A 144,179-nucleotide genomic window follows, 5' to 3' on the forward strand; every position below is an offset into this window, starting at 1 on the left:
CTGGAAATATGCCAGTCTATCTTTCTTCCTTCTTGAAGCATAACAGAAATCCTCTCTAGTCTCCAAATCTGTATGCTCAAATCCCCCAAAATACATTGGCAAGATACAGCAATTTGAATTTGTATGTGTCAGAGAATAGACCAGAGATAAGTATGTAGAACAGAAAATCCTGAACCAATGTTGGAGATTAATTAGCCACATTCAAAGTAAAACCCTTCAAGCAACCATTTCAAATAACATAGTGAGAAATACAGATGACAAATGTTGTCTGTGTTGCTCTGCAGAATGACCCTGAGGGCAGGATCAGAGCTACACCAGCCATCTGTTTGAACTTTCCTACTGAAGCATTTCTATGGATGCTTCCAAGTGATCCCATTGGTACTGAAGGAGAAGGAAAACCTGAGCAGTCCTGGTGCTTTTGGTGCCTTTATATGCACTGTGGTTAAACTGTGCCACTCAGTGTGGCTTTCAGCTGTCCCATCCAACCTTACATTGATGACCTAAAAAAAAAAAAAGAAGAATTTTGCATTTTATCCAATATGCCTGTTGCAAGACCACATGAATTTTATCGACATCCTGAAATCTGAATGAGTACATGTATGGGACAATATGAATGCCAGCATAAAAAATAGTGAACTAAATCCTTGCTTTGCTTAACACTGTATCTGTGCTCCTATAAACACAGAACCATAGAATGGCCTGGGTTGAAAAAAACCTTAAAGATCACCTAGTTCCAACTCTCCTGCCATGGGCAGGGAGACTTTTCAATTAATTAGGCTGCTCAGAGCCCAATCCAACCTGGTCTTGAACACTGTCAGGGGTGGGGCTTCCACAGCTTCTCAGGACAGCCAGTTTTAACTGCCTCACCACCCACATAGTAAAGAATCTCTTCCCGACATCTAATCTAAACCTACCCGCAGTTTGAAGTCATTTCCTCCTGTTTGTCACTACGTGCTCTTGCATAAAGTCCCTCTCATTTTTCTTTTAGGCTCCCTTCAGGTACTGGAGGGATCAATTAGGCCACCCCTACGCTGTCTCTTCTTCAGGCTGAGCAAACCCAATTCTGTCAGCCTTTCCTCATAGAGGGGCTGCATCCCTCTGATCATCTCTGCTGGCCAAACTGCTTTGGATCCAATTGGCTCTCTGGGTTGCAAATGCACATTTCTGGGTCATGTCCAGCACCATGGACAGATCTGAGACTTTAGATCAGAGTGCTGAGAGCAGCACAATTCAGCAATTGGAGACGGACTCTCTAGCTGCTTCTTCCTACTTAGGATTTTTTTCCCCAAAAAGCACAATAGATGTAATAAACAGCAACTGGCAATAATGATGCCAAAATCAAACAAACATCATCAGGCAGCCAGATTTTCCCAGGAAGGTCAGTGTCTTATTCTCAATCACAGTTGTTTAGGATTTTTTATCATGTATTTTTAATCTGAATAATATTTTCATTGGTCAGAATGATTTTTATATTTTAGCCTAAAAAGCTGCTTTTCCTTCAGAAAGATAATAAGTACATTACATTTCTGTACAACAAATCCAGCATATTAAAGGAATGTCAGTACTGAGCTGAGCAATTCACATTAATATACCAAAGTAATCTTTACCAGTTGCTGCTAAAAGGCCATGCAGATTTCCTTGTATTTGTCTCCTTTCTGAGCTCATTGTAGCACTTGCATCAGAAACAAGACAGCCTCATTCATGGCACTCCCTTCCATTTAATTAAGTCCTTAGAGGAACATTACAGAAGTTAGTAAGATTACTTAATGCATCCCTGGGAGAAACTCCAATACCCTACTAAAGGTCACTGCTCCTTTCAATAGGAATGCTTTCATTGTAACAAAGATTAATATGACTGTATTAATTGAATTAAGTGAAATGTATTCATTTTCTAATCTGAACAGTCTCCTTAATGAGTTATTATCAGAGGAGCATAAGAATGTAAAAGGCTAACAGTCTATGATTAAGACTTTCAAATTCAACCTTACTTAATATATCAAATTTTGTTTCATCTGCTATTTTGTCCATGAGCAAAACCAAAAATGCTTTCTAACCTACTTAAATAAAACTCTTAGGCTGATGATTAGACTTATATTCTAATATGGAATGCAAGACTGGACATCTTTGCAGTAGATAATTCCACATAATAGAAAGTATGCTACATTTAACACACATTGATAAATTTGCATTTTCGTGTGCAGAAATGTGCCTACATCTTGAGCTTTAACAAAGAAATTAAATGAAGCTTTCTCTGCATCCCTAAATTTATTTGTAGTATTAATCTAAAAAGATTGATTTGAAACATTAAAGTCAGGATTTAGTTTGACGTATTTCAGAGAGTGAAATCAACCAGGCTGATTTACACAAGTTGTGCAGGAAAGGATGGTAGTTCTTTTAAAGTCTGCTAAATTCACTGTGAGAGTCCTGCTGGGCAGGCCTGATTTGAAAATCATTTTCTTTGGCCTCTTGTTCCTTCTCATAAAGGACAACCCTGTCCCAGAGGGTCCAAACTTACGCAACAAGACCCCTCTGTTCCTTTCCTCCTGTCCATCTACCATTCCTCTGATGTACTCACCCTTGGCTGAGCTTCCAGCTTTTAAACCAGTTTTAGGTGTAATTTTTAATACCTGATAAACATCCATAAGTTAAAAAAGGAGAACAACATAAAATGAGAAAACTCGTTAAGAAGAAGCTTGAAGCAGTAGCTTATATGTTAAATCTTTGCAACTGACATGGAAAACTACAAGGATGGTCACATCCTATTGAAGGACTTCATTGACACCTTAAACCAAATGTGCACCATCTTAAAAAAGCAAACTCAAAAACCTCAAGAAAAGGCAAAACAAAACATTATTTAGTCAGAAGGCTTACTTTAAAAAGTATATTTAGTCAGCCAAAATACTGTGTCTAAGCTGGAAATGAAGTGACTCATTACTAAAAGCCTGTTACTGAGAGGTTCCATAGGGTTACATGCTGCATCTTGGTGCAGCTGGATGGCACAAAATAATCTGTATAGGTACTATTAGCATTTACATGAATTTCCTGGCTTTGTAATGACCAGTTGTCTTATTAATCTTCTGTCCTGTAGTGAGCACAGATAGGTTTAGTTCTCTGTTTTGATAGGAAAAGAAAAATAGTTGTGTTTTTATGTATGTGGCTGCCTTTTCGGTGTTGGCAAAAGCTTTTCTGCCCTAGAATAGATAAACTAGAAAGGGACTAGACTGAAATAGTAATTGAAAAAGAAAAATGTATGATAACTAACAGAAACACTAGGATTCATACTTAATTGAGGATTCATCCAGTCTTCTCTATCTGTGCAGCTGAAGAGAACACAAATGTATGAGAGCTTTTCTGAAACAAGAGAAAAAATATTTTACAGTAGGTAAGTTATTGAAGTGTCTTTTCCCCAGCTGTATCTCAGCAACTTCCAGAATAGCATTGAGGGATTCAACCAACACTTCCTTTGTGTGACATATTTTTCCCAAAATGTTAGTTTTGTTCCTGCTTCTTCTGCTGCTTTGGTTTGCCTTTTTTTTTTTTTTTTTTTTTTTTTTTTTTTTTTTTTTTTTTAAATTCCTCTGTGTCTGTAAAACAGATCTGTGTTTTCTCTGTAATTTTTATTTTATTTAAAAGAAAACTTCTTTGCTGAAAAGTATGTGGGTACAAGCTTAAAAAACAGACAACTTATAAATTGAGTGAAGTTTTAAAAGAGAGAGCTATATCAGAAGATAGAGACTTACACTTTTCTTATTGGTCTTCTTCAACTTTTCCATCCTTAACTACTCTTTTGTGCTTGAAATTAAAATAATATGTATGTCTTTACTCATTAAAAAGTTGATGTAAGAGTGGATTATTGTTATCTTTTTCTAATAAAAAGCCACATGCCTCCAAATGCATGTGAATGCATATCCTCCATGTGAGGATAAAAATATTGTACAAGCAAATTATTAATATGATTTAAAGAAAGAGAGAAATATCTAGAGATAGTTGCTCATGGGAATCTTTCTGTGTGCCAGTGCACATCTTTACAGTATCTGGAAATATTTTTTCCAAAGAATCAGCAAAAAACCTCAATATTTCAAATATGTTTGTTCACAAGTTGCAGGCAAAATATTCTCTCCTTCATCATTATCTTGACAGTAGTTCCCGTCTGAACACATGCATGAGATGGCATCATTCCTTTTAGGATTTGGTGACATAAATTATTTTCCTCACACTAACATTTTCCTAGTTGGGCAAAAGACATAATAAAGACAACAGGTTTATCTGTATCAGATATGTGTTCACCATTCTCCGCTTTCTTATTCGAAAAATTCCATTTATGCTAGGTTTATGATACATATTAGTTCATGATTTTCAGAGGTCAAGTCTTCTAAGCTTGGAAGGCCAAGTCAGTGTAGACCCATAAAATTATAAAGATGTAAAAACCAAAGATCTACCCGGTAGGATCATAAACCTGTGTCTGTCACCCTGTGCCTCTGGGTCATATTGACTGAAATCTTACTTGCATACACAGAGGCAGGAAGGTAATGACAGAACTGCTCAGATGGAGTATCCTGAAATGTTGATGTGATTGTTTACCTTCCATAAATCACGGTCTTGGCTAACCCACAAATTAAAAGGTCATGAGATTATTTCAAACCTATTAGGATATTTCACTTATATTTTTGTTTCATTCTTCTCCTCCCCCACATATCATTCATGATTTTATATGCAACCATAGCAAGACAATTCTGGGTACCCTGATCCTTTATAGATGGGGAAATATGCCCCTTTATATAATTTTCTATAGCTAACAGAAGAAGCCTCTGTTACTTGTACACTTCGAAAACAAAATGGTTTTGCATTATTTTTTACACAGAAACCTCAGTATCCTAGACTAATCTCAGCCTTAGCAATGAGGTCTTTATGTTAAAGTAGGACACCATAGGCTTATTCAGTTATTATATTCCACCAGGTTTGTTTGGACTAGAAAATTAAAGCAGGAATGACAGATATGTTTAAGCTATGTTGTTGTTTTGAATGTTTTATGCTATTCCTTTAAATGGTGAATTCTTACTTGATGAAAATAAGTAAACCTGCATATAAACTTAAGGTATGTACATAATAAATTATTAGTTAGAATTCTGGGAGAAATAAAGAGGGCTTTTAAAGAATCTAAAGAATTAAAGAAGTATTTTAAGTAACTAGTTCCTATATTTAGTATTTTTAAGTATTTAGTTATTTTGTTTGAACACGTGCAAAAAAAATTGAAAATTCTGTTCAGAGTTGTAGCTTCAGGCTTACAAATTAAATAGCACAAACCTGCAAGGACCAGTGGTCAAATTTCTCATTAACTGTCCTTTCAGAAAAAGCTGCCAACTTCATGACATCTTCAGAGTTGTCAAAAGATATTATCACAAAGCAAGCTTAGCCCCTGTAACACTTTCTGTCTATAAAGAATCAGAGAGGGAGTTTTGTGCCTATGGCTTGAAAATAAGGCATACAGTGATTGCACAAATTTATCTTAGCCAGAGCTGTGAGGTAAATAAAGGTGGGGTAGTGCACACAGAAATCTGTAATCCATAATATTCCCAACAGATTGAGCGTAAATGAAATTTTTTCCTGGTTTTGCAAACCTCAGTGATGGTATTTCATAATTTTAGAAAACATTACATGCATACCAGAACATTTGAACTGCAAATATGCAGAAAAATATATAGGCAGTAGAATACAAAAAAAAGACACAGGTAGATTTCCACACGGGCAGTGTTGTTGATTTTACATCAGAGAAAGCTAAAGTACAAAGTCCTTCCCGTGTGCTGCTATATATCCATAGCAAATATATAAAAATTGCAATCTTAAAGCATATATTAACTGACCATATTTTCAAATTCATAAAAAATGTTCTGTACACATACACCAAGAGCACTCCTACATAGTGTCCATAAAGCCCATGGAGACACTGGATAGATACAAAGTGTGTCTCACTTATGCAGCCTCGTGGTGACAGAGACACCAAAGGTTTCACTGTGTAGCTCTCGGAGCAATGATCCACATCAGGAGCCCTGCCTTGTTCCAACGCTTTGTGCACCCTTCAGCAAACCCTGAGCGCCATCTCCTCCTTTGCCTCTGGATGGCCTCAGCCCAAGCCTTGGGAGAGCTTCAGACCTACAGATCCCACTGTACTGATGAGACACTAAATCTCACCAAGGAAAAAACACACTAGGATCCTGACTGTGCTGCTGCATTATGTTCCTTTTCATCAGCAACCTTAAAGAAAACAGGCTCTATCCAACACGCGCAGACCTGAAAGAAAAAGAGCTTAGCAGTCACTATCTGAGCTCTAAAGGCAAAAAAACATGTAAAGAGAAGCTTGAAAAAGTCTGAAAAAGTTACCTACTAAATGGCACATGAAATATTGACAAAGAATATTTAATCACCTTTTTTTTTTTTTTTTTTTTTTTAAATTTAAAATCACCTAGACAAAACTTAGTGTTTGGCATCTCAGTAGAAGGAGACAAAAACTGAATGCATTTGACTGTTTTGTCAAACACATATATGCACGGCTAAATATAAGTCACATCAAAATGCTTCAAAACAATGATTTGAGGCCAATATGAACCACAGCAAAAGTGGTTTCTTAAAAGAAACTGAAAAATAAAACAGTAAGGCTTTTTGTCTCAAGAGGAAATGTTAATAAAGCCAAACTGCTCTAATTTATTTAAAAAATTAATCTATCCAAAATATTTAAAATGTGTAGTTTAAAATTAAAATATTCTGTAACTCTTGAGATTTCTACAAGCACTAATAAATTGAGCCAGCCATTCCTTCATACTGGGACATTACTAGGTATATTAAAGAACGTGTCTTTTTACTTGAGAATTAAGAAGTTTGCTTAATGTCATACATGTAGCCAGACACAACCATTACCTGTAATAAAGCCTCCACAACCAGTCTACTGCTTTAATTAGTAGTTTGACTTTCCTAGATATGAAAAATCATTCTCTTCTGCCACTGAATTATTTTTTAATTTGATAAAACTGAATTAACAATATGTGCTATTCATGGATGCAATCTATGGACACAGATTTGAAACAGATGCTCCTAATATTCTTTCTTCCCCTTGTATTTCATCTGTATGAATCACTGCCTGGGTAGGCACCATCTGTCCTTTGTTCTCTGTAGCCAGAATGGGCCACTTCAGAAGGGGAAAAAAAAAAAAAAAAACAGTGTCAGAATTTCCTGGACAATGCAAATTCTGAGTTAAGGCAGCACAGCTACTTCAGACTGGGATCAAACTATTTTAGTCTCCTTGTTATCCAAAATAGTTTGGGTTAATTATTTCTTTCATTATAAGAGACTTTTCTCAGAACGTCTGACCTTTTTGAACACCTTTCTAGTGTGTTGATGCATGGAAATTGCAGAACTCAATGCAAGTGTTTCTTTCATACTCTCACAATCAATCTCTACAAAAGTAACAACATCTAATTGTGTCTTCCAGACAGTGACCAGTTTATGCATCAGAGAACCTCATTTACCCCACGACCTCAGCGCTGCACTGGCAGTTCAGGTTTAGCTGGTTATTTACCATACAATATAAGCACAAATCTCTATTAGCAAAGCGCATTGCTTTGTAATATGGATCTCTTCTTATACTTTACTATTCCACCTACTTCTATGATTTGCAAATTCTAAGTGATGCTTTCCTCCGTGACATTGCTGAAAACCACAGGCTTAGCTGTGTATTTTTGTGGTTTGCCTCTTTGATACCTCTGCCTGCCTACAAAGAATGCAGGCAAAGAAGAGATTTTTAGTGAAGGAAAAAAAGCAGTAAAAAGATAAACTACTCAACAGAGAGTACCAAGGACTCTGTAAAGGAAGAGTACAGAGGCTCTTAATCTGGGAATCAGATGTGTCCAACCACATTTATATATTCTCAAAAGGCCTAAGCCTAGCAAGGAGATGTTAAATTCTTAAAGAGGGTGGCAGTTCTCAGGAGTGGCACGGGATGGGGACTGAAAAAGAGAGCAGTCAAACGCAACCTAAAGGTCGTGCCAAATCCAGCTGCGGGTCCCCTCTGGCGGGGACCTTTGCTCCACGCCCATCATCCCGCCGGCCCGCGGCCGTGCGCTGCACAAGCAGCGCCTGTGGCCCAGGAGAGACCGGCCCGCTCGCCTGGATGCCTCCACACTCACCGGCCGGGTCACCTCGGCATTTTCACAGAATCAGTTTAGTTGGAACAGACCTTTGAGATCATCGGGTCCAAGCTATGAGTGAACGCCAGCTTGCCAACCCGACCATGGCTCTCAGCGCCACATCCAGTCTTGTCTTTAACGCCTCCAGGGACGACGACTCCTCCACTTCCCTGCGCAGTCCATTCCAACATCTATCACCTATCATCTATCACCCCTTTGGTGAAGAAATTACTCCTAATGTCCATACTAAACCTCCTCGGGGGCAGCTTAGGACTCTGCCCCCTCGTCCTATTGCCCGGGAGAAGAGGCCAGCCCCTAACTTCCCTCAAAACCCGAGCTAACCGTGCCAGTCCCGTGCTACCTGCTCCAATCTCGAGCGGCTCCTTGCCCGTACCACCTCCGCTGCGGGAGGACGGCGCGTCCTACGCTCACAGCGGTACGGACCCGGAGACCGGCTCCATCCACTCGCACAGCCCGCGCCGCGGGGCCCTGCCCTGGGCAGCCCCCGCCACACGCTCAGGGCTTCCCACCAGCAGAAGTTCGGCTCGCGCGGCCCGAGGCACGCCGCGGAGAGGCAGCACCGATTGAACCCCGGCCCTCCCACCCGCCGTGCGCAGACCCCGCCGTGCCCGGGGTCTCTCCGCCCCATCCCGCACGAAGGCCGCCTCCCTCCTCCTGGCTCCCGGCTCCCGGGGCGGGGGGCGGGAAGGGGGAGCCCGGCGCGCGTCCCGCTCGCTGGGCGGCGCGCGCGGGCGGGGCTGGCCCGTGACGCGCGGCCGGGCGGCGTAAACAGCGCGGGGCAAGCGCGCCGCCCCCGCGGCCCAGCCGACCGGCCTCGCCCCCCGCCGGGGACGGACGGACGGGCGGCGCGGAGAGGGGACGGGAGGGGAGGAACGGCACGGCCGGCGCTCCTTTTCGCACCGTCCTCGAGAGCTTTGACGCCGCAGCCCGGCGGGGGCGGCGGGCGAGGGAAGTGCCCGGGGCGGGAGGAGCCGCCTCGGGCTGCGGATCGCGGCCGGGGCGCCGGGCTCGGTCCCCCGGTAAGGCAGGCGGCGGCGGAGCCCGAGCGGCGGCAGGAGCCGGGCGGTGAAGATGGCGACCCCGGGCATGGGCTGGCAGCAGCCGCAGCACGGCTACGGCGGCGGCTCCGCGTCCGGCGCGGGAAAACTCGGCTCGGGCTCGGCACAGCCGGGGCTGGGCGCCGAGCACAGCCCGGACCTGCACTTCAAAATGAGCAAGAAGATCGCCCAGCTGACGAAGGTGAGGAAGGCGCGCCGGGTCCTTAAACGCCTCGGGTGTCTTCCTCCTTCGCTCCTTGCCCTCATGCGGGCAGCGATGGGCCTGGAGAGGGTCAGACTCTCGGAGCTGATGGCAGATCCGGGTGGAATGCGGTCGGATTTGTACCCCGGAGGCCGAGCCCGGAGCGCCCTCGGTCCCCGGGAGCATCCCCCGGTCGCCGCGGGCAGGAGCGCGCCGTGGTCCCGCGGGGCAGGAGAGGAGCTGCCGCAGTACCGGCCCCCGTTAGCGGTGTCCGAATCCCGCCTGGCACAGTCAGGTATCCCGGTGTGCGGATCCCTGACTGCTGGGTTGGTATTGGTTGTTTATTCTGTGGAAATTGTAGCTTCTCTTCTAGCGCTGTTATTCAAGTGATGCTTGCCTTCTCTTTGCTGAAGTGCTGTTATTTAAGGAGTCTGGTAATATCTAAGGCATAATAAATGCCTTAGATGGCGAGGGTGAAGTGTGAGAAAATTTCTTTTCCGCTGTTGCTGATTGAACAGTTTTCATTATGTCATCCCCGGTCTAGAGATTGCATTGTATCTCTGTGAGAGGCCGGAGTCGAGCTAGGAGGTGTTTTAAAGCCTTATGCCGAGGCAGGTAGGCCCAATGTTTCAGATGTGACTGTAGCTGTGATTTAGTTAAAGTAACATAAAACAATGCTTTGGTGCTGTAATCTCTCTCGTGTGATGCTCAAGCTGTAGGCAGATGACATTGTTTAGGAAATGTGAGGCAGATTGTCTTTATTGAAGAGAAAAGCCAAATAAGTAATTTTTGTCAGGAATTTAATAGCTAAAACATTTAAAGATAATTTTAAAGCACTGTGGGAACTGCCAGTATTTTTAACGTGTATGATAAAATGGATGAAGGTGACATTTCGTTGTAACTAAGAGTGAAGAGAATGAAGACTGCTGGCAGTCTCACAGTGGAGACAGTTCACATTTATGTACAGTTGATGCGCCATTGACCAGTTAAAAATGGTATTTATCGTGGCATGCTGTGCACCTTAATGTGTTGGAAAGCTGATAGCTGAGGGGTATCTTGTCCTTGAATTCAAAGTCCAGTTTCTTTTGATGTTTCTTTTGATGATATGGAACTTTAATTGCATAAACATAAAGAGAAAAGCTGAACTGAAATAAGCTGAAGAATCTCCTTGGTTTTGCTCAGTGGTCATACAAATAATGAAGTTAAGCATGAAAGATATTACTACAGCTTTGTGCTCCCTAAAAGGTGTAAAAAGCACCTGGAGACCCTAAATGTGTTCTGGGCTTACCTTAAGGCCTAGGTGCATATGCGAAGTAATACTTTCAAAGAAGAATTTATATCTGTGTGTGTGCCTTTGATATATTTCCTTTACTTTCTCTAGGAAATTACCCGGCAGTTTATAGTTTATTTCAAAAACAGCGTTCCACTTGTGATGTGACGTCATTTGTGTATTACCTATGAGTTCCACATCACTGGGCATGTGCCCTGTGCACTCTCACTTATTGTGCATCGAATATCTTGAGGTGGATGTGAGTTAATTATGGATTTAAATGCATGGTGCTGAAATATTTTGAACTCCTGTATTGGAAAATACAAAAAGAGTGAAAGTGAATACTTTTTTTTTTTTTTTTTTTTTTTAATGATCCACAGTAGAGCTCATCTAAGAGTCTGTATATTGTATGCAAGTCTGTCCTGACAAAGACTTCAGATTAAAGTACACCTTCAGTGTAAATAAAACCTGTGAGTTGTTTTCTGCTGTGTATTTCATATTATTGCAAAGTGTGTGCTTATACAAGGAGTTTACAAGTGAATTAGGCTGTTGTAGGGATGGAGTCTTGTATGTGTCTCAGTGACTTGCAGATTCTGGCAGTGTTTTAGTTTGTGTGTTGTGTTCTGTTTTCAAGTTTTAGGGAGAAAGCTTGGGAAATCAGCTGATCTTTCTATTGAGTGAAGGTCTGGAGTGGATAACAGTACTTTGAAATGTAAACTAAGGTGTATATAAAAATACTTCTCTTGCATTTGTTGCAACAATAAAATTAAGACTAAGGATTAGGATTAAGAATAAAGGTATTGTATAAAATGTATGTCTTTAAGGTAGAGGTGCATATTTTGACAGTTTTGTAGCTAAAGGGCTCAGGTTCTACATTTCTGTTAACCTACTTGACCCTTCAGAAAGGGAGGCTTACAAGAATTGTAGAAACTTCTGGGCAAAGTATGATCTAAACTTTCTAATCTGCTCTAGAATCTGAAGCCTGATTTGATAGCTGGCTGCAGAAATTAATCCTTGGGAAAGGACTCTAGCTACCGGGGAAAAAATATAAATGTAATAAATTAATTTATAAGTTTATTTCAATTTATGTTTTAATCTCTCCCTAAGTGAGGCTTAACTGTCAGAGAAGAGTAAACTTCACTTTGCCGAAGAATCCTTGAAATAAGGTGTTGCAAAAAAGATTTTAGGATATTTCTGTTTAAGTCTTCTGACTAAATTCTGCTGTTCTCGCTATGTCAGGTGCTTACCAGCATATGTGCATAAAATTCCTCTTCAGTAATTAGAAATTATTGTTAGGAGTACCACTTCTTAATTGTGCTTCTCAAGTTGTTTTATATCTAATATATAAGGTACTTCTCGCATGTCTTTCAACCATTTTACCCATTTATTTATTTTTTGTTCTAACTCTTCTTGAAGCATGTCTTGGTAATATAATGATTCCCCCTGTGGATTTGGAGCAGAAGGCACATTACCAGGTTAAAACAAACCCACCAATACAGGGTGGTAAAAGAAAATCCAAATACTCATTGTCCAAAGATTACACACAGTTAAGTTACCCAGACAGTCTCTGTCTTCTGACAAAAGAAATGTGACTCCATAGTTCACTTTTGCCTATCCTTGTACAGTTTGTATTATGAGCTGTGGATAGGAGCAGAAGAAAATGCTTTCCCCACAGAAGATGAGCGTCACTCATGAATTAAATGTAAAACTCCAAAATTAGGATTCCTCAGCTATGTTTTCACATTACTTAAAGGGAATCTAATGTTTTAGTCAAAACAGTACAGGAACACAAAGTAAAAGGTGAAATTTGTCTAATAACCAGATTTATTCAGTAATTCAGAGTGAAGCAAAATAAGGTATGAATCCATTTCAGTAAGCAAAACAATTCTAAAGTGCTTAACCATATGTTTACTTTTTGTTGGGAGAGAAAGACTTACTTGATTTAACTTCAATATACTTAATTCACAGGGGAAGGTAAAACAAGTGGTTAGAAATGCAGGTCTAAAAAAACCAAGATGATACTTCATGTCATGTCCAAGGACTGCAGTAGATTGTAACTGAAGCAATTTTAGGTCTTCCTCTTCAGTATAAGCTCCTTATTTTCAGGCATTTCGGAAGATCTGTGTACCAGTTTGGGATAAAGTAACATCTGACACAAAGATTAAAGCCAACAAGAAATAAACTGCAATTATGAGATTGCAGATATGTATTTGTACTATTGCATGCAGGAGTGCTAATGCAGTGTTGAATTGTGCCTGCTGCAGATGAAAATATGCATATATATTTAATTAGTTTGCATAAGACAACTGGATTAGAAACAAAAAACAAGGTCCATGCTTGCATCACTAGGAGGGAATGGCATTAGTTTTCACGATTCTCAAAAGAGTTCAGGTGGCTTGTTTCTCATTTTGGATTTGTTGGGGTGTTGCTTTTTTGTTGCTTTTGTTTCTTCTTTTTTGTGATGTAGTTTGTAGCTTGAGCATTTGTGATTGAGAAATCCATATCCTAAGTGTGTCTGTAAAGTCTGTTGTGCAAGTTTTGCAACATCAACCTCAATCTAACTTCTACAGAATAGCTGCATGATTTGTGTTGGGACTATAAAAAGAGAACCTTCAGTATTAGTTCGGTTGTATGATATTTGTTGCAGAAATTTTACATTAACTGGAGCAGCTCTGATGAGAAAATATAACCTGGCAATGTGCTCTTGCAGCCCAGAAAACCAAGGGCTGCGTCGAGGGAATGTGACCAACAGGTCAAGGGGACTGATTCTCCCCCTCTGCTTTACTCTCCTGAGACCCCCAGCTGGGTGCTGTGTCTAGCTCTGGGGTCCCCAGCACACAAAAGACGTGGACCTGCTGGAGCACGCCCAGAGAAGGGTTCAGAAGATGATCAGAGGAGGCCATTAAGATGCTCAGAGGGCTGGAGCACCTCTCCTACAGAGACAGGCTGAGAGAGCTAGGCTTGTTCAGCCTGGAGAGGAGAAGGTGCTGAGGAGACATCAGAGCTACCTTCCAGTACCTAAAGGGAGCCTGCAAGAGAGCTGGAGAGGGCCTTTGGATAACTGAATTAGGTATTAGGAAGAAGTTCTTTACTGAGTGGGTGATAAGGCACTAGAACAGGTTGCCTAGAGAAGCTGTGTATGCCCCATCCCTGGAAATGTTCGAGGCCAGGCTTGATGGGGTTTTGAACAAACTGGTGTTACGGAAAGTGTCCCTACACATGGCAGTGGGGTTGGAATTGGCTGACCTTTATGGTCCTTTCCAACCCAAACTATCGTATGATTCTGGGAGAAGAGGCTGTAAATGCCCTGAAGATGATCTCTACCCTACAGATAGCATTTTTGTCTATTTAATAAGAAGAAACTGTATAAAACACTAATATTTTTCCTTGGTACATACTTAGAGCTTGATATTTCAGTTCTGGGAAGGTTTTGGAAAACTCAGTTCAAAGATTACAGTAACAAAGTTAACCAAGACACATCATCCTTGAGTAAACAAGAAACTGGAATCCAAGACTCCTGAGACCTGACTTCTCAATTTTTTCCAACACCTTCTTGCCTATATTTGGGAAACAAAATCTTTGTTTTTTCCTTTAGTCTTCCTGTGTTAGAGAGAAAGAAGTACTTAAGACAATAGGCATTAATGTTGTTGTTAATTGAGTCAATGTCTAGGGGATGTAGATAGTAAATTTATTTCAAAGACTGAAGAGCAAATTTGAAGATCTTTAATTCAGATGCTTATGTTTTTTATTGTATGTATTCTCTTTTTGGGATTGTTAAAGGTCTTCCTCGGTAATTACAGAATGCAGTTTTATAGAAGTAAGAGCTGAAAGGTTTGACTTATATAAATTATTTTAAACAAAATGTTTTCAGCGAAACTTGGTCAGTTTTTATTTGGAAGTGTTCTGCCTCAGGAAACAAAACAACTAAACCTCTTGCAGAAGGTTCATTGTGCATAAAATTATAAGAAAACTTTAAAAAAAGAGCCCTTAAAGCCAGGGAGGACATGAGAATCTAAAAATCCCTGTAGAACTGTTTTGATGTTAGCTGTCATCATGTTGTAGTTGATACCATTAACAGTTTCGTAAAAACTTGGGATTTAGCTTTTTAAGCAGCCTTATGTCATCTCGCCAATGTGTGTTAACACTGGCAGTAGGCCAGTATTTGTAACAGTTCTAGGATTGCATGAAAAGAACTGAAATTTTGAGGCTGGTGTGATTTAAGTACATATTGTAATGTCAGTATTTTCCATATTATTCTGATTGGTAATGTTTGAATAAATATTGTGTTACTACATTAAATATAGTAGCAAGAACTAAAAGATCTGAAAATGTGATATTCAATTAATTTACATTTCTCTGGAGATATTTAACTTTGTTTTCTGTTAATTTTTTCAAAGATAGCTGAAGTAAGTCCTCTAAGAGGGGAGAGACATCTTAGGTGGGAAAAGAGAAACTTGCTCCAGAAATACTGTGTTTAACTCTCTTAAGATTTTTCTTTTTTAAATTATGCTAGTGTAGTCTCTCTGTCTTCCCTGTCAGACTCTTCCCATGTGTTATTCCAACTGTGTTCTTATTCTGCAGTAATTATGGTCTTAGCAAGGGGTATTCACAGAAGTTTTCTGTACTCATGATAGGACATTTTTGCCCAGTTCCATCTTTCTCTTTACACTGTCTTTAAGACCATCTGGTATAGTTCAAAAGAAGTAAGTAGAGCTTTCAGGTTCTCGATATCTTCAGCAGAACTTCAGTAAAATCAACAGTTACTGTCTTCATCTGAATACTTCCTGGTGGATGCACAATGAATTGCTTTAAAGCAGCTGTGACTTCTAATTTAGACCTGAAAAGGTCTTTCTTACCTTACATGTTTTGTAGGACAAGAATGATGGAATTTGGTGGTTGATGAGGATCATATAGCTCTCAAATGGTTCTTCCGTTTATTATCATTGCAAACTTGTAAGGTAAGACTGCAGGGGTTCTATGTTGACCTGATATGGGTAAATTTTAGAGCTCAGTGTTGTGATGTGTGGATTAGGTTGATGACTTTACACTCTTTTATCACAAGGCATCAAGAAGAAAGAAGGAGGGCAAGAATGAAATATTTTTGATATAGAAAAGAAATATACTTGAATTCCTTTGCTCTCCACCCACATAGTTTTAATGGTTGATAGGTAATTCCAAGTTCTTCTGGGGCCACTGATAACTTACTGTTCTAAAGATATTTCCTGTATATGTGTGTAGTTGAAAGTGTGATGTTGAAAAACTGTCTGATCACACATTCACATATGTTACTAGTTTAAAATGCCTCTTCAATACACTTGTGCATATATCAGCTTCTTTGGGATTATTTAGGGTTGGGGTTTTTGTTGTTGTTGTTGTTTGGTTTGGGGTTTTTTGGTTTGTTTGTGTTTTTTGTTTGTCTTGTTTTGGGTTTGTTTTTTGTTTTTTTTTCCCCCCTCATTTTAAGAACGTCCAAAAGAATAATAAAGTGAAGAGATAAATAAATAAATTGGGGGAGAGGATAAATAACATGACATGGCAGCTGGGGACATAGTTTTGTGGTGGACTTGAGAGTGTTAGGTTTATGGTTGGACATGATGATCTTAAGGCTCTTTTCCAACCTAATGAATCTTAAGATTCTATATGCATCCTCTTGTTACTTATTCACTGCTAAAATTAAATAGTATAGAGTTACAAGGAGCTAGAAGACTGTGAGATGTTACTGCTCTGGTCTGTACTTCAGCTGTTACAACTGATACCTGAACACTTTAAGGATATTTAAATAAAAATTGGGAAGACATGGATTTTATTACAAACTTCAATGTTAACAACATATTAAAACCAGCATTAAAGAAGAAAGAACATTCAGGACATAAATGAAATCCGATATTGCAGCACCCATGAAGTTTGAAATCTGCCAACCTTTATTTTTATATCTGCCAATCTCTGCTTTTTATATAGGACAATATAAACCTTATATAAAATAGGAAATATTTTGAATATATATTGATTTTGGGTTTTGTTGTTACCGTTTTCAGCTAGCTACTGCATTATGAAAGAAGGCTTTTGCAATTTTCTTTTTAGATAGAAATGCCTGTTCACTGTTAAGAATGCAATACTGAAATGCTTTCCTTCAGATGTAAAAGTTGTAAACTGGAGAGTCTTTTATGTATATTTGAAAAAGGAAATCAGTACTTGAACGCCATAACTGTACAAGATATTTATAGATTAATTACTTCATACACTTGTAAATTAGTATGAGCACAGCATTCTGAAGTACTCAGTCCTGTAAGGAGTTCTGATTTGACAAGTCTTATAAAAATGTATTAGCAGAAGACAGTCTGGTGGGTCTCTTGGTGGTTTTTTGGTGTAATTTTTTTTTTTGGTGGTGGTATTTCAAATATCATGGATGTATGTATTCTCAGACTTAGCACTTCTTTAGAAGAAGTCAAATGCCAATTTAATATTAAACGTTGTGGTTTTGTGCTTTTTTCAAGCACAGTAGAATTATATTTGCCGACATCATTGCTTTACATGCTTGGCTATTTCTGTATGGTCATGCAACCTCTTGTTTACCATACTTTATTTTTTAATGTCTAGAAGTACAATTAGAGGTATACTGCATCTAATACACACATAGAAGTGTTGTTTGTCATAAGTCATTGTTTTGGTGCAGCAACTTCTAGCCGTGGGTAGCTTCTAAGCACTTAAATTATTTCAATATCTCATTCTCTGAACTCAGGCTTTGGCTTTAATAAAAACAATAATTTTGTCAGTGATACTACTGCTTTTCAGCCTTCCAGTGAAAAGTTCCAGTTTTCCATTGAAGCTTCATTCTCCTTTGAGCAGTACAAAAGGAGGAGGGTATTACCTTAAAATAGTCACTTTTTCTAACTGCTTGCAGGCTTGCTGCTAAATAAACCCAGCAAATCTCAACATAACATTATGAAATCAGATATATATGTCTCTTGGCCGATACAAGTTCGGCAGTAGTAAGCCAAGCATCTGTGTATTCTTCTAATGACTGATGTCATACCAGTAACCAAAGGCATTGCATTCCAAAAATAACCAGAAGAAACAAAACAGTCTAAAGCTATTCACCATCTCGTCCTACTTATTGCATATTACCTGGTCCTGTTTCCTAAGCCAGGCTCTTACTGAATCTAGAAGGATAGGAGGAGGAAGATGAACCTTTTGCTGAGGTTGTCACTTGACTTGGATCAAAATGACAGCTTTTAAAAATAGCTAATGTTGAAAAGTTTATGAAGTCCTTCTTCAAGATGCTGCCATTAAATAAAAGACAACCTTTTAGCTACAGGAAGTAGTATGAGGTGAATATGAGAAGTTTTTTATTTTAATTTTTATGATATTAAAGTAATCTTTTCAGCCAGTTTCCTAAAATTTAATTTCTAGAAATCTGAATTTTAATGTGTTCAGAAAACAGGTGAGCTATAATCGAAAGATTTTTATTTGAGCAGTGCTTTTGCTCACAATGTGACTGAAAGCTATAACTTTCAGTAGAGGGTGTCTGACGCTGCCTTCTCAGATCTAGTATTTTGCAGTATGGGTGCTGATGTGTTTGGATAGGTTGTACTAAAATGTATTGCAGTAATCTTCTGTGACTGTCCTTGTCCTTTTAAAGTTTGACAAATGAATATAATGGAAAATTATTTCTTTAATAAGAATTAGGGAAAAGGACTTAATTTTTTGATTTTACTGCTTTGTGTAATAGTAAGTGTGGGTTTCACACTTAAAATACGGTTTATTGTTGCTGATTGTAATAAGTAATCAATGATATGTTTATATATAAAAAGCAAAACAGCATGAAAAGCTATGTATGTCTTTCTTCTCCACATTAATCTGTCTTGGCAACATAGCTCATTTATTGAAGAAAATACTCTGTGTTGTGACACAGAATGGAAGAAATTTATTTGAAATTTTGGATCCATTATTTTGTCTGTGTTGTTCATTAGCTTTCCAGTGTTAACTTAGAGTTATATGCCATAAAAAATCATCCAGTCCTTTCCCCAACTATTTTTTTTTTTTTTTTTTTTTTTTTTAAAGCTTATGTCCATTTGCTTTATACTGAGGCTGAACTTCAACACAAAGCTCAGTTTACATATTCTTTGAGCTGACCTGGAAGTGTTCTGTGGCCGTTCTTTCTATTCCTGTGATTCTTGTCTTCCTTCGTTTCTGTGCTCTGTTTCACACCTTGAGAATGGGCCGCATTGTGGATTGAAAAGATATGTATGGCAGTTTGGTGTATTAGGTATATTCTGTCTTGCCTCCAAATATCCAATGCATGAGATCATAATTCTTACCATTTTGGGCAGACACTGCTTTAGGAGGTACCTTCTGCACAAGTGAGGAGCCTGCAGCTAGTTTAGCCTCTGTTGGTTTGTGATCTTTTCCATAGCTGGAGTGGATACTCTAGAATAAATTAGATTTCAAATAGCAGATTGTTGGTAGGGTGAGGGGGTGTTGTTTGTTGCTGAAGATTTTTGTGGGGTTTTTTTGGTTTTTTTTTTGTTTTGTTTTGTTTTTTGTTTTTTTTTTTTTTTTTTTTTTTTTTTGTTTTTTTTTTTTTTTTGTTTTGGGTTTTTTTGTTTTTTTTTTTTTTTTTTAACAAAGCTGTTTGTATAATAGACTATGTTCCTCTAATGGAAATTTAAAAATGTTTTGGGTTAGGGTTTTGTTGTGGTTTTTTTTTCGTGGGTTTTTTTTTGTCTCTGTGAGGTTTTTTATTTGTTTTGTTTTTGTTTTCCTTACACATTTATGCTCCCTGGTCCTGAGGGAAATTAAATTTCCTGCTTTCAAAAAACAGTTAGCTTGATAAAGCTGTCGACAGAAGTAACATGCCTTCTCACTCTGGCATATAAAAAAATTACATCCTCATCAAAAACTCTACCTTCTATGTGGGCCTGTATGAAATTTTGATAAAGTTGGTACCTTAATAAAAGTCCTGGCTCACAAGCTGTATTCCACTCTGCATTCACTACTGATCTTGAGCCTCATCGATTCTCATGTATAGAAAAGGAATTCCTAGTAGAAAAGAGAGAATTTTTTAAAGCTTTAGAAGGAAATGAAGAAAATTCTCTGGTCTTGGAAGCATAAAAACCCAGTCGCTTTGTCAAAGAATTGAGAGTAGTCTTAAGTTTACCTACGAGTACTAATTTTATCAAAGAACACAATCTATATATATGTAGTGAAGTGTGAGGCTGCTTTTCTTGGGAGACGTGTGAGGCTCTCCTCTTGGGAAGAGGAGCCTTGCCAGAAGCTTTGCCTGTGGGCAGTGTTGGGTCTGTGTTGAATTTTTCTCTTGCCCCTTGGCTGCAGGGGCGGGTGGCAGCCACAGCTCTCGGTGATCCTGAGCATGGGGCCACCTCCACATCTTACCCTCACTGGCCCTGGTGTCTGCAGCGACCAAGTTTGACTTGGTTCATGCAAACCACCTACTGGCAAGATCTCGTTGGAGGCCTGGCTTATCTAAATACAATTTCCCAAATGTTTTATGTAGTTGGTGTGGTGAGCTATAAGATTGATTCTGCTGAACGCTATGGGAGTAAGTGCAGTGAATTATTTCTCTGAAAGTGTGTGCCATGCTGTTGTGTAGTGTCTTCCCAGAAACCTGGCAGAATTAAAAAAAAAAAAAAAGGAGCAAGAAGTGAAAATTAAAACAGGCACTAGTATTTTTCAGACTTCAGTCAGTTAGTAAATTAAGTAATGTTTGAGAGTATTTGAATGAATAGCAGCATTTTCTTAATTTTGTTAGGACTCTGAAGAGGTATTTATGTTTGATTTTCGAAAGCTGACTTACAGAATATACTACAAAAAATCGGTTAATTATTTGTTTTTATTGTGTTCTGAAATAACTGTATGTTTAGCTTTTAAGAGTCCTAGAACCTGGAAATGCAATTGTCTTGTCATAAAGTTCACTTAAGGTATGTCTCTTATTTCTGGATTCTGCCCAATGTATCTTAGGTTCACAAGTCCTCAAAATAAGAGGAAATTGCCTCTTGAGACAACATACTACTTAAAACCCCTTACTTAGGTGATTAATCAGAAACAGTGATCCAGGTTTGTAAAATGACTACCATTTTCACTCTTTTCCTCCACTTAGGTGTTACTACTTCTTGTTTTAGGAAGTTCTGAACTTAATATTACTCTTCCGAGAGAAAATTCATTTGTTTGTGTGTGGAATAATTTTGTAGAATGAGGATCTCTAGGGATCTATATACCTGAAAGGTTAAAATCGGATATGCAAATATTCAAGAAATAAATCTGACAGGAAATGCAGCTCTGAGACAAACACAACTTGAGCCTCTTGGTCTGTCCCATTTTCCTTGCAGTAACTTCAGGTCTAGTCATATAGCAGATGTATCAGCTATAGTCTAGATAGGTGATTGGAGGGTAAATGGGATTCTTTCTCAAAGGGAGGCAGATTGGAGAATTTGTACATCTGTCGCTAAACCTTTTTTTTTTTTTTTTTTTTTTTTCCTTCAGTATGTTTCTCAATATCTAACTGTCTTGGGAAATTGCCTGAAGCTGCTGTGCAACAGATTTGTAATTTTTTTTTCTGGCATAACCTGATTGATAGAGATTGCCAGAACTGAAAAGTGGTTTTGATTTGGTGTTGGTACTGCCACACCTGTCTCAGCACAAGGGTATTGATTTGTGGTTGCAAGTACGTCCCAAGTGAGCCTGTAACAGGAGGCAGTCATTGTTTACAGTTGAGTAAATAATGAATTGGGAAACAGCATGAATTAGTTGGATACTCTGCATTGAGTTCTAGTGTATTTTATGTCTAGTTCTGTGATTGAGGACTGCCCAAAATATAGGCGGTATAGTGAGAACTTAATGAAAACTATGGAAAGCTGACAAGTACAAGCACATGTTTAACTTTTTAGCTGTAAAATGAGACATTTCTGAAATGTACATAGGTCTGTTTTTATGCATCAAGCTTGTTCATTTTTAATGAACTTACCATAAAAAACCTTACACTTTCATGGAAAAGATTTTGTTTTGGAAGCTGTATTATATGCAATCTCTTTAACCCTTAAACTATAGGTAGAGAGCAATGGAAATTCTCTTAAAGTGTAGATTAAAATTAGGGAGAGGATCTGCTAGAAACAGCATAGAGCTAAATACCAAAAACTTTTCATCTTTATTAGAACCTTTCCTGACTGTGTAATGGGAGCAGTGGTGGATCAGTAACCGTGAAGATACTTGGGTTAGTGTGTAAAAGTGATGTTAAAAACCCACCAACAAACCAAAGCTTAAATGGTATTTGCTACCTAATTTGAAATTCAGCTTTGAAAAAATATTGGAAAGCTTAAGCCAATTTGCTGTTGACTGTTAAATGTCTAACTCTGAAAACCAAATTGTTCCATGCTGTCTCTTAACAAGTTGTGTGCTATAATATTTTGTATTGAGCTACAGCTGCTGTATTGACAGCTGCATTGTACATAGTCTTAAAATGGGCCTTGGAATGATATCTCAGTGTGTTCTTTGTATATGAGTGGCATAGATAATTCTTAAATTTTTCTCTTAACTAATTATGTATCTTGCAGTATGCCACCAACTTAGCTTATTTTTTTGTTTCTCTGATTCTGTGTAAAAAATGCAAGATTTTTGCAGTAGTAGTCAGAACTAAGCATGTTTGTATGAGAGACTGAATATATATAAGCTGACAGGTGCGTGATACAGACCTATATCCACCAGAGGCCTTGAGGTGATTATTTAATGTGAAATTGCACACAAGTGCTTCAATGATTTTTTTCTTTCTCACAGATCTACTTGTTTGATTCACATGTATTCCTTGATTTAAGATTGCCACTGTTTTCTCATTTGTTGAATTAAAAAAGGGAATTAATAGATGCTGAAGAAAGAAGACTTCCTTTAATCATCTTTATCATATTAGCTATCACTTGTTTTCTTCTTAGGATAGCTAATCACAGCCGAAACTTGAGGTCTCAATGAAGATTCTTATTTGACTGGCCCATCAGGTGTGGGGAATTTTTGTTGGAAGCAAAAAATTCTGAACAGTCTTACCTACAGAATTCTGTGTGATGGATTGCTTAAAGAATAGGAGTTAATGTCTCCCATTTGATGTGGAATAAAGTAAGTATTGTGAAATACGCAAATCATTAACGATATTAAGTACTCTTAAAATGAGCTCCTTCTATTCCAATTGCCAAACAGAAGCAGTAGCAGAAGCCTTTATTGCAATTGCATGAGACAAGTTTTTAAGAACATTCACTAGGGTAGCTCTCCAGATTATCTCACTGATGGAGTTTGGATTCAACTGGATAGTCATAATCCGGAAGTATAGCTGTTGGTCTGAGTGTTCAGGATTCTCCTTTTACAGTTTTTAATGGGAAGAATAGAAAAAAGAGATTCTTTATGACAAAGCAGTATAATTGTATGCTTTTATCAGAGCTTCAATTTTCTTGTAGGTCCCTTATGGAGATATTGCAATTTTCCTACTTAAGTATGGAATTTTTTTTTTCCACTTTTTATTGAATGATTTAGAAAACGTGTGGTGGAAGGAACTGCACAAACTTTTAAGTAGATATTATGAGAAAAAATGTATTTAGGGTTTTTTTTGTGGGGTTTTTTTTTGGTAGGACTGTTTTTTACGGAGATTTAAAATCGGTTACATCTCCGCTGTTCTTTGTCATGTGCCTGTGAATTTTCTCAAAGTGTGTACTAGACAAGTAGACATTAAAGTAGACTAAACTCAGTTCAGTAGGCTGAACTCGGGACTTGGTGTTGTGGTCAGTTGTGTGAAGCCCAGTTGAGGGCTGGTCACTAACAGTGTGCCCTAGAGGCCAGTCTGTTCGGGATACACCATGAATCCCAGACACACACCAACGTCTTTGTTACGACCTGGATGGTGAGACAGAATGCACACTCAGCAAGCTCGTAGCCAATATAAAAGTGGGACAAGGGGTTGATAAACAGATGGGTGTGCTGCTATTCAGAGCTGGACAGGCTGGAGGAATGCACCGACAGGAACCTCATGCAAAGGCCTATCTGGGGCAGCACAGCAAGGACGTGGTTAGAATCGACTGGCTGGAAAGAGCTGGGCAGTAAAGGCCCCAGGGTCCTGACTGACACGAGTTGAACGTGGGCCAGCAGTGTGCCTTTGGCAAAGAAGGTCAATGACGTGCTGGAATGAGTGTCACGGCAGTTCAGGGGAGGTGATCCCTCCCCTCTGCTCTGTGCTGGTGAAACACACCTGGAGTGCTGGGTCTGGTTCTAAGGCTCCCCCATATGAGAGAGTCATGGACGTACTGAAGCAAGTCCAGCAAAAGACCGCTAGGACCATCTGTCATCCTGGGAGAGTCTGAGAGCTGCGACTGCTTAGCCTGGAGAAGGGAAGGCTCAGGGGGATCTTAGGAATGTGTGTGCACACCAGATGGTGAGGAGTAAGAGGAATGAGCAGGCATATTCTTAGTGGTGTCTCATGAAAACATAAGGCAGTAGGCACAAACAAAAACATAAGAAAACACTTCTTTTTTTTTTTTTTTTTTTTTTACTCTGAGGATGGTCAAATTCTGGCACAGGCTGCCCTGATAGCGTTGAGTCGTCGTCTTCCTTGGAGACATTCAAAACCCACCTGAGCAAGGCCCAGCATAGTTTGTTCTAGCTGACCCTGCTTTGCTCAGAGTCTGGGTTAGGCTAGGTAACTAACCTCCAGATGGGTCTTCTGTCCTCAGCCTTTCTGTGATTCGGTATACGTGGTGTTTCTGTGGTAGCTACTCTGTCAGACCTGTAAGTTCTGAGTGTCCTATGTGAAAACTAATAGTCATTTTTGTGTAAATACTGAGATATAGCTAGGAATTACAATTCTTTTTCATTGCATGATTGGTACCTGTAGGTTACTGGAAAATATCCCAGTAGGCCACTGCGAACTTGTACTAGGTTCATCTTGGGCTTGGCTCTGAAAATCAGCTTGGACGCTCAACTGATGACTGTGCCACTTTCTGCTTACTTCATGCTTTTGCATCTATAATATAAATTAAAGCAAACAAAAAACCCACAAAAAGCAAAACAGGGGAATTAGTGCTAAGTCTTAGCATGAACATCGATTTTATTCTTTGCTTAAAAGGAAGGGATGATAAATTCTTTGAAGTAATTTCTTTCTCAGGAATTAGCTCAAATTATTCTGCAGTTATTAAAAATTCCATGAGTCTGGTTGGAATTTCTTTTATTTATTCTGGAAACTTAGCATTGAAACATCCAGAGGTGATTTGTAGTTAGTGCCTTCTAGAAAGTGGAAAGATGCTGTAGATAAAAATACTGTGTTGGGAGTCTTGCAGTATATGTTTTTCACTAATATTTCTTTCCTGCATAACTGTGTACTTGCTTGGAAGGCTCCATGCCTTTCCTTCCTTAAACAAGTCTGGAAAGTAGAAAATCAATTATGAGCGAGCAATGGATTTGTTTTCCAGTCTGGTTTTCGAAACACTGGTGAAAATTTCTTCTTTGATTTGTTAGGGGCTGAGTGGTATATTCTTATCTGCATGGTCTCATCTGCTGTGAGGAACCACTAGATACTCAAATTGTGTAGGGTCTACAGAAATTCTTGAGGAAATTAATCTCAAAAAAGATCAGGCATTGAGAGGAAAAGACTTGCAGGCAGAGAGAGTGCAAAGATGAACTTCATTTTGGTGGGGAAGAGGAAATCGGGAAGACCTTTACTCTGGCTTGTCATACAGTAGTGCTGGGGGGTTTTTTTTGGAAAACTGAATACAAAAAACCCTTTTTTTGCTAATGCTTTCATCAGCTCAATACTTGAGGACTCTCCAGTAAGAATGAACAGCGTGTATGAGTGATAATTATGCTGACTATGCCTTGCTTTCAGGTTTACAAGCAAACTAAGAGGAAAAGAGATGATCTTTCTTTAGTGTCTACTTCATTTACAATTATCCTAAAGTACTTGTGACATTTTCAGGTGATGGCACTCAGAAATATTGCTTTGGATATCCTCTAGCACAGATTTCGAAATGGAGATGCTTCATTTTACTTTACATTTCTGCAGTTGTTCTGTCTCTATCATCCCTGCTTTTCTTTCTTCCCCCCTTGCCAAATGAAAGAAGAAACAAATCCCTTTCATTTTAGATATTTAAAGCCAGTTCCCAGTATTGGTGGGTACTTACTACAAAAATTATGTTTTCCTAAAAAGCAGGACAACTCAGCTTACATACCCTTAGTTATTAAAAAGAAAAATCTAAAACAAGGCAATGACCAGACATGTTTTCATCATAAACATCTACTGGAAAATAAATGTTTAAAAACATGACACTTTAGATAATGAAAGTTAATAGGGGATTGGATTTGAGGGTGAAATAGATGAAGATTTAAGAGGAAATTCTTAGTCTTGAACTATAATGAAACTAGCTTGGATGATAAAGCAAGGAAATATATTTAGAAGGAAATGGGAAAGCAATTTTTTTAGAATTTGGATTATTTTGAGTGTTATTTGTTCTATGTAGTACAGAGAACTACATGACTTAAGTGTTTCTTTCTCATGAAAATACAGTAGGTGAAAGTACAGATGATGTGATTGTATGAAGGATAATTTAGCCCAGTTTAGCAAAAAAGGGAGACCTAAATTATAATTTATATCAATAGAATTGCTTATGACTGGGTTAGACATTACTTATAGTAGCATTTTCAAAAACAGGATTGATTTTAGAACAAAATAGAAAAACTTAAGCTTTGCTTTCAGACAATCAATGGAACCAGCTGAGTAATCTCACTGCTTTTATATGATTGGTTTTTGCACTCCAAATTGAGATTTTCTAAGTGTGATGGATTTGTTATTGAAATATAATTTGCAGAAAATTTCAACTTCTGTTCATTCTTTTAGTCTCTCATTGTTTCATTGTCAGTGAATATCATCCTTTAAGGCATTTGATCCTGCTGAAGACAACCCACTTCTTCGGTGCCATCTCTCATATTTGGCACCAAAAGGCTGTTTTTCTTCTATGGAATGCTTTTTCATGCAGTAATACAATTTTGCTTTTTCTTAAGAAAAGGAATAATTGGTGAATTAAAAAGTTGATTTTCCTTCTAAAAATACGTAGAGTGAGAGAACTTTCTGAATGACATTGGGAAAAAAATTCTAGTTTCATTAACTGTGACTTGATTGACCATTAGGATGTAATTTGATGATACTAAATGCAAAAATTGGAAAAGGAAAGGACACTTTAGCTAGCAGGTGATTAAAGCAGATGGAAATATGGCATCTCTGTTTTCTCTGTAATGTAGTTCTGAAACAATGCTGATGATTTCAGATGAACAAATAATTTTTAAGTCATGCTGAAGTAGTCTTAGAAGCATTGTAAATGACTTGTATTTTGATAATATTTGTATAGTAGAGCTCTCCTTGTCAGTTAAGCAAGTTTGAAGTTTAGTACCATTCAACTTGATTTACAAGTATTGTTTGCGTTTAAAAATACAGATTGATTTTTCAAGGAGTCTTTACAAAACACTTAAACTGTTTCCTGCTAGAATTTGTTCCCATTCTAACTGACTTTTGAAGCTGTTTCTAAACAATTTCCCCCCTCTTCCATAACAGTCTTTCTTCAGCATATTCTTATGTTGTATTGAAATATTGTATGAAAATATTTTAGATGTCACCATGAGATTGAAACTTACATTAAACTCTGTTTTGGCTTATTCTGCAAGCTGGTTTTACACTTGGGCACAGAAAGCAAACTTAGGTGCAGCTAAGAAAACTAAACATCTCAGTCACACAAGTAATAAATATAAGAAATATATTGCTTAAAAATCGCTCTGTTTGAGAACAGAGCAGCATAAATGTATGCAACTGGATTGCTGAACCCTGTAAACTTACGTAACTCCATTAGAGGCAGCAATGCCAGTGTAGAACAACTGAGCATTTCTCTCAGAAACAGTTGTCATGTAGTAGCCAAGTGGGGGATTAAGTCCCGGTCATGCAAAGCACTAATGGTGATGTCTCCCCTAATTTGCTTTATAGTAAAGAGTTGCACTTTACTTCTATCCAGCTGCTTCTTGTCTTTCTGTCAAGGTTTTCAAGTCTGCTTCTTTCCTTCTGGAAAAATTATTTCAGTTCTGGCTTGTACGTACTAAGTCTTTCAAATTGTCTGAAAATTCTACTGGTTTAAAAGATCTGCTTGCATTTACAGCTCAGCATGTTTATAAATTATTACAGTGCCCCTACCTTAAAATTTAATTATCAGAAAAAGGCATGCCACAGTCCAATTAATCATGGGGCAGGAGACACCCTCACTCAAAGAAGAGGTGCAGAGCATGCCTCGACACAGGGACAGAGTGGTCAGCATGGCTGAATAGGTCATTCATTCAGTGTGGCCTTTCTCCTAGAGTTGTACCAGATAGCAAAGTGTTTTGCTCCTGAAAATAAGCTAAATTCAATTTGGCCACTTGCCTGTCTATCTGCAGCATTCTTCAATGGCCATCATAGCCACTGACTAGAGATGTCTACTGTTACTCAGATGCATACCCAACCCATCTCTCATAGTCCTGTGATATTACCTTCATATAGCTCTTCCCATTTAATTGGTATTTCTTGTTTGTTTGACATCACAGCTGCTTGTTTTGCACCTGAATTTTTGCCTCTGCTGAAGAAATTCTGAAGGTTGTGTCATATTTCATAGAGGCATAAAGTCATTAATGTGGGGAAAGGCATCAAAGATTGAGTCCAGCCTATGACCTTCGTATCAGATAGACTATAGCACTAAGAGCCATGTCCAGTTGTTTCTTGAACACCTCTGGGGATGGTGACTCCACCACTTCCCTGGAGCAGCCCATTCCCATTCTTGACAACCCTCTCAGTGAGAAATTCCTCCTGATTTGGATGATGCAGCATTGTATCTGTCTGTCACACCTTAGTCAGGTCATGATTCTTTTAAAAGCCTTTTGAAAGTGAACTGAATTTTTTCTCCTTTTCTCTCCTTTTTAAAAAAATTATTTTGATACATATTTGTAAGAGATATCTGTTCTTTTTCTGCCTCAAAAAATGGGGTACAGTTACTAAATTCCTTTGTTATATTATAATAAAATTTGTTGTGATGAGGAAAATACCTCACTCTTCCCTTTTCTGCAGCACATCCAAAATAACCATGTGAGAAAAGAAAGGAATTTTCTGCTAACCATTTCAGGATGCCATCTGTCCCTGTATCCAGTATTATATTTGCTCTGCTTAATGGAATGGGGTTGCCCCCAAATATCTCTTTCTGTCCCTCTCACATGTGTGCTGATGCCTCTGTCAAATCCCCTTTTGTCCCCCTACAGTTGTATTTCACCCAGTCTTGGAAATGCTCAGCTGCTAGAGCAGAAGGAGCAACAGGGCCTGATTGCCCGCTTGACCTCTTGTCATGGGTGAGCTCCTTCTCTGTTTGCTACTGATTACTAAAATCACTTGTAGGATCACATATTGTTGTGTCCTAGCCCCAAAGCCTTAGGTTTAGACCACTCTTGACTGCGGGCTCAGTTGCTGCTGAGTGTGCTGGGCTATCAGAGGTGCAGGTAATGTGCTCCTCGTGTTGAATCTGATGACAAAGTGCTCTGTAGCTATAGCTTTACCTGCTGCCATGATTTTGATTTGTCTTACCTGATTGACGAAGGCTATCCCTGTTCCTAGATTTGGACAAAGTGTGTTATTTCCAAGATAGGCTGTGGTAGCATAAAGCTCCTGAGGAGGCTCCCAGAAAGCCTCTCATTTGCTGTCTGGTACACCTCTAGGAGAAAGGAGAAAGGCCTCACTGCATGAATGACCTGTTCGGCCACGGTGACCACTCTGTCCCTGTGTTGAGGGACCTCTGCACCTCTTCTTTGAATGAGGACATCTGCCCCATGATTAATTGGACTGTGGCATGCCTATTGATAATTAAATTTTAAGGTACAGGCACGGTAATAATTTATAAACATGCTGAGCTGTAAATGCAAGCAGATCTTTTAAACCAGTAGGATTTTCAGACAATTAAAGTTAATATTTCAGTGTGGGCCGTACGCAAATAAACAACACAGAAGGGATTGCAAGTCAAGTAGTTAAATGTGATACTGATCTGTACTTGGCAGTTCTGAAAGTAGAAATGGGTTATCAGCACATCGGATTACACGTACTTGAGGAGAAGGTATTTAGGAGCATGAAGAAAGCTCTTCTAGGTCTATGAGCCCCTATGAGGTGTTACACCTACTGTATGTAGTATTAAACACCAGGAAACCTGAAAATAAAACATGATTTTTTTTCCCCTGTGTTTTATTCTCAGAGTAGATGTTGGTCAGCAGTGCATGGCCTTGGACTTTACCTCTTTTACAGAATACGAAATATAAGTGTCTATCAATAAGTGTGAAAATGAAAAATTTCTTCTTACCCAAAGGTATACCCTTATACTACCCTAGGTAGTAGTGGATATCTGTTAATGCTCAATACTTAAAAATTATGTTGAGCTTCATAAAGTCATTATGAAATGAATCCTTATGAATGAAGTTAGTAATTCTCTAAATAATTAATTTTAAACAAAAGTCATTAGAGGTTGCTTTGGAAAGCTAGTTGCTGCAGTAAAAGTAACCCAGTATTTGTTTTCAGGGTTTCTAAAGGTATAAAATACTGAATTTTACTTCGGCATAAATTGAGCTAACACATGAAGACTGTTGAATAGCATAAAGGATATTTTAATAATAAATTTAATGTGAAAGTGTGTTTTTTAGGAAAAAAATTTCTAGTTCTTGCCCTCTTTTATCTCAAAAGAGGACTGGTATAGTTAGACCAGCTTTTCTGGGGAAGATGCTATTGGCAGGGGACACTCCTTTTGCAGCCGCAGACCATATTTGTTTCCTCCCTTCTTCTTGTACTGTGTCCCTAATGCACTGGCCCAAGTATTTAGAAAGACTTGCAATGAACCACGTAGCTGAAGAACAAATGTCTTCCTTCCACTTTTTCTGTCATGTCTAAGAAATCCTAGCCTAAAGTTCTAGGCTTGTTTCTGTTTGTTAATGAGCAATACAAAGATCTTGATTGACAAAACATCTTCTATTTGTGGCATTTTCCATAAGGAAGCAAAAGATCTTTCTAGATAAATGGAAGTTTTTCTAATTGAAATTTTAAAAAAAAGGAAAGAAAGGCATACATTGGTTTTGAGGTTTGGATTTTTTTTTTTTTTTTTTTGTATACGTTATAACTGTCTGTCAACTTTTGTATGTTGTAACACATTTGTAAGACTGTACTCTGTGATTGTGGTCAACTTTTATGAAGGACAGTTTTGAGTAGCTTTTTTTCCTGTATCATTGTATTCTTATAATTGTACTAAGGAGAAGATATTTGTCCTGTAAAACGAACTTTTTCTGGCTATTCACTTGGGTATTTTATTTGGTCTTAAACTGATAATAATGTGTGCATTTTAAATGCTTAAATATAACATATGTCTCATTTTTTGACATTATTTGCTCAACTGGAAGAAAAGGCGAAAAATTAATAAAATACCCATTGAACCAGAAATATGATTGTTTTGGACTATCATAGAGGAAACATTTCTACATAAAATTAATTAATGATAATGCTTGCAATTTTTTTATGTTTCTTGCTGGTTTGTAGACTGAGCTTTTCTGTTTGCAATCTGCTGCACTTTTTACTGTTTCTCAGTTTATGTTACTACTTCCTATGTGAAGTGATTCTCAACTACCCATAGAGATCAAGGGTAGGTTGGGCCCATTGGTCCACATCTTATAAATCATTAGCAGGTTATGCACAAGCATTTGTTGTTGGCACTGTACTTGTGTGGTTCATTCCAGAGGCAGGCAACACTGACAAAATCTAGGGATGCTGTTGGAGGCTTGGTGTTTCAGGCAGCAGCACCCTGGGAGCACATCAGCTCACCTGAACAAGGCTGAACACGGTGCTTTGACCCCGTGACCCACAGATCAAGTCTGAAATGGAGGCTCACCGAAGGCTCAAGATTGATGTTTGTGTAGGATATGTAGTGATGTTTTTGGTTTGTTTTTTTTTTTTTTTTCTCATAGGTATCAGCTCTCTTTTTGATGTAAAATTAGAGAAAATGAACCGTGCACATATTTTAATAGTCACACTTTATGGTTTTCTGTCTCCTGCAAAATAATTTGCACTCAGTTCTACTGTTAAGGTGAATTGCACGTTTGTAATTAGAAAAGCATTCTATCCTGACTAAGTTGCTGGCGGGAGCAGATGACTGAAGTACAGCTGACCATACAAGAGTTGGTCAGCTTTCCAAACCATAGTATGTGGTTTGGGATAAAAAATATTTCTCAGCCAAACTTTCATCTTTCACCCACAAACAGTGTGGAACAGGAATTGTTTGTATTCCATGTAGCTCAAAACACCAAAGCTAGCTCAAGGACTGACTTGCTTCACCTTACCATGTAGAACATAACTAAGCAACCCAAAAATTACTGGTATAACCAAGGTTATTGCTGTTATTTGTACTGCCTTTCTCTGTTGTAGTTCTTCAGACTAGTGCACACAGTATTCCAGTGTATTCTTATTAATGATATTAACTATTTTGTATAAAAAGTATTAGTTGGCAATCTCTGTATCCTTAGAGAGAGTATGGTTCTGTCTGTCTCTCTGAAGTGATGTGCTGACTGAGAATTCAGTTAAGCATGATTTTTCTCCTGTCATGTGATAAGAATTGCTATGTACAATTAGAGTAGAGCTGGAAAAATATGAATTACTCAAATAAGCAGTTTATGGTTCTTAGTGTTATGCACTTGTGCTAAAAAAGCTACTGGTGTTTTTTAAAGCATTTTTAAAAGCATTTACAAGCAAGCTTAGCAGGAGTTCATGCTCTTATTTAAAAACAGAGAGTGCAAAACTTGTTTTAGCCACCTACCTCCAATGTTTGCAACCTTACCGCTTTTCAGTTTTCAGAAACTTACTTATGAAGGAACGGTTTATTTTAGCTAGAACTTTAAATGTATTCATTTGCTCCACAATACTTCAGTTTGTGCTTGCATTTCTTTGAGGTGTTGTTAAGTTGCTTTTGCTTCAGTTAGTATAGGCTTTTCACCCTGTGTTCCTATATTAATACAATGCATCAAATTTTCAAAGATAACATCTGATACAGCTATTCCATTTCTTTAAAAATACTGAGGTTTACAGTAGTTTAATGGAGCTGGAATTCAGGCTGCTATAAGGCGTATGTTATGATGCAACATTCAGTTGCATGTATTCTATTTTTACATTTCCCATAAGATATGAATGCCCCTCATTTAGGGAACGAGTCAGACTTGCATTTGAGTTGAATTTGTTGCTTTTCAGTGCTTTTAGTACGGAGCAAGTCAATGATGCGAATTTAAAGATATCTTCCAAATGTGGCATTGCACATGGATTTTTCACTTGGAGTTTTCAGTGAGGTTTCGACTGCTAAATCATAATACCCTTGAGAATGCTTTATGATTTATGCTTTTGGCAGATTGTAGTGCTGCATAACTTGAGACTGGAATGCTGCCTGAAGAGAGGAACATTATGGCACTTCTATCCACAAGGACAAGAATCAAGGGCTGTTTTGAGTGTGGGATCTGACCTAGTGTTCTGCAATTGCTTATAATAATGATCAGATCCTAAGTGTGAGGATTTTTTTTTTTTTTAATAGTACCTTTTAAACTACATCGTGCAACTTCTCTAACCAAAACTAAAGCCTATTCATGCAAAATAGTGCACATAACATTTAGAAAAACCTCAAGCCCTCTATTTTTGAGTAGCTTTTGATATGAACAAAGACTAGACACCATTAAACCAACAGGGAAACAAACCTTTGGGATCCAATAGATGGGACTATTTGTTGGTATCAGGAGGAAGGTGAAAGCTTTGTGATCAGAAGTTACTGATGGCATCACCAAAGACAATAAGAACATAAAAGGCTGAAACCTTGGGTGAAGGGCATTTCAGTGATAGTTGTGATTTTGCTCATGAAATTGCATGTGGTTTAGTTTTTGGCCATTTTTTGAAATGTTTTAGTAGAGTTTCGTGATTCTCTGTACCATGAACCTCCTTCAAAATAGGAACTTTTAGTTTATTTTTTTATCTGGGGAGAAAGAATGCCAAAAGTGTCCTTGATACCTGTAGATATGTAAGTAGTACTAAAAAGAAGTTGCCAATCCTATGGAAAACCTTTTTCTCCCATCTTTCATTAAATAGCAAGTACATATGCTAAAAAATTGAATTAGAATAAGTTAAAGGGGTTTTTTTGCTATTTTTAAGTTAATTCCTTGCTTTATAAAGATCAGTGAGGCGGGGGGGGGGGGTTGTTTTTTTTACTTCTAATGCTGTTTCAGATTTTCTTTCTTTTCAATTGTAATCTAAAGCCTGTACTTTTGGGATTTTGTGGCTCAGGTAACAGAATGGGGTATATTATTTCCGGCATAAAATTTACAATAAAGTTTCTGGACTTTTGTTCAAACAAGCAAACAGAAGAACACTATGGCCATAGTCTTGAATCTGCTGTTTCGCTTATGGGAGCTCTTTTGAGCTTTGTAGCTCATCTGAGCGCTTGACTGTAGATACTTTCTCTAGTCTCTGGAGCATAGAGGCTTTTGCTTGGTGTCAGGAGAGCAATTCTGTGCCTTCTTCATATTTCCCAGCCTGAGAGCAAGCCAGCACAACCTTCCTCTGTTGCCTGCTTCAGTGCTGATGAAGGACTGGTCTAGGTTCTGTCCTCAGTGAAAAAAGAAAATCCACTGCTGCTGCTTTGTTGTTGCTTCTTGTTAATTTTTAAGATATACAAGTTACACTAATCATAAGACTTTTTTTTGTTCAGATGTGTTTAATAGCTCTGCTGCCTGTATATTTAGGAAGTATGGGGAGAATTACTGGAGTTTTTGACGCGAAAGATTGCATTAACCCCACCTATTGCATGAATAGTTTATTCAGACACACATACTTATCTCTACTTCCTAGTTAAAAACCAAGATGATGATCTGCTATGTTGTGGTGCAGTTGAAACATCCCTTAGGATAAATCTGGTTATCTTAAAACTTTCATTGAATGCTGGTGGTTTTGCTGCTTTCACAGCCTTCTTGAACTGCTTAGCTCCCTGGGCTCCCCAGGTTGCTGGCTGCCCTGCCCTGAACTTTCCTGTTCAGCTGACTTACTAGCTGTGAAGTTGGTGAATTTATGTAGTGAGGGACCTTAGACCTTCGGATACACAGAATGTTTACTAGATAAGCTGTCAAAAGTGAAATTGTATCTGGGCAATCATGAAGATTACAATCCAAAATAACTAGTGTTTGCATTTTAGATGTTTCTGAAATGAAATATTTAAGAACATGTAGTGTTAGGAAAGGAGGGATCTGAGATACGGTTTTTGTTCCAGTTTAATTTCTTGTTGTGATATATATTCTGTGTGTTATTTTCCAAGAGAAGACCTCTTCAATTTTTTTTTTTTTTTTTTAGTCTGTTCTTTGAACTATTTTAAATAAATTCAGGGTGGGGGGTTTGCATTTTGTAAATGTGCTTTTCCCCCCAGTGTATTTACAGCAACAACATGGATATAAATACAAAGCTTTTGTTAGAAAGATTAGGAGTTTAAGGAGAACAGAAAACCTAATCTATATTATGTATAAGAATATCATGACTAACACTGCATTTATGCAGCTACATCCTTAATAACATTTGGTGTCTTATTTGTGTGATGAAAACAAGCCAGATTGGTGAAGTAGCTTTCAGAGTACCTAGGTGTGTTTTTCTTAGGATTTTACAGATAACCAGAATGCCTTTTCTATTAATATAATATTATTTCATGTTTGCAGGTAATATATGCTTTGAACACTAAAAATGATGAACATGAAGCAGCTATCCAGGCCCTTAAGGATGCTCATGAAGAAGAAATCCAGCAAATTCTTGCAGAGACCAGAGAGAAGATCTTGCAGTATAAAAGTAAAGTGGCAGAAGAAATGGATCTCAAGAGAAAGATTCAGGTTTTGGAAGAGTCACTGGAAGATCATAAAAAGATGAAACATCAGGCCTTGACAGAATTTGAAGCATATAAGGATAGAGTCGAGGATATGCAGCTTTGTGCCGAAGCTCAGCATGTGCAACGTGTAGTGACCATGTCAAGGGAAGTAGAAGAGATCAGAAAGAAATTTGAGGAGAGGCTACGAAGTTTTATACAGTTGCAAGTACAGTATGAGAAGGACAAGCGTACAGCTCTGGAAGACTTAAAAGCTGCCCACAGGCTTGAAATTCAAGAACTTCTGAAGACTCATCAGAGTCAGAATGCTACTTTAAGTAAGGGGCAGGAGAAACTGGAGGAATTGCATAGGCTGGAGCTGGAAGACTTGAACAGTAAAATTGAGGAGTTAAGGCTGGAAAAAAAAAAGCTAATTGAGGACTATGAAGGCAAACTCAGCAAAGCACAGTCCTTCTATGAACATGAACTTGACTCTTTGAAAAGATCTCAGCTTTTTACAGCAGAAAGTCTACATGCTTGCAAAGAGAAAGAAGTGGAGCTAAGAAAAGAATTTCAGAACCAGGAAAGTATGTTACGGAAGAATCTGGGGAAGCTTAAAACTGAATTGCAAATGGTCCAGGATGAAGCTGCCAGTCTACGGGAAAAATGCCAGAAACTTCAGGTGGCTCTTGGTACTGCAGAAAACAGTGTCCAGGTGAGACTGATGATAGGTTGTTCCCAAGGCTGAATTTTCTTTCCCTATAGAAGCAGTCTTTCTGTGTGGCTGTTAGGCTGAACTTAAGTCTGCAAACTTAATTTTCTGTCACTCATACTTGCTTGCTATCTGCTTCAAGGTTTTTTCATTTATTTCTACTTTAAGCTTAATTGTTTAATTGACAATATTTTCACAAGTGGAAACTGAAATACTGCACACTCTTCCAGTATGTTACTGGGTTTGGCTCAGGTAGAGTTAATTTTCTCCATAGCAGCTTGTGGGATGCCATGTTTTGGATTTGTGTTGGAAACAGTAATTCAGGAGTGGTTTAGTTATTGCTGAGCTGTGCTTACAGAGTCAAGGTCTTTTTTGACTTTTCACCCACTCTTCTAGTGAGGAGGCTGGGGGTGTACAAGGAGCTGGAGTGGAGCAGAGCCAGCACAGCTGACCCCAAGTGACGACAGGGATATTCCATATCATATGACATAATGCTCAGCATTATAAACCTGGGGGAAGGAGGAAGGAGTGATGGCATTTGCCTTCCCAAGTCACTGTTATGCCTGATGGAGCCCTGCTTTCCTGGGTACAGCTGAATGCCTGCCTACCCATGGGGAGTGGTGGATGAATTCCTTGTTTTAATTCGCTTGTATGTGTGTGGCTTTTGTTCTATCAGACTTCATCTCAACCCATAAGTTTTTCCGTTTTTATCCTTCCAATTCCTTTCCCTGTCCCACTTTGGCATTAGTGAGCAAGTGTCACACTTAGCTGCTTACCAGGTTAAACTCCAGCACAGTTTTATTTAGTGTATTGGGTTGCCCCTGGCTGCATGCCAAGTGCACAACCGCAGTTGCTCTATCACCCTTCTCTTCTGCTGAACTGATGAGAGACTATAATGAAAGGCTTCTAAGTTGAGATAAGAAAAGGGAGAGATCACTCATCAGTTACCATCATAGGCTAAACAGATGTAACTTGACTTGGGGAAAAGGAATTTAATGTATTACTAATCAGATCAAAGTAGGATAATGAGGAGTAAAACCAATCTTAAGAGAGCACTTTCTTCCCACCCCTTCATCCTTCCTGAGCTTAATTTTATTCCCAATTCTTTAACCTCTTCCCCTACATTGATGCAGGGGGATAGTGAAGGGAGGCTGCAGTCAGTTCATCACATCTCAGCCTCTTCCCTAGTGTTTTCCCCAATTCTCTCTTCTGCTTTAGTTTCTGGAATGACTCTTTACTATTTCAGTAACTTGAATTATAAGAAATCTATATTTGCTTTTGAACCAGAACAATATTTTCTTTTCCTTCCTGCATGGCCAGAACACATTACACTATCCAAGATAATGCTATAGTGAATCAGTATATCAGATTCAAGGCATAATAGAAGTTTAGAATCATAGAGCTATAGAATAGTTTGGGTTGGAAGGAACAGTAAAGATCATCTAGCTCCAAACCCTCTGCCATGGGCCAGGATGCCTTGCAGTAGACCAGCTTGCTTAGAGTCCCATGCAGCCTTGAACACGTCCAGGGATGGGGAGTACACGACCTCTGTGGACAACCTGTTCCAGAGCCTCACCACCCTCACAGGAAAGAATTTCTTCATAATAATCTAATCCAAACTTACGCTCCTTCAACTTCAGGCAACTCCCCCCTCCCCCCATCTTCTCACTACATGTCTTCGTCAAAAGTCCTTTGCCAGCTCTCTTTTAAGCCTTCTTTAGATACTGGAAGGCCACTTAAAGGTCTCCACAAGAACCTTCTCCAGGCTGTACATTCTTTCAGCCTGTCTTGATAGGAGAAGTGATCCAGCCCTGTGATTGATTTAGTGGCCTCTTTTTTCCGACAGGTCCTTGTCTTTCTTGTGTTGGGGCCCCCATACCTGGGCACATAATAGTGCAGGTGGGGTCTAAAAAGAGCAGAGCAGAGGGACAGAATCACCTCCTGTGACCTCCTGTATCCCAAGACATGATTGGCTTTCTGGGCTGTGCACATTGCTAAGTCATATTGAGCTTTTTGTCCCAGAGTCCTTTCCCCAGGGTAGTTTCCACCCAGCTTGTACTTGTGCTTGGGATTGTCCTGACCCAGGTGCAGGACCTTGCTCTTGGCCTTGCTGAACTCCATGAGGTTTGCACAGTCCCACCTCTGAAGCCTGCCAAGGTCCCTCTCGATGACATCCCTTCCCTCCAGCATGTCAACTGCACCACACAGCTTGGTGTCATTGCAAACGTACTGATACCACTCCCCATAGTGCTGAGAAACATGCTTAAAAGTGCTGGTCCCGGTAGTGACCCCCAGGAATGTTTGATAGTGCCCAGCTCTCATTTTATGTATCTCCACGCGTAGCTTAATTTGAGTCAGTAGTAAACACTGGAGTTGCAGTAAAGGACACTAAACTGCTGCGAACACATAATGTATTCTTCAATGTGAAAAACTCTGATCCCAGAAACCAGGTTTCTCTAGTTGACCCCCAAACTCTGTGGACCATTTTATAGTTTTTATTTTTTCATATACCTTTTTGAATATTGTCACATTTCTCTTATGCATTACTGTCAACCCACTATCTTGCTCTTCAAAAGTATTTTTGAAGCATTACATATAATACACAATGAATATGGCAGTAATATTGCGCTATTTCAGCTTTTGTGTGAATAAAACTTGTCTGCTGAAATGTTTCTTCTGTACCTTTTAATCTAATGCTCACATAAATTGAGATGATTGTATATGATGCTAATAGGTATTATGTGTTTCCCCTAGGTTCTTCAAAAACAGCTAGAAGATGTAAAGGATGAGGAGTTGTCATTGTTAAGCAAACACAAAGAAGTGGAAAGCGAGCTTGCAGCTGCCAGAGAGCGGTTACAGCAGCAGGCCACTGATCTTGTTCTCAAAGCCAGTATGTATGTCAGTAACTTAATCTGGAAATGAATTTCATCCTTTTATTCTAGCCTTTCCTTTTTCTGTCAGCTTCATGCAGGTTTAGAGTGCCTAAAGACTGTTTAATGCTTTCTGTAGAATTTTCTCACAAGTTTTGGGTTTTTTTAAACTTCTTTGCTCTTGTATGCATTGTACTTAAATTTCCTTTTTTGTGTACTCATTTATCCAAATGCTGTACTTTGTACGGCATATAACTGAGACATGCTTCCTGTTCTTCCACCTTTTTTCAGTTGTCTTTGCTGATGCTTTGCATTATACCTACTGTCAATATTTGCAGCTTATTGAATAATAAATCCTTTAAAGTTTTCTCTATAGCTGTTTTCTTTGCTCCTTTGTAGTTGCTGGCATGTGGAAAGGCACAAAAAATAGCTTAAGACCTGACTGTACACATTCAGGTTTCTTTTCCGTCTTTGGCATTGTCTCCCTAATGTGCTCAGTAGTAGTCGTGGGTCATAGTTCTTGAACCTGGACAGCTTCAAGGTAGGGTAGGGTCTTGAGCTAAAAAAGAAGTCTCTGGCTTATCTTTGGCCTTGTTGTACTAGAACAATTATAGTAATTCCTGACTGTTTTCCACACAATTTAGCACAAGCCCAGGAGTAGTCTAGACCATATGTTGGAAGAATATAGTGACCAGCAGGAGCCCAAGACTGCAAGGTACTATTAGATCAAATAGCTAAAAAGAACAGGCTTGCTACTGAGAGTATATAGAATGGGAATCTGACCCTCCAAAAGGTGTTTTGTGAGGCAGTCATAGAAAAATTCATGACTGAGAGTCCTGTTCTCATATGCTCTAAAGCTGTTGCTGTTTCATTCCTTAGGCAGAGGCGTGGGAGGGTTTCACCAGGCCACCCCAAATGTAGTGGAAATAAATGCCCAGGCTGTTTTTCTGTATTACTGATGGCATGGAGTCAGCCAGCCTGTGACTGAGGCCAGCCCCAGTGTCCTCTGGCGCTGGGTTTTCAGCTTTACCAGACATCCCAGTGTGTCTGTGCTGTTGCCAAGCTCAGTGGCGCTGTCAGCAGTGCATCTTTGTTTTACAATGCATCACTGTGCAACAAGAACCAGCACCCCTGCCTGCAGTGGTGCCACCAAGCCACTGCCATGCCATGTAGTTGGTTGCCGGCCTGTTTGGAAATGTTATCTGATGCTGGCCCACTGCCATCTCCTTGATTTTCAGCTCACGCTGTCAAAAATCCTTCTTCAAAGAAAGTGAATTCTTGTACTTAATTACAGTAAAAAATGTTTGCTCATCGTATTGCAGTTTTAGAACACTCTAGTGAGTCTCTTTTGGACATTTAAAGTATTCTTCTTCCGTTTATCCTGGGATTCCCAACTTGTAAGGAAAGTGCTGCATTTCATACCTTCTTTGTAGAGCATGAGGAGTAGGAGACCTCTTGTGTGCTGGTATTGCTAGGACAAAAGCTCTAGATCAGCATGTGTGTGTGCTTACAATGAAATATTGTACAACGTACAAGTATGACTAACTGAAAATTCTCATATTATTATTATTCTTGTTAGATTATAAAATTTTGGGTTTGAAAATACCTTTCTTAAATGCCTGAACTTTTGAAATAAGGATTTTTAAAAAATGTTACAGAACCTAAGCATACCCATTGTTCTAAGTTTTCCTCTTCAGTTTTACAAACAAAAAAGTCGAAATAAGTTTTAGAATTTTACAGGGCTAAGTATGATTAGAGATGTGCATTTTTAATAAAATTACTATTAATTTTAAGGCATTTTTAATTTCCAAATTTCATTATATATCTCATGGCTCTTCCTTCACATCTGTGTCCACAGGCAACAAAGGCTAAAACAGTTTCCTTTTTGGCACATCTTGCTTTTATCAACAAATGGAAATGAACCATGAAGCTCAATTACTTTGCCATGTGAGAAACAGCATATACTCCACTTTCACAGCTATTCCTTAGTGACTTAAATTTAAAAGCAATGCTCCGTTATAAATCTGAACTGTCATTAAACCTGTAATTTTTTAAGGTTATAATAAAATGAGAAGTGAAACAACAGTCTTTCCTAGAAATTGAGATGACAAAAAACAGTAGAAAATTATTCTGAGTAAACAATACCTCTCATCTTTTAGTTGGACCAAACTAGAAATACCCTCTTTCTAAACAGTCTTCTATTCACTCCAAAGCCTTTCCCAAAATAACAGAAATTTCACTGCTTTAGTCAGTTACCTAAAATAATACGGACAGACATTACTGAAATCATAAACATTTGTCAACTGGTTATGTGAAGGACAGATGATTATATTTTGTAGTATGAAATTTTACTTCTTTTGGTTTTTGGTTTTTTTTTTTCCAAAAATATATAAAGAAATTAAAATGAAGCCTCCAATCTGCAAGGATTTAGATCATACTTTACTATAGAGTTTTATTTTATCTTTTAGTCATATCCCTTTAGCAAAATAAAATGTAATTCCATAAGTTTTACAGCAGATAAAGCTATGTATCTAGTGTGCCAGCTAAATTATGAGTTTGATAAAACAATGACATGTTTATCTTTAGACATCAGTGTTCTGCTTTCTGTTGTCTATCTTACTCTAGGATAGAAATATGCAGGTTTAGGTGGGATCAGTTCTTCAGTATTCTTAGGGTTGGCTACTTCTGCTTTCCTTTGGGAGTCAACGTGCAACTTTGAACAAGGAAAATTGAAATGAAAGGAGCCCCAGCACCGTGTGCTCTACTGTTTTGGGGCATTTTACGATAAAACTAAACAATTGAGAAGTGGAGAGGAAGATAAGTATTGCAGTGAAGACAAGAGACATCCATATGCAAGCTTCCACTAGATTTGTACTATCACTGGAATATGAATGTGCGCTTCAGTTGCATGTAACCAATGCTATGAGATTTTAAAGAGCTGTTTTGTTTTTAGGTCACATTGGAATGCTCCAAGCTACTCAAATGACTCAAGAAGTTACGATCAGAGACTTGGAATCAGAAAAGTCTAGATTAAAGGAAAAATTGTCTCAGCTGGAAGAGGAAAGAAATTTATTACAAAGCAAAACACAGAGTCTGGATGAGCGACAAAGGCAGCAAATTCTGGCATTGGAGAAGGTTAAACAGCTTATTTGCTTTAGTTGAATTTAACAAAAACCCCTAGGATTCTCAGAAAAAAATATTATGCTTTAATTTTTGTTTGATATGACCAGACTAGGACCAGAGTGTTTCAAGTCTATCTCATGTAGCAACAAAGAATGACAAATGTAGAGTATAAAGTGAGATTAGAGGGAAGTCAGATGAAATGTTCAGACTGCTTTGGACAATCTTTTAACAATTTAATTTGATTTATGACCTTGTGTATATATGCCTAGTATCTAAATTTTCTGTGGAAGGACAAATGTGAAATTATTAAAGAACAGTTTAAAAAGTCATTTGCTGAAAATGCATTGGGCATGTTTGAAAATACTAAACAGAAATTCTCTATAGGCTTGCTCCCCAGTTGTTGTTTTCCCAGATTGAACAGAGGAAGAAAATAGTTTTTTAGTAAGTACGTACTGTTTTGCATGGATCTTTTAAAATTACCTTTTTGGTTACTGAATCATGTAGTCAGTGCTTAGTGTTTACTCAGTTTGTTTTGTATGGAAGTTGATTTTTTTCAGATTTATAGACATCAGTAATGTTTTTGTATTTTTTTATTCCTACTGTTCAGATTTTTTTACCATTGAATAGATTTCTTTTCCTCTATTTTATAGAAAGTAAATGAAGCAAGGGAAACACAACGTGAATATTATGAGAAGGAGCTAGTAAAATTACAAGCAAGATTGGAAGGAGAGGCTGCACAGTTAAAGGAGGCTCATTCCAAGACTTTAGAAGAATTGGCATGGAAACACCATACTGCAATTGAGGCTGCACTCAGTAATGCTAACAAGGATAAGAAGAAACTGCAGATGGTATGTTCTTATTTTCTTAGTAGTCAAACGAAAAGCAACTGTTACTGTTTGCATCTTGTACTTAATGGTTTTGTTTTATGGCAGTTTTAATTTGGAATTACCTGCAGGTCACTGAAGAAACCACTTAGCCTTTAGGAAAAAAAACCCCAAATATCTTGGGGGGAAAAAATAAAAAGCACTTGTACTGTCATTTGTCTGCATACAGAAGAGAAATTCTCCATTTATACAAATGTATTTTCAAGTCTATAATAGTTTTGTTTTCCTGGGATTTGTGACCCATATTCAGAAGGGTTGGTATTTCAAGATCAGTTCTTCAGAAGGAGATGAAAGATTAAATTATTATAACATTTATTTAAAATTTTCATTGACAGTTCCAGAAATACAGAAAGATATTTTATTAGGACTTGGCTGTATGCGTACTCAAGATGACAACAGCTGTTCTGAGCTTGCATCATAAAATTCTGTACTGTACAGCAACTCACTCACCAGCAACTATACATTTATGTTCAACTGGAATCCTGAAACTGAAAGGCTTTTTTTTTGTTTCACAAATCTGCCTTTTCTTTCTCAGGATGAGAGGCCCATTTTTGAATTATTATTTCCTAATCTGATTGTGCATTATACACAAATTTTGCCTTACACAGGAAATACAGGATTAAGTGTTTAATTCACGGCTTTGTTAGATTTCTTTTGATGTATTCACAGGAAACATACCAGGGAGCATGATTGTAGTTAGTGATGTGCGTCTCAGACAGATTTGGTTTGTTTTTGTAAATTTTTCTACCCGTATGTTGCTTCTTAGTTCAATGTTTAATAAATCCAAAGTATTTTTTTGTCACCCAGTAATTGAAGTAGTTCTCAGAGACATATATGCTTCTGATCTTTCAGGTTTACTTTGTTTAAAACTTTACACATGCCTGCTGTTAAGACAATGTCTCTTAGAGTTTCTGGCTATATTTTTCTTTTGTTTTGTTTGTTACTAAAATAATACGGAGAATGAAACAAAAGGAGATCACAAACTTTTTCTTTTAAATCATCAAACTGGTTTAAACAGGGAACACCTCTCTAAGTGGGAGAAATGTGAAATTATTTTAACAAGGAAAAACTAGCAATAGAGAGATGTTAGGATCAAGATGTCAATCTTAATCAGATTTCACTGATCTTAAATCTAATCAGATTTCACTGTCTCCTCTGTCAAACCTGTCTCACTAAGCACACGTTGTGGTGATCAAGTAATCCAAGGCAGAAAACAGTCAAGCTTAAATATGGAACAGAGCTGAATTTTGTATAAGGAAGAAACATGGTACCAGGAGCCTTGGGATAGAGAACATGAGGATTCATTGGGACTGCAAGCCTGGGAAGTACATCTGGGGAACAGAAGAGAATTCAGCATAATTAGAGTAGGACTCAAAAAATAGTTCAAATATTTGTTTTTGCTTCAGTATTTCCATCTATAAAATGAGCTGTAAAAATGGCATCAGGAGGATTATGAAAATAGAGTTGCTAATAATTTTGCAGTACCGCACAGCTGTACTGACAAGTATCATCAGAGAAATAATTACTCTGTTATCAGAATAGGGTCTAAATAGCACCAGTGGAATTTTGCAGACAGCAGATTTCATGATGAACAAGGCAAATTGATCAAGTCTAACTGAGCATGGAGCATTTACCCCACGTGTTGACTCATATGGATCCAGTGGAGAAGGCAGGCACTTGTTATGTTGTTTAGTATTGTGTTAGTGACGCTGTAACCCTCTGTCACTCTGTCCAGCTTCTACCATGAATGAAGAGATTGTGCAAGCAGTGTACACAGAAAATATTTATTGCCTACCAACATACCCTAAAGCAGTGTTAGAACTAACAAGCTGCTTAGTGTGCTTACCACCCCCCACAAAACACTTGAGGCATCTTCAAGTTCAGATGAAGAAGGCCTGGCTTCTGTTGCTTCTCGGAGTTGGCTGGGTTGGCACGACATTGCTGTCTTGCAGGAAACCTTGGGTTTCCTTAGACTTTTATATCTTTTAGTGACTGTTTTTGCTCTTTAATGCTTTAGTTCTTTCGCTCTCTTTCCCCAGTTTTACCACTGCTCTCAGTTGTACTGTTTATTTCAGGCTGGCTCTGGTATATACAGTCATGTATTTTCATGGCTGTTTCTGATATAATACTGATTTTTCAGAAACCTGAGCCCAGGTCTATACAGAGGCACTGAATTGATGCTAAGCCTTGCATTTCAGCTGAGCCCCTAGGAAGGAGCTAAAAAAAGCTCCATAGAAAACCTTGAAGCCTTGTATGGCATGACTCTGGAGCACCTTACTTGGCAACCTTGATTTTCTTCACTAAAATGTTGAAGTATTATGAGTTAAATAGTATATTTCACTGAAATATGTAATAAAATTCTCAATTTTAACATGTTTCCTTTAAAGTATTTTGTGAATGTTCTTCTGAAAATGTATTCTGAATATTAGTAAAGCTGAAGTATATATTTATAATTTTTCCTTAAAAATTTAAAGTGTATATGTGTGTGCATATATATATATATATATATATATATATATATATATATATATATATGCACACACAACATGTAAGAGAAATATAATCCATCCAGCAGTTATTTTGAGAATTTGGCTATTAGACCAAAAATGTTGAATGAAAACAGGAGTGTTCCTTGATTCTTTCCATGTAGTTTAACTTGAAAACTAATCGTTGATCTCTTTTGGTTTTACATAAATTTATAGATATATATTGTACAGCTTTTTTTTTTTTTCTCCATTTATTGTAACACTCTGAAGGGCTTCACAGAGCTCAATCTAGATTTTAGGATTTACTCTTTCCTTTAGGGATTTTTTGTAGGAAATACATGGTAAAGGCTGAATGACATGCAGATTTATCGGTGTAATTTTGTAAAAAATGAAAAATTAAACTTTCAGCTCAGACTGAAAAACTGTGAAAGTAGATATAGTTTTAAAGCTTTTGATAATTGAGAAGTAATTGAGAGTAAAGTTCTGTTTGTCTTTATTTTGTGATTAATCAAGGATGTTACATTATAAAATAAAGTGAAAAATTAAGACATCTCTTGTAAAAGGGAATAAATATTCATGCTTTAACCATTCGAGGAAAGGGTTCAAATCACAAGTATTTATGCCAGTTAGAGTAATTTCTGTGTTGTAGACCTGTATTTTGCAATGACAGTATGGCAAGTATTTAATATTTCTTCCATCCTTCCTGTTTCTGAAGGAGTTGGAGCAACAGTTTGAGAAAGAGAAACAGCATTTGGAGGATGATAAGAATCAGCTCCGACAGCAGCTGGAAAACGTGAAGGAGGAGCTGACAACGAAGCTGACTTCTGCCAATCAGGAGGCAAGGACTAACTTTCTTGTTTCAGCTACCACATTTCATCAATAGTCATCTTAGACTCCAGGACAGGTCTAGGATTATACTGTTGAGTGTTTAATGCCTTACTTCTGTTTAGAGTGAGGTATTCTTAAAACATGGCAAGTTAGTTGACGGCTTCTGAGCAATGATTTTATTGTCCTTTACAAAATTGACAAAGCAAGAGAGATGTAAACAGTTGATGTCAACAGCTCTTTATTTTAAATCTTTTTATCTTCTCATTAGGTACACAGACCTCTACACAGAATATGTCAGGAGAGAGGGAAATTTAACTGCATGTAAATCCATATTTGGTTATTGTTAATGTATCATAAATTCTGGTCAGTTTCCTGACTTGCAAATCATCTGTATTTTCATCAAAAGATGATATGAAATACTTACAGTAAGACCTGAATTATTTGTTATGTCTTGATGTAGGTAATTGATGTTAAATATATCATATCTCAAGACAGTTGAAATTTTTTTAGTTGGAAATTACCACCTTTTCTTAATACAGTATTTTGAAACTAGAAGACATTCTACTGATACCAAAAACATTGAACCATTTTTCCCTGGAACTTTTGCCTTCTTTCAAGAAAATATTTCATCAGCCTTATTGTTCAGCAAGCCCTATGCATGATTTCAGTGTGTGCTTTAAGAGAGAATTAAACATGAATTTAAGTATTATTTTGCAGCAACATTTTTCATTACTGCTTTCTATACTGTACAACATCTGGAGAGAGCAGGTCTCATTCTGGTGACTTGCAAATTGCACAAATGATAAGCTAGCTTAAGGAAAAAACCTGCCTGTTTTTAATATGCTAAATGGGGAAGTTTGCCCTTCCAAAAGTATAGATAACCTTATTTTATTTGTTAATGTATTATATATTACTGTATTAATAATATATTGATTAAATTACTCTATTAATAACATGATGGTATATTTAATTATTATATATTAAGGTATATATTCTGAAAATATATTTTAACATATACTTTCAGAGTAGGACATACCAGGTAGATGGATATGCCAGGGATTATACACTACCAAGAGTAGCTGGACCTCCCACCTTTAGAGTTGAGCAGCTTTGCTGATCAGTCACTTGTGAGCAGCTGTTTAAACGGGAGGGTTCTTCCTCTTGAGGGGTGCCAGTGTCTTTGTTTCAGATCTTAGAGAAGGTGCAAGTTTAAGCTGGAACTGCTCTTTCTCTTTGAAAAGTGTGCTTACCTGCATTCAAACTGATGAAAATATGATGTATTTTTTCTGTATCTTAACAAAATTCATACACAGCTTTATTTTTCAGTTCAAAATTACAGAAGTTTAGTTATTTCTTTTTAGCTTTAACTTCTCTGTTGTATGCTAACTTTCTTTGTGACTGGGTTAGATCTGAGTAGAGCACTATTGTCATTCTATCATCATCTAACACTGTACACTTAAATTTAGCTATTCTTTATCAATTTCTCTTGGGTTTGTGAGCAATAAGCTTTTTCCTTCCTAAAAGGAAATAAATTCAAATGTTTTAAGACTGAGTTTCTGTTATCCAACTGCTACCAAATTCAGGCTTGGAAAATTCATCAGTGTGCTGAGTTAGCCAAACAGAAGCAAAGCTAAGGAACAGAAGACTAAAATAGGGAACTAGGTCCAGCTGCTGTCCAATATTCGAGTCTACAAACATCCTTTGCCAGGATAAATGTTATACCATATATTTTGCATACTGAAAGGATGAGAGAAAACATACAGGCAATAAATTTGGGTTGGTCTGTAAATCCACTCCATGCAGTACAGAGGAGATACGTTTTATTTCATTACTGTATTTATCTTGAGCACATGAAAGAAGTGCTTCAGTTGCAACCACAGCTTGGCCTTAGATCTCTATGGACAACTAATAACAGTTTCTCAATGCCTTCACTATCCTAGAAAAAGCTTCCCTGTGATGTGTCTGCCACATCATTAGCTTAGCTCTTGCATTGCTACTGTTGCTTCCTTTTTTTGGTTCGCTTTAAGTTACAGAAGTCATTTAACAGTAGGCTTTTATTCATTACTTTCTGTGGATGCTAGCTCAGTTCTATCTTCCCTGCTGAGAAAGCTGCTTTTGAACCCATGCCATCTTCTTTTCTTGTTGACAGACTTTCTGGTGGCAATTACCTTAGCTAAAGGACGAAGGAAGATTGAAGCCTCATTAGGCTTGCTTCTAGTACTAAGCTATTTAAGAGCAGTGTAATCTTAAATACTTGCCAGAGATTTTTTGGGGAGTTTGGGTTAAGTCAGGATAGTGGCTTTCTCACATGTGTCTCAGGATGAGACTGGCTCTTCACTCTAGATTTTTTTCCTTTCACTGTAGACCAGCCAAGACCTTTTAGAATGTTGATATGCATTACAACAGATATGTTTGTATCACTTGGCACAGATATCTGAGGATTTCCTGTCTCCATGCAAAGGATTTCTGATGATGTTATTAAAGATAATTTTAAACAGCCTTCATCACTGCTTTGTTAACAGCAGAATATATCTTAAGCCCTGTGAGTGGTGTTCCTGCCTGCTCCCATATCGTTTAGATGTACAGGACTGCTGTTCATATCGTGCAAGTGGTTCTCTGCTATCAGATACATAGACAGCAGTGCCCTGCCAGGATACCAACACAGTTCGGGGACAGTTTTTCTTGTTGGGGTTCTCCTTCAAGTAGCAGTGCTTTGTAGGGAATTACTGGTTGTTTGAATATAGCCCAAAGGGATGCAGAGACAAGTGCTCAAGTTTACGTGAGTTTTTCACTGAGATCAATCATGCCAAAGAGATTTTGGATTCCTTTCTGAGAGGAAAGGAGGAGTTCCTCTTTTTAAACACTTGACAGGCTGTCAACAGAGGGTGAGAGTGCTGGGAGAGAGGTGGTGTCTCTGTGTGTATTATAAGCAGTATTTCTACGTAATGATTCTAGAAAACAGGAAGAGTGGTTATAGTTCTTACCTCTCCATGCCTGTAAGCTAAAGGCTAGTCTTTTCTTGTGACACTTGTCCCATTGCAAATGAATTTATCTCAACATACAAAGGCAATAGCACAGACCATTGCTTCAGCAAAAAACGTACTTCCAACCAGCTGCTGTTCTCTGTTCCTACCTGCCTCCCATTTTTCTCTTTTTCCAATCTACATACTTAAAAAGCATTTTCTTTCCTGTAGCTGGTGTAGCTGAACAGTGTTCAGTCTCAGATTCTATTTTCATTTGAAGCAAAGAAGTGCAGTATTGTGATTTTACAGATGGGAAGCTGAAGCACAAACAGGCAGAAAAAAGGAATATTGTTACATAGCAGTTAAGGAAATTATTACATTCTACAGTTGCTAGGTTGAATTTTAAACAGGCCGGACAGGTAGCAATCTGAGAACAGAGAAACTTACAACCTAACACAAGTTAATTTATATATTACATCAGAATTTATGTATTTTGAAACGTTTCTTGTAATTTGCTTAAAACGTGCTTTCTCACAGTAAACTTAGAGGCAATTTTAGATCTTTTATGTAGCCCTTATCATTGCAATGTTCATCAAACACACATTGGATATGTTTTTTTACTTGTAAGAATCTTTTAATTGAGTCTTTGCTTTTATAATTTTACAGGAATTTGTTTTTAAATACAGAAGCATTAAGTGATGTTAAAGAAGAACAGGTAGTGCTACTAAAAATTTGTCTAGGTCAGAATTAGGAAACACTGAAAAACACCAGGACGGCTTGGCTGCTATTAGTAATAATTATGGAAATTATGGGGTTTTTCTGTGACGTTACAGGTGTGTCGCCTGCAAGACCTAGTACGAAAAAGTGAGCAAGGCCTCGGGACTGCAGAAGGACACATCTCCAGTCTTCAAGAAGCTCAGGAAATACTCCAGAAAGAACTAGAATTAACTAGAGCAAGACTGCGAGAGACCACAGATTCACTGTATAGTGTTGAGGTAACCGTGCTGTTGGAGAATAAATTTTGCAAAGCGCAGTAATGATGATTTTGGTCTTGTTTTAAAAATGGCTATAGGTGCTGTGGGATACACATGATAGAAGGAGCCTCATATGGCTTCATTAAAGGAGAGATTTCTATTTTGAGCAGAAAATTGTAAAAATTAAAACTAGGATAGGTTGTTTTGGGGGTTGGTTCTTTTAATTTTTATTTTTGTTAGTTGGTTGTTTTCAAGCGGGTATTTTGTGTTTCCAGAACGTTTTTAGTATTTAACGGGTAGTGCTGCAAACATATCTTTGTGTGGTTAATGAAAAGTTTAGCTGCCAAAATATGTCCATGCAAAACGTATTCAGCACTTTAATAGAATTTCGTGAAAGGATATGAGTTAACACTTGCAATTCCAGACAGCTCATGTCATGTTGCAGAACAAGGTCCAGAGCTTACGAGCTCTGGAATTCACAGAAATCTTTTTGAGGAGTTTGAATACATATATGCCATGTTTTCCTTAGATAATGATCACAGTCATCATTTCAGACTTGAATTTAGAATTTCAGTAAAGACTTGAGAATAATTTTTAGATATATGCTAGGATGTCTTTTAAGATAGCACACTGTCACCTAGAAAATGTGACCACTTTGTACCATTAAGCAATTAATTTGCCTAGGCACAAGTGTATTGTCATTTTAATTGGCTTAGATGGAAATAGAACTTTCAGTTAGTCTGTCAATAGCTCATTGACTGCAATACTGGGTAAACATTGCCTTTTTGTTTTCTCAGTAAAGAATGTACATTTACAAGATCACAGAAGTATTTGATGTAAAGCAGCAATTTTTTTTTTTTTTTTTTTTTTTTTTTCCCCACTTAGCATGTTTTCATATTTTCTTAACAAAACCAGCCTGAAACAGGTTACTGGTATTTTTTTATTTCTTTCAGCTGCAGTCACTGGAAGTGCACAATATTATAGTTTATAAGTTTCTCTGTATTTTTTATAATGTCTGTAAATGTTCTTACGAACTAGTATTGCTCTCTTCACCTATTGAAACATTTATATATTCAAATATAGTAGGTTACTGGGAATAATTATCTTAACAGATTCTAAAATTATCAAAATTCTGCAGAAAAGGTCTCATTTGAAAAAGTATTAATTCAGTTTAGGGGTTATGTTTGCTTCTCATGAACAAAGCAAGCACTGCTGAACCACATTCACGTAAGTAAGATTACTAGGTGGTACTTAATACTATTCTAGTATGGTAAAATTTCTGCAGAAATTGATGGGAATTTTAAAGGTGATATTCTCTCTGTTCAGACTGTGAAACCTTGTTTCTAGCATGCTTGTCCCATCAAGAAACAGAAATGAACTTTGTATCACATACCGATAGCTCAGGCTTTGAAATTCAAATACTGGATATTTGATGCTTAAAAAATTTTAAAATATAAAGTTCAAAGCATTCTTGACAAAGTACCTAAGCCACCTACTCTAATTCCGAAGTAAGTCCTTCAGTGAATGGGACTTGTTGACCTTTTGAGGTTCTTTGCAACATAAATTATTTCATGATTCAATGTAATGGTATTTGAAAAAAATGCAGAATGACTTACTGGAAAATTGCTTTTTGTAGGAATACAAAGTTCTGTTTTACAAGTCAGAAATATCAGGAGATGTATAAGCATTAGTTGTGCATAATGAGGAATTTTGCACTGAAGAAGGTGTAGTTCAAATTTATGAGCCAATTGTAATTGATATTTTTATTATAAGTACACTCATTTAATGTTTGAAATAACACTTTTGCTGCTGATCAGTCTCTATTGTAAAGTTTGTATTTGCAGGGAGAACTAGATCAGGAGAGACAACAGCACGAGGCAATGATTGCTGCCATGAGAGAGGAAGAAAAGTTCAAAGTTGACAGAATGGCACGTGACCTGGAAATAAAGTGGACAGAAAATCTTCGGCAAGTATTATTTTTTCTTTTATTCTTTAATAAGAAATGAACTATATATTATATGCAAATGACCGATCAAATGAAAAGTAAAGCAAAGGTTTCTGTTATTTAAGATTTTCCAATTATTACTGAGGCTGTAATTCTTTCCTACTTGTTTTACAAGGTCCCACTGCATTTTAGTTATTTGGCCTTTGTTTGTAGACAGGAATGTAATAAGCTTCGTGAGGAGCTGAGGCTGCAGCATGAAGAGGACAAGAAGGCAGCCATGACTCAGCTGTTGCAGCTGAAGGAACGTGAAAAAAATGCAGCAAGGGATGGATGGCAAAAAAAGGTCGAAGATCTTTTAGACCAGGTAACTGTGGTGTCTTTGATAATTGTAAAGCCATTACAGTTTAATTGTTGGTGGCTTATTACCAACTAAGTAAATGCAATCAATTGTGATATCTGGCTTTGAAGTGAAATTTGTTAGCATAGGGCTTTTGAACCTAGTCATGATCACTTTAAATAATATGTGGATATAACTTTAATTATGTGAATGTTGTTCTTTACATTAAATGTGAATAAAACCTTTCACAGTTTTGAGGGGAGAAGGGAGAGGATGTTGACAGTCTCAGTTCTTCACTACAAATTTTTTTTTATTTTTGTCTGCTCACCTGTTGTGCTGTTAAATATCTACCAATGCTAACTGTTTGGATTTAGACATATTCCCTGTCTTTACAAAAATAATAATCTCATCTGTGTACAAGATTAACACTGTACAAGTCTCTCAGAAGTCAAAATGTCCCTCAGTTTCTATGACACATCTATTACAACAATGTCTTAAATGATTTAGGATATTGTTTTGGGATAATTCTGTGTAAATACTGAGGTTTTTTTAATGGTAACACATATTTATAATCTCAGTTATATTAGATAATTCAAAGAAAATACTTGCTTTGTACTTTTTCCAAACCATAAATGCTGTAGAACAGGTTTTATTGACTCCAGTTTGAAGAAATAGCTGATAATGAACAAACACAGTTTAAAGTAAGAGTAACAGATTTTGGAACTCATTAAATGACTGTGATTCCAGGGTGTTATTGTGGGATGGCTTTTAATTTGCTGGCTAATTTGGGAGGTCTAATAACTGAACACACATTTGATTATACAGCCTCTCACAGGAGCACGTCACAATACATTTTGCTGACAGGGGTATTTAAGCTTGTGAAGTCTTGTGGTTTAGGCTCATAAAAGCTGAAGGTTTTCAAAGTTCTTGGTCTATTACTTTTTACAATGTGAACGTAATAAGAATTGGACTAATTTGATTTTAGATTTCACATTACCCAAGTTTCATTTACTTTCTTTACTTCCACCTGTAAATAGCATTTTGTCTTGAAAAGGATATATTAAACTTTCCATAGTTATAACATACTTTTATCTCTACCTTTCAAAGATACCATATTAAATCTAAGCTACCATTTCAGAATGGAAAATTACTATGTTGTAAATTAACTTTTTTTTCTGCCAGTGCAAGAAGTTTTAGAATCAGAAAGCTAAGTGTAGTAAGGAGAATTTGCTAGAGACTTTTCAGACATAGGAAAAGGTCTCCATATGCAAAATGGTTGTATTTTTCTTTTTTCTTCATTTTTTTACTGTATCAGAACTGTATGTAAAGAGATTAATAGCATGTAAGGACTTTTCCATACCACCGTTTGAATTGGATAGGTATTTAATAAAGATTGAAAAGTTAGTGTTGGTAGTAGGGAATTAGGCTTTCCCTCAGTAAGAATCTGTATTTTAGCCATTACAGCTGGAAAAGAGAGAATTCCAGACCACAGTGTAAAAGATGAGTAACCTTTGGAAAATGGATTTGTAACACAGAAGGTGGTCTCTGAGAGTTGTAGTGACCTGGGTCACAGAATCACAGACTTGCTTAGGCTGGAAGAGGCCTCAGGAGGCTGCTCAAATCAGTCAGCACTGAATTAGAACCAGGTTGCTTAGGGCTCTGTCCAGTCAGCTCTTGAATAGCCTGTAAAGATGAAGATTCTGTGGCGTCTCTAAATAATCTCATTTACTGCTAAATTATTCTCTAGTGAGCTTTTTCTCTGTATTTAGACAGAGCCTTCTCTGTTTCAGTTTGATTGTAGCCTCTCACTGTTCTGCTGTAGGCCATTGTAACAAGACTGGGTAACAAGACACTTTCTCTGTAACCACCTCATAGGTACTGGAAAAGTTTTAAGTCCGACAAAGCCATTTCTTCTTTAGCCTGAGCAAAGAGAGTTACCTCAAAAGGATATCTGTTCCAGGCCCAGCCTTCTTGGTACTACCTTCTTGGTAGCTCTCCACTGAATATGGTGAAGCTTATCAACATGTGTCTTGTACTGAAGCTGAATGAGCTGGAGGAGGAGGCAGAATATGCCCTCCAGGTGATGTGCAGGAAGTGCCAAGTTGAAGGCACTGATCCCTTTTCTCAAACTGCTGGTTGCTGCTAGAGCCCAGTGTGCTGCTGGCACTCAGTGCTGCCACACCACGCTGCTGGTTCATGTTTACCCTGCTGTCAAGGTGGTTGTGCAAAGCAGATCTGTGACCCAGTATGGACCAGTGTATGGGTTTGGTCCTTCCTGTGTCAAGGACTTTGCATTTGTCTTTGCTGAATTTTTTGTGGTTCCTGCCGGCTGTACTTGTAACCTTGATAGATCCCTCTGGATGGCAGCCCTGTCTTTCAATGTGTGGTGTCTATTCCACTGTGTTGCATTCCTTTTATTCTTCCCAGCTTAGTGTCACCCACAAACTCCATAAGGATGCTCCTCTGTCTCCTCCTCCAGAACTGATAAGGTACTGAAATGGAAAGGTACTGGAATGCCTTAGAAATTCTACCCTGAACTAGAACTGCCTGAGATACTGCAGTAGGGCTGTGAAATTGTGGAATTTGTTACACCCTGGTTTTAATTTGTGGGAAGAGGTATTTAAAACCCATTTGAAAGGCATGAAGCCTGTATAAAATTAGGAAGAGAGAGAATCCAGCTTCCCTTTCTGCAATTCAGATTTTTACACCACAAATAGTGGCCTGCTCTGTACCAGTAGTATTATACAATGATTTATCAAAACAATACAAGATCAGGGTCTCTGCTGAATAATTTGTAAATCCTGATTTGACAAGAAATGTGGACACAACGATGTGTGTTCTTTATGTGAGAAAGTGTCTAGAGGTTCACCACTTAGTTGTGTAATTCCAGTTCATAAAGGTTGAATTCAGAAATTAAGTGCTCATCAATAGAGGTGCAATTTTCTGATATGTTTTGATGCATCTCTGATTTGTTTTAAAAACAAGCTACAAAGAAGTGTGTTGCCTAACTTGAAGTATAGGAAGGGTATGGGAAGGGTTATGTAATCATTCAGGCCTGAAGGGCTGAAAAAACAGGTTTAAATATAGTTACCTAAACTGTAGAAAAATATAATATAGAGTATGCCCACCTGGGAATGCTGCTGGCTGGCGCTGGAAAACTGACACAGATATAAATATTAATTAAACAAAACCTGGACCAAACAGTTAAAAAAAAAAAAAAAAAAAAAAAAAGCCCATAAAGTGTACTAAGCTGATTTGAGTTTTTTAAATTACGTTATTCTGATCTACAAATTTCTACCACTTCTATTTGTTGCACATTTGATAGGTAGAATCTAGCTCTTGCATAAGGCTAGGTAATAGTTTTACTTTCATATCAGTAGTGCTAAGTGTTCCATCACAGAATGTATGTAGGATTACTGTTGTTCTAACAGTATAGCTTTGTTAGGTATAAAATCATTTTCTTGAGATAAAATGCTACTCAGCTGATGAAGTGCTCAAACAGTGTCTTGCTGGTTGCAAAGCACCATCAACACTTAAATGTGCTTGGTAGTTTAACTAGATCATTGTCTAGAGGCCAAATGTGTAGTTTTTATCTCTGATAAGAGATAACTCTGAGAAACTATTCTAGAAGACAAAAAAGAAAGTGCGTTTCCCTTTTTTCCCCCTGTAAATTGCACCAAGTATTTCTATATCAATCCATTTGAGAGTTTCATAATGAAATATGCAGTGAATTCAGATATGCTAGCTCCTTTCCATTCCTCTTAGCTCTATGATGGGGTTTTAACGCTTTTCTTAAAAAACATTTTACTGCTGAGAAAGCTTCAGCCGGGGCCAAAATAGCTGGAATTACTGGTATTTTTTTGAAAGCATGAGCATGTTCTCTCTTTTGCCTCTGTCTTGTGCAACCTTCGGTTCTGGGCACTGAAACATACAGGTAAAGATTTGTATTTTTCTTATCTGTTTCTTCTTGTGATTTTTTTTTTTTTTTTTTTTCCCCCAGTAAACTGAATCAAGGGTTCTCACTGTGGATGGGCTTTTCTATATTTGAGCAAATATTGGTTCTCCCATCTTCCTTACTTTTCAGTAACATGTTTCAGTAAAGTAAATGATTTTGTCATTATTTTTTCCCATATGTAGCTTTCCCATTCTTAAATAGCTTCATACATGGCCAAGCATGTGTGACATTCTTCTTTCTTATGTCCACTTTTCATTCCAAAGATTTGTCTTCTATTAATGGATATACTAGAGATAGTACAGCAAGAATGGGCAAAGTATGCTACAAATATTTCAGTAGCTGTTGTTTGTTTTTCCTGCTGCAAAGACTCCTTTTTTGAAAAATATATAAGAGATTTCTTCTTCAGAGGTTGTTTCTGTGATGGCATGCTCCTTTTTAAACTGTCAAAGTAAATAGGAGAAACTTTGACTTGTATCAAAATGTAAATATTTCCTTCCAATATAGTTATTATTCGAATTGTAGTTTGCAGAAAACTACAAACTCTGTCTTAACATGCTGGTCTAAAAATCCTGAATATTCTGCTGTTGATGGTGTGCTGAGAAAAGTCCCTGAGCTCCTGTGCACATCTATAAATGGCTTTTGATCAGGCTTCATCCAGAGGCAGTTACTGCTCTAGCTTTACTTGCCCATGTAGAGGTGCTTATTGCAGAGCTGATGTGCATCCACATTAGCAAAATCGGGAAATGCCACTTTCTTTTCCCAGCACAGGGATTACCAGCCTGTTCCACAGCCTGGGTAATCCTTACATTAGAAGATTTGCTGTCAAATGGATGCTGGAAATTTCTGCAAGAAAAAACCTCTACATACCTTGTATCAGTTTCCAGAAAGAAGGGAGATAAGCTTTCAGCACAGAATCATTTTACTCAGCTCCCTGTCACTTGATATTGTCCTGAACACTCTGTCTAAAGGCTTGTCTGTCAGAAACAGAGTGGAGGTAAATTTCAAATAACTCCCTCCTAATTTGCTTTGGCAGTTCTTGTACTCAGTAATACTAGTAAAGCTACCATGACATCTAGTGGATGGTAAGAGACGTTGGGCAAGGTTTAAAAAAACACTTAAAAATCTAAAATGTGGAAATACGAAAGAGTAAAAAGAAAAATCATCCCTAGGAGGCAGAAAGAAAAGAGGGTCCCCTGGAATGCAGTTCAGGGTAATGTTTTATGGTTCTTTTTCAACCTGTAGATACCTGTTTTTCCAAAGCAGCATGCTTTCTTTGGCTGCTGAAAACTTTGACAGGTTAATACAGCTCTCAAAACAGTGGTCTTAATGGGACTGTGCTGTAACTCATGCAGACCTCACAGAGAATTAGGGGAGATTTGGGAGTTTCTGCCTAGATCCATTGTCTCTGCATCCTGCCACTCACCATTGATGGGGAAGAATTGGCACTCCTGTATTCCAAGTGGGAAACTTATGCTTTAAACAGGTCAGAAACTGCTGCTCGTGAGCATGTGGATAATAATCTCATAGTCCAGACTCACTGCAGCCCTCAGAGGGCGAACTACTGAGGGTGCTTCCCCTGGTTTGATGACTTTCTGCTTCTCAGTAAGGAGTCCTTCTTGTTCTGGGCTCCCTATTCTCTGCAGAGATGTGATCCTGATGATGAGTTGGTGCATTTGTTCTGTCCACATTGGCCATTGTAGTGTTGTCTGAAGCCTGGACGTGAAAACAAATGCCTAACATTCCGCTGTTTATTGCGAGCCTTTGGTTTTGGTGAGCCCGGTCAGCCCCGACCACGCCTTTGTCATTATTTTACTCTTTGTTTAAAATATTCTGAATATAACAGAGGAAATTCATTAAAGACCATTTACAATTAAGAGCTACTCAGCAAAACAGGCAAATAAAAGCAACAGAACAAATCAGTGTTTTCAAAGTATTTTCAGTTGGACGCAGTAGGAATACTAACAAGTGTGAGTTTGTTCTCTGTTTTATAATAAATATCTTGCTGGACTTTTTCATTTCTCTTTTAGTTCATTTTTATTTTTTTTTTCTCCAATGGTGTTGTGTTTAATTCAGTTAAAAATATATCTAGGCTAATGTTTGAAGTTGATATTTTCGTATCCAAAGAAACCTGTCGACCTGATCCTAAATTTCTAATTGAAATTTAATGTCACGAGTTTTTGTTTAGCAGTAAATCTGGAGGAGATGGGAAGGCTTTTAATTCTATTTGTTAATGGATGAAAAGAACATTTAAATTCTTGGTATTGTGCATGAGTAAAAAGTTCAATTTGAGATTTGGAAGTTCACACTTCCAAAACTGGTAAATAGAAATCTAAGCCAAATCCAATAGTAATACCATCCCCAAAACAAAATTTTAATCCTCTGTTTATATATGTTTTTCCCTTAAATGTAAAATAAAGACTTTGGCAAGCATCTGGTTTTAAAACACTTCCTTTAGCCTCTTTGCTCTGTACTTGCTCAAGTAGCTTTTGCTTTTCGATCAAAACCAATGAAAACACTGGACCCTGGAAGGAAGAGAGAGAGAGAACTTGTCAGGTGGGGCATAATTTGAGATCCAGCAGGTTATTAAAATTCTAGATTAAGGGCAATGATACTTCTGTGCTCCAGGAAAAATTAGTCAAGGTGTGTATATAATCTTTAAAATCCTGACAGCATTATGACAAATAAATTAATAAAGCTCTAGTCACTTTCCAAAACCTTTAGAAATTATCAGGACATTCGAATGCACTTCTTTTTCCCCTAACCATTGAACTAGCAGTTTGTTGGATTAAAAGAGAATATTCTAAAATCCAGACATACAAATCTGCAAAATACCTAGGCCAACCCATGCCATTCTGTGATTTTGCCTAGAAGTTTGACAGATTGCCAGAACTGGAAAAGAGAAAAACTCCATCTTTATAAAGCAACAGGATAAGTTTCCCACCCTCTGGCATCCTGGAGGTAGCATCTTCCTTTTGGGGTTGCTGCGAAACCAGGAGGAAATTGGGATGAACTAGATTCCAGAGATTATTAAAGATTTCAGAATACCTTATATATACTTAATTTTCCTCATCAGAAAACCGTTGAGTTTTGAGGTAGGGAAAGGGCTCTAAATGCTGCTTTTTCTTAGCAGTCAGAGAGAGTGAACTTTGATGTAGCTCTCCTGTTCTTAGCAGATATCAAGCCTCGAGCCAAGTACAAAATGTAGTAGCAAACAGCTGCTTTCCAAATCTCTGCGGAGTCATCTGCCACGTAAGCACTGCGCAGCCAGAGACTGTACATCTGCTGACAAATCAGTCCTCCTCTTCAAAGACCTGTCTCAAGGGAGAGTTTTAGGGCTGTTGTTGCCATTATTAGCTGGGTAAAATGGGCTTGTGCCAAAGGTCCCTCTGGCTTCTGTGCTAGGCTCTTTAGAATCTAGTTTCCTGTACTAATGTCTGATGGGTGCACATAGGATTTGTTCTTCAGAAAGGTATGCAGCATCTCTGGGATGTCATTTTTAAAATGAAGCAAAGACTCTGTAGCAATCTAGACATGCTTGGATAAAACAGGTAAAGTAGGAGCTTTCCCAGTTAGGGTGTCAGGTTTTACACAAGAATTCCTATTTCCAGCGGTATTTTGAAAATTCAATAAACCATATAGCCAAGTCAGATTGTGACATGATGTGACATTGAAATGTGAGTGGAAAGTATAACTGATCTTTGGGTGAGATGATGGCTCATGCTGAAATTAAGTGTCAAGTCTCTCTATTCTGGTTGAAAGTAATTTTTAGTTCAGAGAAGCCATAAAACAGGAGAACTTCCATGCATTCAGTAAGTTAAAATGTCCTGCAGGAAACAAGGTAACTGAATGAAAATGTGAAAATATCACTGGTGCAGCAAATGTCCTTCTTGAGAAAAATGACACCATTTCATCACCAAGAATGACCCCTGTGACAGCTTTGATGGGAGCACAAACGACTGTTCATTACAATAAGTAAACACAAAGCTTAAATAGTTTCAAATCACTAAATATGTTCTTTACTGCAACATGCATTTGCCCAACTAAACTGAAAACTCAGCTCTTCTAGGAGCAGTGTTGAAAGAGAGCTGGGAATTCCAATCTTGTTCCATGTATTTCTTGCAAAGCCTTTCAGTCCTGCTGAGTAGCCTGCAATGATCAGTGGATTCTAAAGATGCTGCATATAAAGGTGCAGATTCTATTCTCTGATGCATATCTACTGTGCCTCTGGTCATGATGAAGCTCTCTTGATTATGTCTGAGGCTTAGCTTTGCATATGCTGACGGTGGAGAAGATAATATTTCTACTGAGAAATGAGACAGCAAAATCAAGTGAAATCGAGTTAGTTAATGCATATATACAAAGTAGAGGTGTGTTTTCAGAAGTTTCTGTACTTTGAAGAAGTAAATTAATTCACTTGTACACTCCATAGATTTCAGAGAGAATTGAGCAAAGATTTCTTATACTACAGCAGCATCACAAATGAAATCTTGAATTCCAGCCTGTAGAAATAGAGTGATTTAACCCACCTTCTTGCTTTCTAATAATCTTTTTTTCCCCATCATAGACATACAGGCAGTAATAATTATGCCTGCATTGTTTTTGGTTCTTAACATTTTTTTTCTCCAGAACATGGATGAACCTTGCTATGGAAGTACTCATAAGGATGTCTGGAATTTTTATGAAATTTCTTAATAACACTTAAACCAGTGTTATTTTGGGGTTCTGCATTCTGAATGTGTTCTGCGTACTTTGGAATGTGGAGCTGCATCTGATTAAATCTCTACATGTTTTGGTGGAATGAGCCCTCATTCCAATTGACTATCCTATATAATTCTGTTTTTACTTGGAACTTCTCTTCTGTGTAGTACAATGAGAACTTCTCTGCTTCAAGTGTAAAATCTAAGTATTACTTAATTGTACCACGGTGCTGCATAGATATATCCTCCAAAATAAAGTCCCAAATGTTCTAGAAAGTGAACATGTATTTAGCAGGAGATCATTCCTGCTCATAACAGCTTCCCCCCTAAATAAACCAAACAGATGGGAAAGAAATCACAGAAAAATGTGGTGGATTTGTTCAGACTGGCAGTGTCAAAGTCCGGGATCAGAGCTGTTAGATGCTGTTCTCTTGCCTTGTCTGCTGGAGTATGATGCCTCCTAGTGTTCCACTCTTGCATAGAAAATTAATGCTTGTAACTTTCTTACAATTTTAATAAGCTCATTTTGGATATTTCACAATCATGTATTTTTATGTTGCGCCTTTTTTTTAGATTCTTGAGACTGAATAACAATTTCTTTTTGTATTTTGGCAAAGTGTTATCTAATAGTTCCTACCTATAGGCTTTCAGGTTGATGTCAAAATACCTGCTGTCTCCTGGAGAAAGCCATCTTCTTGACCGACCTGTGACAAAAGGGGAAGGTGGTCATGCTGGATTTGAAATTGCTCTCACTTAATTTCTGATGACTCTGTTCTGCGCATGTGTGTGTGCTTATCTACGTGATTCATATATATAAACACACAGGCTTTTTTCTATACATATGAGTTACATATATTATTTGTATGATCGATAATATTTCCTAGAGCATTTACTTGCAATATGTTGGGATTTTTTGCTTTTCATTAGTAATCACTAGTATAAGTGGTACATTAAGTCATTTTATGGGTGGAGACTTTCAGGAATAGTCTTCTATGTACCCATTTGGTTCTGAATTTTAAGAAAGATAAGTATTTTAATAGAAATGTCTTCATTACAGACTGAACTCATTTTCTGCTCTTTAGCAGTGAAATTTGATCTTTACTCTGATGTATTTAATATGCTTTTGATATTTGAGACGCAGCTGATCGTTGATTGCGCCCTTATGTAGTGTCTGTTCATGTACTTAATGATTTCTTCCCAAAATTGTTTTGCCTTAAAGTAGAAGAGAAAACAAGTGGATAACTTTGAAAGTGTTCAGCTGTGTAATATATGTCTATATAGTAGCATGTTAATGCTATACTGTATGTCAGAAACATAACATGGTAAACCACATCATTCTGTTCTGTGTTCAGTAGCTTATAGACTAAGTCAAACATATTCATATTTTTTCCAGATGGCTTTCAACTTATTTTTCTCTGATCAAATTATAATTAATGCTCTATGTTTACCCTTCCTTCCTTACCCCTTTTTCTTTTACTTAGTTGATTTCTGAATGTTTCCCTTTATTCCTGTGATCTTTCCTTCATAGCGGCACTGTCTCGGTGAAGCTTTGCATAAATCTATCAGCAATGTAAGTGATTTGCACTTACAGCTTGTGAACAGGGCATGCTTGCACTAATCAGCCTGCATATCCTGCAGTACTGCTTTACAGCTTAAGCCCATGAAATGGGAGACATGGTAATAATTGAGACGAGAACATGTGCTGCTATCAAAAGCTTGTGTTGTGCATCCCCCTCATCTGTGTGACTGTGTGCGTGTCACTGGCATCCAACACTGTGTACGTGGTCATAACATGAGCAGTGTTTTTATGTCATTGTTAACACAAGCAAGCTTGTGGGCAGTGCAGATGTGTGTTGCAGAGCTTTCTACAAAGCATGGGATTGATGCTATATTATAATTTGCAGTTTTGCAGTGTAAGTCGTAAGTGTAGCCAAACTATTCTTTCAATTTTTTTTTTTTTTTTTTTTTTTTTTTTTTTTTTTTTTTTTTTTAATTCTCACTGATGTTTTTATTGTGCTGAAAACCTAGGACAAAAGTATTGGAAGTTCAGAGAACAGTGTTTAGAGCTCTTTTATTTTGAATTCTCAGTATAGAGGTGTACAGAAAGGGTAGTCCAAAGACATACAAAAAGAGGCACTAATGTTCTTAAAACATGCTCTTAAGGATATCAGTCTATGCACTGAATAATCAAAATAGTATTTAGAATCACATGCTCTTCTAAAAAGAATGATACTTTAAATTTTTTTTGTATATTTCAACATCAAAACAAATTATTAGAAAGGTAGATTAATCTGACTTGCTTGCTAGAATCATTTTATACTCATTGTCCTTTATTTTCTGTATAGTCTGTTGATGCAAACAGACATCTCCAGACTTTGACTCATTTCAGGCTATGGTTTTGCAGTCACTTTAATCTGGTGGAAGGATGAACTGCTCTTTCTTATTCCTGATCTCTTCGAAGATGGCTTCCTGCCCAGATGTCAGACTTCTCTTAGTCATCTCAGTTAAAATGTTTTCTGCCTTTCCAAGACAGAAATGAAAACAAAATCATTTTGCCCTTGACCTATGCTCAACATATTTATAAATTATATACTGATAATCATCAGAATTTGGAGCAGGAACTTAAGTGAGAGAGATTTAACTTTAAGCCAAAAATACATTTTTTCGTGTTATTTTAATAAAAATTTGCCCAGGTTACCATGATTGACTCTGTTTGACTTTTAACGAAAGGCTTGTTGGAGTGTGATCATTAATTACCTGAGGTTCTGCAGGACTGGGCAGGACTTCTCCTAGAATTATGCCTCCTGATGACTGGGGTGAACAGGACAGGACAATGTCCTAAGAAGTGTAAGGGATAGGAGGATGGTCAAAGGGACAAGTAAGGATGAGCTTACAGATGAAGAGAAAGACCAGGTAGGTATGAGATTACAGAAAGGTGGGAAGGAGAGAAGGGCCCAATAATGAATGTGGGATGAATTAAAGTAGATGGGGATGTGAGTCAACAAAAGGAAAGTTTAAGTAAAATAGCTTATTTTTTTTTTCCTGGAGAAGGAAGATAATATCACATTGCAGTACAAGAAAATAATACATATATGAAAATTCAGAGCTGGCCATGCTGGCAGGTGCATGGTGCAAACTCACCACTTCAGTGGAATGAGTTTCTAGGGGTGAGGAGAAAAAATACAGTATCTATTATATATAGGTATTAAATTAATTGTTACCATAGTGAAGGTAGATTATCAGCAGAGCTACACTGATGCTCAAAATATTTTCTTTTACAGGTTGTTGAGAAATGAGTAAGGTAGGAAACTTTGCAGCTTATAAAAGCTTATTCAGAATAGAATAACTGTCAAACACCCAGGGACTTGGCAATAAAATAGCAGATGAAATGTAGTGTAGATAAACGCAAAATTATCTACAAGGCAGAAAAATTGTAACTCCTTCTGTAAAATAATGAGCCTTACCTTGACCTGTTACAACTAGAAAGTAGGTTTGGGGACTATGATATATAATTCTGTGAAAACATCACTTCAGTGCTCAGTAGAAGTCTCAAAAGCAAATAAAACTTTAAGAATATAGGAGAGAAACAGAGACTATAACATGTAAAACCATATAAATCACTACATAAAAACAGTTTACTCTCATTTCAAATAACTTGTGCTATTTTGGCCTCCTAATCTTAAATAAGAAACAGTAGAAAAGGGGTAAAAGTAGGAGAAATGCGATCATAGATATGAAATAACTTTGATACAAGGGGCAACTCACTAAGCCAAAGCAGTTCAGTATGGCAAAGGGTGTAAGGAGGGAAATGATGGAGAGCTATAGAAACATAAGTAGAATACAGTAAATGAAAAGGGGACTTCTTTTGACTCCTTTCCATTACAAGTATTGAAGATCATCATGTCAATTGGGTATTTCTACATGGAACTTGACATGGGATATTAAAAGCTTTTATGGGCTCAGATAATGGCTGTTATTATTTCTTCTATAAATCTGCTCCAAAATACCTCTTCTGGTTTAAGAAAGATTTCTAGTTCCAGGTAGACTACAGAATCAAGCTCCCTACATTCAGGTTTGACCTTTTTTACCTCAGGTAAACCTGGTTGGACCTTTCTGCAGGCAGAACCAGTGATCAACAAAACTGTGGTCTGACACCTCACAATTTTTATGTGAAATTTATATTTAATGTATTTAGTAAAAGATTTTGCAGAGTGTAATGTAGGCATTCTCTACACTCCTTTAATTGTCGCTAATCTCTTTCAAAGGTATCTGAAGTAAAATACTATTTATACAGTGTATGTTAGAGGGTATATTCCCAGACACAAAGATCTTGTGAATCTGAAATACAATGAGCTATGCTTATTTCATTTAAATTAGTTTTATTTTTGTTTTCTTTTGTTTTACTGCTAATTTTTGTTTCTCTAGCTTTTTTCTTTCAAATCTGCTTAAGCTGTGTCCTTCTGAAAAAGAAAATTAACCCACATGTTCGGCAGCAATGTTCATGCTACAAGTTGTACTTGGTATGCTGCTATTAATTTTTTGCTAACTGGTGGATTTGATGTTCTCTAACTCAACAACTTGATGTGCAATGTCGTTATGAATTTGATAGAATTAATTTTAAGATATGCTGAATCAAATGACACTATCAGACTTTCATTTCTAATTCCATATGATGTAATGCTCTGAGGCTTGAAAAGTATCCTTACTGATTCAAATTCTTTGTCACTTGGTAATTTTATTGTCCTTCATTTGAGTCACTGTAGCAAAATTCTCTTTTGGTTAAATCTTGTTTCCAGAATTGGAGGGTATCGCTCATGTTTGGCTTTAAAGGGAATACAGGTTTAGTACTTTCAGTCTGAAAAGATGCTGTCTGATGTGGAGAACAAAGTATAATATTATTATAAAAATAGAAATTAAAAAGAAAACGGGACTGAAAAAGGAATATAGTATACTATAATACTTACTAGATGAAAAGCATCGCTTGTAAAATCAGGTATTTCTAAGAAAATGAGTTATGGTTCAGATTGTTTAGATCTTGGAAACAAGTGTAAAAATCACTCTTATAGTCTTACTGAACTAGCTAAAAAGTGTGTGATGGGAAATCCATCAAGTGTTACTTTTTATTTGTGATGTTGAGTGGTACCATTTCTTTCTAAATGAGAAAAACATTAGTAAGGTAGGATCATAGCACACAAAAAGATACAAAAATCGATGTAGATGTCACAGGCTGTCCTCCCCTATTCCAAGTGCAAGATTATCCTTGCAGGATGTGTTCCCCTGAAGAATAGTTTAAGAATCAAGTGTTTGATTTCAGACCTTGATAGTGTCATTTTTATTGATCTTATATAAAACCTAAGCAATTTTTGGTAATTTGGCCAATAAAAATTGTGTTACAGGTCGTGCTGCATTTTGAACTAACCTATATGATAACCCTTAAAAAACAACTAAAATGTCATTATTATATCTCTGTTTATATATCATAGAACATTAACAACAAATTCAGTAGCTGGATGACATTGCTTGTCTGTCTTTTAGCTAATGCTCTGCCTCTAAAATTTGAAATGTTTTCTTCTTCTGAATGTCTTCTTTACAGCTGATGTTAGTATTAATGAATATTTGCTGTTCTGTTGTGGGCTAGATCTCCTTACTGAAGCAGAATCTGGAGATGCAGCTTTCCCAGTCGCAGAGCTCTTTGCAACAGCTACAAGCCCAGTTCAGTCAGGAGCGACAGAGACTGACTCAGGAGATCCAGGAATTAGAAGAAGAGCATCAGCAAAGGCATAAGTCACTTCAGGAAGCCCATATCCTTGCCTTTCAAAATATGGAAGAAACAAAAGAGCAAGAACAAAAGGCATGTTCATATGGTTATTCCAAATTCCGTAGAGAATATTGCCATTTTAGCATTTTACTTATGCAGCTGGAATTAGTAAAGAAAGTATCTGCATAACTGCTAAATTTCCTTTTCATCTGATGTATTGCAGTAATACTATTATCCAGTTAAATCTGAACAAGATGTATTGAAAGTATTTTCTAATACTGGCATTGTTTCATGTCTTGCTTTATATGCACGTATATAGGGGGGTGTGTGTATATGTATATGTGTGATATATAGAATTATTATCAGTACATGTATTTCTTTGTGATACATCGACATTGTTACCTTTTATATTATATTCTTGTTTTGATTTTGAGTAGGAATTTTCCCTTTTAGGTAATTCTGCAATTTTTTCTGTCAGTAGACTCCTTAGAAATGTATTTTATATTTTCCTTATGTTAAAAATTGTGTTAGATATGTTCTGTGACTTGCAAGATAATTTTCAAGCCGCAGCAAAGATAATGTTTTTTTAAAACCTTGACAAAACCAGCTTTAAAATTGGAATTTTGGTAGTGCATGGTACATAACAGGGGGAGTATCTTAAGGTTTTTTAACTTCAGCCTCCAGAGTGTGCCTTTGCAATCTGTTTTCCCACTATGTGCCCAGAAGACCAGAAGATGTGTACCAGGAACGTTATGCTTCATGCAATTCCATAGGGAGTAAACAAAGGTGTCCTTAGGGAGCAGAAGTCCCCAAATGTGTGCACACTAGATCCATCCATGAATCTGCCCCTTATCACATTGCTTGCTATTGTAGATATATCCATGGATTGATCTTTTTCTCTTTTCCAGCTGTGAGCCAAACGGGTTTTGTGCACAGGTAATCTTGGTAACCATCAACCACTGAAAAGAAAAAATATGTTAGGAGGATAAGAAAATAGGAGTAATACTAGGGAGGTTTTTTTCTAAGATATGTCATTGTCTGCTTTTTGTTTCCAGTTGTTTATTGTGTAATGTTTTATACATTCTCTAAGTTGGTGTAGAACAGAATTTGTCAATTTTGATTTCATAGGAATTAGAAGAACGTTTACAGCAGAAGCACTCTGAAGAACTTCATGCACTAAAAGAAACACATAAGCAAGCCATGGAAGGCTTTAAATTGGAGATGGAACAGGAACTTCAGACCCTACGATTTGAGCTGGAGGATGAAGGAAAAGCTATGTTAGGTATACTATTTTCAAATTTGAAAAGGGATCCAAAACCATTATTTCTGCTCATGCAAATATACATGCACGTGTGTGTATATTATAACACTGTAGTGTCTCTCTGAGTAGGCCAGTGTTGACATTTAAAATCACTGTAGGCTTTAACAGGTAAGCCTAGACCCTTCACGTTCGAAATATCTCACCCTTAAGGCTCTTTTAGGAGGAGGAAGCAACCAAAGTTCCTGATGAAGAACTGATGTTTCCAGAAAGCGACAGGAACAAAATACAGGACAGTTACTTAGCTGATGTAAAGGTGTGGTTTAGGTCAGCAGCAATACTAGATGGAAATGGACTGTTACTGTTAATTAATGTAAACCCATCCAAATTAAACTTTTCTCTTTGTTCATGGTAACCAGCTTCCTTGCGCTCAGAGCTCAACCACCAACATGCAGCAGCAATTGACCAGCTAAGGCACAACCATCAACAAGAACTGGTAGCTGCCAAAATGGAGCTTGAAAGAAGCATAGAACTCGGCAGGCGACAGGTAGGAGGCCTGGCTGGCAACTGACTATAAAATGGCATGATCAGTATTCATTTTTCTCTTTGCTGGAGGCAAGAACTGTTGTGAACAAATAAACATGTAATCTTTCAAAATCATCCAGCACCAGCAGCTAATGAGTTCCTACCAGTTTCCTAAACTTCCTTGCTTAGCTTTTTCTGCCTTCTACAAACCTTGTTCAAAGCCTAGAAAAGGCTCCCATATCCAGGTAGTTTCCTCTCAGAACTTTGCAGCCATCTGGGAGCACCTTGGCTTGCCATGGAAGGCAAGTGCCCATTCTTGTAAAACTGCACTCATCCTCAGCTGCCAGCAGGAAGGAAAAAGCTGTTTCTCTTTGAAGCCTAAGAGATATGGCAAAAAAAGTGGTTGCTTATAATCAAATGGTTGCTTCAAACTGAAGAAAAAAGTACACAAAAAAACCCCTCAAAACTAAACCCCCGAAACCTGCATGAACTCCCTTTGCTTTCAGGAGCAAACTGATTAATTCACCTTTTGTCTTTGATTTTTTATTTTGTACACAATCAGTTTTTCAACTAGTAGCTAAAAATTCAAAGTTGAAGCTCTATTGAAAGCCAGACTCCTGGAAGTGAGAGGATCGGAAGATTACCTCTTTATTTTCCTGTAGAGTAGGCTTTTCAAGATTGATTCAAGTTTTCATTACAGACATTTCTAAACCAAGGAGATTCATTATCAAAGCCATTGGGACAGGCTCCAGCTGAGTTTCTCAGATATTAATTTCACTGGAATTTCTTCTGCAAAAAAACAAAGCAAAACTTCTCTTGATTTATAGGACACAATATTAATACAACATAAACTAACACATATTCTGCTGTAAGATATTTATGACCTTTGTATATATTTGTAAGATAGGAGACTTCTGAATCACTTTTTGTTTGTGCAGGGCATACATCTTGAGCAACCTTCTCCTGTTGAATGGGGCTGTAAGGGAAAAAAAGGGTTCTCTGGAATGTATGCTGACAAGGGAGAGAAAATGAAATGGCCGGGCCCTGGATCTTAATGATACCTTGTTTTTTATTCTTGCATATGTGGGCAAAAGGAAAATGCAATGAGCTACACCAGTTTCAACAGGCAGCGATAATCATGGGGTTTAACTTTTCTTGCGAGTGGAAAGAATTTATTACCTAACTTTGATTTCTTCTTCCTTTGTACTTGTACACAATAAAAAAGCCCTTTGCTTTGATTATAATTTGTGTCAGCATCAAAAACTGAAAAAAATGTCTATTGGATGGAAAATTCTGCTCAGCTGTTGTCCTCCAAAAGCAAGTATTGTAGGCATCACCTCTGAGAAACAAGTCTACCTAAAATATTTTTTGCTGCTGCTACTTATATCATAGGAAAAAGAATTTTTATGCCGAATATCAGATCTACAAGATGAACTAAGACACCGAGACCATCATATAGCTGAACTGGACAAAGAGATTCTGCATCTTCATGAAAATATAAGTGCATTGACGAAGGAATTAGAGTTTAAAGGGAAAGAAATTCTTAGAATACACAGTGAATCCAACCAACAGATCAGGTATGAATTTTTCCACTCTAAAGTCAAACCTGTATTGTTTCACTTACCATTTTACTTAAAAAAAAATTGCCATTTGCAGTTCTAAATTTATCCTCTTAATCATCATATTACATACTTAGTCTTCTTTAGTGGAGCTATGCCCTTTACTGGTAAAGTTAGTGACTGTGCTGTGCAGTTAAGTGGCATTTCAGTGACACATTTTGGTATATTTTAGTAGCAGTTCACTCAGGTGTTGGTTTTTCGTGGGTTTTTTTTTTTTAATTCATTATGTTTGTTTGTTTTAAAAAGCATTAAAGGAGATGCATTTTCCATGAAATAAGCTAGAAGACTGGAAAACTTTAAGTACTAAGCGTTGATGAATCAGTAATTCCTTCTGTGTTGTCTGGTATTATGTAAAAGCCATTAGAAGGATGGCAGAAAATCATGATTAACAAAAAAAGTCTGATTTTAGAGTAACTCTTTTTTTAACAAAAACTAAATTAAACAGGATGCATGAGCAAGATTTAAGCAAGAAACATGAGACAGAGCTGGATGTCTTGACAGCAGATCACATCAGAGAGAAACAAAGCATGCTGGCAGATTTTAATAAGACCCAAGAGCTGCTCAAGGAAATTAATTCAGCTTTACAAATTTCGTAAGTTTTGTTGCATTAAAAAAAACTGTATGTAGCTGCATTTGAGTGAATAGTTTATTCTGGTGTCCTAAGTTCCTGAAGATACTGCAGAGATGCAGATGTACAGATACCTCAATAAAGTATGGGGGCTGATCTTGCATTCTTTAGGCAAAACAATTCTATAATCTTTAGGGGAATGTAGTATGGTAAAATGTTAAGGGTTTGAGACCAAAAAATTGCAGGTAGGAGAGAATAAATCTGTGCAGTTCCTAGAAAACTGGAGAAAACATTATTTCAAATGATTTCTTTATCAAACTTTAATACATCATTTCTGAGAACACAAGACTTTCTTCAACAAGTTTATAAACAGTACAGTATTTACTGCTGCTAAGAAGTGAGATTGTAGCGTGAGTGATGCAAACATTTTCAGGTTTGGTAGCATAAGGAAAATTAGTGTCTGAAGTGGATTGTAGGAGCATAACAATAACAGAAAGCTTAAGAGTTTGTCTGAATCAAAAGTCCACCGGGAATTAGACCACCTAGTGGTGACAGAAGTGATGTAGTAGTGTGTCACCAGCCAGTGTTTTCCTGTCTTCCACATCCTTCATTCTCTATCTCTGTGGTGTTATCCACTTGGTCACAGTTTCTGGCTCAGGTTTCATAGCACATTGAGCACAAAGTTGTCACTAAGGGATTTGTATTTGCCGCATGGAAAATTTATGGCAGAGAGAAGAAATCTGTTTTACATTTTTGATAGAAAGCTTTTCTAAGTAAGTATCAGTTACAAATGGACAGTAAAGCCAAAATACATCTAGCTTTTCCTGGATAATGAGCCCTCAGCAATTGTCTTCAAATAAAATGGTTATAAAATTCTAGTTTTCACCCCCTTGTAACTGTCCACATTCACACTCTTATGCCTTGATAATGTGGTACCTTACTATTCAGTAAATGAGAGGTAACCTCCTTCCTGTTTGCTGTATTTATTTTGTGTGAGAAACAGGCCTATGAGCAGCCACCAGAACTGTTTTGGAACTGTTTACCCTAAATGTTTTCCACATAAAGTTGTTTGCTTCTCAGTGTCAGGAAATTTTCTGAATTTAGCTGGTCTTCTACTCTTCCCTCTTGCTCAATTTAGAGCTTTGGGGAAGCAGCCACTTGCATAATACCAGCAAGCATCATCCAGGGTGCCCTAACCTGGCTTTCAGTGTGTTATTTCTCTATTTACACTAAAACAAGAAGCTGTCCAAAGAAGAAACTAGAAAAGCAAGCAAATTTGAAAAACCAGGACCAAACCAACAAAAAGAAACAAACCACGAAAAAAACCAACCAAACAAAAACCAACAACCCAACCCAAAGGCAAAACCCAAAACAGAATCCAAAACCACACACACCCCACCCCCCACCAACCCAGAGAAGTTTTATACAGCTGTTTCTCAAGTAACTCCTCCCAGGTTCAGCCTCACCTGAAGCATGGCCTCATGAAGAGGAGAATCTGTCTTGGAATAATTGAGAGTGGGTGTCATTAATTAGGCTCTACAACTAAAGTCTTTAAATTACAAATTACCTATTTGAACAGGGGAAAAAAAAAAACAAATCAGTTCTCTGAAGTATCTGAAAATAAAATGACAGCTGTGTGTAACTATATACTACACTCTGGGGATCTATGTACAATAGCTTAACCTAGCATAAAAAGGCTGCACAAAATTTAAGACAGCTGAGGCTGTTCCTGTTTTGCTGAGTCAAGTGCCTTTTCTGCAAGTAAAAACAATCATGTTGTTCTCATTCATATTGTTTTATGTAAATACATTATATAATCTCCTCGGAATATGTACAGGTTATTTGAAGGTTATTAAATTATCAATAAAATTTAATATTAACTGCTTTTTCAGCTGCAAATCAAAGAAAAATCTCATAGTTGCTTTTGAAGAGAAAATATTTATCTGAAGTGAAAAATAATATCTACTTCCACGTGTCTATGGTTTGTTTAATTCTTGTGGAATTAAGCTTGACCTGATTTAGATTCAATTTAATTCATAGATTTTTCTCAGCATTTGATTGGGATTTCTTTTCTTTTTTCACTAAGTTGTTAAATTTCCTGAATGTGTTCTGATACTTGGTTCACTAATCTACATGAGGGCTGAGTATGTGAGAGACATATTTTAGTACTTTTCCTTTGAAACTACAATTAGCATCATGAGCATGTTATTAGTTTAAAGGAGATGCAATGATTTGAAACTGTCATGTCTTCAAAACTTTTTCTTTAAGAAAAAGGGATATTTATGCAGTTATTTGTACAATTCCTCTCTCAGTTGGCTTATTTCACTTCTCTCCTTTAATGCTTTCCCACCAGGCATTTCAAATTTCCTCTTAGTTTTTTTTCAAATGTTTATCATATGTTACATTAGATATCCTAATATCCAGGTGTTATTCCTTTTGTTTTGCAGTTCATTCCTTTATTTCATCTCTATTGGTACTACTAAGTAGCTTTTGTGGAGAGGAGTTAGTTACCTATTAGTCTTCAGTGTTCCTGAGTACCTTCTGTTCCAGTGTGTTCCGCATGAACTGAGGAAGGTGCTGTGGTTTTGAATGCCTTATTTATTTTTGGCCTGACTTACAAGTGCCCCTTTTCAAAAATGCAGTAGTGCATGCACAGGAAGGATGTTAGGTTTTTAGAATGTTCCCTAAACTATTAGTTGCTAGAGTAAAAGTTAAAGTTATTAGGGTTTTTTTGTTCGCTTTGTTTCTTAACTATCTGGAGTGGAAGGAGAACATAGAAATTCATTTTCTTCAAGGTGGTAACAAAGTCATCCTTTGTTCTTACTCCTTGATTTCTCTTTTGTTCTTATCAAAAATGTGAGTATTCACTCATCATTTAATGCTGGATCAGGCTAAAGGGGATATTCTTCTTTTCTATAAAGTTTAGAAGAAATGGAAGAAAAATATAAAAACAGAGAATCAAGACCAGAAGACTTGCAGCTTATCTCAGAACTGAAAGACCTAATTGCAGAGCGGGACCAACTCATAAAGAAATTGATTGTAAGACTTCTATGCTCTCTTGGTGTAATATCTTGACAAATACAAAAGTTAATCTGATTAAAAGTATTTGAAATGTATTTCAAGAACCAATCCTGGTAGCCTGTTATTCATATTCTTTGAATATGAATATTATTCCTCTGGTTTCCATGACTCATGATAGTAAAACTAATTAAATACAGAGTGTTTTCCTAAGTCAAGCATAATACATTATTACAAGAAGTATTTTGGTATTTCCTTTATCATATGTCTCCTGCCTCCAATCCTGGGACAAGTCAGCCATGTAAGCCATACAAGAAATAGTTTCTTCTGTGAGGTTTCTAAGACCAAGATCCTGACCCACTGAGCTTCCCAAATTCAGAGCACAACACCCTGACTTGGGCTAGTCTGATTAGATCCCAGTTAAGAAGCAGGAAGGAATGAGGAAATCAGAACTGATTAAAGATCCAAATTTAACTATACTGCATCTTTTGCAGTACATAATCTATTAGGCTCTGCTCACTCTCAGGACCATAGAACTGCATAAATAGAAATAATTTCGATTTTTCCATATAATAATATATAAACATGAAATGCAATTTTTAGAATTGCCAGTTTATTTTAAAATGTAAGCATAAATTCATTTGAGAACATTTTACAGGCAGATTTGGCCACTAACTGGTTGGAAATGCATAAAAAGGAGTTTCTATCTGTTGTTCTTTTTAGGAGGACAAAAAGTTCTATCAGCTGGAGCTAGTAAACAGGGAGACTAACTACAACAAAATGTTTAATGCAAGCCCTAATGTTGGTGTTATTAATCCATTGGTGAAGGTATGTTCCATGGACTTCATTGCTAAAGTAAAGAAAAAGAAATCTAAATATATAGTAAAAAGAAAAGATGTATGTGTATGTATGTGTCTGCATCTGTACATAAATCACTCTTAACAGACGTGTTCAAAACAAGGAACATAGTTTTCCATTTGTCTACTTAATTCTGTGTAGATTTGTTTCTTTTGTGTTGTTGAGCGATCACTCATGCTGTTGCCCTGGTTTGCTTGACGTGTGACATAAAACACAGTTCCTTATCACAAAACTGCAAATTTAAAATTGAAAAGTGACAGAAAGGCAAGAGAGGGCAGAACTGTATCATGCAACAGAGAGCAGTGACTGGTTTTTAGTTTGTAATTTTTCTTGGTTATTATGGAAAGTGCAAGGGCACTTTGTGCTTTTTGGGTGGTGCTCAGGGTGGAAGAACATTAGAAAGGCAGGGAGAGAGGACAGTAAAAGGAAGGGAATAAAGGTAAAAAGGGGAAGGGGAAGCATGTGAGAAGGGCATGGAATGAGTGTGAAGGGGGAAAGACATAGGGTAAGATTGGAGAAGGGGAGTGGCAAACCAGTATGGACAGTAAAGGCTGCGAGAGACTGAAGTCAGTCTCTAGCCTTCTCAATTATTGTCACCACATATACAAGTGAAAGCACTTTAATAGCAACCTTTTCCAGTTTTCTCCATTCTGCTGAATAGCAGCCAGGGAAGGCTACTGTCCACACAGACATAGTAGTCTTCCTGCAACTTCAAAAGCCAGCAGCATTCCTTCTGGAGGAATGTGAAAAGACTGTGGTGGAGTACCTAAATACTGTTCCTTTTCACCACTTCAGGCGTGAGTCCTCTGACATTGCCTTCCTCCTAGTGATAACCCATAGGCTATTTCACTTGTATGGAAGGGAAAGAGATTTGTGCCAGCTGTAACCCAAGGGGCACAACCTGAGCAGCTCAGATGCTCAAGAGCTTCAGTGATCAAGGTTCAGGCTCAGGTTATTTAAAAGGAGGTGTGGCTCCACTATTTGAGATCAGGCTGTGGTTTTTAGCCAGCCTTGCAGCAGTTTCACATCAGATCAGCATATTTCACAGTTCTGCACAAACTGCTGAAAGATGTCATTATTCTCCTATGATTTTCACAAGCCCAGCACCTCTCCCAAGCTTATCTGGATGCCTACTTTTTATGCTGACTGCATGAAAGAAATTATTTGGGGCACATTAGAGACAATACCAGGACTTCCAGATACAGTTTCAATGGTTATTTGAAAATGTTGGAAGTCTGTCTGAACCACCCATTTATAAAGATGTAAAATGGAACCGTTTAGTATATAACCTTATGTTTTGTGTGAAATGTGAAGTGTTTGGAAAAAGTACTTCATCATCAGATTTCCATAGTGATAATTCACATATTTTGATAATATGCTTCTATCACTTAAAATGTTTAGACTTTAAAAGTGTCTTGTATGCCAGAACATTTTGATCTTTCATTTCATGAGTTGTGGACTATGTTAATTTATTTTGTCAAAAACACATACTGTGTTATTAGAGAATGAATTACAAAGAAACTGAAAATCTCATTCTCTATTCTTTTTTTGTAAGAAAAAAGACAGAAGTTACGAGTTACTACAGGCTTTGCATATTAATGCAAAATTACAGCCATTGTGGTATGTGTTAGAGCTTCTCTGATTTCTGTTTAGTATGGTATTACATCCTCACATCTAAAGTTTCTTAATACTTTGCATGAATTTCATGGAAACAATACACACAGTTTTCTCTCTATAGATTTGACTGCTTCAGAAGCACAGATTGTTTTCTAGAGAATATTATATAAATTGTAGTATTTTTCTGAGAACCTGTGTGGATAATATACATTTTCCAGAAATGAGCCACCTGTGCAGAACACAGATTTAACTACAGTTTGTTTAACACACTTTTTAATTACAGCATATATTGTCTTGCAAGTGTATTTTACATACAGCTGGTTACTTTCACCAGACTATTTCTTGTTTCTTCAGCTACTACAGCAGACCTGTATGGGACAATCTTAGTTTAATCCTTTGTTTATTTCACTGCGAAGAGTGATTAGAATTATTTGAAATAATCCTTCTGCATTAAAGTATCTATAAAAACAGAGGATCACTGACTCCTTTGTATGATGTGTTCTGGAATGTGAAATATAAAAATAGATTTCTTAAATATGTTGAGTCCCTTGAAATACTAGCAAGAGAAGTACAGAAAGTATTGTACAAAAATAAAATCAAAACATGTTCAGTTGTGCCATCTGGTGTCTAGAAGTGGCAGCTATATTAGCAGCCTTTTCTTTGTGCAACAAACTGGAGTCCTGTACAGTAATATGTTTATCTTTTGGTGTATTGCTATAATGCCTTACTGACTGAGAGGGTGTAATTGCTGTGAAAGAAGTGTAGGTACTTTTCTAGGTTTCATGGTCCAGTTACCAAAATGTGCCTCAGTGATGGAGTGAAATGTGTTGGAGAGACCCATTTTTTAATCATTTAAATTTGCTGGAATTGCATTTGATAGCAGAGCTGTTTCATGGATATGGAGAAAAGATTTAAGTAAACATGAAAGGATTAACAGACTGAAAGGAAAATTTCCACAAGATTGTCAATCTCCAGTGTTCAAATAGAACCAATGTTTCAAGTTAACCAAAATATTATATTGAAAGATCTGCTTGATATGCTAATGTGATTTTTCTGTGAAAATTTGTGGTGTTCAGGTCAAAGCAAACAGAAAACTACAATTGGAAAAAGAGTCCAATCTGTCCCAATTCCTCTCCTTCAAAAAAACCTCCAGACCAATCATCAGTAAAACCTCTAAATTAGCCAATGTCCTCATCTGTCCTGGTGCAAGAAGCCTTCCTTACGTTTGTTATTTTTAATGCAGCAAAAGAAGAAGAACGATAAATCAACAAACAGGTTTGTGAGTGTCCCCAATCTAAGTGCTCTGGAATCTAGCGGAGTGGTGGGCAATGGACATCCCAACCGCCTGGAGCCCATTCCTAACTCACCCATCCACGATATTGAGTTCAACAGCAGCAAACCACTACCACAGCCAATGCCACCCAAAGAGCCCAAGACGTTTTTGAGGTGAGCGCTGCCTCACCAATCTTTTTTTTTTTTTTTCCTTAACTTTGCAAAATTTTACATTCTTATTGAGCTGAATCCCACTTGCTTTATCAGCCTTTCAGAGGTACAAGTACTCTTATGGCATTTTTAATTTTTACAATATAATTATAACCTCTTTATAGTATTCCTTTTTATTGTAGACCTTGTTGAAATGTGAAGTATTCTCTCATTTTTTCCTAAACCTTGAACCTTGAAAACCTTAATAGAATTCATGTGCTTCCAATTGTTTACTTATATGAACAATTGTTTTAGATGTTTGTGTTATTAACTGATTTTCATTTAGGAAATGATCCTAGCACGGAGGGTTTTTTACTTAGTATTATGTGATAAAGATTTTTATTTAAGAAAATTATTTTCCATGCTAGGTGAATGTTTTGTGTTTCCTCTTTCCTCACCTATATGAAATTGTTTCGTAGGTGTCACCATACTACAGCAACAGGCTTGGGTGCTTAATGCTGGGCTTCCAGTAACCAAAACCAGCATTATAGTCTCAAGTAATTCTCTAACAAAATAATCTACTGAATTGAATAACTTAAAAATGGCATTTCAGAGGCAGAATTTTAATCTTTTATCTTGATATGCCCACACACTAAATGCACTGAAGTGCTGTACTGTATATCTAGTAGGTGCTGATCTCTAACCTCTAAGTTGCCAACTGAAAGCGAAATGTAATTACTGGTTCCACACCTAGTTGTTTGCTCTCTCCTTTAGTTTAATGCAAAAGAACACACACCTAGCAACTGTTAATTACAAAAGGAAACAAATGATAGAATCTAGAATAGATAAGGGAAAACAATATTTTTCAAGAAAAACAATATTTTTTTTAAAAAATACTGTTGCTATGTTTTTTCCTGTGCATGTTATGTGCATGAATATGCTCAGGTATCTATAAACCTGCATGTGCATGACCCTATGGACCGTGATCCAAATGGTTTTGTGCTCTGTATTATCCTATAGTAGAGATAATTTTATTACCAATTTTTATTGATAAAGGAAATTGTGTAATTGAATTTAAATTATTCTTTCCTGCTCATTTTGTGAGAATGAGGAGCCAAATGCTGTTTGCAGCACAGCAGTTTGTTTTTTTCTAGTATCTTAGCCTATTGTGTGTGCATGAACAATTGCAAGTGATATTTGTGATGGGTATTACTACAAAAGTGTGTATTTCTGTTCAGTTGCCAGCCAGTCTTTGTGAGCACATGTCTACAAATATGATGTTCACATCATATTTTTCAAAATTAACTTTACCACGGGAAAAGGATGCTAAAAGAGGACCTTCTACAGTCATGCTTTTCCAAGAAAACTCTTTTTATTCTTCCTGAAAACTACAGCTATTTATGAGATTTAATATTACATTTTCCAAAATATTATTTGCTCACCCTGTTATGTGGCTTCTGAACTGACTCGTGCTGCTGATGCTCTCCAATGGAGTGGATGATCATAGATTTTGTAGGGAGACATTAAATCACGTCCTAAGGCACACTGATAATTAATCCATGGAAAACCAGACTGTGTTCCTTAATGAATATTCTCTGTGATCTTTTTTCTTCTCCTAACAGTTGTACTTTTTACGTAGTTGCAGGATAATTGTTTTTTCTTTCCTTTCTGTGAATTTAGCCCTCCTCAGACTGATGCCTCACCAGTGGCTTCACCAGACCCACAACGCCAGGAATGGTTTGCCCGATACTTTACTTTCTGAGAGATGATTTGTTTTTGTGGCACAGCGTGATGTGGACTGTTTATACGAGCATGACCTTAAGTAAACCCTCATGTGAACAAGCTTTCCTGTAATTTGTCAAACACTGTGAATGAGAAAGTATTTGTCTTTCTGATTTGAAACTGCACTGTATTTTATGTTATATTTGTTGGAATCACCTGACATGGTACTATACAATATGTGTAATTATAACTATTATTTTTATTTAAAATGGAAGAATCTTTAAACTTTGTAATTACTACATAATAAATTTTGGTAGAACAAACATAATGCTTTCCCACTTTTTCCTATAAATGTGTTTTCTTTGATTTCAGATAAGGCTTTTCCCCCCAAATAACATAATTGCATGGTTACTATAAATACAACTTGAATTGTAAGAGGAAAAAATGTATATCCTTCACGTTCTCCAATTTGGGTGGGATTTGTTTAATGCATCCCAGTTCTGTTACTTTGTAGCAGTTTAAAAACCTTCTCTGGCTAATATTTAAAAGGAAGAGTGCTAATGTAGCTGCTGGCCTTCAGAGCAGATGGATTCTGATAGATGAAAAAAGCCGCAAACCAGGAGCTGTTCATTGGGGAGGGGAGCTGACTCCTCACCTGTTGCTTTTGAGACCTTCACCAATTAGTTATAATCAGTTATAATCAAAGATTTTATCACTGAATTTAAGCAGAAACTGTTCCTACAGGTTCTATATTTCTTTACGAATATTAACAAAAACAAATGCTTGAAATATTTAGAAAACTGTTCCAGGTATCTCTGTGTAAATCAAGAATCTACATTTTGAGTATATAGTCTTGCTTTGGATAAAATTCATGTCTGAAATGAAAATAAAAGAAGCCACAACAAAAACCAACTACTCAACTTTTTCCCCTTAATACATACTACAGATACAGGTCTTTCATTAAAACTTAGTTACCTTCCCTTGTCTGTATTAATTTTTTTTCTTCTTCTTAAACTAATATATGAAACTGTTTTTCAGCTAGTGAGCATGATTCCTCAATCTATACCTTTTATGATGTCAGTGTTGCTCAAGAAATTTGTTGCAGCATAGAGAAAACTAGAGCTTGTCTTTTTTAATATTTTTCATTCAAAGATTACCACAAGTTAACTCACACTGGTAGTCTCAGGGAGAATATTGTCTTTGTTTTATGAATGTATTTTTAAGCTAAATCTCTTATCTTTTAAAAGCAGGAAAAAAAAATGTTTGAGTTATTTGAATAAGGTTCTAGTTAGCATATACAAAGGTCTTGAACTTTAATATTTCATCTAAAGCCCTAACTGCGTCCTTTTTTGCTATATGCACAAAGGTAAATACCCAGATGAAGATACTTGCTAATTACAATGAGTTTTATATGTACTATATGTATAAATGAAATTTGTATGTTTTCATATAAACAATATAAAAATCTTATAAATGCACATTTAAAAACTTCTATAATATAATTCATCTTGAAAACACCACTGAAAGCTGTATTCTGGTGATGCTGCCATGGATTAAAAATGTATACATCAGATTCTCTGTAGCTGGTGGACTCAACTGTAGGTATATGCAACTTTTTAATTTTAGAAGAAAGCCATATTGGGCAAAATGTCAGATTTCTTGGCTGTTACCCAAAATAAAATTCACTAGATCATTTTGTTACAATGTTCTGAAGTGAGTGTTGCGTATTTTTTCTTGCGTGCTTTGCAAGGGATCAGCTGCTTTCTCCCAACCTTGACTTCATTTGAGTATTTTCACAAATGGAATGAATAACTGAATAGGAAGATAATGATCCGTCCCTCCATTTACCTACTCAGTGAAAGGTGTGCCCATTGGTTTTTTACTGCTAGGTATCTGAATGTTAAGAAGTACTCAGTTACCACGTCTGCCACAGTCAGCAGTTGCACTGCCTTATCAGTCTCCTCAAACCAAGAACCAGCAAAAAAAAAAAAAAAAAAGTCCCCAAACCAACCAAAAATAAAATGCCCAAAAACCAAGCAGAGGAAACTAGGAAAAAATTCTATTTTCTACCAACTGGCATTGAGTACTCTGTAAAATGTATTCATAAAAGAAGTCAGTATCTGGCTTCTGGGATTAAGGAGCTTGTGTGATAACTGTCGTTGTGTTCCTGATCCTTGCAGTATCTGGTATTCTGGAAAAAGCTAAAAGTGCAGAGATTCATGAGTTCATAGGCAGCCTCAGCTGCCAAGAGACACTTCAGGGTATAGTCTGGAGCCCAAGGTTTACATCCACATGAACACCCAGCCATATGCTGCCTGGTCTAAATCTTCCCCTAACCCTGTGCAGCCTTGCTGGCAGTGTCCAAATTGCACACTGTACCACCACCCTGACCGCGGTATTAAGGGGCAGTTCTTGTACTCTGCTGGAACCAACCCAGACTGAGGGCACACACTGTATTCTGTAAAACTGAAAAACAGAGCAGTTTTCAGTCTTTGTCTTCATTACCACACAAGACTATCAGGAGGGACCTGAAAGCAAAAATAGTAGCATTGGTTTACGTAAGAGAGCCATTATTCCAAGTGGAAAGCAGAGCCAAAGCAGGCAAGTGTTCTGAGCCCAGGACAAGAGAGCTTTTCAGGCTGGTAACTGCCAGCACTGTCTCCATCCACTCATGAAACAATTAATTTTTCCTGTCCCATTTTGCACTATGATTTCAAAAGAGACCATCTCATAGATTTTTTGAAAGGGCCTAATACATTTTTGATAACTTCTTGAGCAAACATTTGTTCATTACTCAGCACATAACAGTTACTAGTTACTATTAGATAATAGTAAGTTGATAAATAACTAGAGTTTTTTCTTGTAGGAACCACTACCTTATCATAGCCTTTACATACCAACTTCTGCTACTTGCTCTGTAGTTGAAAAATCAGCTGCCCCAGTTGCAGGCAGCTGCAGTGTTTTTCATACTGCTGCACTGGTTGTTTAGGCTACAAAGGCGGTCTGAGGAAGCACACATGGACACCTCCAGCAATTCACAGAGATGACAGCTCTGCCATGCCAGAAGCCAGGTAACTGTGCTAACAAATGTGTAAGCGATAACTGTGTCTCATCATTAGAAAATAGCCTGGTTTTGTACCTTGCAAAACTAGCACTATAAACTGAGTAAAGTTGACACTGAAAGCATATGCCAGAGAAAGGGCTTGTTTTGAATTTTCATAGTGATTAATTTCTATTTTAAGTGCAGATCTCAGCAGTGCCTTTGCAGCTCTATCTATTAAAATGGTTAAAACACTTTGTAAAACAAAATGTATTTTTCTTCTAGAGACATCTAGGGGTTAAAACACTTCCTCTTTATAATCCCCATGAAGAAGCCTTTTGCTGGAAACACTCTTTCCTTCAGGTGAAGATTTAGGCAGCATCTACCAGTACCATGAAGTTTGTGTTAGCAAACAATACAGGAGCAGTAACTGAAGTTCCATCCACTGATTCACCAGACAGGAGTCCTGTGCAGAAATCCTTTTCTGATAGCAGATGGAGTAGCAATTCAGAGAAATCTGATTTGTGACTTAAAGCACCTGTGAAGTTCCACACAAAGTTTTCCCTCAAACATTCCAAGACCATCCCCTTCTTTGCTGGCTAAACATCCTTCAGATGAACTCACAGATAGTAAGATAATACAGTCAAGAGGGGAAGTAACAACTGCTGCTTTCTTATTCATTAAAATCACATTTAAATAGGACTGGGAGGAAAAAAAACCCCAGCATACTAGACATTAAAATTAATCATCTTAGTTTTATTAAGGCACTAAAGTAGTTATTTTACATATTAAAGCCATAAACATAACTTGATAATAAGTCATCTAAAGGATATTAATTTTTGTTTGAAAAAAAACCACCACCAAACTAACTCTACCCCTCCACTAAAATTTTGTAGTAAAATACAAACTGTACATTTCTTTTGGTACATTTTTTATTATAGAACTATTAGTGTTGTTGTAGTACTCTTTTTGGTTAAGATCTTACATATGCAGTGATTTTTGTTTTGATTGCCTGTCAAGAATTCACCATTAATACAGGCTAACAGTGGGAGGTTATGGGAGTGAGAAGCTCGATGGATAAAAGTTTTAAGATCGCTCAACACTTTGTAGTTATGGGGACATCAAACTGTGCTCTGTGATATTGCAAGACTTGAATGGATGTATGAAAAAGATTCAAATACCTTTTCAGAGGTACCAAGAAAATACACAAGTAAAACAGAAGACGATTGTTGGGACCCTCAGAAGGGCAAGATGTTTCTACCCAACTTCTGTCACTCTCTCCCTGTCCCCACCCCCCCACACACTTCTTTCTCTCTTTCTTTTCTCCTTTTTTTCTATTTGCCTCTTTTACTATTAAATAAAATATATCATTTTTTTTCGCCCCAACATTTAACTTCATTTGGTCTTAACCATGTTTTTTCGATAATTTTGGAACCTTCAAAGTTCTTTCTGTTTTATACATAGAGACTTGGTTTTCTTTGAACTTCTGGGTTTAAACCGGACTGCAACAGCCTGGAACACGATTTTGATACAGAATTAGTTAAAACCCAAACTATTTCAAATAATTGTAGAGCACGTCACTGGATTGTTATACATTGGGAAAAAATACAGATAGGAAACTATTTGATATACCATACTGTAAATTCTAGGCAAAAGCGAAAGCTTTAGAGCCTGCAGCAAACTCTATTTTTTGATTACATTAAGAAAATCCCCAAACTCCTCAGACTGTGTTAAGCCCTCATGAAGAAGGGGGAAGTGGCCGGCTTGTCGTGCAGCTCTCTCTAAAGATGCCGAATTTAGACTTCGAGATGTAACCCCCGGGGGTGGAGAGGGAACTTGTAGGAAGCAGCTTCAGCTGCTTCGGGGCTTCCCCTGCCCACAGCCCCCTTTCCTCCCGCCTCGCATCCTCCGCGCTGCACGGGAGCAGCGTCTCTCTCACGGGGTGCAGAGAGCGGCAGCACGGCACGGAGAACGCCATGGTGGATCTTTAGCTCCCCAGAGGCCGAGCAGCACGGAGCGCCCTCCTGCCGCGCTTGCCGCCTCTCGCCCACTCCCGGGAGGGCCGGTTTTCCTGCGGGAAGCGCTCCGGCACTCCCGCCCGACCCCGGCCGCTCTCCACCGCCCCGCCCCGCTCAGGGCCCGGGCAGGGGCGGGGACGGAGCCGCTCCTCCCGCCGTGTGAGGGAGCTGCGGCCGCCGCCTCGGCGCGGCGGGAAACGGGAGCGGGGCGGCCCCGCTGCAGGTACCGAGCGGGAGCGGCGCGGCCGCGGAGCCCTCGCTGCCCGCCTCGCCTGGCGGGTGGGTGGGCTGCTGGGAGCGCAGCGCATCGCTCGCTGCCCGCGCTCAGGCGGGACGGGACGCGCTTGGGGCAGCGCCCGCCCGGCCGCCTTCAAAAGTTGCCGTGCTGGAGGCGGCCGGAGCGGGAGTGGGAGGGCCGGGCAAGGCGCTGCCGCAGCCGCCTGCCCTCATCGCCTGCACAGCGAGAGAAGCGAGAGCCGCCCCTGCTCGCTTCTCCCACTACCGGGGAGGAGCGCTCCGCCCGCTCCCCGCCCACCCCGGCGGGAGGGCGGCACCGGCTGGGTTGGCGGGAGCCGTCACTGAGGGGCGGGGGGGGCTCGGCCCGGCCCCGCTGCCCGGCGCGGTCCCGGTGCCGGACAGCGTCGGGGCGGAGGTTTCCCTGGCCGAGCTCCGGAGTCGATCTTCGCCCCGCCTCGCCTCGCCTGGCTCCGCGTTGGGCTTTTCCCAGGGAAAGGCGAAGTTTCCCGCTTGACTCGCGGCCGTGCCGGGAAGCGCCGCCGTGTGACCGCCTCCCCTCGCCTTGCCCCGCGCAGGGACACCATGGTGCTGAGCGCGGAGCAGGTGAGCCTCATCGGGCAGGTGTTCGAGTCCTACGTGCTGGAGCACCACAGGGACGAGATCCTGGGCATCCTGAGGGAGGCGGACGACCAGGCGCACTACTCCGTCGTCGTCGACGCCTTGACGCTCTTTGAGACCAACATGGAGATCGGGGAGTACTTCAACGCCTTCCCCGGCGAGGTGCTCCCGATTTTCGACAGCGCGCTGCGCCGAGCCGCGCTGGCAGCGCTGCAGGACAGCGCGGACCCGGCGCAGCTCAGCCTCAAGCAGAACCTCCACGCCAGGGTCTCGGGTGAGTGGCGGGGCGGGGGCTGCGGCGAGCTGCACCTTCCCAGCCAGGGCTGCCGACGTTTCTTGGCTCTTCAGGGAAACTGCCAACATTTCCTTACCCTGTAACGAACTATTGTGAAATGAGCAAGTTTAATTCTTGCCGTTTCGTGTTTGTTAAGCAGCGAAGGAGACGTGCAAACACGTGGATGTGCGTAGACCGACTCCCGAAAGAAAAGCTGTGGCCATCTCCACTGGCCTGCGTGCAATGGTTGGTGTCTCTCGCTGGGTCAGAGCTTACGCTAAAGCCTTTCCAGGGCAAAGACTCCTCAAAGCAGCAGCTGGTCTTACGGTATTTCTTTTAGACAGAAGGTGTAGAGAGAAGAAAAAGGAAGGAAAAAGAAAAAGTCCTGGAAAAGAAGTTTTAGGGGAAGATACATAGTTCCCAAGTTCTACTGCAGGTCGACTTCCCTAGGGCTCCCTAGAACCCAGATGGTTCCAGCCATCTTCCAGAAGAGGCGAAGTCTAACTTTTGAGTTGTCTTGTAACAATTTCATCCGAAGGTGTTGAATTTTATGCTTAACTGTTATAAATTTGTTTGTCATAAAAATGGAACGAACTGTTGGAAGGCGTGATCATTAGTGGAGGATTCAGTCATTTTTCACTACAAGGTGATACATCATTATTCCTTATTGTTGGGAAATTTTTAGTAGCTTTGAGGTTTGGTAAATGTGAAGTGCAGCTTCTGTGTTTGTAATGTGTTTTTTGCCTGTTGTGGGAAACTGTCCCTTCTGGTCATTTCTGATCATAACAATTTGGAGCAATAGTCTGCAAAGCGAAGAGCTGGCAGCATGTGTTTCCCTCTCCTGCCCTGTTGTGGAGTGGCTTATGATCATTCAGTCTTTTGGCAGCTTGAATTTGGATACATCACAGTTGTTAAGTAGGCCTGTGTTTCATTCCAGTGGGTTTCCATAAAAATGCTGTAATGACAACACATACATCAGCAGTATGTTTAGCCTGTGGTATTCAGGTGCTGAGGAGCCTCTACACAGCCGCTGAGTATGTGAGGTGAAAGGATGTCTTCTGCACTGTACAGAAGTTTGACCTCAGGCACCTTCCTGTACCCATGAAAACTTTGCTCTTAGTGTTCTGAGATGCATTTGCATCATCCAGGGCTTCAGCGTGAAGAAAGATTCCATATATGATTATTTGAAAAGCTGCCAGGAAGATTTAGAAGGAGTACAGCAAGGAGAGATCATCTCTGCATTAATAGTGGTGTTTTTAGACATTTCTTTTCCTCTTATCAGCTTCTTGCTGGAGCTGATCATTCCTCTCACAGTGATGTTTTCTCTAAATATTCTCTTTATCAACCTCTGGGAAAATTAGCCACCTTGATTAAATAGTCTTAATAACTGATAAAAGCAAGCCTGACTGATCATTGACAGGAGATTTCAGTCAGCAGACTCACAGATAATTCCATCCCTAAGCTGGAGAGAAATTGGTGAAGAACAGGGGGAGTTATCCTTGAGAGATCCAGCTGGATCAAAGTAACATCTGGATCAAAATAAAATCTGTCCCCAGAATTTGGTTAATGTTCTGTACCACCGAAAGGCTCTTCTTGCAGAAGAAACAAAAGAAATAATCTAAATTTTCTATAGCTGCTTTTTCCACCCAAATTTTCCCATGATACTGTTACCTTTTCAGTGGATGCTGAGTTCTGATTACCTTCAGGAATCTCATCTTGGAGTGCCAGTTCCCATTCCCATGTCAGATAAGGAGGGAATGAGAAGGTGGTGCACTATTCTTGGTGGAAGCAGCAGGCAACTACCAGGAGTGTGGGTGATGATATCTGTGTGTCAGGCTTTGAGTTCAGTGAGGAAAAGTGATTTTGCATAAACCAGGTATAAGAAACAATCTCAACGCCTTCTACCAATGTGGACAGGACATCTAGGGGTTCAAAAAAGGATTGAAGGAGTGTGGATATGCAGTAATTAATAAGGAATTATTACTCTGCTTTCACTGAAGAAAGTAAAAGATAAAGTTCTTTATCTGAATTTTAGCATTGTAGGAATTTGATTGTATAGCTTCTGCTTTTTGCTACAAATCTATGAAATTATTTTTCCTTGTTTATCATTAGCTTGAGCACCGCAGTGTCTGTTACTGAAGGCCAAGCTGCTTCTGATATTTTCTAACAGCTTTTTTGTGACTAACACAGTAAAGTTGATTCAAAGAGGCACCTACTCAATTAAAGAGTTTGTCAAGCAGGCTAGAATGAAGGCTCTTTTTGTGACATTTAAACTCTTGTCTCTTCAAAATTCACAGAGATGATCGTCATGTATCCTGACAACAGTGCTGCAGCTCTCTCTAGTGTAGGATGTGATACATTTTGCAAAGCTTTTTCAGGTGCAGCAATACTAAACTAAGAAAAAATGCCAAAACAGGTGGAGAAATAACGGATTTTTTTTCCCCTGAACTGAGCAGAAATGCAAATCTGTGGTAGAATGAAAATTTCAACAGGCTCGGTAGAACATTTAAATGGCTTTATTAGAGTCAAACATAAAAAATTGTTTGCGGTTTTACAAAATACTTCCTTTTCATGATTATTTAATTCTATTTTTTTTCTATTTTATTTTCTTACCTTTTAAAATTATTTTAGTAGTTAATTTATTTTTTTTTTAACAAAAGCAGAAGGTCAAGTGTTGCTTAAAAGCATCAAACTGGAATGTTTCTATGTGGCTGAAATTAGGAATTTGGGTTTGAAAACACTGAAATAAATATGACTTTTTTTTTTTTAGCAGCAGAAGCCACTGAGAAGATTTGACCTAAATGCACAAATAGTTTCAGTCCCCTTAGAGACATCATTTCTTAGCAGATTTGTAGTTTTACATCTCTGTTTCCTAGCTTTATTTCGGAAGTAAAGCTAAGAAATCAATTTAAGTTTATAATTATTAGTATCTTGTAGTTCATGATTAATTTCTGAATAGGCAATATTTTGCTCAGGTGAGCATTTCAAGACCATTTATTTTAATAAAGACTTTGTAGGTTGTTGAGATTAATCTTCTGAGGATTTCAGCCACTCTGGTGATTTCAGCCAAGTGATGGGTGAACACTGGAGCGGGATCAGCACACGACTGAACTGGCTGCTGGGGTGGAATTAAGGGAGAGCAAGTGGAAAGTGTCCTGTCACTATGCATTTGAATGTACAAGTGATTTTGCTTTGGCTGTGTTCATAACCCCTTTACATTCTCTTTATGCTATCTTCCTTGTGCTCAAGGTTTACTGGTATGCAATATGGATTTAAGGTCAAATGTTCTCTGACTGTGAGTTTGTTTAAACTTGAGAATTCACACAAGATTAGGAGCTTGCGGGAATAACACTGAACCACAATTAAATAGCATAACTAAAAATTCGTCATTCAGATAAACCAGTTGTAGAATAAATGACACCTGCAAAAAGAACATCTGAATTAATACAGATACGAGAACATCAGGATCTGTTTCCCTGAATGGAAACTATTCATGACTATTCACCCCTTAGCAAGAGTGGGAGAATAAAATGACAACATTTTCAGCTAGTGCTCAATGTCTGATGATTTCCACCATCTGAGGACAATGAATCAGATTTATGGTACAACAGATGAATGGTTGAATCATGTTTATGAAACAGGAATAACAATGGCTACTGTTCATATGCCTGGCCTGTTTTCTAGTCTTTCTCTTTAACTGAATTGTAGCTCCTTGTTTGGTAAGCAAAGCCTTATGCTGCACATACTTTTGTCTAACAGGTTTGCCTGTTTGCCCAGAGTTGACTCGAGAGCACATTCCTAAATCCAAGGATGTGGGACACTTTTTGTCTGTTACTGGGACTGTCATACGTACCAGTTCGGTGAAGGTTTTGGAGTTTGAACGGAGTTACATCTGCAACAAGTGCAAGCACGTGTTTGTTGTCAAGGCTGACTTTGAGCAGTACTACGCGTTCTGTCGTCCAGCAGCCTGTCTCAATGAAGAAGGCTGCAACTCAACCAAGTTCATGTGTCTTTCTGGAACAACCTCTTCTCCTACCTGCTGCAGGGATTATCAAGAAATCAAAATTCAGGAACAGGTAAGAAAAAAATAACTAGACAAAAGGGGAAGGTATTAAAGTACAGGTGTCTACTGTTTAAAACAAATGCCCAAGAAGACCTAAAGAAGCCAGGCAACCCGTTGGTCAGAGATTTCCAGTCAAAGAGTTAAAAATTAGGCCAATATGTTGACCAGACTTCTGTTATTGGGTAATTTCATTTGATATTGTACAAAACACCAGCAGTCAGTGAATAGATGAAATTTCCATAGATGAAATTTCATTCCGTGTTGAATCCCTGTAACACCAAGTGTGCATTGTTTCTCTAAGCACTTCCCGTGCATGATGCCGATGTTCAACACTGGTTCTGAGGACTAAAGCTAGCCCAGTGTTTGCCAGGGCCAAGCCAATGTTGGCTGTGCAGTGTGATCAGTACGTGGTGTCTGCAGATGTTCTTCCCTTCAGCCAATATTGAACTGAACCATTATCACGTATATGATCCTTACAGGATCTGCGTACAGAATTCGTGTTTGTTTTCTAAAGTCTGGGTGGAAGTACAGACAAGGTGGAGGAGAAATGTATGAAGTTAGAAATTCCACTTCTGGGTGGAAGTACAGACAAGGTGGAGGAGAAATGTATGAAGTTAGAAATTAAGATCTTAAAAGTTCGGAATACCAAAAAAAGTAAGGGAATAAAACCTAGGAAATAAGCCCTATATTGCATGAAGATAAAATGACTGTTTCTGACATATGAGAGATCTCTATAACTTATATTTTATTATACTGTGTGACAGACAGATCTTGCTGGTAGGAAGGATTTTCAGCAACATGAGCTTACTAAAAACAGTTAAGTTAAACTAGGAGTGAATTTCCCTTGTGCTTTCTACTGAGCTCTGCAAATAACTGTGCATGTGCTATCAGGACTGACAGTGATGTGAACTGCCTGTGGCCATTTAGACAATACACAAGGCTGAATTAACCTTCCTAGGCACCAGAGAGTGAATACATTTCAAATTCTAGCATGTATGACCTGTGCTGCAGAATGAAAAGGTATTTCTGACTGTTGTTCTTGTGCAGTGGATACTCTCAAAACTATTGCAAGCTCTAAGTGTAAATGGAAAGATTGCTGGTTGGAACTGTGACAAGATTGCACAGACTTTGCCCTGGAGAAAAGAAGAAGAATTACAGGAGTTACTGGCACATTTGTCAATATTTGGGTTTTCCTGGTTTTGATTTAATCCTTGATGCCTAGGTGTAAACTTAAACTGTCAAGTCGTGGTTAAATACCAGAAAAATACAGAGAATATACTCTCAGCATCTGCTTCGGTGAAGAGTTATCTAACCCATGCACATGCTTCAGTACCCAAAGTCAACTTTACATATTGAGGAAGTATCTAGTAATAACTCAAATTATAAGAACAATAAAAAAGATCAGGTTTTTCAAATTACCTCTTTTAGTGAGTTTTCTTCAGCAAGATACTGAAATCACACAAGATCTCCCAGAACTGAGCTCCTTCTGCTAATTTAATACCCAATCCCATTTCCATTAATATCAGCATTAAACTTTCACTGTTAAGTTCAGAGCAGCATTGACATCCTTACTGTAAATTTTGTGATAAAAAGCAAAAAACTGACCTCAGTTGCAGGAAAGGATCGTAGGCCAGAGCAGCTGTAAATGAAAGGCTTTTGAAAGGCACAGTTTTTAAGAAGTGCTTTTCCTTCCCATCACCTAGGTGCAGAGGCTGTCTGTTGGAAGCATCCCTCGTTGCATGGTGGTTGTTCTGGAAGATGATTTGGTGGACAGCTGCAAGTCTGGTGAGGATATAGCATGAATTACCTATGTTTGTACCCACAAGCATTTTTAGTTTTCCATTTGAGATGAATCTCTGTCAAGTGGCTGTCAGTGCTGGGGGCTCCTCAGATGAGGTGTGTTCATCTGTCGCGTTGCTGTTTCAGGCTGAACGTTAGTGTGGCAGCTGATGAGCATTCTAGAAAATGTCATGCACCACCCCCCCCCCCCAGGTTACATCTTGGCTGTTTGACAGATAAGTGTCAATAAATAATGTGTTGTCACATACAGAAAGTAAGAAAGTACACTGAAGCTTGTTAGTGTAGAGCACCAAACCTCCCCAGGAAATTGGGTTACACAGCTTGAGGTGCCTCTCCATAGGTTCGGAGAGCTAGGAAACCTGACCTCCTATCTGAGGAGTCCTGCAGGTGGAAAAAGCTTCTTGGCATTCAAAGGAGAAGCTAATTGGCAGGAGGTTGAATGAAGAGTAGACTGAAAATACTCAGATAGGCACATTTCCACAAGGAATTCATTTGTGGTTGTACTTTCTCAGAAGAGCGCTCAGAATGTTAACAAGTGATTCTGGGGTTCATCACAAAGCTTACCAGAAGCTAAATGAGTTTTGACTAATTTTTTTTTTTTTGTATAATCAATCTAATTGAAAGAGCTTCTACAGTTTACCAGCAATTCCTCTCTTCCAGAAGAGGAGGCAACCAGAGCTATATCTTTAAGATTTCACCTCCCTTAAATAGAGGTGGAAAGACATAATAACTTCCTACCACAGACTTAAGCAGTCTACCTTGTTTTTCTTTTAGATTTCCAATTACTGCAGGAAGTTTTGCTTCTTGTGGTTTGAGTCTTTTAACCTTATTAACTAACACAGGATCTAGATCACATTACTGTGCATTACAGCTAGCTGAAGTGTCTGCATGTCTCAAGTCAGATGTTATTTTACTAATTTTTTGTTGTTACCTCTAGGAGATGACATCACAGTGTATGGAGTAGTAATGCAGAGGTGGAAACCTTTCCACGAGGGTGCACGCTGTGACTTGGAGCTTGTTCTAAAAGCCAACTATGTTAAAGTGAACAATGAGCAGCTAGCAGGTGTTGTCATTGATGAAGAAGTTCGCAAGGAATTTGAAGACTTCTGGGAAAGGCATAGGAACGATCCCTTAGCAGGTTAGTAGTTGAAAGCCTTTAAGTAGGGCACTTGATTGTATAGAGATGAAATTAGAAGTGAAAATATAGTGGCTGAACACATTTTCCCCCCTTCATTATCCCATCTCATCAACCATTCATCAAGAATATATTTTTTCCACCACAAAAATGTGAAATTCTTATTTTAATATTACAGGGGTGGGGGTGGAAGGAAGTACAAAACTTACTTTGATCTCCATTCTTTGAGCTTTCTATTCAAGTCTTTCTTGGAACATTTATTAACAAGAAATGAGAAAGAATGTAAGTATCAGAGGGGAAGAAAAGAAGAGAAATGTTTTATAATCAAGAAAGAAGAAGCATACTTCTTAGAAGCAATAGGGTGATCAGATCTGCCTTTAGTCACCACAGCTGTTGCGTCTGGGGTGGGAGAGCTGACACACTGTCTATGCATCCCAAATTAAGCTCTGAATCTTTACCGTAGGGATTAGCACATCCTATCTGTAACGTAACTCTTGGATGCCTAGGCCCTTGAATTAGGTGCAGGGGAGCCTCCCAATTCACAGTGGCTTCCAGAACAGTCAGTGTTCAGTATGCTGGGTCCTAAACTTACCATTGTCCACAGTCAACCACCTTGGAATTACCAGAAGTTTGGTCTGGAACTCTGTCCCTCTCCATAATCTGAATGCCTTCTCCTCAAGTCTGCAGAAGCTCAGTAGACCTTTTAGGGTCCCCATCCCGGAACTTTATTAGGCTGACACTTTGCCTTGCAAAACTCTGGAAAAGGTTTAGTCTTTCTTCCTTAAAAACAAACAGGAGGAAAAGCAGGTGGGAACCTCCCTCAGATGAGCCTGCTCACAATAAGAAAGTGCAGATCCTGTCAATGTCAAAGATTCTTCAGAACTGCATTTCCTGGAAAGCAATTTAATTGCTAGCTTCCTTGCTGTTTGGAATGATAACGTTTCTTCCTTCTGCTTTTTGGAATGAGAATATTTCTTATCACTCTCATTAGAACTGTTCAGAAAGTAACTCAGGATCTTCTTTGAAGGTCCCTTTTAATCTTTCATTCTCAGGGTGATTTTTGGAAGCCTGCAGAGAGCAATGTGATTTTATGTAATATTACCCATTCTGAATAAACAAATATGAAGTGGCTACAAGAAAGTTGAGGTGGAAATTAGAAGGACCCTGACTGCCCAAGATATCTGTTTCAGGCTGTTTGTCTGAATTTGAGTTGAAATTGAGGGCAGAGATCAAATCTGACTAAGGAGTCTGAGGCCACAGAATGTGTGTGTACCTGTACTGTTTTTCAAGAGATAATGTTAGCTGTTACTGCATTTTATGTCAGTCCCTTATGATGCTAACTCCTAACTGTGGAGTTAAATCTTGAGCTGTGCATGGCTGAACAGTGTTCTTAAAATGTCAACTTTGGATGGACAAAGATGTGTTAAATCCCTCAGAACACCACCAAATGGAACACATACACCTTAAGTCATCCATTAGGTGCCTGTATTTTGTCAGTACCACGTACTTGCATCTAAATTTAAAACATGAAGTTAAGCTCTCAAAATGGGTCACTCTCTTTTATTCCCTAGCAATGGAAGGAACACATGGCATATAACCTGAGACCCCTTATGTGCTGGTAGTGTCAGAATCTCAAAGGACAGAATTAATCCTGTTACATATCTTACACACCATCAGCATTTTCAGAGCAGATTGAAATATTCTGCTGGAAAGAGACTGTAGTAGGGAGGAGGAGAGGAACCTGTGACACAGAAGGATCAAAGGAAAAGGAAGGTAAAAATGAGGGAATGAGCACACTATGTGTGCACAGGTTTAAGGCAAAATAAGTGTTAGAAGTTTGCTTAGTTTTCTTAAATGTACAACACACCAGTTTTCAAGGGGACATTTTGAAATTTGTAAACTTCTAGATTTCATAACTTCTACACTTGTAAATGTGGAACAATGAAATGCATGATTGCATTTCATTAGTGCTTTTTATCTTGCTATCCATACCATACATTCCTTAAATTGCAATAGGGTTGGCTTTGCTGCTTGTGATTGTGGCTTGCCTAACTTCTTTGTAATGAAGGAAGTTCGGATCAAACAACTCCTCTAGGTCCCATTCAAAAAAAAAAAAAAATTAAAAAAAATCTCCTTCCTACCCTACTCCTCTTGCCCAAATTACTTGTCACTTTACATGGGAGTCTATGGGAAACCAAGTTTTATCTCTGCTGAGTTCCAATTTTGCTCCTGTTTTAGGGAGGAATGAAATTTTGGCTAGCTTATGTCCTCAAGTTTTTGGATTGTACCTGGTGAAGCTGGCTGTAGCCATGGTGCTTGCTGGTGGTGTGCAGAGGACTGATGCTGCTGGAACTCGAACCAGAGGTTTGTATTTTTTCTAACAGCATCACATCCTTTGTAACAGTCATTCCCAACCCTGTCCTCACCCACATCCTCCCCCACCCTTCCAAAACCAAACCAGTAAGAACTTGGAAGCATAATCATCCCATTTTCTTGAGTGAGAACAAGTTTTAATCAATTGTGACTATCTTCCAAAATCTAAGACAAGTTAAAGTGGGTGTCTAGACTTCCTCTTTTTATTTTCATTTTTCCCAAATAAAACCCAATAGAAGCAGACTTTCAGGTTTCCATTAGGTAGAATATTAAAGGCAGCTGTTTTATCTAAAACATCTCACTTTTCATTGTATAAGTGCCATTTTGAAATTATTTCTAGTAGAATATTCCCAGCAGTATTTGGCATCAAAGGATGGAATCTTAATGTTTCCTTAATGCAGATCACTATAGTACATTAAAAGGAAAAACTAAAGGATTCATTTTTCTTCCTAATGCCAGGCTTTTCCATCTGTGATTGTCAGATCTCACTTAGTCTTGTAACTCCAAGTTACCTGCCTGCTGATTCTCCTTCTGTTGTTATTAGATGGCAAATATGCCATGTGCCAGCTGGTACACAGGTCATAATCTATGTAGGTCATAATAATTTTTAAAAGCTTGTCTCTGTACACAAAGACAGGATTTTCTTAATGCTCCAGCAGCTAAATAAAATTATAGACTTTATATTTGAATTGAAGCTGTATTTTTTAGAAAACAATGAAAACACTTGAGAGCACTTTACTGAGATTTTAGCAGCCAAATTATTTACTTCTGTAATTTCGTTGTTATGAAATTACAAAGTTGTATAACTGTTGGCAAAGAATTAATTAAGCAAAACAATCTGCTGATTTTATTAGTCCAATTTGCAATAATTTAAATAACTGAATAGTGGAATGGTAACAAAAACGTGGTATCCTTCTGTTTCATACTCAGGAATGAGCTGAGTCTGAGAAATGAGCGTTCTAAAATATAAGAACTCATAATACAGGAAGTGTGTCAAATACCTGCTAATACTTCTCAAATACTTAATTGTAAATATTTGTGTCTAGATGACTTTATTAAACAATGTACTTATCACACCAAATAAATAGTGGAGAATTACATATTTTAATGTATATATAGTGCTAAATTTTAGATGGATATGACAAATACTATTTAATCTGAGCATTTTGTGTTGATGCTTGTCTGTATATGAACTGTCTACTCCTACATCACTGTGTTCCCCCAAGGTGAATCACATCTTCTGTTGGTTGGAGACCCAGGTACAGGGAAATCTCAGTTCCTCAAGTATGCAGTTAAAATTATGCCACGCTCTGTGCTTACAGCAGGAATTGGATCTACGAGTGCAGGTATGTGCTTCTTCAGTTGTAACAGGTTATCTCTTCACTCAGGTATGTTTATATGGAAGCCTTCTATGTATGTGAACACACGTGCTCAGGTTGTTACGAGCACAGTTGAAGCAGAGAACTGCGGCGGAGGCATCTGAGGCCTGATCTGACTCTGCAGTCCTGCCCCTTTGTCTGTGTCCATGACAGACTGTGATGGGTTTCTAGCAGGGAACCTTACAAGCCTCGTCCAGAGGCACCTCTCAGTGCTTTGCTAGAGGAGAGTGATCTGGACCTGTATTTTTAGCATTTTCCAGCTATGACAAATATGACATCTTTCCAGAGCTCACGCTGTGTGATGAGCTAGCATCATTTTGTTTCTCCTAAACAGATAATCTCCTCTCTTCTATTCTTTCATGTGTTCTGTCTGGGTGCCAGTTTGATTTCTGTTTGCTTTCTGGAAATTCACCCCTGTGCTAAGGAATTATTTCTTACTCATGAAGATGGTTTTAAGATAGTTTCAGAGAGGAAGTGTTTGTGGGTTTTTTTCTTCTTTTTTCTTTTTTTCTCCTTATTCCTTTTGTTAAATTTAGGTATGTCCCAGCTGGCTCTGAATGCCAGGCATCTTTGCAAACTCTTCTGGGGACAATGTACAGAATCAGATTACCTCTGCCAATGACTTTATTTGAACAAATTAATATACTACTTGTATGTTCAAAATCACAAAATAATTAGGGTGTCTAATTATCCCAGTGTCTCAGCTAGCATGTAACTCAAATATTTCTCAGAGAGTGCTGCTTATCATTTTGTGTCTGGGAAACAGCATTATTTGTACATAGGAGAACCAGAGGATATATCTTCTCTAGTTTCACAGCTGTGTATATACCAAGTCTCCCATAGCTGTGGAAGTGGAGCATGATGTTGAACATATACACTCCTGTGTGCAGGGAACTTGTTCTGAAACACATGTGCCTCTGACTTTCCATTCAAACTGTTAATAGGTCTGGAGAGAAGCCAGAGAAAATTTTGGTTTAGCATAGTCTTATTTCCACTTTTTGTTCTGTGTTAAGAACTGAGAACAGTCTGAATAATTTCAGATTTGCTAGGGGACTCTAGTGACCTGGAGTGAAATTTTGTGATGTATTTCGATGTGACTTTGTCCATTTTTGTAAGTACTGATTTCCTGTGTCAGTTGCTCTCAGTCTCTGATGTTGCTGTTGCCTTCTTCACTTCTTCACCACGTCTCCCTCCCATGCTTCATCTTCCATATGATCTGATTTCCAGCTCAGCCATGATGGCTATGTTCAAAGGTATTTCCCTGAAAACAAATATTGCAGTTTATATGATTACTGTGGTATATGTGCACTAGTGATGTGTGGAGATGAAGTTTCATCTCATGAAAGGATTGTCTTGGGCCTTTAGATCATCTGTACTTCACTTAAATATTTCTTATTTTTAAAAAAACTTCTCTCTCCGTCCATTTTCCAAAATCTGACAGCAGCACTAATTTTCTACTTTAGAATTCTTCAGGACCATTATCCCAAGTGAAACTTGGGTGCCTGGCAAGGAATCTTATTAACCCTAGTTTAATTTCAGGGAACCTTTCCATGGCTAGAACTACTGGACTAAGGTATTAATTTCTAGACCAGGAGTTTGGATGTTGTTCAAATTACTATTTTCTTCGCCTTTCCTGTGCAAGGAGTGTCTTATGATTCTGCTTGTAGCTAGCTCTACCTAACACTGATTTTTGTCAATTTGCTCTCTGTGCAGAAGCTTCAAATTAGTTAGGAGATTAAACTGCTTTACTTTCCTTGTCATAACTGAACACTGAATTACCAGTTTCTGCTTTCCCATGAGAGGACAGTCCTAATGCACATTCTTCCCTCCAGTGTACAGATATTAAATCTCTTAAGTTTCACTTTCAGCTATTTCCTTACTGTATATAAAAAGCAGTCTGAATTGCATTTAATTGCTGGCTCTGGGATTACAGTCCACACAGGCCAAAAGACACACCTGAGACTGGGTAAACCCTGAATAGCTCCTAAAAGCTGGCTCCCTCATTTAGAGGAAACCAGCCTTTAGTAAGATTCTGTGTGCACTGACACACCCTGTTCCCTTTACTCATCTGGTACCATTTTAGGGCACAAGCTATTTAACAAGCATTGAATTAGAATTCTGCATCCCAAACTGTGTCATACCAGTTTTACTTGGTTTTCTGTACAAGCATTTATTTGTACCAGGACAGCGTATTAGGTCATTAACATTCTTCTTGTGCCAAAATTCTCTTTCTTTCCTGGTTTACCTTGTGTATCACCTGCTCTGAGGTCCCCTATGATACTTTGTGCCCCTGCAGTATCACATGCCTGTTGCAGCCCATTAACCCATACAGACGTGACTGGAATTGGCTTGCAGAATTTCAGAAAACAGTGACCTAACTCCTGCAGCTTTATTTGCTCTTGGGCCTCTGCTCTTTCAGTCAGGTTCCTGCCTGCCCCTGCACTTTCTCAACAAAGTCTGTGCTGTTTTACCTGATTCAGAAGTTATGACCTAGGAGAAAACCCTACTTTCTACCTGAAGGTTTGGAAGACCTTCATCTTTTTATCTCACCCATAGGTTCAAGTTGCCTGCTTGCTGCAAACAGCCCTTACAAATGACAGATAATTTGTTCTCTGTTTCGAAAAAAACAGAACTTTACCTCCACTCAGTGAGTAAGTTTCTGAGCTTACTTGTTTTATTAAGTTGCCTTTCTTGCAAACACTTAGCAGAAATTTTCTGTTGCAAATTCTATACAAGTTTAGAAATTACTAGAGGAACCAGGGTTTGTTCCTCCCACATCTCTTTAATGACAGTTGGCAGGCAGACCAACCCACACGCAACGACTCAATGGCAAAAATTTACTTGACCACTGTAGGACTTTGTGATCTGTAAATGAAAGATTGGGGAACCATCTGTCCCACTGTTTCGTTCTGTCTACACTGCTTTTTTTACAGGCCTGGTTCATTCTCCCTGATTTGTCTCTCATCTGAGAATCACAGGGAGTCATTCAGCTACCTTTTATTTTTAGAAATTGATACAGTTTTCCATAAAGATAGAGACTTAGGGAGGCTTAACAAGATCTCTCTGGGGATTCTCACCTTACTACTGAGTTAAATAAACTGTTTTGCTGTCCCTAGAGGCACAGTGCTGCTTATGTATATTTGGATGAGGTAATTGCTAGTAAGAAAATATTTCATTTACCTCTGGAGCTTGAGATTTGCAGTGATCGAGTGGTGTGCAACAGGAACCAACGCAATGCCAGCTGCTGGCAGGTCTAGAGCTGCTGGACATCCAGGCCAGAGTTGTTCTGCTGCTTGCTAGTGCATAATTGACTGGTCACATTTTTTAAAATTTTGTTTGGTGTTGCATCCCGCCACAGATGGATCGCTTAAACAATTTTGCAAACTGTATTTAGAACAGCTTGCCTAAAAATATGGGAGACTATCAGCTGTTTTTCCAGCTCTTCAGTTCTTTGTAACATGCCTTTCTGAGCTGTGTGATGTGCACCCTTGTGGCCTCTCCTCTTAGAGCCTCTGCAGAGCCTTGCAAGTACTGCCTTTTTGCTGGTATTTTGCCATGTCTAATACTGTCCATATCATGCCAACAGCAGTTTGCTACTAATTTCCTTTCTTTTCATTGAAGGGAACTGACTCAAGGGAAACCACCTCTTTTCTTCTTTCATAGTAAGCTTTCCCCTGCCAGGCAGGCTTCAGGTGCTAACAGCTGTCTCTCTTCTGATCCATTAGAAACCAATCCAAAGGCACTGACATGAGCCATCCAGCTGTGGTTATAAATAGAGTACACGGTGTCAGTATCCTGAGGTATGCAAGACTCTGAAACTGGAGATATTTTTCCTTCTGTGTAGATCTCCAAACTGTCCCTGTGCCTTCCCTAGTTGATATAAGCCAAAGTAGTGCCCGGAAAACATTTTCCACCACCCTGTCCCTGATAAAGTTATTAATACAGATGCAGCCTTTAGGTCACTTTTCTCTGATCATCACTTCTGTCATGGGATTATTTTCCTTAATACTTATAATTGTACATGAACTTGAAGTATTTTCTATCAGTATGTAACCTGAAAATGTTTTCTTGAGAGCATGGCTTCACTGGCTGTTCCTTGAAGAGCTGAGCTTCAAGTTGGAAAGGCCTTAGCTCTATAGGAAGTCTACTAAACTTGCTGAAGGAATGAAATTTGAAGCTGTGATCAAATATTGTCAGACATGCCCCATCTGTTGCAATGTCCCAGTTCTTCTTCGGTTCCCTTAATTTCTTCTCAATAATGCTGTTCCAAAATGGCTTTGTCCTGAAAGAGCTTACCTTGACTACCTGCATGACAGAGATTATTTAGCCAAAGAGAAACCTGTCTTCAAAAATTCTGGTTTTTTTCAAGCATCTTCATATCTGAAGACTCATAGTTAGGTTGCATGGGAAGTACTGCAGGAACAATATCTTGCCATATTGGTTGAAGGTTTCTGGTTGTACACACTTGAACACCTCCAGGACAGCCTTCATCAAACTTTTTCATCCTGCTGTTGAAATGGTAGGCATTTCAAGCAGTTGAGTTTTGAATGGATAACAGATGTCTTCAGCACTTCCTTTACCATATTATGAAGCCCCCCCTTCTTTCCAGTTTGTGTGAGTTAGGTCTGCCCCACCCTCCTAGTGAAAAAGACAAACTGGAGGATACCGTTACTTTGAAAGGTTGGCCTCCTTATCTCATGGTCCCAGGGCGGTTTCTGCCAGTTCAGCTCAGTTCAGCCAGTTCTTCGCACTGCTGGTATCATGCAGCTGTTGTCTCTTGCATCTGGTGTAGCACACACACCTCCTTCCTCTGACTTTGTCTTGTCTGCAGTCACATCCCTCAGGCCATGGACAGTGAGTACCCAGCCATGCCCCCAAAACTGCATTACCTAAAGCTAGAAATGTTTAAGTGTATCCCCCCTCCATCTCCTCCTGAAATGACCCCCAAAGTTCCATGTAACAGCTTTGTGTTAGCCTTTAAGAAAGCCTTCCTAGTGCCTCCAGCTGGGTCTTCCTTACATCATTTTTGCCTAACCAAAAATCAAGGAAAAAGCCCTCCATCCATCTTCTCCAGCCCTGTTCTCGTATCACACAGTACAAGACCAGCTTTTAAGAAGCAGAACTGTAACTGGAAACAGAAACAGAAATGGGAGGGCCTAGTAAGAAGAGTTCCACACACACTGCCAGCCCTTACATGTAGTTGTCAGTTTTGCTGCATCTCCCTGGCTGGCACTGAGAAGATCCCCGCAGCCAGCAGCCACAGCAAAAATTAACCCATCATCTCCTGACCAAACTTTTGTGGCTCTCAAAATATATGAGATAATCTGTACTCTTGCAGACCACTATGCTGTGGATAAGGAGTAGGGTAGTTAGGTGCGTGAAGGATCTGCAGCTGTCCAGACTAAAGCCAGAAGATTTAGTTAACTTTGCCCTTTTCTGTCTCTGGTAAATGAGGATTTGCTAGGAAGTATACATGTATAGCACGTTGGGGGTTTTTCCTTTTTCCTTCCCACTAGCATTTTCAGATGTCAATAGACAATCAGCCTAGCTGCAAGTGGCTACCTTTCAATCTGAGCTGACTTCCAGAAAACCAGCAACTGAGGCACTCCAAAGAAAATAATGTCAGATCATCAGATTTCTTTGTGACTTTGTCACTCCCATCTCACGACCACAGTGTCTGGTAAGCCATAAACTAAGTTACTGTGGTTAGTGTAGCAAAGTTCCAAGTTGCTTCATTGTTGAAGGTTGGTAATAAAGGTTGTTCGTAATAAAGGTTGGCTTTTTCAGCAGCGCTTTGTAAAGCCACTGGAAAGTGGCTTAAATTTTACTAGTACCTATTTTGATGGAGCTGGAACCATTTTGCCTCCTTCAAATTTAAGTGTCATTGTAATTCAGATTGAAGGTAATGACTGAATAAATCAGTGACTGTAACCTGAGAGACTTTTTTTCAAGCTAGACATAAAAGCCACACACATTTTTCATCCATGTTACCTTGTCTGATCCGCTTACTTCTTTGTACACAAATAACCCCCGATAAGCATTATGACAGTCTTCTAATGGTCTGCTTGTCTGAGATGAAAATAGTGAGATACAGCACCAGTCCTGTCAGCAGAATCTGTAGGATCCCTCTGCATCTTGACGGCCTTAGCAAGTAAAGGTTTGTGGCAAGGTGAATACATCTTCAACTTTGAAATTGTAATGCTGTGATGTCAGCACTGGTTCTCTGTGTCAGGTGCACAGACCTAAAACGTTCAGAGAGCAGGGACAAGTCTTTACAGATGCTCTACCTGCATTCTATCTTTTAATACCACTAAGTTTGTGCTGTGATATTGCCTGAAGTCTCTGGGGGACTGGAAGTTGGTTCCTCAAATTCTACATCTATGAAAAGTGATTTTGTCAGGAAAGGTGATACTCAGAAGGCAGGGTGTATGGAATGCTAAGATCTGGACAAAGTTGCAAAGACCTGAGGCACCCAGTCTCTCAAAAAGCATAGAAATGCCATTTATCTTGCAAAGATCATGAGGTAGGGTTGCTCTTCTCCAATTTTCACCAAGCACAGCATTCTTTTTCCTGCTAGTGGTGGGTCAGCCCTATCCAGGCCACATGAGTGTATCAGGTAAGGTGGTGCCAAACTCTGCTGCAGCATCCTGCCAAAGTCGAGCCTGAAGTTTATTGCACCCAAGCTCTCAGGCACAGATGACTTTTTCGACTGACAACAGAGCTTCACTTTTCCATTCCTCTAAATTAATTGTTTTGCTGGCTGACATAATTTTGCTGACTAAATTTTGTAGTTGGTTTTAACAAGGGCAGCAATAATGATTTGCTTCCATCACTTTGTGGCATATGCTTCTAAAAAGCCTTCATGCTACCAGTGGATGGATTCTGGTTACAGCTTGTACTTGGACCATGTTTTCATTTGAATATTCAATAGAGGCAAGAGTTTGAGATACTACTACAGTAGCCTTAATTCAAGGTAGACTTTAGAAGCCTGTCAATCCTTCAGCAGAAAACTGAGTTATTTACATGCTTACATTTATGAGATATCTTAAACAGACTTATAAATAGAACATAAAGTGCATGAAAAATCTCAAAATGTCACTGCAGACCTGAAAGTTGCAATACAATTGAAAATCAAAGAAAGTTCACAGAATTTCAGCCTTCAAGTGAAGTAACTGCTAGTTCAGGGAACCAGTTCTTTGTGTTAAGTCATACCAATGAGTGTTAATATTTTAAGATTTCTGGTTACGACTTTAAACAATTAGAAAGATATTGTTAGGAGCACATATTAGAACTAGGCCTCCAAATATTAATGGATTTCATGAATTCATTCATCTACCCTAGGTGAGTACTGCTGAGTTTTCATACAAGAAAAAAACTCAGATCTGGTCATTCCTTTCCAGTTTAAAAAACATGCATTTGAAATGCAGACAATTTCACTAATGATGTGGAAAGACAGAAGCACTGTCTGGGACATCTTCATCCCCATTAGAGAATGCAGAAAGAAAACAGAAAGCATTCTATTTTTATTCAGAGCTACACTATCAATCATCATGAAATCTACCTTTTTTTGAAGGGCCCAGAACCTAAAAGGGTTCCTAATTTGGGCAGTGACTAGTAAATAGAACTATATTCCTGTAATCTGGCATGACAGATTACAATTTAAATGCACATATGGGCACAGTAAATATAAATAAGGCTAATGAGGATTGGAAGGAATAACTAAATTCTTAAATGTCACAATAATGTCTTTAATCTTTACAGGTTACTGCTTAGTTCCTTTTATTTTCAAGGATGCCTCAGGTAATAGGGATGTCTCACTGCTAGAGCTTCAGGCAGGTAATGTATTCTTGAGTGTGTCATGCCTGCCACAACAGGGTTTATACCAGTGAATAGGACTGCCTTAAAGGCTAAAGAGAAAACAGAGAAATTTAAAATTCCAAGTGTTTCAAAAAAAATGAAAGAAAACACCCAAACTCCTTACTACTACTGAAAAAGACCACAATAATGCATGCCTGAAAATAAACAGAATAACCAGTAGTGATCCATAATAATCTTGCAGAAGAGCATATTTGGAATATTCACACTATTGCTTTTGAGGCTTAGAATCCTCTAGTAACTGCTTGCATCCTTCCAACCACTTGTGTATGCTATAAGGGTGGCTGTAAAAGGGTTCTTTCCTGAGGTACCAAACCCCAATCCACATGAAACACTGTCCTGAACAAAACCACAGTTTGACTAAACAGCAGCAGCAGGAGGTTTAAGAAAAAAAACCTCCTAAAATCCAAGATAGCAGATGGTAAATCTCAAATTGCAGAGTTTAAGTAACAAGTATGTGCCTTGAAAGGAAAAGAAGCTTGCACCTAAAATTATACTGTTCTGTCTGCTTTCAGAGCAAAAGGACATTTTTGGACTTTGTTATTAAGAGATACTTTTTTCATTGCACTTCATCTGACAGTTACGACGTTCTTGAGATGCTATTAAAGGGCACTTTATGTTTGGCAATCTGGATAGCAGAGATGAGGACATGGTATTATTCCTTCATTTTGCCTGAATGTTTTAACTTATAAACTTTTTTAGGTTTTAATAGTGCTTACAAAGTAAGGGGGGAGGGGACAGAATACATATACTTTAATCAGGTTTGGTTTAGACCACATAGAATAACACATTAGAAAAAAAAAGGCAATTACTTAAAAATAGTTGTATTTATATTTCACAATCTGCTCAAATATTGTTTGTTTGTTGGGTTTTTTGTTTTTGTTTTTTTTTATAAACTTTCTACAGGATGTTTTAAAACAAGTTCTTCACATTGCTTCAACTATGTACTTATGGAATTTGAGGGAAATAGTTCTGGTTGTTTTTACAGTTTAACACATATACAGTACCAAAAGGATGGTGGTTAGTCACATGCAGTCCATATGAGATTCTAACATAACATTTAGTGAATTTTCTGATGTTGACCACCCCTTTGATGCTGAAGGTAACGCATCTGTGGAAAGCAAGGACTGTAGATTTGGGTTACTGCTCTCTGCATCTTCCAGTTTTTCAGTGTTGTCCTCCCAATTAATGTGGAATCTTGTGACTCTGGGATTAGATGCCAAAATATTCCTTTGAAGCTAGGAAAGAAGAAAATACATCGATTGTAACGTGTACTTCTCAAACTGGAGTTCATATGCACATATTTTTTTTCCTTTTAGTCCCTATAGCCTTGTTTGCATAAAACAATTTGTTTAAAAAGGGAATTCACATCAATGTGAATCTATAGCTACTACCTATGGATCAGAAATGTGCTTAGAGTACACCACTTATTCATTTTCCCTAATATTCTACTCAGCAAAACAACCACTTTCTCAAGCGAGTACTTTAACAGTTCTGCAAGGTTAAGGCTGTAAAAGAGATCCACAAGTAAATACCACTTTACGGTATTTACAATATGTATCAATTCCATCAACTTCTCATCTTCGTTTAAAAGTACAACCTTATCCTTAAGCTACCAAATTTTAGACTGATTTCACTAAGAGGATTTGTTTACTGAAGTTTTAAAACAAAAACGTTTATATTTGGAAGATACTAACACAGTGGCAGTGGACATGATTAGCCATCTATCTTATTCTCATGGCTGGCTTTCATTTTTCTTTGAAAACATGTTGCATTTGTTTATGTATGCAGCAAAACCAAAAAAAAAACCTGTTTTTCTCTTTGTTTTGAAAAGAGGTGAAAGATTACATATAGTTGCCTGGAGGATGGCAACTTAGCACCAGTGGACACTCACTATGACATTTAAGACTGATCACAGGGAAGCTTTGCTTTGTCAATTTTATTCTCCAAGAAAGTGTACTCTCATTAAGTACTTCCTGCCCCCTTATGCAAACTAACAGACCATTTCTCTTTTAAAACCCAGTAGAGCTTATTACCCAACAATTAATCAGTCACTGTAATAACTTTCTACTTGTGCATTTCCATTTTGTCCCCAAGTCACATTAAAGACAGTATACAAATATATGATGGCTTTTGCTGTTATTTTCCATAGCAGCAAAACTAGCTTTTTATATAAACAGAGAATGAAGACAAGGAGGTGTAAATTCAAGTGCCTAAAGGGAGACACCATTTCGGCACAGACAACCAACAAACCAAATAAGTTATGTTTTAAATGAAAGAAATAAAGAAAGGAACATACCCAAAGTTAAAGAATTTAATTTAACTCAAACTTTACTGTAAATTTCAGAAGATACTTATCTGATCACTGAAAATTAGGTTAAGCATAGAAAAACATACTATTTCACTTCATCTTTTAATTCTAGTCCTAGTTTAATTGATGCCATGAAGGATATATGTTTTTATAGCTTTGTATACTTCCTTTGTCAAATTAGACAGTTATCAGATAATCATCCAACCAGGCTACCCATGGTCTCTCATTTTACACCTAATTTGTTCCTCAGTTTAACTTTTGTAGAAACTGTAGCTCTGACACTAAAACAGCTGAGTAACAACTATAATAAATTAATATCTACAACTTAGTTCCAGGTTGATGGGCCTAGAAAAAACATTATTCTGTTTTTCTGAAGAACAGAGCCACTTGGTAAACAGTGGTGCAGGTGGAAATAAATCCAATTTTTTTCCACAGTCAGTGTGAAAGTACAACCAAGTCTTCAAAATGGTGGAAATTTTTGATGGTTTCTCAGTATTACCTACATTTATGACAACTATATGGCACTTGGACTAGTTTGTCCCCCCAAATATTTTCCATTATTTGATGCCTCATTCCGGGCACTTTATGAAATCATTTGGGGTTTGAGTTTGCTTTTCAAAAACCTCTTTCTGTAAGCATACCTCTGGCACATGACTAAAACAAAACATGCCTTACCTTAGAAAAATCTGGCTTTACTGGTGGATTCTCTCTCAGTTCTGTTTCAGTATATTCATTGTTTACATAGTAGCCGACTCTAATAAATTCTTGACCTCGGTAAGTGCATGTAATTAGCACAACTGTAACACCTACTGCATCTGCATCTGGAATAAGCCCTGGGTTAGGTGCATCAGCCTAAATGTGAAAGGGAAAGATAAATTAAAATTGATACCACATGCCTACCTGGCAGGGGAATCTCAAGTAGTGTGTTTCAGCAGCTAAGTAGTGATTATATTTAAAATTCTTCAAATTAACCAGAAAATACACTGCTTTCACAACACCAACCCTAGATTTGGAACACCATACTCTAATGACAGAATAGGAATACAGTAAAATTGTTTGCTGACATTTCTCATGGGCAACTGGGCAGGTTTGAGCCAAAATTATTTTTAAATATATGATCATCCGAACCATTGTTCAGACAGGGGTACCACCATCAGTCCAGTTCTACAGTGCCACGGTTCTCCAGCTCATCTTGGTAATTCACTAGAGCAAGATTATTTTCTCATACACCCTCAAGGTTGAATTGGTCTGTTTGTGTGCTCTTAACAAGACTAAATCCTTAAAACTACAGACTGCAAATTGTATTTCAGCAAGAAAAAGCGACGGGCTATGGTAAGGTTTGAGCAGTTCCAGATTTCTAGGGAAGGAAATACTTTTTCTGGCTTCATTTCTAATACCTACGTTCATTAAAATTTATGCAGTTAATGCATCATCTCTCTAAGACACCTCTACATTTTCAGACATTATGCAAGCCTAATTAATAAGCAACTGATACAATCTTCCTCAATGTCCTTACTTACCATGGCTCTGCAGTTACTTATCAATAAAATTTGCCTCATAAAATGTGGCTCACATCAGTCCCTTAAAATGCCTCCTAACTAACACATCTATTGATAAAATGTGATGCCTGATTTTGCTGCAGGATTTAAAGTAACAGCAATCCAGGTGTAGTAAAACAGCTTCATATTTACAATTCCACATGGAGATCTGAAGTCAACAATGAACATTCAAGTTGTGAGAACAAGCTTGTATTAGTAATGTGTGTTCAGATGGTTTGGGTGTAACAAACCCTGCCTAATGACAGAGGATGAATGGAATTAATTCCTGTTGTCCCTCTCATCTCTGCTTGTCTGTAGTATTTATATGCTCCAGCATAGTGAAATTTGGGAGCTGCCGTTCATGCAGCATTGGCTTCTACTCTTTGCCACTTCAATTCTAAGCCTTCAAACCAGTCTAGCTTTTTGTGAGAAGCTGTAGGCACTTTGCAGAATTAGATGAGTCAGACCTCTCAGGTAGAAATACACCAGAGGGAGGAGAAGAAACCAGGGAATCAGGTAGAATCAAATCAAACTCATTTTCCTTCAATCCAGAAACAACTAGCATAGGGGAATGGAAAAGATGGCCAAGGAACAGAAAAAATGCAGAAGCTTGAGAAAAATCACAAGAACTGCCAATACAGAGTAAATCACTACTTTAGTTGAGTAGTCTTGTTCTAACAGTGCCCAGAACTATCTGATCACTTTAAATTCCACAGTAAGAGGCAACAGAATGACCATGTTCCATTTAACTCCCCATTAAACTCAACTCACATTTTAATGTAGGATCTTAGTTTTCCAGGTTCCCACTGTCACTTTCTGTCTTGTAATATCCTACGACATAGTTCTGAACCCAAGGAAATACTCTGTTCTAACCCTACTTATCTCTCAAGCATTGTTTTGCTGCATGAAGACAACACTGAAGACTGTTTTAAACAGTTCTCAAATTTACAACTTTCTGGCTTTGTCAAACCACTTAATTACTCAGGAACCAAAGATCATTTACAGGTGGAAGAAAAAAAGAAGAGCTTGGTATGACCAAATGAAAAATAAGCAATTATCTGCTAACAGATATTTTGGTGGGCAGAGGCAGGAGATTAATTTTTGCACAAAAATTACTCTCTTAATATGCCATTCTTATATTACAAATTACTTAAAAAATTTATCAAATCAACCCATGTGTACGTTTGCCTTGAATTATCTTGCTTTTCCACATGGTATTTATTCACATAGCTATTACTGCAAAGCAGGTAGCAAAGGTTATATGCCCACTTAAGGACAGTAAATTATTTACGTGCCTATAGGCTAAAAAAGAAGTTTCCGTAATTTTATTACAGATTCCCAAGAGAATTGAGAAGGAATCAGGTTTCACTACATATATCTTGGCATTTAGAAACAAATAGGCTGAGATGTGGGCCCTTTACTATAGAAACCCTTTTAAAGGTAATGTTTTGGGGGTTAAAAACAAAATGCTGCTTTTGTAAGTCTGAGAAGCACAATAATTGTCCATCTTTCTGTAATTCCCAACCTGATCCACATCTTTTTTTCATTTAAGGTATTTTTATCATCCTCAGTAACCTATCTGTGTGTTAGCAACTCCATTTTAGTTGCTATTTCAGCCATTTTCCTATCTAGAAAAATCTACAGCAGATTATCTGAAAATTTTATACTCCTCTGCAAAGGTCCTTTCCTCCTATGCTATTCTCCACAAATACAATCTCTTTTCTTTGTATCACATGCCTCCTGCAGTTCTGTGCTTTGCCCCATTCTTGCCTTTCCCCTTGCTTGTTTTCTCTGTATCCCAGGCTGCTGCAGCTTGGTGAATAGAATCGCCTCAGTCATCAGCGAAGGCGTCTTGCAGCGCTTTGGGTTTTGGTGGTCTCCTGTGTACACATGAGCTGAGTCCTACCCTCACCTGAAATCCAGAGCCTTTGAAGCATAATATATTCAGACCCAACTGTACTTCCATAAGAAATAAAAAAGGATATTATAACAGAAGGAATCTCTTACAGGACCTACTCCAATCTAAGCAAAATCTCTACGCATCTCCTAATTTAGCTGTAGCGTCACTTATAACCAGGATACAATTGCTGAATCCATTCTACAGAAACTACAAGATCAGTAAATTTAATTTGAGACCTTCCCAATCATACAGCCAAAACAGGCCTTTTTTAGGCACCTGCGTCTTGCTCTTTCCCATCACTATCAACAAGGAATCTTCAGACCTTTGACTGAGAAGAGGGCATCTTTTAAATTAGAAATGTAAATGCCAGCTGATTTTCCCACATACAAACACAAGGAAGCCCCTTTGAGAGCAACAGATCACCTATTTCTGAACAATTAATGCCATAAACTATAATGGCTTGATAATGGAAAAACTGTTAGGAAATGATGCATTTGTTACACATCTGCTTTATTTGTAGCATGGAAAAATTAGGCCTGGCTCCAAAACCAAACAAGCATTTCAGCACTGATTTACATGTATGTGGTTGATAAATGGTGCACCCTCCAGTCTAATCTTATTCTTAATCCTGTCCTTTAAGGAAATAAAACAAAAAAGCCCAGAATAAACAAACCCTCAAAGTTCCAAATAAACTACCTTTCCTGGAATTTACAGGATTAATTAGGATGCCTTACAAATGTTGATATTATTTTAAACAAGTTACAGTAACTACAAGAAGTAAGGGAGTATATTCATCAGCACTTTGGGGTTTTTTAATGCTCATACTTCAGCATGCATTTGCCATTAGTTAAGTGAATTTATAGTATTTGGGAAAAGAGCAGGATTCTTATACATTAAGACATACTCAGTTTCTACCTGCTTTTTCATCCAATGGATTTCGCTCTCAGTTTACAAGAAAAACTCTAGTATTTCACAGAGTTATGTTAGTTTTAATGAAAATTATAGTTTTGAATAAAAAACAAACAAACCACCATCAAAGAAATATTCCCAAACAAAAGAAAGCTTCTGTAAGATTTCAGGCAAGTCCACTTCAGGTTTTTCCTCCTGCATCTCACAGAGTTAATACAGAAACAAGACTAGGCCAGTACCCATCTTAGCACTGCTCTTTCCATGTTTTCTTTTCTTTCGTTATTCCTTATTAACTTTTGGCTTCAACAGCAGTATTTTACAGGACTGTCACATGTTCTAGACTTTTTTGCAGTCTTGATCTACACACTTGTGTTCTGAATATCTCCCATTTACCACTGATTTTCTATCTTTATTTTAAAAATCACTGTATTTTGTTATGATGTAGCATGCTTAGCCAAACATCACAGTTGAACACGTGTTCTGCCAAACAGAAACAAACGTCCTGATTGTTCTGGCTGAGTTTTACAATTAGTTTGTTGGCCTGATCCTCTGAAAGTGTTGTCTACATTAACCTAGTGCTCTTGATGTGGCAGTCTGAAACTGCCACCCGTGGCACAAGAGCTGAACCTGGTGGTGCTGGTGTAAATCAGGCAACTGGCACTGCTGATTATGAACCAGACTGGTTAAAATTATCAGTAGCTATGGGACCTGTGCTTTTATCAGTTACTGATACCACAGATAAAAAATATAACCAAGAATTATCAGGGGCATGAAGTACAAGCTCAAGAACAGACTTTAAAGGAAGGTGTATCTTAACTGAGGAGCTCACTGCAATATTTTTTACTATTATTTTTCAAGTGCCTCTTCATTTGATAGAGTTATCCCTAAACAATGCAACTCTTTCAGAAATGGTTAAATTGAACTTACCTGAAATACAAACATGTGTCTGCCTGCAGGAACAGGTCCAACTAAAACAGAGTCTAACACCTGATCATACTCTTCACTTTCAGCTGAACCCACATAAATTATTTTCCATTCCAAATCTACAATAAAAAAAAAGAAATGAAAACAAACATTATTTATCATTACAGTTAGGGGTCTTTCACTCTTGCCCATTTACAGTTTTGCATAACCTAAAATTACTTCTTTGGCTACAAACCTAAAATAATAAGGACCTGTCTTCAGAGAAATTTACTGATGCCTGACCCTGCCCTCATGGACCAGATCATTCCACTTTCTCTCTCTAGTCAGCTGTATCACAAAAATCCTTCTATTTTGACAGTGAGTTCATTTTCAAATTTTATACAGAGAACAAGGCCCTTTTACTAACTGGGACCTGTGTGGAGCATCTTCTCAAAGTCTGTTGAATGGCTGCAGCAGAGGGATGATGCCTATAAATCATCACATCCTTGAGTACCAACTAACCTCCCAAAACCGAAACTCCCACCTTCCACATACACACCTCACAGCTTAAATTACACAGATCATGGAAAGTAGTTAATTGAGTAAGAAACCCACTGGGTTAGCTCCAGGCACACTAACTGCATGCCCCCATTCCTTCGTGTGTCACCTGTGTTACCCAGGAAGTACATAAAATTGTGACAGCGTGACTAGACTATTCTTAAAGATAGTGATGCTTGGATGTTACCGACATCCTGAAATGGAATTATTGGTGGAATAACTAACCATGCACTAACCCCCAGCATTTATTACAATTCAGTTTTTTCTAACTCAGCCTCTCCCCCACAGACGTTTTAAAGTTGAAACTGCAAATTAGCCCAAATTAGCTCTTCCTGGGTCAGCTTTTCACCTTCCCTTTTTGATTCAAAAAGAGTATTATTCATTCACACATATGAAACTCATCTTGCAAGACAGATTTTGGGGTTTTTAAAACAAGAAGGAAAAAAAAGACCACCATTACAAAAAACTATAACACTTCTCTTCTTAATTAAGCTGTTGTTGCAGAACTGTACTTTAAAACCTTATATGGTAGATTTCTTTTTTTCTCCTTGTGAACAATGCCCTTATTACCTTTGCAAAAGCACAAAACTGTAAGCTATTACATTAACTTATTAGTACACTTGGCAAAATCCAAAGGTGTGCCTCATGGTTTCTGGATGCAGGAATGGAATTTAAGCGTAGAAGAAAAAAAAACAGCACTTGAACAAAACTTGACTGCTTTAAGACTGCGACTCTCTTTCCTCATTAGTGAATTCTTCTTGCTTACTTTGTTTACCATCAGTGCAAGTTTTGTGGGTTTAACTATCACAATAAACAGGGCTTGGGAAAGGATTTTACTCCTCCGTACAACACAGCACAGTTTCCCAGGTTTATTTAACTTTTAAGCATGAAATATTAGCTGTTTCCAGTATTGCAGGGTACTCATCCAGGAAAACTAAGGAACTTTCTTTTCTGCATCTTTAGACAAATTACTGCTTACAAGAAGTGAGGACTTTTAGGCTAAACTGCTTAAGACTATCTCACCATCCGGTGCCATTATTCTAGGAGAACAGTTTAAAACTTATTCTAAGCAACTCATAGTACTTAGTACTAAAACTAGACTCTATAAAAATAAATCTTAAATGTTGCTACAGAACAACAACTTTAAGAAAGAGAGGGCTGGAGTTCATGGATTTAATTTTAGGATTAGTGTTGCAGAGGACAGGCTGCAAACCGCACAGTAAACAGACATATTAGCACAGGAAAGCTAAGGCAGTGACTTTTCATCAAGTATACAATGGCTGTGTTTAATCTTATTTTTAAATGTGAAAGATAGCAGCGCTCATCCCTAATTTATCCTGTAGTTTAGCTTGCATGTTGGTGGGGGGAAAGGAGCAGAGAATCCTGCATTGGACCATCTATAACTCTTCTCATCACGACTGTCCAGGATTAACTTAAACGTAAATCCTGAGTGTGAGGAGCACATGGCATACAGCTGTGCACAACTGGAAGAAAAAGCCTAACATCTTGCACGGGGCCCCTGTGAAGGGCACTGCCACCTGCCATAGCAGTTGCCAGCGAGGGGGTCCGATGCTGCACCTCGGATGGGGCCAGGCTGACCGGAGAGATCCAGCCAGCAACGTGGCGACGGGCACGGAGCACAGCTCCAGCGACCGCGTCGGTCGGTCGCAAGCAGGCAGGAGAAGGCCTAGAGCAAACCCTGGCTCAGGCGAGACTTCCTCTAAAGTTCCCGCCAGGACGCCCGTCCCTCCCTCCTTCCCTCCCCGCGCTGTCACCATCCCGCCGGCACGCACGAGTACGCGCTGCTGCAGAGGCAGGCGGGGTGAGGCGAGTTAAACCGCAGCGATAGCGAGCCTGCCAGGGCACCTTAGCCGGGACGGCACCCAACTCCCCTTCTCGCCAGCCCTGCCCTCGCCCCTCCGCCCGCGGGGCTGTCTGGCGAGCGGGCGGTGCTGGGCTCCGCCGACTACCGGCCAGGCAGTGTCCTCTCCCACGCACAGGCAGCCCAGCCGGACAGCCTTCCTCCTGCTCCCGGGGCAGCAGCCGCTCCCCGCGGCCCGCCGGCGGGCAGGAGCGCCCCGCATTCCCTCCCTCGCCCCGAGCCGTTCGAAACTCCCGCCCGCGGGGCGACGCGCGGCCTCTCGGGGCGCGTCCCGCGGCCGGCCGGGGGGCGGCGCTGCGGAGCGCGGCCGGGGCGAGGGCGGCTCGCGGCCCGCCCGACTCGGGGGGAAGGCGGGAGCGCGGCGCTAGCCGCGGCTCAGGACGGGGGTCCCCGTGGGGCGGCAAGGCCGGGGCCGCCCCCCACCCGCTGGCGGCTGCCGGTAACTTTCGAGTGACTTCCAAAAATAGTGGCAGGCGGGCGGCCCCCTCCCCCTCGGCGGGGCTCCCGCAGCCAGCGCTCCCCTCCGAGCCGTGCCCCCGGCTCCGCGCATCTACCGCGACTGCTCGGTGCCGGCATGTGGGGCCAGCCCACCCCTGCCTCCCACCGTGCCACCGTGATTTTTTTTGTTTTAATTTTTTTTTTTTTTTTTTTTTTTTTTTTTTTTTTTTTTTTTTTTTTTTGAGTATTAAAATGGAGCACGAGGCCAGCGAAACGCATCCCCGCGGAGCGTTTTCCGCGCTCCGAGTACCGCCGGGGCTAAGCGCGCAGCATCCCGTGTGCCCGCGGGGATGCGCGGCCGCCGAGCCCGGTTCAACCCTCCTCTCTCCCGCTCGCTCCCCCCACGCACACACAAAGCTGGCAACATGGCTACCTCCACTCTAACAAGTTCCTCGCAACTTGCGGCAGCTCGCCGCCTCGCCGATGGCGGGGAGAGGCGGCGGGCCCGGCTCGGCGCCCAGAGCGGGCGGCCGCCGCCAACTTTCCCCGGCGCCGGGCTCGGCGGGAGCGGCACATCCCCTCGCCCAGCCGGCACATCCCCTCGGCTCGGCACGGCGATGCGGCCGAGGTGGAGAGACTGTTAAATTGTAGGTGCAGGCCTGTGCAAAGTTTAAGCCTTAAATGCCCCGAGCTCAGAGCCCGGGGTTGCAAAATCCGTATCGGGGAGAAAAATTCTACTCACCTTCAGACAGGTCTTCTATGCACTCGAATGTGATTTCGAACTGGAAAGGATTGTAGAAAGGAGAAGGATTATCCAACACCACTACATTGTTCACCTGAACCTTTGCCATATTTTGGAAAAAAATACAAACAATAGGCAGAGCGTGTTAACGCCGCGCACTAAAGTCCTCCGTGCCGGGCTCCCGCACCGCACAAGCCCCCGCGCCGCTGCCCGAGCGAGGCTGCAGGGCGGCGACTTCCACAAACTTTTTTTTTTTTTTTTTTTTTTTCGCCCCCCCTTTTATTTACACCGGGAACGCTCCACACTGTTCGCCGCTTTCCCTATTTCGCTCAACTACAGCCCATTCTGCCCCTGCTCGCCGCCAGCGCCCGCCCGGATTGGCCACTCGCCGGGCGAAGGCCCTCCCTCCGCGGGCACGGCGGGCACCGAGCGCCGGCCAGAGCGGCCTCCGCGCGCGCCCGCCCCGCGCCGCCCCCGCCGCAGCGCCCCCGCCCGGCGCGCGCCGGCAACGGCCGCCGGCAACGGCCAACGCGCGGGGAGGCGGGGCCGAGGGAGGGGCCCCGGGCCCGAGGGAGGGGCGGGGCCAGAGGCGGGGCCAGCGCCGGAGATGATCCCGGCGAGCTTGGGGGAGCCGCGGAACATCTGCTTCTCTGATTTCCCGGGAAAGGAGCGAGAGCTTATCAATAGCCATTCCCCGCCGCCCCCGCCCCCCCCCCCCATGCATTAAAAAGATTTCAATCCAGGCAAGGGGAAAATCAGGAGGACAGATCTTATCCTGAAACTTGTCAGATCTCCTCCATTCATGACCAAGAGTGACTGTGTTATATTAATTCAAAAGCTGTTGCCTTGCAATGATTTTACTTAAAAGAAAAAAACCCTAAGATGTGACTTTATTTCAATGGCTGGCATATAGCTTATAGGACTGTGTTTATCTTGCCTACCGCAATAACTTTTATTAAAATTGGTAAGTTTTAGATCCATACATAGAAGATGCTTCTTTTGGCAGTGTATTATGTTTAAAGTTGTGAACCACATTAGCTGAAGAAGAAATTAATTTTCTTTCAAAATGTTCATCCGTTGCAAGTTGTAAACAATGTAAGACCACATCCAGCTTGGAAAGTGCCCTAAGCTGAAAACTGAGGCTGGAAGAATAGTAGAGCAAAATATCATAACTAAATTAGAACCATGGGTAGAACAGGGACAAAACATAATCTTTTGTTTGTCCATTCACTTCAGACAAAAAGTTAAAGAAGCACTCTATCTCAAAAAGACAAAAAGCTGCTGGCAACTAGAGCTCATTTTAAAGTTTTACTTAACCTTATTTATAAAAGGGAAGATTCAGAAGTGTTTAAGAGAATCCTAAGTGGGTTTTTTTATATGCTAAGATTGTGCAGTATTGTATAAACAGCAACTGCAACTCTAGCTGCTTGGGAAGAGTGAAAAACTGCTCTCAGTCCAGCACCCATGATGAAATTCTTCCCGACACCTCCCAGAACAAGCACTTTTGTTGTCAGAATGCGCAAAACTAATCTAGTCAAGCAGGAAGGCGCATTAAGCTTTCAGCATCCCCTGAGAATGAAAGCAGTGATTCACTTACAGGCTAAACCATCTTGCATGTGGGGTTCCACCATGTGTCAAGGAGCGCTTTCAGTTCAGGGCCGTTTCAGCTCTTTGGCTATTTGTTATGCTTTGTTTGGTGTTTTGGGTTTTTTTTTTTCCTGTTCCTGTGCTGATTGTGCTGGGTGCTGGTGGGGTCCTGGCTGCCAGGAGCACCCCCGGCTCAGGGCAGTGGGGCTGGGCAGTGGTGCCAGGCTCCCGAGCCCGAGCCTGCAGCCAGTGGCGGTGACCTCTCGGCCGATGGCAAGGGATATCCGCGTCAGGATGCAGCACCTTGGCTGGGGAGCCTCCTGAGCCGAGCGGGGTTTGCTGGTGTGGTGCTGGGTGCCCCGGGTGTCTGCGTGGCCCCGAGTGCTGCTGCTGGAGAGGCCACCCGCGAGGGGCTGTGCAGGGGCCCCAGCGTGCCTGTCACGCGGCCGTGCTGTCAGGAAGCCATCGCCTTCCTCTATTTGTAGAAGGCTTGGGTAGCCTGAAGAGCTACAAGACGGGACGTTTTGCCCGTGCAGCAGCGTCGCCGGTGAGAGGGCCCTGCGTGCAGCAGGGGAAGCCATCTTGTGTGGCGGCAGGAGCCTGCGGCAGAGGCCATCTCAGGGCTGCCACGCACAGGGGACAGCGCGGAGCAGAGTGACGCAGCCCTGCCGTGCTAGTGGCGTCCCTCACGGCTCGGGGGGAGAGCAGAAAGTGCCCATGGCTCCGGGGGTTTGAGTTGTGTATCCCCACCACAGAATATTCAGAAATAAATGCGCAGCCAGGCTCTCGTACTGCCTAGTACTCTGTGTTTCTATGATTCTGCTGTATGATTGACTGCCCACATTTTCAGCACACAGTCCAGGAAAACCAAGAAAGATTGAACATGGTGGAGCAGATTCCTTACTTCAAGTTGAAGTACGTATTATGTTATCAGGAAGCGTTTAATTCCAGTAACTTTTTGCTGGTCATTTGCAAACAAATAGGTACTGTGGTGGGCTGCACAGTGATCAGAAGGCCTTTGCAGCCTTGAACCAAATGGTGAGGCAGGGGGATTCTTGTGCAGGTTTTGCCATAGAATTCCAGGAGATTTCAGGCTGGTTGCAGCTTGTCAACTACTAGGATATTTTGAGCTGAACACTGAAGTGAAAAAGAAGGGCTAAAGATAGAGAAGAAGCTTGGAAATAGGGAATACAAGGATTGGAGGGAGCTGCACATACTTGCTAGTGAGTAGCCGTTTCCACAGTTGTGCAGGGGTTTTGACTTGCCATCCTCCTAGCATTGTATCATGTGTAGATTTACTGGAAAACTTTTTTTTTTTTTTTTTTTTAATTTCTTCCCCCGTTTCATCCTTGGTCATCTTTGGATTTTCATTTTTGCTTAATGCTTAGAGGAAACCAAAAACTCATAAAGAAATTTAATTTCATTGATTTAAAGGAAGAATTTGACTCCACTTTCTGAGGCCCTGAGTTAAATGATAATTGATTTTTTTTTTTTCCCCAAACTTTGCTGTGCAGCAAAAAAATTTCCATCTGTTTTAGTAGCTGATGAAGAGGAGGACCTGAATGGACTTTATGGGTCCATTCCATAATTTTGCGATCTTTGCCTTTGCCCCAATTTACAGGATGATCTGCCAGATCTAGTCTTCATACGCTAATCCCTTTTATTCATTTAACAAAGTCCTAAAGCAAGTCACAATCCAAACACGGGACTCTTAAGAGAACCTGCTCCACGCCTCTAGGCTAACCTACCTCAACACTAGTGGGATTGCTTACTGGTAGCTGTAAAGTGAGTTAAGTTGTGTGGTAGAAGTACAAAATGGAGCTTCCCTGCTGATTTGCCCTCTGTCCATGGCTCAAGCCACTGTGCTGGGTCCCTTTTTTTTGCTCAAGTTCATTCTTGCATTTTAAGGAAGAGACTGATCGAAGTATTTGATTCTTCAGGTTTGACAGTGACTGCTGTGAAGGAATTTGGGGAGTGGAATTTGGAAGCTGGAGCACTGGTGCTTGCGGATGGAGGCCTTTGTTGCATTGACGAGTTCAATAGTATCAAAGAACATGACAGAACCAGTATCCACGAGGCAATGGAGCAACAAACCATCAGCGTTGCAAAGGCGGGGTAAGTGGCATGTTTGCATATGTGAGAAAACTGCATGAGATTTTTCTCTTGTACTTACATGATGGAGGGATGCTGATTAAATATATCTTTTCTTCATTTTATTTAGTAGTTTTTTTCTCAGCAGTATCCCTAAACTAGATGAGCCAGCATTTCAAAAGACAGTGCACTGGGCCACAGGCTACAGACAATCAGAATAAATACATACCTACACTGCTGGGTTTTCAATCTACTGTTAAAGGCCAGGGCACTTTCCCACAAAGACTTGGCATTCTTTTACTTGTCCTTTGCTGCAAGTGGTGATAATAATCCTATGGGAAATGGGGAGCTTTTTGACTTTTTTTGGTTGCAGCTTAGAAAGTGTGGCTTTAATTTTCCAAATCCACAAAATCACAGAATCATTAAGTTTGGAAAAGACCTCGAAGGTCATCCAAGTCCAGCCTATGACTATCATCACCTTGTCAACTAGACCATGGCACTAAGTGCCATGTCCAGTCAATTCTTAAACACCTTCAGGGATGGTGACTTCCCCACCTCCCTGGGCAGCCTGTTCCAATGCCTGACCACCTTTTCAGTGAAGAAATTCTTCCTGATGTCCAACCTGAACCTGTCCTGACACAGCTTGAGGCTATGTCCTCTTGTCCTGTAAAATCCAGTAATATTGCTTGGTAACCAAAGCACATCAAGAGATTTCCAGGCTGCTGATTTTTATATGTTGGGTGTGGTATAAATATAAACTGCGTACTTTAAGTTCTTCCCTTTCTTTTATCAAAGTAGTGTGTGTTCAAATCTGCTATCCCCCCCACTACCCCCACCCACCACTTGGATCTTTGAGCTCATATTTCAATTTGTCAGTCACAGGCAGCTCTTATTCAGGCCCAAATTATTTCCTGGCTGGTACTTTTGAAATCTCTGCTACTCAAAAGGCATCACGCTTTCCACATTCCTTCTTGTCACCTTCCACTCAGCTCTTGCTCCAGTCATATCTTGGCTCCTCTAACTGATCATGTCCTTCCGTTATTCTGAGCATCTCCATCCTCTTCATCAGACAGCAGATGAATAATGACAGAATATTCTGAGTTGAAAGGAGCCCACAAGGCTGGTCAAATCTAATTCTTAAGTGACTGGCCTCTATGGGGATTAAACCCACAACTTTGGTGTTTTTAGCACCATGCTCTTACCAGCTGAGCTAATCTCAGGATCATGTTGCTCTCACCTGGGTAATTACCAGCCTTTGTCAGCTGGGCACAAATACTTAGAATCAATATGGTCTTGTCTCCTTAGTAAGACAGGGACATGTTTCAGCTGAGTTCCTGGTTGAAGTTGTTTGGATTTGATAGACCCAAACACAGTTTGCTAACTTGCACGTGTATGCCCAGCTGCTCACTTTTAAGGACTACATATAATGAGGATTTTTTTTAATAGAAACTTAGCACACGTAGGTTAAGCACCTTGTTAATTTAGGTCTTATTTTGGTGCATGGGAGAGTAAGTTTTTTCCTGTTAGGTATAAGCTAGTGGAAGATCTGTGGTCCTTCCTCCCAGTTACAGAAGAACTTTGGACGTGAGGCAGCAGTTACTCAGGAGCTGACTAGAAATAGCTCAGTGACAAACCAAAGTTAGAATACTGCTGCTGCCTTACTCAAAAGGAGTGTGTTTGGACTACTAGAGTAAAAATAAACTCTCCCAACATCTACAAGCACATGCTAGGACACCATGATCAAGAGAGGAAAATGGCTTTCTCAGTTGATATGGCTGCCATCACTGTTAACTTGGGTTCATAATCATGTTTTTACCCAGGAATAAAACATACATTTATGTCACATTTTGTTTTGCTCTCTTAAAAGGTGAATTAAGCTAAAGTGTTGCTTTCCAGCATTCAAAAGTGTTTGTATATTGTACAAACCCTCAATGTAATATTTATTTCTGAAAAGTAGTGTTGGTTTTCACTATTTAAGGATCTAGCTGTATCCAGAGATTATTTGTGGCAATGTTGGTTGGTGACTTTTGGTATCCACATCGCTGTCTGTCTAGTTGCTATTCTCTGACTGAAAAATGCTGTACATAAATATTAATACAATAATCTGTACATTGTTTAGCTCTTACGGTCTTTCAAGATAAGATGTGCTCTTTATAGGATAAAACCACAAAAGTTTTTAAACACTTTGGAATCCTTTTCCCTTCCCAATTTAATTCAACCATAATGTTCACCATACCTTTCTCTAGCTTGGTGTGCAAGCTTAGCACGAGGACAACTATCCTGGCAGCAACAAACCCCAAAGGCCATTATGATCCAAATGAGTCTGTCTCTGTCAACATAGCTCTTGGCAGTCCCCTGTTGAGCAGATTTGACCTGGTCTTAGTATTGTTAGATACAAAGAATGAGGAGTGGGACCACATAATTTCATCCTTCATCTTGCAAAATAAAGGTAAGACTAGTCTTTTTAAATCATAATGTGTTTTGTTGGATTGGGTTTTTTTTGGTTTGGTGGGGTTTTTGTTTTATGGGTTTTGTTTTCTTTTTTTTTCTTTTTTTTTTTTTTTTTTTTTTGTTGGTTGGTTTTTGTGGTTCGGTTTGGTTAGTTGGTTTCATTGGTTGGTTGGTTGGTTTCTGATTTTGTTGCTTGTCTGTTTGGGTTTTTTGTGTTTGGTTTTGGGGTTTTTTTGTTTTTTTTTTTTTTTTTTTAATTTTCCTCCATTTTTTAGTTTGTTGTTCTTGAATCTTTCAAACTAATCAGTGTTTTAATTTTTGTCATGGTTTACATTTTTTCTGCATGGTTGTTCTTTGTGTAGGAGTTAGACAGAGATCACTAATTAATTAAGAGGGGCGAGCTGAGAGCAGTTTACTTTTACACTGGGATCATTTATAAGAGATTTCAGCCCAGGCTGCTCAGTAAGTGGATTGTTTCCATCTCGCACCTTTTTGGTGTTTGATCTGCAGATCCTATAGCCTTGCAATTGTACTTGCTGTCAATTGGAAACTTAATTCAGGCAGAACAGATCAAAGATGGATGCGCCACAGGGCTCAAAGAATGAGCAATAGCATTCCTCATGTGGAGCTTTGTGCTCTGGAATGAGGGAAGGCAGTGTGATTTGATTTTGACCAGCCCCTTCCCCATACAAGTCAAGGAACATGGCTTTGATCCCTTTTGCAGAAGAAGTGGTTAGAAGAAGCTTCTTCAGCTGGCTTTCTTAGCTTTCTGAAATATTTTCCTACAAAAAATGTTCAGAATATGGCAGGTAGCTGTTAGCTCCAACAGAATAGGTAAAACAGAGGAGGTGCACACATTCACATAGCATCTTTCATTTTAAGGAGTTCCAAAGCACTTGGCACTGCCTGTACCATCTGGTGGGCAGTGAGGTTGACAACAGTTCTGTAGAAATTACTGGAGGCTTTACTGTGGATTTTGATAGGGGAGGAATCAGATGGTGTGTACAATTCTGCACTGGAATTTTACCAAGTCCTAGAGGACTAGTGTAGAGATAGCCAGTATGCCCCGAAAGTACAGTAATGTGTCTTTCATAGTCACCTGTCTATTTAACAGGAGTTCTTAGGAAGATGCTTGATGTCTGTTGTTATAGAATTACTGACAAGGGTGTTGTAATGCAGGCTGCCCAAGCAAATCAGAAAAGCTCTGGAGTATGGAAAGGATGAAGACCTACTTCTGCCTTATAAAAAGCATACAGCCAAAATTGTCTGATGAGAGCAACCTGATCCTTGTTCGCTACTATCAAATGCAGCGTCAGAGCGACTGCAGGAATGCTGCCCGCACCACCATCCGCCTGTTAGAGAGTCTGATACGCCTTGCAGAAGGTAAGGCCCTGGCATTTTTATTTTTAGGCTAACAATTAACCTTTATGAAATGAATAGCACAGAATAATCATAGCCACTAAGCAGAATAGCAGCTTTTCTGTGGAGGTAGGGATAGGTGATTCTTTTATTGTTTTATACTTCTCATCTAAAGAGCCTCGGGGTTGGAGATTTTGAGTGTGAGAAAGGGTGTTACATTTAGACTATCAAAACCAGTTTTAATTTTGACATTCTCACGACAATAATAAATGTTAAAACCTCTGGAAGAAGTCATATTCAAGAGAAAAATCTCAGAAATGATGTGTCTTTATGAAAGGCCATCTCACGATTTACTTGGCTCCATTTGAATTAAATATTTGCTTCTACTCTGAAATTAATATAATAAAATAAGATTTTTTCCTTAAGTATTAATAATCCTAAAATTAATATGAAAGATAACATATTTTTTGTTTCCTGAAGTATTAATAATCAAGCCCATATTTTGCCATACAACTTAAAAATTTCCAGCTTTGAGTTCACATGATATTTAATTTTTAAGAAAAAAAACCAACGGAAGCAGTATGTGTCTGTCTTAACATGGGGGTTTTTTTATAAAATGGCATATCAAACATTTTCAGGATGAATTTAAAAGAATGTACTGTACTTTGTATAGCGAGCATAAATGGCAGTGTAGTCCCTCCTACTTTAGATGTTTATGTTTTGTTCCCTATTTTGAGGGGAAGACATTCACCATTTAAGTGAAAGACATCCCTAACTTTTTGAGATTCACATGAAATTTTCCCTTTCAGTGTTTCTTCCCTTCTTATCAGTTCATGAGATTGTGGCTTTTAGTAGGATTTTGTTCTTTCAAAGTATTATTTAGATGGTATTAACTAACCTATCTTTCTGTTGCTGAATAAGAACTGAGTATGCTTCCATGGCCAATTAGGAAAAAGGCTTCATGTGGTAAATTATTTGAATTATATCTATTTACAAAAATGACTTTTACTGACTGCAGAAACAGAAGGAAACAAAAATAAACCCAACCTATTGTAGATAAAAGCATTTTAAATAATACCAAATTTCTGACAAAGACCAGGTAGAGAAACAATTTTTTTTTGACCAATGATGAAAATAAGACCTTACTTTTTACTCTATGGTGATGACATGTGCCTATGTACTTAAGGATGTTTCATATCACACTCTTTGTTGTAATATCCAGAACTTCAGATTTTTTAACTACAGAATTTTAGGCATCTTTATCCTGTCACTGTAACTGCATTTTGAAAATTACACCCCATTGTTCACTAGAAAAACTAATCCTTCCAGTTTCTGTTGAAATTGACATTGAAATCAAAATTACTGTATTTATTTTTAAGTTATGCCCATCCATGAGTGTTTGAGGGCTGAAGAGATTTGAAGAAATATCTTGTTCCTTCTAGTAAAAAAACTAAAAAATTGGTTTTTTGATTTCGGTAACACTTGCACCCATTTGTTTTTGATAGCTCATGCCCGGTTGATGTTTAGAGATACTGTGACTTTGGAAGATGCTGTAACTGTAGTATCAGTGATGGAATCATCTATGCAGGTAAGGTTTCTTGCAGACTTTGCCATTGCTGCAATACCAAATTTAAGGGATTCAGTTTTACATGTAGACATGTGCCAGCTCCCTTCTTCTCTTTGGAAAGGATTTTAGAGATTCATGCAAAGTAGGTAATCAGAGACCTTGACAAGTCTTTTTTAGTCCATCTTGATTGTTAAAATCCTTAAACAGAGATTATACTGAAAAATCTGGATTAGGATTAAGGCCCGCTACCTTTTTATATTGACTTTGCAGTCTAAGTGAAGTTTTGGCATACAATTGGCTTTTGGTAGTCTACATTTTAAAGACATTTTGAGGAAGAAATTGTGAGTATAATAATAATAGCCTCTGACAGGTTTTTCTTCCATGATGTTCTATAGTCACTCATTAATTAGGTATGAGAGAACCAAATCAGTCTTTGAAGGAAGTTCAAACAGTTTCTTAGACCTACAATTTATTTTGCCATTAAATAACTTTAAACTATGTTGGTAGTAATAGTAAAACTCAGAACATTTAGAAAACTAATTTTATACTTAGAAACCTTAAAATTCCAAATTTTGGTTGGATTGAAAATCCAGTTATAACATGGATTTATGTAAAGTTTCTATGCAAAATGACATTGAAAAAAATGTGAAAGGTTAGATTTTAGTTTACTGTAATATTGTTATTATTAGGATGTTGAAAAAGCAGCACATTTAGAATTAGTAAAAGCAATGTGAATCTGATAGAAGGGGTTTTTTTTAACAGAAATGTGGAAAGTAATATAGACACTATTACTTCAGACAGAATATTTTTAAGATAAATAAGTCTTCATGCTTTGGAGTAGGAAAAAAAAAGCCATAGGCAGGTTATCCAAAGTTTTATGCATGGGGGTTTTTAGCACATCTGAAATGTTTAGGTTTGGCTTTGTCAGAGATGGAATACTCTGCTACCCAGCTGAGTGGTCTGATCCAAAATGGCATTTCCTATGTTCCTGTATAGATTGATTTGAATATTTTCAAATTCAAACAGTTTTGCAGGGCACATATCAGTTCAATGGGCCTGAAAGACCTTTGTGGAAGTGGAAGTAGATACACTTCTTTTTTTGGAGACAAAGCTCTCTAGGATAGATGCAGAAAGTCTTAATGGCAGGTAGGCACTTGTGGTCTCCCATGTCCTTTCAGTGGGGGTTGAGAGACTAATTGCAGTTTGTGCCACAGATAATCTATTGCACAACGTTTCAAATGGAATTTATCTCAAAAATACTACAGGGCCTGACCTTATTAAGTAGGAAAAGATTATTTCGCTGTCTGCTGCAATTCATCTTGCACTGTTTTGAAGAGCTCAGCTTTCAATGACAGCGCTACATCAAAGTTAAAATATGAAGCTGTGGAAACTGCAGAAGATACTACATTAGTCTTCATTAACTGTAATTAAACCTGTAATTAAGTAGATGGAAAATTGATGGGACAGTGCTTTTGAATATAAGAACTCAGAAATACTAATTTTTCTTTTTTTTTTTTGGTTAACAGATCAAAAAGTGAAATGTATGTATATAATAATAATGAATGTGTATTGTCCCGTGTGTGTCTCTCTACCTGATCAGCACAAGTAAATGTAAAAGAATTGTTTTAACTGTGGTTCACTGTTTCATTTTTATACAGTCCTGCCCTCAGGGGCTGCAGGTTGACCTGACCCAAGTCAACCCACTACATTGTGTAAGAAATTTTTATCTAACAAGAGTCAGTGAGAAATTTGCCTGAATTATGACTGCAGAAGATTACCTGGGAGTACTTGGTATGCTTACCATCTTTGCTCCACTCTTAGCTTCTTATGAGCAAGTAGGCAAACATGTTCATTTTTGCTAGGAAAATGCAAATTTGAGATTTGCTATTTAAGGTCAGGTTTTACTCTCCTCCTGGAAAATATGAATAATCACTGAAGTAGTTTCTTTTTGAAGGAAGTGGTTTATTTGTTTTATTAAAAAAAGATAGAAGTAGTATGCAAAAGTTTATTTTTAGAAACAGATTCCTTCTCTAGAAAAAAAAATCCACAACATTTTGAACAGATACATCTTGTGTATCTGCCTAATTGTCAGTCTCTAGAATGAGGTTGTAAGGAAGTGAGGAAGTGCCAGTATCATTCTGGAAGGATTGGCTGCCACCTTTTAGCTCAGCAAATTCTCTCTTTGACACTGTCTTTGCAACTTCTACAATAAGTCATGTTCTTGCCAGTATAAAATTAAAGTTCACAGTTCTTCTGTGACTGGGTATTTTTTGTGAGCTCTCTTGGGAAGGAAGACTATCACATTTTCATCATCAACCTACTTCATTGGAGGTTCGTTGTTTTGTTTTGGTTTTTGCCCTCTAATTCACCTTGATATTTCTTTTTCCTACTTTGTTTTTGTGAGCATATTTCAAGCCTTCCCTGGCTTGATCTTTTCTTTGGCTCATTTTCTCTTGCTAGCATTGTCTCCCTTCTTCTCTTGGTCATGTTTCCATCCTTGTTTTGCTCTCTTTCTAATCCCTCTCCTTTTACTCCTTTTTATAATTTTTGTTTCCATCCGTAGGCATTTTACACCTTTCCTTTCCACTAACTTTCCCTGTAATATTTTCTTTGTTTTAGATCCTCTGCCCTCAGTTTGCAGTGGTTTTGTCATATGGTTTCCTTCCTCTACTCAAAATGATATCTCAGAATCTCAGAAGGGCAGGTATCTCAGAGATGTGAGCACCAGCACAGTAATGAAACTTCACAGATATCTTAAATTCATTTAGAATTTCACATGCACACACTGTATTTAAAAGAACTCCTTGTGATGGCCAAGTAAAGGGCTGAAATGTCAGTGAGGGCAAGACATTATTGTACCCCATGGCTTTATTATCTCAGCATATATAACCATGTAGTCCTCTTTTTTTCACACTGGCTCCTATCTTTTGTCAGTGTTTTGCTCAATATTTTGTTTATTACCTGCTCTTCTAAAGGTAATATTCTCAATTTCTTAACATAGTTTTCTTTGGAATTTATCTCCAGTTGCCTTGAATATTTCAGAAATACCAATTCACCTCTCTTCACACGCAGTCCTTGGGAAGTGATGGGATGATGCTGCTCTGATCTGGAGCTCAATTATGTAGAGTCCAGAAGAAATTGTCCACTAGGTCATACACCTTAGGGATGGTTGGGCCCCAGTTTCAGAGTAGTAGCGCTTTGAGTGTTTGAGCACGTTTCCTGTTGTCTGCAGTTTCCTTCTGTGCATATACCACATCAGGATCCCACTTAAAGATTTATTTTCTTTCTTTTCTTGACTGGCTCTTTCTGAATCGTAAGAACTGGAACACAGCATCAGAGATGGAATCTCATTCTCCTTGTCTGCTTCTAATTGTTCTAAGCAAGAGACTGAGTCCCTGCCTCATTGCCTATGAACCTTCCAGTTCCTGAAGCAAATACAGTAGAGGGGTTCTGATGGAGCCTTTTCCATACCAAGAAGCTGGTGCCTCTATATGAAACAGATCTACCATGTTTCTGAAGTGACGCTTGGACAAAACCCTAACTGGTGACATTAGAGGTTGCATGGGCAGCCTTAATTTTAGCATGTTGTAGTTTTAGAGTGCTTTAATTAGCCCCAGAGTGATGTTTTTCAGAATATTTTTTTTTAATATAATATTTTAACGTTGCAAAATGGGAGAAACCAAAATTACCGCTCTTGAAGACGTGTAATCCATGTGATGTCATAGGCAGCAACTTCTGGATCTAGAGACTTCACTGACTTTTGCTATTGTGCCCATGGCACTTCATACACATCTTGTTCATTAGTTGTATTGAGCTTTACAGATTAGACAGGAATGGTAAATGCTAACTAATTTGTGGCAAAATAGAGGGTTTGTGTTGTGAGGTGTTTTTCTCCAAAGACCAAATAATTACAGAGCGATTCTAGATTATTTGTTGTGGAACAAATCACGGTGCAGATGCTCTGTTCTGGGTAAAAACTACTTCATTTTTACAAGGCACAGCAAAAACTGTCCCAGATTAAAATAATTTACAATTCACTGGAATTATTCACAAATAGTAAGTTACTCTTAAAGCGCTATTCAGAAATATTTCTGCCCAATAATTTACCCTGTTGTCGACAAGTCTTAATATCCAGGTCTTTTCCTTTAAGAAATTAGGCAAAGCTAGTAAAAAATTCTACCAGTCAGAACTTCTTCAGTTAAAAAAGTTCCTCACATGGGCACAATTTTTACAAAGTATTTGGAAAGTATCTTCAATCTTAATTTTCATTTTCAGTCATGAAGTTCTCAAGCTTTAGGTGGTATTCCCATTCCATGTGTCGATAAACAAGTATGAGTAAACTGCAGGCTTGATCATGTAATTGCTTTATGTTTATGAGCAACTTTGACCACGTGAGCAGCTCTAATAGGATTATTTGTGTGGATACAGTTAGCAAATATTTGCTACCTTAAGCTTTAAAATATCTAATGGAGAAGTTCAGATAACATAGTCTCTGTTTAAATTCGGTGCTTAATAATAAAGGTAGTCTCTTATTTCTTTATTTTATTTTTTTTTTTTAATCTCCTTGATGCCATAGGGGGGTGCACTTCTTGGAGGCATCAATGCCTTACACACCTCATTTCCAGAAAATCCAATGGAGCAATACCGAACACAGTGTGAAATAATCCTGGAGCGGCTGGAGCTGAAAGATCTTCTGCACAAAGAGCTACAAAGACTTGACAGGTTATAATACACAAAGTAACAAGCTGATTCAGGAGGGAAACAGAATTTGTTTCACAATAATATCTGCCTAAAAATAGTCTGACATTGGGAAGGGACTCCTTCTTTAGAGGACATGGATAATCAGGGAGATTGTTTTAAAGCAGCACTCTGAGATCATCACAAGATCATTTCTACCTCTGGGTTATAGAATTTACAAATATTTTAATGACCTGCCAACTCATATCTCAGTATTATGCTCAGATAAGGTTCAAAAGTGCTTCTTGGAGTCAAAATGCTAGATTCTATAGCTGAGCAAATAATTTTATATACCTTTTTGTTACTTGTTTGGTAAGATACAGCTTCATGATTTTTTAAGCTGCCTTTTGCATTGGGCTTGTCAGGATCCTTCCCTTTCTGTTAATGGAAAATGTAAGCCTGAATCAAAATTCTGTTCTTTTGGGTGATTTTTCTTTTGTACATGTGTGAATTTGCACTGTTGCATCTCTACTTTTCAGCTCACTGCAACAGTCTTTGGGAAACCTATTTGTTGTTATTAATAGAAAATTTCTGATGCACTGAACCTGAGAGAAAAACCCTAGAATTGGGAAATTATCGGAAATAAAAAGAAACAAACACATTTTCTTCCTGAAATGAAAGAAACCTGTTTTTTCTTACTGTTAAAGGAAGATAAAAGATTAATGTTCTTGAAATTAATGGAAACAGCTGGGAGAATTCACTTTTCCTTTGAATATTTTTGAGACTTATTTTGTAATGTACAGTAATGATGTGTTAAATAACAACAGAGTCAACAGAAACAGATGAAAGTGAGATGTCTTCAACAGACAGACAAAAGCTAGTTTAAAAACAGAGGTAATTCATAGGGGTCATAGAAATGTAGGATGGGATGGGAGATCAAATACAAAGAGAGGATCAAGTCTGCATTTGACCTTCCTGGCAGGAGCTCACATTATCTGCTCTGAAGCCTTCTAATAATGTGGATTTTCTATTGCCATTCTGTAGTCTCTTCCATGATTGCTCCACGCAATGTTCATAAAGGTTTGCCCAATATCCCACCAAATGGCCTCTGCTGCAAATTAAGCTGATTTCTTCTTCCCTCTCTTAAGCAGCTTAGGGAATACTAAATGAATTTCCTCTTTAAAACAACCCATCCTGTGTTAGAAGACTTGTTCCATGCATTCCCCATAAACTATATTTCAATAAAATAAGCATGTATTGTATATCTCATCCCTTCTTGATGAGTCATATAATTTCTGCCACCTTCCATTAAAAAATTATGAATAAATATGTTAGTAAACAATTACAGTAATTATTCTAAACATGTCTATACATGTCTATATAGTGTTATATCTTTCCCAGAGTAGAGAAAATGTTTCTGATGCCTAAGAGTCATTTCTTCTAGATGAATGCAGTCACTTTTAGGATGGAAGGTGGCTCCTTTTCACTCTGGTTTGTATCACTGTTTAGCAAAAACCAAGATGCTGTCTACCTTGGAAAGTTTGTGTTTAGGTACAAGAGACAGATCATCAGCTGTTCAGAGATTGGAGGGAACGCTCACTCAAGCACCTTTGTTGTTTTGGAGGGCCCTGATAATACTGATATCCACAGTGATAATTAAGTTTTATAAGTGATTTGAGATGCTTTCATTCTATCATGTTTTTGACATGTTGAGTAAATAGTGATTATGAGAGAAACACAAAAAAAGCCCCACTATTCCAAGTAATACCTAGGTTTTCCATTCCATAACTCATTTGAGACTTTACCTGGCTCAGGATGATTTAATTTGGTTCCTGTTCTAGAAAACAGACTTACAGGATGTAAAATCTGTAAGGGATTCTAGCAGTGATTGCAGGAAGTGCAAAGCTGTTTGTTTCTGTTCATTTTTTGGTTTGGTTTGGGTTTTTTTCTGTTTGGTTTCCCAAGGAAATGCAGTTTAGGGGGTCACTTTCTCTGTCCATCTGCTTGTCTTCTATTGGGGACACTAAATTCTGCCACTTACTGTCAAAGGTGCTGAAAATTCACATATTGCAACACCAGCTTTCAGAGCTGTATGTGAAACTTAATATACTTTTGTGACCTACATTATTTGTAGCTTTCCGTCAGTCATGTATATTATGTATCGCTAATGCAATGAAGAAAGAAAAAAGGAAGAAAATTAATGTACTATTTTTTAATTTTTTTTCATTGTATAGATTGCAAAGGGAAAATTCATGCCAACAGCAGCCGGAAGAAACACATTTCAGTACTGCCACAAAGTGCTTGAATGAGGATGCATTTGGGCTGTCAAAGCAAAGGTCTCAGTCAGAACCTTTAAATCAAGAAGAAGATAACTCTGGGCCACAGACACCTTTGCTTGAAGGCAGCTGTGAAGGGAATATTCATCTAGAACCCCTGTGCAACTCAGCGCATGGTAATAACAAAAATACAAACAGCCTGGCATGGTTTGACAGTGTGGAAGAGAGCAGCATTGATACTGAAGAAAATTCTCAGAGGAAGTCTCCAGTGCCCAAGATATCTCCAAATAACTTGACTTCAAAAACTTCAAGTTCTGAAGAAAGATCTGCTTCAATACCAAGGAAACAAAATGGAATAAGAGAGTCACTAGCAGCTGTGGATCTGCATGATCCTCTGAAACAAAAGGACAAAGTTTCCAAGTTAAGGAGGAAAAGGACTGAAGAACACAACCATTCTTCAGAAGATAATATTGCAGACCCAGAACCAAGTGCAAGTGTGCAGGATTCAGTTATTAGACAACATGCTTCTAGAAGCTGGCGGAGGCTGCACAGGGAGAAGTCATATGGATTCTTTACAAGTACACAGGACCCTGAGGCAAAGGCCCTTCCTTCAGTATTACCTGCCTCTGGCTTGCCAGATCTCTCAAGTGATGCAGATTCTGTGCTAGGAGAAGAGAACAGCATAACAGTAGCAGCAAAAAGTACAGCAGTTTCCATAAGGAAAAGAAGTAAAGATCAAGTAGTAAAGGAAACAAAGGTAGTAAGTTCCCATGAGCAAGACAGTGGAAGTCCCCCTGCTGCTAAACTAGCTAAATTTTCTTTCAGACCACGGACAAAGCTTGGTCATTCTTCAGAGAAGACAAATGAAGAATTTTCTCTCTTTCCAAGTGAAACTATTTTTAAGCCAGGAGACCAGCTTCAGGGAGAGCAGCTTCCAGAAGAATGCTGCCCACCTGAGAAAAGCAAGATGACATTGACTCACTTAGGAAAATGTAGTTTGGAAAAAGGATCAATTGATAATAAAGGGGAAGACGAGCAGCAGAGTCGGGCCTTAGCGAAAAAGATCAGAGGAACTGCAACAATATGCTCTGATGTCAGTTTTGATGCTGTGTCACCTCCACCCAGTGAGAAGAAAAGGGAGGAAGAGCAGAAGCTTGGCGGCCCAAGCACAGGGAAGGTGCGCACCAGCACATTAGCTAAGCTGTCGACATTCTCCTTTGTATCACGTCCTGAGGCAAAATCAGAAACCACGCCTGCCATTAAGAATGACACCAGCAAGGAAAGCCACAGCCCGTCGCTGAAGGTGCACGTGAGCAATCCTAGCAAAAGGAAGAGTTTTGCATTGGGAAATTCTAGTAAAGCCAGTGTTGTCACGAAGACATCTCTCTTCTCCATAGCAGAGCTGGACGATGCTACATTAGATTTTGATTGGGATAAAGAGGTTAGGAAAAACCCAAGCACATAACATGTATATCCTCCCAATTATTTAACATGCAGTTCTTCTGAATCTTCACCCTTCTATCACTTGTAGCCATGTTTTTCAAAGCATTTCATAGAACCATCCTAGACCTGTGAACGTATTTTCTTTAAGGGCTATATACTTTACATAAGCAAGGACTGTGTGTGCTGCAGGCCTGATTTGGCTTTTAGTTTTCTAAACTCTTCCCAAGACTGTTTATCTCAGTTCACTGTTTTGACTGAACTGATGAACCCTAAAGACTTGTATAACTGTGTTCATGTTTCCAGAGTGAGTGATCTTGCAGAAGGGTAGTCTAATTGACTTCATCCTTTATTTCATGTAACGGTTAGAACTACACATTCAGATTGTCCTTCCAAGTGACTGCTATTTCAGAAAAATGATGGTACTCAAGCTATGTCATTATGTTTTGTTCATCTGTATGTGCTATTTGTCACTGTCTCTGCATAGTTGTCAATATTGTGATCCATCATCATGCTATGGTCAGTGTTTCTGTATTATCAATATCATGACAATTTTGCTTCATGTCTGATTTCTGTGCTCCTTGTCGCACAGCTGATGTTGAAAACATGTATTGAGAGCTTTTTGTTTCTATTTTTTAATTTCAGTTTTAAACACACTGGTTTAGGTATCTGTGTCTGTATTCTGGGTCATTTCATCAAAACCCAACTCTGTAATAAACACAGTTCTCCACTGCAGAGATGACAAATTTCAGGTGATTGAATGGGAGTTGTCAGTAACCAGGGTAACTTTAATGCAGGCATTAAGCCCTAGCAGATAAACTACACTTCAAACCTAGCAGCACAGTGAAGAGCTTCCCTAGTGTAGCTTGGTTCTGAGTCAGATAATGTTTACTTGGATACTTTAATTATGGTTAGAGTTTTACTGCATCTGATATTTAGTTTGTCTTCTGTAGCATACTGCATCTTGTGTCATTCATTTATCTAATGGGAAGTTAATCTACTAATACATTATAAGTTTACAGAGAAAGGTAAGCCTTACTTTTTTTCTAGTGACTTGCTTGGTATGTTTCTTCTGTGTTTGAATTCTCCACAGAATATTCTTGTTATTACCTGTGAGGTAAACAGAGAATAGAGTGGTTGCTTACAGAACAGTAGATCCCTTGGGAGACTTGCTAGCAGAAAGGTCTGATTCTCTCTTGATTTGCTTAGAAGTAGCTCCTTTGAAACCAAGTGAGTTAAAATACTGCAGAATTTCAGAGAATTGAGGGAGTGTGAGGACTCCAAGTACTTTGGAGTGGTACAGTGAAAACATGAGAACACTAAGGATAGTGTTGGCTTACTGTTCAGAGTCTGGCAAAATGACAGAAATATTGCTGTCCAGACAGATTGTGTGGTAGTTCCTCCACTGGAAATGTGCCATTGACCAAAAGAAGTGGAATTTATCCACCTAAGAGCCCTCCTGTCATGTTCGTTCTCACAGCTATGCCAGGGTGAGGTTGACACGCACCCATGACCTACTGCCCATGAAAATCAGATGTGACCTACAGGGTGCTGTGTCTGCACTTAAAGAAGGGTCAAGAACTCTGGACCTACAAACACTTGTGATGCTCTTCCTACTTGAATTTTTTGCATCAGCCGCTTGCATGGTGGTCTCATTTATAGTCAGAAATCCTCTTTCCTAATTCTTTGGTTTGATGGATGTTGCTGGCTGGCCAGTGCAAAGCCAGAACATAGCTACTGCCTTTACTAGCCAAGCTTCCAACCCTCAAAACAATATGTTTGAGCATGTTAGGACAAGTTTGATAATGCCCTGGAGACTTTCCAGACTTTCTGAAAATAGCATGGTTGGGTTGCTGTCTGCCACTCAAGAACGTTTTAGGCAGCTAAACCCGAACATAGGCAGTAGAATTTAGGTAGAGTGAATTTGTAATTTTTTTGTAGTGTCTTACTGGTGATTAATTTTTGTGGGGTAATATGCTAGATAGTATATCAGTAAAAAAGAAAGTTTTCAGACTCCCCTGATTAGCAGTAGTCAGTGTACTAATTTATGAAATGGAACAGTGATTCTTTTCTGAGCAGAGGTTTTTGAGATTTTAGGGTTCTGCTTCTCCATATTATGTAACATGAGAAATGGAACAAGAGCCCAAAAGAATCAAAGAAGGAGACTGCAAAATCCAGTTATTCTCGGGTCACTCTGCCTAGAAGAGTGCCCCTTGGGCATTGCTTCCCAGATAAAAGCAAAGAAAAGGAGGCACAGGAACATCAAGGACATTCCACTGAGCTTGCAGAAAGGCCCATCTTATCTCTACTATCGGAGGAAAAGTACTATTGTCTTCTCAAACTGTCTGCATACAGGTCCTACTCACCCATGTGTGAGGGGTAAGTAACCAAAGAATAAATTTGGAGAAGTAGATACTCTTTACCAGACCAGTTGAAATGCTACTGTTGTGGTACTGCTTCTGAATCATAGCATGAATTCAGAGCATCCAAGATAAATGAGGAGCTCAGAGTAATAGGAAAATGATACCTGCTGCTGATTTACTCTCTCCCTTACTGTAGCCATTGCTACAGAATCCATTTATCAGTGCTTTGGCAGGGAACATTGCTAACTTCTTTCCTTTCCCTTTATATACCATCTTCCCCCACAAATAATCACAAGTTTTAATGTTTTTTGAGTGCTACAATTGCCCAGTGATTGGAGAACAACATATCAGATTGTAGAATTTAAAGCACTATGGCAGCGACAGTCTGCTGGGCTAACCTACAGATGAATTTTCTTTTGAATACTTTGTGCAGTCGAGGGGCAGATGAGTCATTTCCTCTCAGCCTGTCTTCCTGACAATGCACTGAGACATTATCTGTTTCAACACTTGCCTCTCTGAGTCTATGGTCTATCAAATCAATTATTATTGAATACACTAGTAGTTTATTAAGCTGTGTTCATGGAAGGTGAATATATATGTTGCTGTCCTAAAATCCAGTTGAAGCAAACTTCAGAAGCCACTGGTTCTAGCAGTATGTTGGTCAAGCCCTCATTTGTGAGCAGCAGTGAAATGCTGTTAGATATTTGGTGGCCAGACTCCATTACCTGGCTGAAACCAGTTCATCAAGTCAGTGTGGGAGAAGATCACTTCCCATAGCAGTGTTCTGAACAGCCCAGGCAGACGTGCTGATGAGTCAAAACCGAGGTGGAAATCCAAAAACCTCCCAACAATATAATTATATATTAGTTATATCTTTGTGTTTAAAAAAAAAAAAAAGCTTTATCATGATTTTTTTGTACTCCTGCTGCGTGCATGGTACTCTTACTGAGAAAGGCACAACCTTGACTAAACCAAGACTGGGCTTGAGACCCACACCCCTCTGAATTAGGAGCTTAAGTATGTTATTTTAGACTATCATGAGGTATCTCTGCTTAGTGCCTGAACTGCTTCTCATTTGCCAGTACTTGGGGAGGAGAAGCTGAGTAATTGTTCTCTGTCATTACATACTACACTGGTTGATGTACAGATCTCTCTGCTGGCCTGTATCTTCACTTCTTTCATAGCTGGAAAGCCGTGCTGAAGGAGGCTTCCTAAGGAGTCTTCCTTTCTACTTCCCACTTACAGAAACAGGCTTTCACCCATGCCTCAGGCTTGTTTCCTGGGCTAGATGCTATTGACCACTGTCTTCATAAGATGAAGACAAACTACAAAGCTGTTCCTGGTTATACAGCCACAAGTTATTTCCAGATGTCTAATGGAGTCTTTACCTGTTTGTCTGGGTTTTTTTGTGGGTTTTTTTGTGGGTTTTTTGTTGTTGTTGTTGTTTTTGTTTTTGTTTTGGTTTTTTTTTGTTTTTTGTTTTTTTTAATGCCTTTATTTTTTAAAAAAATCTTCTTCATAATCTTTTCACTTCACTTTAATTCATCTCTTCATTTATTGGTTACCTCACTTGCAGGTGAGTTTTGGGATGCAGCAATCTAGTATTTGTTGCCTGTTCATTGAAGCACCACTGCAAAACTGACATTTAAGACAGTGCAATCCAGAGACATTTATGCAAAACTTCCCCAAAATGAAAAGGCACTAAGACAGAAAGCAGCTGATTTTATATAGTTTTCTTCTAATATTTTTGACTTCTTTAATTTAAACAGCTACAGTATTAAGTTACATTTAATCAGTTCTGATCATTCAGGATCACCTGAAATCCTTCATAGAGACAGCAGAATATGTGGGTATTTGTTACCTTTCAGGATCTGGTAGTACTTAGGAGCACAAAGTTGTGCTTTATGTCTTTCTTATAGTCTCCAGTTTTGCTGGAGACCACTGGAGACCACCTTATCAGACATGGCCTGTGGCTGCTGCCACTGGCTCCTTACCCTTCCCTAGAGGTGCCTCCTCACATCCTTCCTTTCCTCCCAAACCCTTATTGCCGCCTTTCTCCAAAACTCAGGACTCTTGTCACTGCCTGGTCCTGCAATGTCAGTGCAGCTCCCTCCAAAGCTCCCCTGGGAGGTATTGCCCATCCCATTTAGGGCATCTCTGGGGGGGATACCTAGTTCTTAAACTTGTAAAACAACCCAGAACAGGAATCACTTGCCATGTAAACATCTTGCAAACACAGCCTTCAGTTCTTTCCAGCAGTATGAAGATTTTAAACACGCCACAAAAAATGTGGCAGAAGTTGAACTGAAAAGGGAGTGTGTGCCATGTGGCTGAGCTATCTGCTGACAAGTTCTTAGGCTGACCTCCAGCCAATCTTACTCCCCTTTGTATGCTGCTTTTCATTCTAAATAGCTGGCAAGCAGAAGAAAACCCTGCATGGCTGAGTTTGCTTGTTGTTCATGTTATTCTTAAGTGGTCTGAATGTTGTGATTCTTGTTGGATACATAGGTTAATGGGTTAAATATCATAATGTGATATGCACAAGGATTAGAAAACCAAGTGAGCTAAAGCCAAAGACATGGCAAAGTCAAACTGAACTGAAACTTCTGATTAGTGGATTCCATGTGAGCAGATGTCCCAATAGAGGATATATAATATCCCATTCTAAAGAGAATGTATTTATTGATGGGAAGATGAGGTAGATAGAGAATTAAGTGCTCTGTATTTCATGTGAATGAGGCAATAGCTTCATTAATAATGAATAATAACTATGTCATCTCCCTTAGGTATCTGGTGTGCCTTTGCTTATCAGTACTTTCCTTCCTGTTAGACAAAAGAATGTTAATAGTTCCAAGGAATAATATTGTCCTTTACTTAATAAGGAGCACAGGTATTTTAGAAAAGAGTGAAAATGTGTTTTTTGTCAAGTTTGACTATTCTGAATATGTGATTTTACAATTGTGAATTGGCCAATATGTGAAATTACAATTGTGCACATATTATTTCTATATATAACATTGTATAGCTAAATACACAACAATATAGGCATAACAAGGTCATATTGTTTAGACATGCAGGTGTTATTGTACAACTAAGATGTACTGTTGCAATGCAATTTAGGAAGAGAGATCCTTTAGAGCAGTGACTTTTCAATCAGTAACATTTCATAACTTGAACTCATTAATCATGAGAGAGTTACCACATGTAAAAAGGCAAGGAAGGAAGTATGTGTCATCACAGCCCTCAACAGAAAAGCTTGTATAAGCAATACCTGCATGACCATGGTTACTCACAGGGCGTTGGCACCTTCTGAATAGCAGGTACCAAGTTCCAAATCATGCTGTTACTGCTGTTGGCATTATTCTAACTCTCCCTGGCAACTGAAAGCAGGGGTGAAGAATAGTGGGAGCTGCAAGTTCCCTGATGTAGTCATCCTCTGTGTTCAGTAGCATCCTTATGTTGCTTATCTTCATTGCCAAATCCTAGGTGAGTGCACCACATTTTTCCAGAAATGTTACTTGTCTTTCTCTGGAAGGGCTTTCTTTCTCCATTCAAGGCACCTACTCACCACAAGCCACTGTTCATCTGTCAGAACAAAACATCACAAGGAAGAAAAGTAACACTTTTGTAGCTTCAACAGCAGTCAGCAACTTGAGCAGCTGCACCTGCAGCTCTGCTTCTAGTCCATCCCAGCGGTCTGGAAGGACAGCTCTTCTCGAAGGAGTCACGCAGCTTCAACCGCTTCACTCCCCCTCAACACTACCAGTAGGACAACACTACCAGCAGCTTTACTCCATTCCCACTTTCATGGCAATGTGGAAGTGTAAAAATGTCTTTGAATGCAAAGGTCTGTGTGCTTTACAGCCATAATTTTTAAGAAGCTCTTTTGGATCACAGATTGACCTCAGAAACCTTTGTAGTTAGAGGTAGAATAAATTTCCCATAAACTTTCCCCTGAAATTCCCTACGGCAAGTTAACTTTCTTGGTAAAAAGTACTTTATACAGTGTCTGGCTTATAGTTTCTGAATATTTATGTCTAATGTCTCTGCTGTATTCTATAGCTGGTGATTAACAGCATCACTGAAAATTCTTTTCCTTGTTTAAACAAATAAAAAAACCCAAGCCAAAATTATTTTAAATACACCGTAAAATGTTGGGAAGGTTAAAAACTTTAAAGTCACTAGTGAGTCATTCCAGTTTTTGCCAGAATCAGAAGGAATATTTCCAGTGACCTCAGTGGGATAATTTTCTAATGACCTTCACAAGATTCAGCTCAGCCACGTGTACTTATGGGTCTATTATCCAGCTATCAATATTCAGAACTAAGTACTTTTCTAATACTTTGAAAGAAACCCTTTCTTCAAGAAAACTGGAACTGAAAATACACTGTTCTCTCAATGAACATAGAGAAAATAGAAAGGGTTTTTTTCCTCTATTAGCAATTAAGTAAATGTAAATTAAATTGTTAAAAAGTTGAAAGTTAAAGGTCCATCTCTAATCACCTCTCAGTGGTGTCACTGGAATGATGATATAATCTAATATAATCATTAGATTTGGAATTACCTTATTCTGTTAAGTGCTATCTTGATTTAATCAGCTCTCCCTGTAATTATATTATTGCTCTCCCATTAGTATTTTATCAGCGTTATTGAGAGCTGCATTACTCCTCTGTTAACATTTTTTAATAGGATTCAGTTGATGTGCGGAGCTCAGGTTGGTTGGAATTTATGGCAGCTTAACTGTGAAACCAGTGTGTTAGCTACAAGAAAACAGGAAGGAAGGTTGTACAATCTATTTTCACACACCGTTCAGAATCCATTCAGAAAACACTTGGATATCATGCAGTTTTACCTTTTAAAGTTAAGGACCCTGAGCTCTCTTTAAAGGTAAAGAAGGCAATGAAACCTGAGCAATACCTCAGACAAACCCTGTTCCGGATGTTTGTGTTCTCTCTGTTGCTTGGCTGTTTTTTAAACAGGTGCATGTGAAATACCGGTGTGATTGTGTTGTGTGGCACAGTGAGCCATCTTAGAACAGCAAACTCTGAACTGAAACCCTTTACTTCCATTTACATACTTAACAGTAAGATTTTTTTTTTTTTTTTTTTTTTTTGCATAAAAATAAGGGAAATTCTCGACCATGTAACAAATGAAGTGCATAAAGGATGCGTTTGCACTGTTTTGTGCAGTAGTGCTGGCTTCCTGGCTTACCTTGTTTGTGCTTAGTAAGGCAGATTCTAACATGTATAAACACTGTCACATACCATGAATGCACACATATTAGGAATCAGTGGTAAAATGGAATGATAGGGGTGTATGCTTCCACTAATCACTTGCATGCATTAGACTATGCATTTGCAAGTTCTGAAACCAGACTTAAAAAAAGAAACCTTTTCTCTCTTTCTTAGAGGAATGTCAGATTTTTCTCCAATATTACATCAGCTACTAAGGACACATGCTCCAATAAGCAGTGTAGTAACTTTTTTTTTTTTTTTTTTTTTTTTAATACAACAATATCGGAAGTTAATTATTTAAATTATAATGAACAGAGAGCAGGGGAAGTGGTTACCTGAAAGTTGCCATAAAACCAGCAGAGGGAGCTCCAAAATTTCAATTATTTTTTTGTAGAGGGAAACGTCCTTGGGGCCGACGGTTGTGAAAAATACTCGTCGGTGACTGAACACGGTGGCTGTCTGCAATGCTTCTTCCCTGATCCCGGGAATCACAAGAGCAAAATGGTATCACGCTTCCTTGGGTAGGAATACTGTCTTAACATGCTAAAAATGTAATTTAAAAGAATTCTGAGTACTACTGTTTGTTGGAAGAAATAATCATATTATGATTGTAAGAATCTCAATTTATCAAAGGATAAACTAAACTCTTTCTTAATATATTGCAAGTCAGCACTGCCTTTGTTACCTGAAACCATTGCACTTAGCAATAAGTCATGATGAAGAGACAGACTTTGACCTTAAATACTCTTTTCCAAACTAAGACATATGATATTTAAACAGAGTACCTTGGCCTGGGTCACATCATGTTTTCTTATTTTTAGAATTAGTTCCAATATTATGAAGGAACTGAAGGAACCTGGAGCATGGAGTCAGGTGTGGAGTGCTTTCTTCATGTGCTGATCAAAAGAGCGGCCAGTAGGTGGAGGGAGGTGATGCTCCCTCCTCTCTCCTGCTCTGGCAAGACCACACTTGCAGTGCTGCCTCCAGCTCTGGGGCCCCCAGCTTACAAAGGTTGTGGACTTGTTTGGAGCAGGTCCAGAGGAGGCCACAAAGATGATCAGAGGACTGAAGAACCTGTCCTATGAAGACAGGCTGAGAGTTTGCATTGTTCAGCCTAGAGAAGAGAGGGCTCTGGGCAGACCTTGGGGCACCTTCCAGTACCTAAAGAGGGGCTGCAAGAGAGCTCGAGAGGGACTTAATACAAGGGCAGTAGTGACAGGACAAAGGACAATTGATTCAAACTGAAAGAGTATAGATTTAGATTAGATATTAGGAAAAACTTCTTCACTGTGAGGGTGGTGAGCACAGATTGTCCAGAGAAATTGTGGGTGCCCCTATCATGGAAGTGGCCAAGTCTAAACTGGATGGAGCTTTAAGGAACCTGAACTAGTGGGAGATAATCCCTGCCCATGGCAGGGGGGTTAGAACTAGATGACATTTAAGGTATCTCCCAGTCCAAACCGTTCTGTGGTTTTATAATCAGGCCAAAAAACCTAATATACCTCAACAGTTCTCTCTCACACAGACTCACACAGACCTAGAAGTTTGGGCATTACTCCTTCCTCAGCTCCAGGCAAGAAACTGTCCTGGCCAAGGAGGAACATTACTGGAAAGTATTTAACTTCAAAAACCCATATGGTTGCAGAATGAGCGGGTCAGGTGTTTTCCAGATCTCTTTGCTAATGTAGTTACGGACTACTTCTATCCTTAATTATTTCTTTCCGGAAAAAGAAACTGGAGAGACAATAAACTCCCACTCAGCACAATGTATTATCACTGAGAGCTGCACAATTTAAAGCTCCTTGTCAGCAGTGTCCTAGGCAAGGATGGCTTTGGTATGTCTCATATTTTCCTCAATAACATGATTATGCATTAGTATGGCCATTAAGCTGATTAACATGAGCTTAATTGGTAGCAATCCAGGTTTGAGCTGAATGCTCTTGAAAACTCTCTTTGAATATTATGGCGGGAGACTTTTCCTCTCTCGGGGAAAAGAAAATAAAAAAGTTATTCTCTTCTTCTGATAGCAGTCCACATATGCTTCTGAGTCATAATCAAACAGCTTTGGCCAGCACTATAATACAAGATCATCAGAGAGGTATTGTTAACTTCTCTGTATCATATGTCTTTGCCAACTTCCTTCTTCCAACTTAAGACAATAGTAACATACTTTCTGTACCTGGTAACATTTGTATTTCTTTGCTCCTGGTTTCTGGTGAAGTAGCTACAACTCTTCAGCTATTTTCCAGTGGCCCATGAATGTTCTGGCTGAGACTGTTACCGAATCCTAATGCTTCCCTGCCTTTCAAATGCTTGTTTGGTGGGCGGTTAAAGCTCCACAGAATTCAGCCAGTTTGTTCCCTACCAATCTTATCTAACACACCTAGAAGTGATGACAGTTGTCTCATCAGCAAGACTGGGCTGGGACCTCTGGGATCTGGGGACAGAATTATCAAGGCCTTTGCCTTGCACAGATACAAGGTGTGAATTGAAACTCCAGCATCTGGATTGCATCTGTAATACAATCCTGATTGCTTTTAACTTCAGTTTAAAGGTTTTCAACAGTTTCTGAATCGGTGGGCCTTCTTCACTGCTTTGCTGGCAGTTCCTCCCAACAGGTGCTGCTGGCTGAGCCTGGCTCTCAGGCTGTGCTGGGAACCAGCTGTGCCTGCTGCTGCGGGCACTCAGCTGTGGCCCAAGCAGGATCGGGGCCTGGGGAGCCTGCCTGTATCTGGCACTTCAGCACAGGTTCCAGGAATGCAGGGGAGGCTCAGGATGGACACCAGGAAGAATTTCTTCACTGAAAGGGTGGTTAAGCACTGAAACAGGCTGCCCAGGGAAGCGGCAGTCACTACCACTGGAAGTGTTCAAGAAGTGACTGTACATAACATTGCCATGGTCTAGTTGATATGGTGGTATTCACTCAAAGGTTGGACTTGATGATCTTGGAGGTCCTTTCCAGCCTCAGTGGCTCTGTGATTGTGTCACATTCAGGTGCAAGCCTGAGGACACTGCAGATCTGCCCACCAGCAGATCCCTGAGCAAAGCTTGTGCAGGTGTTTCCAGCACAGTTCAGTGACCATAGAGACACTGTGGCAGCATCATCTCTGAAGGTCTTAAAGACAAACAAGCTTTAGCCTGGCTTGAGGGAGGACAATTCACCACTGTGGTCACTCCAGAGATTCCTTTCCCCTGATGAGGGAGGAAACACATGTATCACAGGTGCCAACAGATACAGAAGTATTCCAGTACAGATAAACCTTTAGGTATTGTATCCCATTGTGCTGTGTATTTGCCAGCTGTGAAAAAGACACACAAGTTGCAGATTTTAAACAGTTCATTATTCATTCATTGAAAATTCCC

The 144,179-nt window shown here is 38.8% G+C and overlaps 3 protein-coding genes across 10 annotated transcripts; 2 read left to right on the forward strand and 1 right to left on the reverse strand.

Moving 5' to 3' along the window:
- The first annotated feature begins 9,269 nt into the window (after nt 1–9,269).
- Nucleotides 9,270–81,401, forward strand: FAM184A (family with sequence similarity 184 member A). Of its 7 annotated transcripts, XM_058420053.1 has the most exons (19): nt 9,270–9,437; nt 35,500–36,354; nt 39,106–39,241; nt 42,175–42,356; nt 42,995–43,192; nt 46,430–46,552; nt 50,339–50,500; nt 52,324–52,449; nt 52,642–52,788; nt 62,942–62,983; nt 67,052–67,264; nt 68,300–68,453; nt 68,849–68,976; nt 70,347–70,531; nt 71,019–71,165; nt 74,063–74,180; nt 74,883–74,987; nt 77,878–78,080; nt 79,737–81,401. In XM_058420053.1, exons 1-19 carry the CDS (start codon nt 9,270–9,272, stop codon nt 79,816–79,818), a joined length of 3,474 nt encoding a protein of 1,157 aa, XP_058276036.1. In that variant the 3' UTR covers nt 79,819–81,401. The 7 variants fall into 7 exon arrangements, 6 of the variants coding, with proteins under 6 accessions (XP_058276036.1, XP_058276037.1, XP_058276038.1 ...); XM_058420054.1 differs by lacking the exon at nt 62,942–62,983; XM_058420055.1 differs by lacking the exon at nt 74,883–74,987 and having other exon boundaries at nt 9,283–9,437.
- A 3,600-nt stretch (nt 81,402–85,001) lies between these two features.
- MCM9 (minichromosome maintenance 9 homologous recombination repair factor) lies at nt 85,002–142,041 on the forward strand. 2 transcript variants are annotated; one of them, XR_005699894.2, is made up of 15 exons: nt 85,002–85,059; nt 85,649–85,965; nt 89,725–90,041; nt 91,732–91,813; nt 92,766–92,966; nt 95,202–95,327; nt 96,563–96,682; nt 119,299–119,473; nt 121,696–121,898; nt 123,080–123,283; nt 124,765–124,847; nt 129,403–129,548; nt 131,738–134,247; nt 141,211–141,320; nt 141,638–142,041. XR_005699894.2 is itself a non-coding variant. In XM_040058093.2 (13 exons), the coding sequence occupies exons 2-13, from the start codon at nt 85,656–85,658 to the stop codon at nt 133,242–133,244; spliced, it is 3,474 nt and encodes a 1,157-aa protein (XP_039914027.1). In that variant the 5' UTR covers nt 85,002–85,059; nt 85,649–85,655; the 3' UTR covers nt 133,245–136,867. The 2 variants fall into 2 exon arrangements, 1 of the variants encoding a protein (XP_039914027.1); XM_040058093.2 differs by lacking the exons at nt 141,211–141,320; nt 141,638–142,041 and having other exon boundaries at nt 131,738–136,867.
- ASF1A (anti-silencing function 1A histone chaperone) lies at nt 105,399–116,165 on the reverse strand. Its single transcript, XM_040058095.1, has 4 exons — nt 115,772–116,165; nt 112,176–112,291; nt 107,577–107,753; nt 105,399–105,828 (listed from the first exon to the last, which is right to left on the reverse strand). Exons 1-4 carry the CDS (start codon nt 115,878–115,880, stop codon nt 105,616–105,618), a joined length of 615 nt encoding a protein of 204 aa, XP_039914029.1. The 5' UTR covers nt 115,881–116,165; the 3' UTR covers nt 105,399–105,615.
- Nucleotides 142,042–144,179: the final 2,138 nt, after the last annotated feature.

This window comes from Hirundo rustica, chromosome 3 (genome assembly GCF_015227805.2).
Source record: "Hirundo rustica isolate bHirRus1 chromosome 3, bHirRus1.pri.v3, whole genome shotgun sequence".
In the NCBI taxonomy this organism is placed as follows: domain Eukaryota; kingdom Metazoa; phylum Chordata; class Aves; order Passeriformes; family Hirundinidae; genus Hirundo; species Hirundo rustica.

What these genes read in the sequence shown, in the direction of transcription:
- ASF1A (XM_040058095.1), bottom strand. Translation starts at nt 115,880, where the DNA reads ATGGCAAAGGTTCAGGTGAACAATGTAGTGGTGTTGGATAATCCTTCT. An exon ending in CATAGAAGACCTGTCTGAAG is followed by an intron (nt 112,292 to 115,771) that starts GTGAGTAGAATT and finishes TTTTTATTGTAG; the next exon opens with ATTTGGAATGGAAAATAATT. An exon ending in TAAAGCCAGATTTTTCTAAG is followed by an intron (nt 105,829 to 107,576) that starts GTAAGGCATGTT and finishes CTTCTTTCCTAG; the next exon opens with CTTCAAAGGAATATTTTGGC.
- FAM184A (XM_058420053.1), top strand. Translation starts at nt 9,270, where the DNA reads ATGGCGACCCCGGGCATGGGCTGGCAGCAGCCGCAGCACGGCTACGGC. An exon ending in AGATCGCCCAGCTGACGAAG is followed by an intron (nt 9,438 to 35,499) that starts GTGAGGAAGGCG and finishes TCATGTTTGCAG; the next exon opens with GTAATATATGCTTTGAACAC. An exon ending in ATAAGAAGAAACTGCAGATG is followed by an intron (nt 43,193 to 46,429) that starts GTATGTTCTTAT and finishes CTGTTTCTGAAG; the next exon opens with GAGTTGGAGCAACAGTTTGA.
- MCM9 (XM_040058093.2), top strand. Translation starts at nt 85,656, where the DNA reads ATGGTGCTGAGCGCGGAGCAGGTGAGCCTCATCGGGCAGGTGTTCGAG. An exon ending in AAATCAAAATTCAGGAACAG is followed by an intron (nt 90,042 to 91,731) that starts GTAAGAAAAAAA and finishes CCCATCACCTAG; the next exon opens with GTGCAGAGGCTGTCTGTTGG. An exon ending in ATCAGCGTTGCAAAGGCGGG is followed by an intron (nt 119,474 to 121,695) that starts GTAAGTGGCATG and finishes ACCTTTCTCTAG; the next exon opens with CTTGGTGTGCAAGCTTAGCA.